Consider the following 138,557-nt stretch of genomic DNA (forward strand, 5'->3'; position numbering starts at 1 on the left):
GCCCCTGCATTGTTTGATATCTTAGTGTCTGAGGTTGACTGTGGGTAAATCTGTAAGACACTCCCCAAGCGTGTTTGTTTATAAAAGCTGTTTATAGTGCAATAAAGGTGTTTCAGGAATACGGGGGTGGAGGCTGGCTTGCCTGGCTGTTTAATAACGAGAGAGCTCTGCCGTGAACTCCAGGGAGGCGGTGGAGAGGGTTCCAGATCAGTGAGGTCCTTTCCACCGACGTTCAGAATGCCCTCCACATTCTGCCCCGGGTGGAGGCAGGCAGGGGGCAGGAGCCCAGTCCCTGATAAACCACCGCTCCCTTGGAGCAGCAGGTCTGGGTGCCGCTCCACGATTCCAGCTCTGTGACTGCACCCATGTGAGGAAACAGGACTCTGACCCCACACGGTGCCTACAGGGTGGGTCCCAGCTCCACCCAGAACCTTCAGACAGGACCCCATCTCCACATACCCCCACCAGACACCGACCCGTCTCCCCTGACACCCCTCAGGACAGGACCCTATCTGCACAGACCCCTCAGGTCAGGGCCCCATCCCCCCTCAGACCCCTCAGGACAGGGCCCCGTCCCTCCCCAGATCCCACGGGACAGGACCCCATCCCCCTCAGACCCCTCGGGACAGGAACCCATCTCCACAGACCCCTTAGGACAGGGCCCCGTCCCGCCCCCCAGATCCCACGGGACAGGACCCCGTCCCCCTCAGACCCCTTGGGACAGGACCCTGTCTCCCCCAGACCCCTCAGGATGGAACCCGTCCCCCCCGACCCCTCAGGACGGGACCCCCCTCCCCCCTCAGACCCCTCAGGATGGGGCCCCATCCCCCCCGACCCCTCAGGACAGGGCCCCCCTCCCCCCTCAGACCCCTCAGGACGGGACCCCATCCCCCCCGACCCCTCAGGACGGGGCCCCGTCCCCCCTCAGACCCCTCAGGACGGGGCCCATCTCCATGTCTGAGCCCAGGCTGGGCTTTGTCTCTGCTGCTGCCCGTGGGCCCCAGAGGTCTCTGCCATCTCAAATCCACCAGGAGCTTTTGGGATTGGGGTTCTGCGCAGCCCCGCCTCCTGACAGTGGCCTGAGGAGCTGCACTAAGGAGTCCCGGTCAGGGCCTGGGATGGGTTGACAGGGCTACGGGCGCCTGGTACCCTCTTCAGCCCCAGCCACTCATCCCTAGGCTGCGTGTGTGTGCGTGCCAGGTAGGTGCACATACGTAGCCATGTGCTTCTGCACGTATGTGCAATGTGACTGCGTGTGTGCCCATGTTACTGTGTCATCTGTTCAGTGTAACAGTGCCCCGTGACCAGGTGAGTGCCTGCAAGCACTCGAGTGTCGCTCCCTGTGTGCTGGTGTGTGCACGTGTAAGCACGTGAGCTGTGTATGCATGTGTAACTGTGTGCACTTGTGTGTGCCTGTGTCAGTGCGTGTGTGCTGGCATGTACATGTGCAAGCATGTGATCTGTGTATGCATGTGTAACCCTGTGTGCGCTTGTGTGTGCCTGCGTCACTGCTGGTGTGCACTTGTGTATGCGTCTGTGTGTGCTGATGTCTGGGAGCTGCGGCTGCCCATGCCGTCCCTGCTCCACTTCTAAGTGGGCACCACCCAGGGACGCCGCACCTGCGTGGTGTCTCACCCTGCCTCAGGTCTTGGCTCACTGCCCTTCAGGTCAGCCCCCACCCCAGAGGAGTCAGATGCCCTTGTTCACTCCTGGCTGTGGTCGTTTGCTGCCTTGTGATACTGATCCTGAGCAGAGTGAATCTACTGTTAGGGCCTCCAGCGTCCCTGGCGCCGCAGAGCGCTCGGTCCCAGTGGGTGCTGTGCAGTGAAGGAGGCAGGCACACCTGCCAGCAGTCTCTCCTTCCAGTGTGGCAGCCATCCTGAGTCTCCCGACCCTCAGGAAGGCCATGGGCACCACAGGCGGGGGGGGGGGGCAGCCTGTTTGGTGCAAATTACATAAAGATGCCCCTTCTTCAGCGTGGAGCCATCATAGGGAACAACAGAGCCAAGAGATGAGCAGTCAGAAGCCTGGAGACATTGTGGACACCTGGATCCAGCTATGCCTGAAGTCCATAACAGCGCACCACTTCAGAGGGTGGGCCAGTAAAGTCCCTTCTTTGCTCAAGCCGGCTTGATTCAGGTTGTATTGTTTTGTTTTGTTTTGTTTGTTTGCTTTTTGCAGATGGAGGTTTGCTCTGTTTTCTGGGCTGCAGTACAGTGGTGCAATGTGGGCTCTCTGCAGCCTCTGCCTTCTGGGTTCAAGCAATTCTCCTGCCTCAGCCTCCCAAGTAGCTGAGATGACAGGCGCCTGCCACCATGCTCGGCTAGTTTTTTGTATTTTTAGTAGAGACAGGGTTTCGCCAAGTTGGCCAGGCTCGTCTCAAACTCCTGACCTCAGGTGATCCACCCACCTCGGCCTCCCCAAGTGCTGGGATTACAGGCGTCAGCTAGCACGTCCGGCTGATTCATTTTTTAAGTTGACAGCCAGAGAACACTGATCCAGTGGGTGTCCCATCCCAGGAGGAGGAGTAACACCTTCCCAGGGCCCCTGCCTTGTGGCATCTCCTCTCTGGGGCCTTGAAACCCTGATATGTGTGGGGAGCTAGCAGGGCGAGCTTCAAGCCCCACCTTCCACTTGGGGTGCTGCCAGGGCCAGCCGCGTGGCTTCTCTGGGTCTCAGGCTCCCCAGGCCGAAGGCTCTGTCTGTGATGAGCCCTGGCGGCTTGTGTGTGGTAGAGCTCAGTCCACAGGCTCACCAGGCGGAAGCCGGCACAAAATAGCGACGATAATTAATATAATCACATCAGAGCCGTAATTACTGGCGGCCTCAGGCCCACCCAGGCGGGGGCTCCCTCGGCCTCTCTCTGCTGCACCCACCGCCCCAGTGCCGGATTCAATTAAGCTTCTGTTTTCTTCTCGGCTCCTGGGGGTAGGAGGGAGGGCTGCCCATGGCCAGTTCTGCCGACAAGAGGAGAAAAATGACTTCAATAAAAAGGAGGAGGCGTGAGCGACCCGCGCACATGCCCCTCCCCACGAGGGCGGCGATTCCCGCGGGCCGGCACTGAGCCCGGGCTCCACGGGCGACCACAGGCAGGCGACCCGGTGCCTGTGCCTCAGTTTACTCTACTGTAGAGTGACGTGGTCCCAGAGCCGCCCTCCAGGGTCACACACAGGGCAGGGCCTGTTGATTAAGCCCATCGTGGGTGAGTGGGTGGGAGGACCCGCTGAATCCTCACCAAGACGCTGCCAACTGCCGTCCACAGATGGAAACACCGAGGCACAGAAGGCAAAGGGGCCTGCGCACACCTCCCAGCTGGCAAGACGGGAATTCGGACCAGGGCTGGACCCACGCTGCCCTTCCCGGGTGGGATTGGATGCCCTCTAGCATGGCCGGCCCCTACCTGCCGGCTGAGAGGGCGACAAGGCCTGAGAGGGCCCCAGGGCCGCGTGGCCCCACATGGGGTGTGGAGCGGTGCTCTGCCAGCCATGGGTCAGAATCCTGACAAGTCCCTCTGTTCTCTGTGACTCAGTTTCCCCTCTGCAGTGCCCTGTACCCTCCCTGCCTGCTGGTGGGGCTGGGGTGAGCGCTGGCCCAGCACCTGTGGCACCCAGTCCTGGTCACCAGGTGAGCCCGGCTGCAGCGCCACGGATGGGACCCGCACCTTCCCCCGTGTGGTGAGGAATCCTCTTGTGCAGAGTGAGGTCTGGGCTTTGCCTTGCCTTTGGGAGGTGATTTCTGCCCTGCCTGAGAGGAGCATCCTGGTCCAGGGTAGGGAGGGCCACACCAGCAACACCAACCGTGGGACTTGGGTCCCACAGCGCCAGACACCCTGGAGCTTGAGGGCAACCCTGTGGCAAGCAGCCAATCGATCAATCAAGCCCCCACGAGGGAGTCATGTAAAGCTCTGGGCGTGTTGTCTGCACACCGTGAGGGGTCATATGTGTTGTCTGCACACCGTGAGGGTCATACATGTTGTCTGCACACCGTGAGGGTCATACGTGTTGTCTGCACACAGTGAGGGATCATACGTGTTGTCCGCACACGGTGAGTGATCATACATGTCTGCACACGGTGAGGGTCATACATGTTGTCTGCACACGGTGAGGGTCACACTGTTGTCTGCACACGGTGAGGGTCACACTGTTGGCTGCACATGGTGAGCAGTCATATGTGTTGGCTGTTCCTCTCTCCTTTGGCAAATGTGGACTGAGAGCTGGTGTGCCTCATGCTCGTGTCGGGGATACCACAGCTCCAGGGTGTCCCTGAGATAATGTTCCCGGCCCCGCGCTCTCCAGAGCCGGACTCTCCCCATGGGCAGTGGCCTCCGGGCCCATCCCCTCCAGATGGCTCCAAGCAATAGCAAGTGGCCGTGGGTGGCTTCCAAGCCCAGGCCATGAAAAGGAGGTGGCCCAGGGAGGCAGGTGCAGCTGGCAGCCCACGCAGGCCCCAGCCTCCTGGTCTCAGAGCAGACTCCCGGATGTCGTGGAGCAGGGCACCGTCCCTGGTCTGCCCGAGTTCCTGACTGAGGCTGTTTGTCGTCGACAAGCGTTGAGGTGGGTGCCTAGTCTGAGTCCCGCAAGCTTGCCCTTGGAGGACTTCCTGGAAGAGGAGGCCAGAGGACAACAGGGTTGTGAAACTGCAGAGCAGAAGGACTTGGCCCCAAAACTTCTAGAGGCCTGTGGGTCACAGAGGGGGACTGTAAGAGGAGTGTGGACTTTATCCTGGGGGCAAAGGGCTTGGACGAATGTTTCAGAATGACTTGAAGTGTTTGGAAGGAAGGGGCACGGCCGGGGAGCACAGAAGCCAACGGGAGGGCAGGGCACTGGTGCTGGGTCTGGATGGGAGAGGCAGATGCCTGGCACCAGGGTGAGCAGAGAGGAGCAAGACACATTTGGAAGAGACTGAGGCTGCAAAGCTTCCGGGATGTGCGAGGACTGGATGTTTGGGATGGTGGACGGGGGCGGGGGGCCTGCTGAGTCCTGTCTGTCAGCGCGCTCACCTACCAGCCAGCCCAGGAGCCTCTGCCTTCCAAACGCACCGGGAACTTTCTCAGCAAGCAGGTGGAGCCGCTGCACACGGCAGCACATCGCCTCTCTGCCACCCTTGGTGGAACACACGGGGCAGCCCAGGCAGGAGGAATTCCAGAGCGGCCAACGTGAGCCTATCTGCTGCCAGCAGTGGAAGTCAGGATGGGCCCCCGGGGCAGGGACCAGGAGGGATGAGGGGCCCCTGGGGGCTGTCACGGTTGGTGTTTCCGTCGGGGCGGGGGCTGCTATGGTGAGTTTATTTATAAATGTTCACTGAGCTCACCAGGACCGAGCATTCAGAACACACAAACTTTTCCTACAACTCGGCGACAAAATGACAGACAACCCCATTAAAAAATGGGCAAAAGACGAGGCGCGGTGGCTCGAGCCTGTAATCCCAGCACTGTGGGAGGCCGAGACGGGCGGATCACGAGGTCAGGAGATCGAGACCATCCTGGCTAACACGGTGAAACCCCGTCTCTACTAAAAAAAAATACAAAAAACTAGCCGGGCAAGGTGGCGGCGCCTGTAGTCCCAGCTACTCGGGAGGCTGAGGCAGGAGACTGGCGTGAACCCGGGAGGCGGAGCTTGCAGTGAGCTGAGATCCGGCCACTGCACTCCAGCCTGGGTGACAGAGCCAGACTCCGTCTCAAAAAAAAAAAAAAAAAAAAAAAAAAATGGGCAAAAGACGAGGCGCGGTGGCTCGAGCCTGTAATCCCAGCACTTTGGGAGGCCGAGACGGGCGGATCACAAGGTCAGGAGATCGAGACCCTCCTGACTAACAAGATGAAACCCCGTCTCTACTAAAAAAAAATACAAAAAACTAGCCGGGCGCGGTGGCGGCGCCTGTAGTCCCAGCTACTCGGGAGGCTGAGGCAGGAGAATGGCGTGAACCCGGGAGGCGGAGCTTGCAGTGAGCTGAGATCCGGCCACTGCACTCCAGCCTGGGCGACAGAGCAAGACTCCGTCTCAAAAAAAAAAAAAAAAAAAAAAAAAAAAGGGCAAAAGACTTCAATGGGCATTTATTAGAAGAAGACACACAAATGGCCAACAAGCACACGAAAACATGCTAGGCATCCTTTGTCATTGCCGAGATGCAAATCGAAACTAAAATGAGATACCACTTCCCACCTACTAGGAGAGCTGTAATCAAGAATATGGAAAATAACGAGTGCCGGTGGCTGTGGAGAAACAGGGCCTCTACACACTGCTGACGGGGCTGTAACGTGGTGTAGCCGCCGTGGCAAACAGTCTGCCAGTCCCTCAAAAAGGTAAACGCAGAAGTTCCACAGGGCCCAGCAATTCCACTCCTGAGCGCGCCCGAAAGAATTGAAAACTGTCACTCAAACACACACTGGTGTGTTAATGTTTGTAACAGCTCTATTTACATCATTGAAAACATAGAAACAGGCCGGGCGCGGTGGCTCAAGCCTGTAATCCCAGCACTTTGGGAGGCCGAGACGGGCGGATCACGAGGTCAGGAGTTCGAGACCATCCTGGCTAACATGGTGAAACCCCGTCTCTACTAAAAAATACAAAAAACTAGCCGGGCGAGGTGGCAGGCGCCTGTAGTCCCAGCTACTCGGGAGGCTGAGGCAGGAGAATGGCGGGAACCCGGGAGGCGGAGCTTGCAGTGAGCTGAGATCCGGCCACTGCACTCCAGCCTGGGCCATACAGCGAGACTCCGTTTCAAAAAAAAAAAAAGAAAACATAGAAACAGCCCAAATGTCCATCGACAGAGAGAGATTAACCACCATGTGGCATATTCGTACACTGGAATAGTACTCAATCACACACAAAATGGAGCATGGCCTTGAAACATGACACTCAGTGAAAAAACTCAGGCACAAAAGGACGCATATTGTCTGCTTATATTTATATGAGATGTCAAATACAGGTAAATCCAGAGGATTTCTTTTTGAGATAAGAAGAATGTTTTGGGGAGCTAGACAAAGTGGCTTGCACCTACAATCCTAACAACGTTGAGAGGCTGAGGCAGGAGGATCCCTTGAGCCCAGGAATTGGAGGCTGCGGTGAGCTGTGAATATGCCACTGCACTCCAGCCTGGACCAAAAAGCAAGACCTCAACAATTTATTTTAAAAAAATGTTTTGGAGCTTAATAGAAGTTACAGTTGCACAACATCGTGAAGGCGCTAAAAGACACTGAACTGATCGTGTCAAAGTGGTTAATGTGCAGAGGCTCCCGCCTGTCATCCCAGCACTTCGGGAGGCTGAGGCAGGTGGATCATCTCAGGTCAGGAGTTTGAGACCAGCGTGGCCAACATGGTGAAACCCTGTCTCTACTAAAAACACACAAAAAATTAGCCGGATGTGGTGGCGGGTGACTGTAATCTCGGCCACTCGGGAGGCTGAGGCAGGAGAATCGCTTGAACCGAGGAGGCAGAGGTTGCAGTGAGCCGAGATTGTGCCACTGCACTCCAGCCTGGGTGACAGAGTAAGACTCCATCTCAAAAAAAAAAAAAAAAAAAAAAAAAAAGGCGTCACAGAATCCTCTCACTTGGTGCCCAATCATCCACCCTATGATCCCTTTCATAACCCATTCCATTCATCCTTCTCCATTCCATTTATCCTTCCCATCATCCTTCCTGTCATCCTTCCCATCATCCTTCCCGTCATCCTTCTCCATCATCCTTCCCATCATCCTTCTCATTATCCTTCCCTATCATCCTTCTCCATCATCCTTCCCATCATCCTTCTCCATTACCCTTCTCCATCATCCTCCACCATCCTTCTCCATCATTCTTCTCCATCATCCTCCACCATCCTTCTCCATCATCCTTCCCATCATCCTTCCCACCATCCTTCTCCATCATCCTTCCCATCATCCTTCCCACCATCCTTCTCCATCATCCTTCCCATCATCCTCCCATCATCCTTCCCATCATCCTCCCATCATCCTTCTCCATCATCCTTCCCCATCATCTTTCTCCATCATCCTTCCCACCATCCTTCCCTACCATCCTTCTCCATCATCCTTCTCCATTATCCTTCCCATCATCCTTCCCATCATCCTTCTCATCCTTCTTCTCCATCATCCTTCACATCATCCTTCTCCATAATCCTTCCCATCATCCTTCCCTATCATCCTTCCCCATTACCCTTCTCCATCATTCTCCATTATCCTTCTCCATCATCCTTCCCATCATCCTTCTCCATCATCCTTCCCGTCATCCTTCTCCATCATCCTTCCCGTCATCCTTCCCGTCATCCTTCCCATCATCCTTCCCATCATCCTTCTCCATCATCCTTCTCGTCATCCTTTCCATCATCCTTCTCATCATCCTTTTCCATCATCCTTCTCTATCATACTTCTCCATCATCACCCTCCCCCATCATCCTTCCCCATTATCCTTCACTGTCATCATCTATCCCCACCATCCTTCTCCATCATCCTTTTCTATCATCCTTCACCATCATCCTTCCCCATCATCACCCATCCCCACCATCCATCCTTATCATCTGTTCCATTGTTTGTCCCAAGACCAGCTCTGTTGTCTCTGCCCTGGTCCTCACGGTAAAAACCCAAGTCCTTCCCATTCCCACCAGGCCCTGCATGACCTGCCTGGCCACCTCCTTGTTCTCACCTCCTCCCTTTCTCTCCCTTGCTCAGTCTGCTGCAGCCACATGGGCCTCCTTTTGGTTCCGTCTGCACAGCAGGCACGTTGGTCTGAGTCTTTACTCGTGCTGTACTCTTCCTAGATACCCTCATAGCCTTCACCTCAATGGCCTTCCCTGCCTTCCACCGTCCCCCAACTCTTCTTTGCTTTCTTCTCGGCTCTCTGTGGGGGCCAGGACCATCTCCCAGGCTCTTCCCAGGCCCAGAACCGTGCTTGGCACATACCAAGTGTTCAAGTTTTAGCTGAATTAATGTGTGTGATGGCCAAGGTGCTAAGATTTTTTCTGAGAAATCAGTAGGATGGGGGTCTGGGGCCTCTTCCCACCTTCACAGGCAGCTGCAGACACCATCCCCACTGGCCCCCAGGACCTCCTCACACCCACTCACACTCACGGGCTCTCTCTGGCTGAAAGGAAGGGCTATTTTTAACCACGTCATCCTCCGCCTCAAGTGTTTAATTGCACAATAATAAGGGTGGGCGACGGGTGAGCAAACCCCAGATTACACCAGCACATGCAGCAGGGCCGCCAGCACTGCCTGCCCATGTGGTCCTTCACCTGGAGACCCTCACATAGCCCGCCCTGAAGGCCAGGGAAGACCTTCAGGGCGTGAGTGTTCCGAGGAGCAGAAAGCTGCTGCAGAGAGGGGGTGCCTGCCAGGCACAGGGCTGCATAGACGTCTATCCAAACTCAGGGATGGCTGGTCTTGTAGAGCCATGGGCCCCACAGAATGGGGTCCATACCAAAGCCCTCCTCCCCAGCCGCACTCACCCCACTGTGCGTTGGTATCTCCCTGCCGTCCCTGCAGGCTCTGGCCCCATCCCACCTCCGGGCCTTTCCTCCTGGTGCACTCTCCCCTGATCACCTCCCAGTCCCTTCCTCACCTCCTTCACTTCTGTCTTTGCCCAAAGTCCCCTTCCTGGGAAGGCCTCCCTGACCTCCCTATCTTCCCTAAGACTCTGCCATCTCCTCCCTGCTGCGTTCTCCTGGCTAACAGACTCTGATTCACCGGTTGTGTTTCTTGCCTGTCTTCCCCACTAAGACGCCAGCTCCAGGAGGGCAGGGATTTTGCCAATTTTGTTCACAGCTGGGTCCCCAGGGCCTCTGCCGGGGTGGGCGTGGCACACAGTTGGTGCCCAGTGTATGGTTGATGTACTTGCAAATGAATGAACGGCTGTGCAGGACCTTGGCAGCTCTTCCGGAAGCGTTTGGATGGGGCCAGCACTGCCCCTCCCTTCAGGCTGAGCAGCCGCCACCTGGGGCAGCCGTAGCGAAGGTACATGGCCTGGGTGTGCCCACAGCAGAGATGTGTCCTCATGGTTCTGGAGGCCAGAGCTTTGCCATCCAGGTGTCAGCAGGGCTGGCTCCTTCCAGAGGCTCAGAGGGAGACTGCGTCTGCGCCCTTCTCCAGCTGGTGGTGGTGGCCGGCAGCCCTCAGCCTGTAGATGCCTCAGTCCAGTCTCTGCCGCTGTCCTTGCACGGCTGCTGCCCCTGAGTGTGTCGTGAGCCCACTCCTCATCTTAGAGGGATGCCGGTCATTGGACTGAGGGTCCACCTGACTCCAGGGTTACCTCATCTTAACTCATCACATCTGCAAAGACCTTATTTGGAAAAAAGGTCCCACTCATGGGTTCCAGGGACGGGCTGTATTTTGAGGGGAGACACAACGGAACCCGTCACACGCTCCTTGATGCTGATTAAATCCAAGTCTGAGCCCATCTAGACCTGCAGAGTCGGGGTCTCTGTAGGAGGCAGATGGAGGGCTGGCCCAAGACTCTACGCTTTGGATATCATTTTCACATCTTTTAGTTTTGATATCATTTTGACCTTACAGGAAAATGGCAAGATTACTTGCCATACAGCAGGAACTCCCCCTGACTCTACCCAGAGTCACCAGTAGGCTGGATTTTCTCCATTTGCTGTGTCATCTTCGGTGTCTGTACCTCTGTCTGTATCTGCAGCCACCTGCTGTCTACGTACTGTACACTATTCATATTTATACGCATTTTCAGAACCATTTAAGACTATGCTGGAGGTGCGATGCCCACTTCCTCCTAAACATGCCACCGTATCTTTTCTAAAAACCAGGATTCTCTTTTATAACCCTGGGGCTGTTGTCAACGTCGGGAAATTCCACATCCACACAATGCTCAGATCTAATCCGCTGCCTGCATTTAAATCTCGCCGGCTGCTGCGGTGATGTCCCACTGTGGGGGGGGCTTGCTACCCCAGCAGGTACCATGGCAACAGATGCTGCTGGCCGGGCCTGCAGTGGAGCAGCCTGGGCTGGGAGCCAGCCGGGGCGGGGGCTAGGAAGGCTAGACCTGGAGGTGCTGCTGGCCCTGGGGTCGGGTTCATGGCACCCTGAGGACCACACAGAGTAAAGCTCCTGGGCCTCTCAGACCACTTGGCCTTGGCTAAGGGTTGAGAAGGGTTCTGAGGCCTTGCCAGAGCTCAGAGGGAAACCGTGTGGCCCTCGGCAATCGGCTGCTGATGCCTGCCACAGGCTGGGCATGGCGTGGGCGCAGCTTGCTGTATGTTCGTGTCCAGCCCTCGGCAATCGGCTGCTGATGCCTGCCACAGGCTGGGCACGGCGTGGGCGCAGCGTGCTGTGTGTTCGTGTCCAGCCCTCAGCAATCGGCTGCTGATGCCTGCCACAGGCCGGGCATGGCGTGGGCGCAGCGTGCTGTGTGTTCGTGTCCAGCCCTCAGCAATCGGCTGCTGATGTCTGCCACAGGCCGGGCAGGGTGTGGGTGCAGGGTGCTGTGTGTTCGTGTCCAGCCCTCAGCAATCGGCTGCTGATGCCTGCCTCAGGCCGAGCATGGCGTGGGCGCAGCGGGCTGTATGTTTGTGTCTAGTCCTCGGCAATCGGCTGCAGATGCCTGCCGCAGGCCGGGCGTGGCCGTGGGCGCAGCGTGCTGTATGTTTGCGTCTAGCCCTCGGCAATCGGCTGCGGATGCCTGCCTCAGGCCGCGCATGCGTGGGCGCAGCGTGCTGTATGTTGTGTCCAGCCCTCGTGTTCACAGGTGAGGAAGGGCCTCGTTCCGAGGCTCTGGGCAAGCGTGGAGGAAGCAGAGCCAGGTTGCCTGGTCCACGGGCTTGACCGCATCCAGATGCCGGGGAGAAGGGGCTGCCGCGTGAGAGCTGCTCACAGCCGGGCCCTGGGGAGCCACTGATGTCACTGCACCTCTGTGTTCCCATCTGTGACAGGGAGCAGTGGTGGCTGTGCCTTCGGGGCTGCTGGAGGACTGACCCCAGTGTTCCCGTCTGCGACTGGGGGCAGTGGTGGCCGTCTCGGTGTTCCCGCCTGTGACGGGGAGCAGTGCTGGCCGTCTCGGTGTTCCCATCTGTGACGGGGGGCAATGGTGGCCGTCTCGGTGTTCCCGCCTGTGACGGGGGGCAGTGGTGGCCGTCTCGGTGTTCCCGCCTGTGACGGGGGGCAATGGTGGCCGTCTCGGTGTTCCCGTCTGTGACGGGGGGCAGTGGTGGCCGTCTCGGTGTTCCCGCCTGTGACGGGGGGCAATGGTGGCCGTCTCGGTGTTCCCGCCTGTGACGGGGAGCAGTGGTGGATCTGTGACGGGGAGCAGTGGTGGATCTGTGACGGGGAGCAGTGCTGGCCGTCTCAGTGTTCCCGCCTGTGACGGGGAGCAATGGTGGCCGTCTCGGTGTTCCCATCTGTGACGGGGAGCAATGGTGGCCGTCTCGGTGTTCCCATCTGTGACGGGGGGCAGTGGTGGCCGTCTCGGTGTTCCCGCCTGTGACGGGGAGCAGTCGTGGCCGTCTCGGTGTTCCTATCTGTGACGGGGAGCAGTGGTGGCTGTCTCGGTGTTCCCGCCTGTGACGGGGAGCAGTGGTGGCCGTCTCGGTGTTCCCGTCTGTGACGGGGGGCAGTGGTGGCCGTCTCGGTGTTCCCGTCTGTGACGGGGGGCAGTGGTGGCCGTCTCGGTGTTCCCGCCTGTGACGGGGGGCAGTGGTGGCCGTCTCGGTGTTCCCGCCTGTGACGGGGGGCAGTGGTGGCCGTCTCGGTGTTCCCGCCTGTGACGGGGGGCAGTGGTGGCCGTCTCGGTGTTCCCGCCTGTGACGGGGGGCAGTGGTGGCCGTCTCGGTGTTCCCGCCTGTGACGGGGGGCAGTGGTGGCCGTCTCGGTGTTCCCGCCTGTGACGGGGGGCAGTGGTGGCCGTCTCGGTGTTCCCGCCTGTGACGGGGGGCAGTGGTGGCCGTCTCGGTGTTCCCGCCTGTGACGGGGGGCAGTGGTGGCCGTCTCGGTGTTCCCGCCTGTGATGGGGGGCAATGGTGGCCGTCTCGGTGTTCCCGCCTGTGACGGGGAGCAGTGGTGGATCTGTGACGGGGAGCAGTGGTGGATCTGTGACGGGGAGCAGTGCTGGCCATCTCAGTGTTCCCGCCTGTGACGGGGAGCAATGGTGGCCGTCTCGGTGTTCCCATCTGTGACGGGGAGCAATGGTGGCCGTCTCGGTGTTCCCATCTGTGACGGGGGGCAGTGGTGGCCGTCTCGGTGTTCCCGCCTGTGACGGGGAGCAGTGGTGGCCGTCTCGGTGTTCCCATCTGTGACGGGGAGCAGTGGTGGCTGTCTCGGTGTTCCCATCTGCGACGGGGGGCAGTGGTGGCCGTCTCGGTGTTCCCGCCTGTGACGGGGAGCAGTGGTGGCCGTCTCGGTGTTCCCGCCTGTGACGGGGGGCAGTGGTGGCCGTCTCGGTGTTCCCGCCTGTGACGGGGGGCAGTGGTGGCCGTCTCGGTGTTCCCGCCTGTGACGGGGGGCAGTGGTGGCCGTCTCGGTGTTCCCGCCTGTGACGGGGGGCAGTGGTGGCCGTCTCGGTGTTCCCGCCTGTGACGGGGGGCAGTGGTGGCCGTCTCGGTGTTCCCGCCTGTGACGGGGGGCAGTGGTGGCCGTCTCGGTGTTCCCGCCTGTGACGGGGGGCAGTGGTGGCCGTCTCGGTGTTCCCGCCTGTGACGGGGGGCAGTGGTGGCCGTCTCGGTGTTCCCGCCTGTGACGGGGGGCAGTGGTGGCCGTCTCGGTGTTCCCGCCTGTGACGGGGGGCAGTGGTGGCCGTCTCGGTGTTCCCGCCTGTGACGGGGGGCAGTGGTGGCCGTCTCGGTGTTCCCGCCTGTGACGGGGGGCAGTGGTGGCCGTCTCGGTGTTCCCGCCTGTGACGGGGGGCAGTGGTGGCCGTCTCGGTGTTCCCGCCTGTGACGGGGGGCAGTGGTGGCCGTCTCGGTGTTCCCGCCTGTGACGGGGGGCAGTGGTGGCCGTCTCGGTGTTCCCGCCTGTGACGGGGGGCAGTGGTGGCCGTCTCGGTGTTCCCGCCTGTGACGGGGGGCAGTGGTGGCCGTCTCGGTGTTCCCGTCTGTGACGGGGGGCAGTGGTGGCCGTCTCGGTGTTCCCGTCTGTGACGGGGGGCAGTGGTGGCCGTCTCGGTGTTCCCGTCTGTGACGGGGGGCAGTGGTGGCCGTCTCGGTGTTCCCGTCTGTGACGGGGGGCAGTGGTGGCCGTCTCGGTGTTCCCGTCTGTGACGGGGGGCAGTGGTGGCCGTCTCGGTGTTCCCGTCTGTGACGGGGGGCAGTGGTGGATCTGTGACGGGGAGCAGTGCTGGCCATCTCGGTGTTCCCATCCGTGACGGGGAGCAATGGTGGCCGTCTCGGTGTTCCCGTCTGTGACGGGGGGCAGTGGTGGCCGTCTCGGTGTTCCCATCTGTGACAGGGAGCAATGGTGGCCGTCTCGGTGTTCCCATCCGTGACGGGGAGCAGTGCTGGCCGTCTCGGTGTTCCCGTCTGTGACGGGGGGCAGTGGTGGCCGTCTCGGTGTTCCCATCCGTGACGGGGAGCAGTGCTGGCCGTCTCAGTGTTCCCGTCTGTGACGGGGGGCAGTGGTGGCCGTCTCGGTGTTCCCATCCGTGACGGGGAGCAATGGTGGCCGTCTCGGTGTTCCCGTCTGTGACAGGGAGCAATGGTGGCCGTCTCGGTGTTCCCATCTGTGACGGGGGGCAGTGGTGGCCGTCTCGGTGTTCCCGTCTGTGACAGGGAGCAATGGTGGCCGTCTCGGTGTTCCCATCTGTGACGGGGGACAGTGGTGGATCTGTGACGGGGAGCAGTGCTGGCCATCTCGGTGTTCCCGTCTGTGACGGGGAGCAGTGGTGGCTGTGCCTTCAGGGCTGCTCAAGGACTGAGTGGGAGGACATTGCTACGTGCAGTTTTGTGGATGTGTCTGTGGTTTTACAGTGACCCTACTCTCGGGCTATGTGGGCTGCATCCGTTACAGCCTTGGGTCTGTATTGTTCAGAATCACATCGTGGAGACTACACTCTACCCACCTCTGTCTCCCGTTACCGTGGGGTCTTGGCCTGCGTTGCTCCAGAACCCCAACCCCAGCTCAGGCCCCAGGAGAGAAATGGATGGGTCTCAACAAGCCAGTCCTCATGGGGGACATGGGAGTGAGTAGAGATGCAAGTGCAGGAGCCACGGGCAGGGCACGTGCAAGAGGTCAGTGGTGGACTCAGAAGACGGGCAGACACACAGGGGAGAGAAAGAGGGAGGGGAGAGAGAGAGAGAAACGGAGAGGGGCATCGCCCGTGTCTGGAGGGGAGGGGGCTTGTCAAGGGCTGGGTTGGGGTTGGGGCCTGCAGAGGGATTGGGGGACTCATCCCAGCCTCTCCTCCAAGTGCATCTTGGTCTGTTCTCCAGAAGCCGGCTCTTTGGACTGAAAATACTGAAAATAGACCTCACAGCTCAGACACTGTCTCTGCAGCCACCCTGGTGGCCCCTCACGTGTCCCCAGCTTCCCCCGGAATGCTGAGTGTGGTGGTGAATTTTTTGTGTGAACTCGACTGGGCCACAGGATCCCCAGAAGTTTGGTCAAACACTATTCTAGGCATGTGTGTGAGGATGTTTTTGAATGAGATGAACATTTGCAAAACACCCGCTCTTAGGAACATGTCCCCACTCTATTGTCGTGTTTAGTGTTTCATTATTAGAAGTAAATCTAGGATGAATATTTATGTGTGAACGCCACCGACTACGTGCTCTGTGACACGTTTGGACGTGTGTCCCTCCAAATCTGATGCGGAAATGTGATCCCCAGAGTTGGTGCGGGGCCTGGTGGGAGGTGCTGGCTCTCAGGGCAGACCCCGCCTGCAGGGCTTGGCCCACACCCTTGGTGACATGTGAGTTTTGTTCTTGCTCACCTGAGAGCCCTTTAGGAGTGTGGCACCTTCCCCCTTGCTCCCTCTCACCCGTGACACACCGGCTCCCTCTTTACCTTCCTCCATCCAGGAGTAAAGCTCCCTTGCCCCACCAGAAGCAGCGGGGAGGCTGGTGTCACGCTTCCTGTACAGCCCGCAGAACCGCGAGCAAATGAACCCTCTTCGTTATGAACGCCCCAGCCTCAGGTACCTCTTTATTCGACACAAAATGGGCTGACACACTGCGTAAGACAGATGACTGGGGATGAACATCCTGGGCCCAAGGATGAAGCATCTGTGATGCAGGCACCTGCTGCCCAGTTCCCTTGTGAGGGGCTACGCCTGTGCAGGGCTGAGGGTGTGGGGCCCGCCCCCATGCCAGCCCATCCTTGCCAAGCCTGCACGTCTCTCTCTTTTTATCAGTTTTCAAGGAAAGGATGGCATCTCACCAGTTTAACGTGAACTTTTTTTTTTTTTTTTTTTGAGACGGTGTCTCGCTGTGTCACCCAGGCTGGAGTACAGTGGCGCAATCTTGGCTCACTGCAAGCTCCGCCTCCCGGGTTCAAGTGATTCTCCTGCCTCAGCCTCCCGACTAGCTGGGATTACAGGCACCACCATGCCCAGCTGATTTTTTTATTTTTAGTGGAGACAGGGTTTCACCATGTTGGCCAGGCTGGTCTTGAACTCCTGACCTCAGGTGATCCATCCACCTTGGCCTCCCAAAGTGCTGGAATTACAGGCATCAGCCACCACGCCTGGCCCTTAACTTGAATTTCTTTTGGCTGGATATGTGTTCCTAAGATCTTGGCCACAGTATTTCTTCCATTTGTAACTTGCTCATCCAAGTTCTCATTCACCTTCTTGTCGGGGTTTTAACCTGTTACTAATTTATGTGAGCGTATTGTGTAACAAGTATACATGATTAAGGCCGAGGCTGAGACCCTGCTGTGTACTCACAGATACACACGGCCGAGGCTGAGACTCAGGGCCCCTGTGGTCCCAGCTACTCGGGAGTCTGAGGTGGGAGGATCGCTTGAACTCAGGAAGTCGAGGCAGCAGTGAGTGGAGATTGCACGCTTGCACTCCAGCCTGGGTGACAGAGCAAGACACTGCCTCAAAAAGTGAATAATAAATACATACACACTGAAATTTTTAGGGGTGGAGGGGCATCACGTCTACACCTTAGCTTCCAATGTTCAGGAAAAAACCGACAGGACAATAACACAGTGTGGCAGGTCATGCACAGCTGCTGACCAGGTGACGGGCACACAGAGTTCTTAGTGGGATCCTGAAGTCAGTTTGACTTGGGGGCTGCCCAAGAGACACGAAGACGCCTTCTGCCCCCACCTCCCCCCCAGTCAGAACTCACCAGACGCCTTCCCACCTCCCTCCCAGTCACAGCTCACCAGACGCCTTCTGCCTCCACCTCCCTCCCAGTCACAGCTCACCAGACGCCTTCTGCCTCCACCTCCCTCCCAGTCAGAGCTCACCAGACGCCTTCTGCCCCCACCTCCCTCCCAGTCAGAGCTCACCAGACGCCTTCTGCCCCCACCTCCCTCCCAGTCACAGCTCACCAGACACCTTCCCACCTCCCTCCCAGTCAGAGCTCACCAGCTCCCAAAACTTCACCAGTTCCAGCGAGCTTTCTTTCAAAATGATACAACTTTTCTTGAAAGTTTGCAATTATTTCAAAACAAGGACAACAAAAAGCCAGAAAGGTGTGCAAACACACAACAGTGAGAACAAAACAAGGTGACTAACCAGCTTCTATGCTCCGCCCCAGGCTTGGGCCTGCTCTCTCTTTGTTAGAAACCAGTGACAAAGCTGGGGACAGTTGAACTTTTATTAGCACCAAGCTGGGACTTTCCTCTTGAGGGAGCCGGGACTGGCCTTGAAGGAAAAAGGAAGTAATTTCTTATCACAGCATTTGGTGTTCTGTAGTCTGGGCCTCGTGTCGCTGGAAGGCACCTCGAAGACATTGCTCTGAGTCCCTCCTTTGGGAAACACGCTGTGAATTGGGGGCGGCACCGCGGGTCACTGTGTGAGGGACGAGACAGTTGTGCCTGCACCCAGGGGAGAGCCCGGTCCCACCCGTCACCCTCGTCCAGTGGCATCTGTGGGATTTCTCCTCAGCTGTGACCAAGGCTGTTCTCGTTCCTCACCACCGAACTACCCAGAGGGAGGAGGCAGCGAATGCTTTGGGTTCTGCAGGAGCTGACCTGGGTTGGTACCCGGTGCAGTCCCGGGCCAAAGCGCTGCCTCTCTGAGCTCCTTTTCTCCTTGGTGAAGTGAGGGTGGTTATAGGGAAAGCCGCCTCGCAGGACAGACTGCGGGGGATGATTTGATTCTTGCTGTTCAGTCCTCGGTCCAGTGCTAATCCCGGCGAGGAGAGACCAACTGCCCTTGACTGGGACGGCATCTGGTGGTCACACGTGGTATTGCTGCCTCCTCCCCGGGTACCGCCGGCCGTCACTCACTCACGAGGCTTGTTGAAATTCTGTTTTACACTTTGGGAAGCCGAGGCGGGTGGATCACCTGAGGACGGGAGTTCAAGACCAGCCTGACCAACATGGAGAAATCCCATCTCTACTGAAAATACAAAATTAGTCAGGCATGGTGGCGCATGCCTGTAATCCCAGCTACTCCGGAGGCTGAGGTAGGAGACACGCTTGAACCTGGGAGGCTGAGGTTGCAGCGAGCCGAGATCACACCACTGCACTCCAGCCTGGGCAACAAGAGCGAAACTCCATCTCAAAAATAAAAATAAAAAAAGAAATAAGTTCTGTTCTGCATGCTGCTGGAAGTTCAGGCATGAGCAAGATAATCACAGTCTCCACCCTACCGGAGCACATAGGCTAATGAGATAAAAAAGACAATAAATATGTAAAAAGGCAACACAGCAAGATCATGATAAATGCGACTAAGCAGACAAACTCCCCATAGATTTAGGTAGAAAAATGAGGAAGCCCTGCTGTAGACGAGGTGATTGGGGAAGGCTTTTTGGAGGAGATGATATTTTTTTTTTGTTTTTTTTTTTTGTTTTTTTTGAGAAAGAGTCTTGCTCTGTCGCCCAGGCTGGAATGCAGTGGCCGGATTTCAGCTCACTGCAAGCTCCGCCTCCCGGGTTCACACCATTCTCCTGCCTCAGCCTCCCGAGTAGCTGGGACTACAGGTGCCCACCACCACGCCCGGCTAGTTTTTTGTATTTTTTAGTAGAGAGGGGGTTTCACCGTGTTAGCCAGGATGGTCTCAATCTCCTGACCTCGTGATCCACCCGTCTCGGCCTCCCAAAGTGCTGGGATTACAGGCTTGAGCCACCGTGCCCAGCCAGAGGAGATGATATTTAAGGTGAATCTGGAAGGAGTCATGCCCCTGAATTGGGAGGGGGTTACTGAGCCCCACACTGAGCTGCTGTGGCTATGAGAGCAGGCGTGAGAGAGGGACAGGGGAGGGGATCAGCCTGGCGGGCCTGGGGAGGGAGCCAGGCAGCAGGGGGTCTCCATTCTGAAGTAGAAGCGCCGGCGGCCACAGCCACACCTGGGTGGCTCTGACCACGGGGTGGTCACTGGGAACAGGAGACGGGTGCGCTTCTGTTGTGTGTTACTGCATGACAGGCAGCCCAGCCAGCAGCTGACGGCGGGCATTCGTCACTCCCCGTGGTTCTGCGTTCTGCGCCAGGGCGTGACCTCACTAGGCAATAGGACTTTGTCAGCCCCGTCACAATCATACACAACTGTTGTGGACCGAAATGTGCTGTGCTGCCACAGGTGTGATAGGAGCTCAGCAGAATCAGCCATGCCTTCCCTCTGTAGGCTTAATGTGGAGTAGTTTCAAAATGAATCGCGGTTTTAGAGACTGGCAAGACGGAATTTGACTGCAACTTCTTCCCCTTTCTCCTCTCTCTCCTCTCTCCTTTTCTTTTGCAAGGACCTTAGGGACATAAAATTAGGTGAATAATAATTATTTCCATCCATCCATTCATTACCCATTCAGATACAACTATGAGCTCATTCCCCAGCCGGAGAATAAGAATGGGATTAACGACTTCCTGCCACAGCCCCAGCAACAGCAACACCTCCCACATCAGCTCATTGTCTGCTCAGCACCACCGTTCTGCTCCACCTCCTACATCTGCTTGTCACTAGAGTTCTACTCCACCTCCTACAACTGCTCATCACCATGGTTCTGCTCCACCTCCTACATCTGCTCATCTCCACGGTTCTCCTCCACCTCCTACATCTGCTCATCACCGCGGTTCTGCTCCACCTCCTACATCTGCTCATCAATCACTGCGGTTCTCCTCCACCTCCTACATCTGCTCATCACCACGGTTCTGCTCCACCTCCTACATCTGCTCATCACCGTGGTTCTCCTCCACCTTCTACATCTGCTCATCACCATGGTTCTGCTCCACCTCCTACATCTGCTCATCTCCGCGGTTCTGCTCCACCTCCTACATCTGCTCATCACCGTGGTTCTCCTCCACCTCCTACAACTGCTCATCACCATGGTTCTGCTCCACCTCCTACATCTGCTCATCTCCGCGGTTCTGCTCCACCTCCTACATTTGCTCATCAATCACTGCGGTTCTCCTCCACCTCCTACATCTGCTCATCACCATGGTTCTGCTCCACCTCCTACAACTGCTCATCACCATGGTTCTGCTCCACCTCCTACATCAGCTTGTTACTAGAGTTCTACTCCACCTCCTACAACTGCTCATCACTGCGGTTCTGCCCCACCTCCTACATCTGCTCATCTCCGAGGTTCTCCTCCACCTCCTACATCTGCTCATCAATCACCGCAGTTCTCCTCCACCTCCTACATCTGCTCATCACCGCGGTTCTCCTCCACCTTCTACATCTGCTCATCACCGCGGTTCTCCTCCACCTCCTGCATCTGCTCATCACCGCGGTTCTCCTCCACTTCCTACATCTGCTCATCAATCACGGTTCTCCTCCACCTCCATTTGCTCATCACCATGGTTCTGCTCCACATCCTACATCTGCTCATCAATCACCGCCGTTCTCCTCCACCTCCTACATCTGCTCATCCCCACAGTTCTCCTCCACCTCCTACATCTGTTCATTACCGCGGTTCTGCTCCACCTCCTACATCTGCTCATCACCATGGTTCTCCTCCACCTCCTACATCTGCTCATCACCATGGTTCTGCTCCACCTCCTACATCTGCTCATCAATCACTGCAGTTCTCCTCCACGTCCTACATCTGCTCATCACCACGGTTCTCCTCCACCTCCTACATCTGCTCATCCCCGTGGTTCTGCTCCACCTCCTACATCTGCTCATCACCACGGTTCTCCTCCACCTCCTACATCTGCTCATCCCCGCGGTTCTCCTCCACCTCCTACATCTGCTTATCTCCATGGTTCTGCCCCACCTCCTACATCTGCTTATCAATCACTAAGGTTCTGCTCCACCTCCTACATCTGCTCATCACAATGGTTCTCCTCCACCTCCTACATCTGCTCGTCACTGTGGTTCTCCTCCACCTCCTACATCTGCTCATCCCCGCGGTTCTCCTCCACCTCCTACATCTGCTTATCTCCATGGTTCTGCTCCACCTCCTACGTCTGCTTATCAATCACTAAGGTTCTCCTCCACCTCCTACATCTGCTCGTCACTGTGGTTCTCCTCCACCTCCTACATCTGCTCGTCACCGCGGTTCTGCTCCACCTCCTACATCTGCTCATCGCTGCGGTTCTGCTCCACCTCCTACATCTGCTCATCACAACGGTTCTCCTCCACCTCCTAAATCAGCTCATCACCATGGTTCTGCTTCACCTCCTACATCACCGTGGTTCTGCTCCACCTCCTACATCTGCTCATCACCGCGGTTCTGCTCCACCTCCTACATCTGCTTATCACTGCGGTTCTGCTCTTTCCTTTTTTTTTTTTTTTTTTGGAGAGGAGTCTCACTCTGTCACCCAGGCTAGAGTTCAGTAGTGTGATCTCGGCTCACTGCAAACTCCGCCTCCTGGGTTCAAGCGATTCTCCTACCTCAGCCTCCTAAGTAGCTGAGATTACAGGTACGCACCACCACACCCAGCTAACTTTTTGTAGTTTTAGGAGAGACGGGGTTCACCATGTTGGCTAGGATGGTCTCGATCTCTTGGCCTTGTGATCCGCCCGCCTTGGCCTCCCAAAGTGCTGGGATTACAGGCCTGAGCCACCGCGCCCAGCACCCATCTATTATTGATTTCTAAGAGCTATTTATTTATGCCGGATACTAATCAGTTATAGACATGACAAACGCCGCCCTCCCATTCGTGGCTTCTGTTTCCATGTTTTTGAGGAGTCCTGAACATCAGGCTTCAGTTTTACATGGCTGACTTATTGGTCATGGATGATTAGCAGTCTACATGTCTTGTTAAAAAAATCCTTCCCTACCTGGAGGGCAAAAGCATGGTCACATTCACTTTTTTCCGTAAGTTTTAAAGTTTTGTTTCCGCACTCACATCCCATATCCACTGAGGACTGATTTTGTGTCTGGTATGAGGTAGGTGTGACAGAAGGAATAGTGACCCCCAACGGTGTCCACATCCTCGTCCCTGGGACCTGGTGTGAAAGTGATGATATGGATGGGAGTTACCCAACACGACGACAGTCGGGAGACCAGGGAAAAAGCACTCGGACGCACGCGCCTGCCCAGGATTGCATCATAGGCCAGCGCCCAAAATGGCCTGCTGTGAACTGAAAGCCAGTTTGACCTGGGAGCTGCTGAAGTGACCTCAATGACATGAAAATGCCTTCTGCCCCCACCTCCCTCTCAGTCAGGGCTCACCAGCTCCCAAAACTTCACCAGTTCCAGCGAGCTTTCTTTTGAAATGATACACAACATTGCTCCTTCTAGTAAAAGCCCCTCCTGTTTGCGCTGCAGATCTACCAAAGACCGCCCGTCCTGTGTGCATGCCCCAAATTGCAGTTGTTTTTATGTATTTTCCCAAACAAAACGTTTTACGTAAAAATGCGTCTCTATCTGCTTGACTTTGACACTGGGAGTGTCACAGTATTTCATGTGGCAAAACGGACTTTGCTGGTGGGACTGGGGTTCCAGACCTGGTCAGACTTGGAGGGTCAGAGCACCTGGCTTATCCAGGCAGACCTCCTTCAATCACCTGTTTCCGTAATAACCAAGCGGGTTTCCCAGCCCTGCTCAGAGATGAGTGCCAGTGGAGCATCCACGTGTGAGGGTTTTTTTTTGTTTTGTTTTGTTTTCTTTTTTTTTTTTTGAGACAGAGTCTCGCTCTCTTGCCCAGGCTGGAGTGCAGTGGCCGGATCTCAGCTCACTGCAAGCTCCGCCTCTTCGGTTCACGCCATTCTCCTGCCTCAGCCTCCCGAGTAGCTGGGACTACAGGCGCCGCCACCTCGCCCGGCTAGGTTTTTGTATTTTTTAGTAGAGACGGGGGTTCACCGTGTTAGCCAGGATGGTCTTGATCTCCTGACCTCGTGATCCGCCCGTCTCGGCCTCCCAAAGTGCTGGGATTACAAGCTTGAGCCACCGCGCCCGGCCGTGAGGGGTTTGACTGGCCATTGCTGGCTTTGAAAATGGAGCGAGGGGCCAGGACTGAGAAGAGCAGCGGTCTCTGGGTGCTGGGAAAGGCCCCCAGCTCACACACACGGCAAGAACACAGATCTCAGTCCTACGACCACAAGGCACTGACTTCTGTAGCCACCAAATGAGCAGGAGACGAGCCCCCCCCGGAGGCTCCAGGAGCCAGCCCTGCCCACACCGTGGCTTGAGTCCAGTGAGATCCCTGTTGGGCTGCTGAGCCCACGACGGCCAGGTGATCGCTCAGTGTTGCTGGAGCCTCTGCTTGTGGTATGTGTTAAGGCGGCCGCAGCAGAGAGGAACACAGTAGGGACCTGGTTTATTTTCTGCCAGACGGACGCCCCAGGTCCGGGCAGTCAGAACCCCACACTCCCCACAGCCTGGTCCCCGTCCCCCTCTATTTTCTGCTCAAAGCAGCATCACAGGACATCCAGAAATCAAGCACTGTGGCTGTGAACATCTTGCTTTTCCACAGGACGTGGGAGCAGACAGGGACCCTCCAACTCTCCCCTGAGGGCGGGTGGAGTTCCGATGTCCCCATCCACTCCTGGGCTCCTCTGGCTCCTGCTGTAGAGACATCAGCCCTGACTCCACCGAGAAGGTGCCGGGTGCAGCTCCTCCAGCCGTGTGGCCCTGGGAGTTTCCCATGACCCTGGAGCGCTCATCTGCGTCTCCTCTCCACCACGGGCTGCCGTGAGGGCCAAACGCGCTGCAGCCTGTGTGCTCGGGGTGTGCTGTGAGCTGGAGGTTGCCAGATCCTTAACCATGTGTCACTGGCGCAGGTTTAGGGAGCAGCCTTGGGTGCGGCGCTCTGAACGAGGACTCCTGGAAACCGCAGTGGCCACAGGCCCTCCAGCGGCAACAATGCCGAACTCATCTCTTTGTGAAAGGCACCCACAGATCTTGGTCAGGTTTAACTTAAGAGAGAAAAATAAGTCACTGAGTGCAAGGTGAGGGTTTAGGAAACTTCAGGCCAAGAAAGGGGTTTTCCCACGGCCTCCTGGATGGGACCAGACCCTCCCAGGGGCCTTTCTGCCTGGAGTCCTCCGAGAGACCCCTTTCCCAACAGAGGTGATGGCGCGGCTGCGTCTGGGAGCAGAGCATCCGGGAGATGGGACAGGAAGCTGGAGAGGGCTTTGCGAATGGGATAGAGAGCTGGAGAGGGCTTTGCAATGGGACGGGGAGCTGGAGAGGGCTTTGCGATGGGACGGGGAGCTGGAGAGGGCTTTGTGATGGGACGGGGAGCTGGAGAGAGCTTTGCGATGTGATAGAGAGCTGGAGAGGGCTTTGCGTGTGTTCATGAACTGGGTCTCTTGTGTGCCAAGTGGTCACCATGCCCGGACGGCTGGCCCCACACTGGTGGCAGGGGTGAGGGACACAGCAGGACTCTGGGGTGGGCTAGCACTGGGTGGGAGTGGGGGTCTTAGGCCTGGCAGCCCAGAAAGGGGAGGGATGGTCAGGGACTCTCCCTGCATGGGGGACCGACAGGCTTGAGTCTTCAATGATGAGTAGAAAATCACCAAGTACAGAAGGGGGAAGTGCTGGGCAGAGGCACAGGGGAAAGGCTGGGTGGGGCACAGCACAGAGGGGGAAAGGCTGGGTGGGGCACAGCACAGAGGGGGAAAGGCTGGGTGGGGCACGGAGGGGGAAAGGCTGTGTGGGGCACGGAGGGGGAAAGGCTAGGGGGGCACAGAGGGGGAAAGGCTGGGTGGGGCACACAGAGGGAAAGGGTAGGGGGGCACGGAGAGGGAAAGGCTGGGTGGGGCACAGCACAGAGGGGAAAAGGCTAGAGGGGTACGGAGGGGGAAAGGCTGTGTGGGGCACGGTGTGGCAGAGGCGGGAAATTCAGCTCCTTTGACGAGCTGCAAGGAGGTCCCGAAGGCTGCAGCCTGGGGAACACTCCAGTTATAACCATGATTTTGTCGTGAGAATCGGAACAGCCTAGTTTGAAGTTATTTCTTAGGAGATGTTGGAGCTGGAAGGGTCTGTATCCCTGAGGGTGCAGTTCTAGCTGCTGCGGATTGGAAACTTCGCCAAAACCACTTAGTACTGAGGACACTGATTGTTTCAAGTAACGAGAAGCCTGGACACAGGGTGGATTCCAGGGTTGCTAAGTTCAGAGGCTCGACAAGGGCATCAAAGACCCACTTTTCAGTCCATCTGCCCTCAGGCTGGCAGGCCTCATGGTCACAAGGAGGCTGCCTGGGCTCTGGACATTACAGACGGGCCCAGCAGTGACAGGAACGGGAGACGCGGTCTCTTCCTTGTGTTTCCTTTTTTTTTTTTTTTTGAGACGGAGTCTCGCTCTGTCTCCCAGGCTGGAGTGCGGTGGCCGGATCTCAGCTCACTGCAAGCTCCGCCTCCCGGGTTCAGGCCATTCTCCTGCCTCAGCCTCCCGAGTAGCTGGGACCACAGGCGCCCACCACCTCGCCCGGCTAGTTTTTTTTTTCTATTTTTAGTAGAGACGGGGTTTCACCATGTTAGCCAGGATGGTCTCGATCTCCTGACCTCGTGATCCGCCCGTCTTGGCCTCCCAAAGTGCTGGGATTACAGGCTTGAGCCACCGCGCCTGGCTTGTGTCTCCTTTTAAGAGAGGGAAGCCATATCTAGATAACCCCTGCAGGTTCCCCTCAGGCCTCCTTCCTAAACCAATCCTGGGAGGTTCCTGTGAGCCATGACTGCCAGGACTGAGTCCTGGTGCCAGCACAAGCCCAGGTGACCGGCATTGTAGACAGCGCAGGGGTTAGAATGTGGACAGTGGGGAATGTAGGGGACACTCTCCTGTTGCCGTGGCCACCACAGACACATTTGGGTGCTGAGGGAGTGAGGCCGCGGGGGCTGGGAAGGGACCTGTACATGGGGGAGAGCAGGCGAAGGTCACTCGGGAACCAGCCCAGCTCTGAGGCTGAAGGCAGGTCAGAAAGGGAGCTCAGCGGTGACCCCCGTGGCCTCCAGAGCTCTGTGTACGAGAGCCGGCGGGTCACAGACCCCGAACACCAGGACCCGGACAATGCGGAGCTGGGACCAGAGGACCCGGAAGAGGAGCTTCCCCCCGAGGAGGTGGCCGGGGAGGAGTTATTGGAGACCCTGGATCCCAAAGAGGCACTCTCTGAGTTGGAGAGAGTTCTGGACAAGGATTTAGAGGAGGACATTCCTGAAATCAGGTGGGCACCGCGGAGCGGCCCTGCCCGGGCGCGGTGGGGTAGGGCTCAGCCTCTGGCAGCTGGGGGAGGGCAGCAGCCCCCTGGGTGCAGGCCCCTGGGCGTGCGAAAGGGTTGTTCCCGGCCACTGGCCTGGCTCGCCGAGGGGCCCAGGCTGCCGAGTCAGCCTAGGTGTGGGCCTGGTCAGCTGGTGGCCAGCACCCCTCACTGGGCCCTGAGGCAAACCCCAGCACACGCTCCCCTAGCCAGTGGCAGGAGGTGGAGTAAACAGCGCTGAGTTTGGAGTCAGGCAGACTGAGTTCAGGTGTCCAGAGTTCAGTTTAACAAGTGATGACTTCAAGTCAGACAGCGAGAAAAAGAAATGGGGAAAAAAAAAGCCTCCCAACTCAAAAGCTGAAACAATTCTAAGCACCACACGTGGCTAAAACGTTTTAAATGGTCGGGAGGAACACGTTCTGGGCGAACGAACGCTTCAGCGAATCGGCACTGGGGGCAGTGATTCTGGGCAAGTTGCCCGAGTGTCCCCGGCAAGGCGCGCACTCTACATACCTCTGGAACTTGGCTCCCGCCCTCCCTGCAGAGTGTGGTCCCGGCCCACGCCCACGCCCAGCCTGCGTCCTTCTCACCGTGGTCTCCGTCCTGCCTAGGGACTTGTGCCGCCCAAGAACAAAGCAGCAGCCCTGTCCTCACCGGGCCGTGCTAGCCTGCAGGGGAAACGGCAGGAGTGTGAGGGGCTCTCGGGGAGGACACGGGAGCCAAGAGCTGTGACAGGGCAGACGTCCTGACATTTGGCATCTTCGCCTGCTGCCTGTGTCCCTCCCGCAATCTGTGAGCTTTCTGGGAGGCAGGCGCTGCTCTCTTTAGAGGCTGGTGGCCCTTCTGGGGCCTGGCATACAGTAGGTACTTGATAAATGTTTGTGAGATGCGCAAACATTACCTTAGAACTCACTGAAACAGCCCCACCGGGTGGGAGCTGGTCTCATCTCCAATTCACAGAGGAGGCGGCTGAGGGCCTGGGAAGCCGGGTGACCTGGCCAGGGTCTTCCATTCCAGCCAGCAGTGGAGCTGCGGTTTGGTCCAGGCCTTCTTGGTGCCAAAGTCCTCCCCCAGAGACCCTTCTCGGGAAAGGAGAGGCGGGTGGGCAGGGCGCTCGAGCAAGACCCACGCTTCTCTGGGCCCCCAAACGCGTCGGGGCGAGAGAGCAGCTCCAACTTCAACATGGAATTCTCCCAAAGCCGGCTGTCCATCAGCCAGAAGCTCCCCTGCACCGTCATGGCCAAAGCAAGGAGGAAGACGAGGCGGCGGAGGCTCATGGAGCTGGCAGAGCCCAAGATAAACTGGCAAGTCCTGAAAGACAGGTGAGGACAGGCCAGACCAACCATGGCCTCGTGGGGGCTGGGGCTTCCTCTGCACCCTTCCCAGGCTCCTCCTGTCCCCACTGCTCGGCTCCCCTCCCACAACCGCCACCACATCCAGCAAACTCAGGGTAGATGGGGTTGGCCAGTTAAGGAGGTGGCCAGACGCCGGGCCTGGCTAGGGAACTGCGGCCCTCGGTGGCCCTCTGGGCGGTGGCCAAAGGAGAGAGAGGAGTTTGGGAGCAAACGGGAGACCCAGGGCAAAAGGCAGTGGGGGCTCGGACCCTGTCTCCTCGCAGGAAGGGATGCTGTGGTAAGGGGTATGCCTGGATTTTCCCATGCGAGATGAGCTTACGGTTCTGTCTCTACTGGTAAGTCCAGGGCTGTCTCCTCCATCTGCCTATGCCGGGGACACGTGTCAGGTTCCGGGGAGCCCCTCCACTCGAGCCACCCTCTTCTCTCTAGGGAGGAGGATGGGGAGGGCTCCTCAGATGTGGGGCTCTCTACCCTTGTGCTTTGGACTCAGGCAATCGGCTGTGACCTGGATCTGCTCCCAGAAGATGGCCCTGGGCCCTCTTCTTAGCCATGCTTTTCCCCCAGCTACCTCCCTCTCTGGACATCAGCCTTGCTCACAACAATCCACACGTCCCGGTGGCCCCCTCCCTGTCCTTCTCTGGCCTACCCCCTCTTCTAGCAACTCCACACCCCTCCTTGGCCACCCTCCCGGCAGAGACCCAGGCTTGTTTCTGGGCAGGGCCAGGGCTCTCTGCCTCCCTTGCCCTGAGCTGCTCACTTATTCCAGGCCCTCTGTGTACTGGACCGAGCGGTTCCTTGAGGACACCACCCTCACCATCACAGTGCCCGGTAGGTGGAGCCCGTGCCTGCTGAGACCCCTGCCTCCAGCTGCTGGCCTCCAGGGAACCTGCCCCACCCCATCCAGATACTCCCTTGCCTCATATCCTGGGAGCCTCTGTCCTCTCCACTGGAGTCTGTCCCCTGAGGAGCCTGAGCTGAGACTGGTCCTGGGGGTGAGGGTTGTGGGGAACACGCTCCAGGACAGGGCCAAATCGGGGCAAGAATTTACAAGAAGACCCCCTGCTTTCCCTTCCACAATGATTTCCATGCTTTTCTTGAGAGGAATTTGGTATTAAGGTATCATAGATACCTTCAAATGAGACACTTCGAGAGTTCCCCATAGAAGAGAATAACAGTCCAGTTCTCTCCTGCACTGTTCCTGACTTTAGACCCACAGTCATCACTAGGCCCCTGGAAACCCCAGGCTCATACTAACTTCAGAACAAAACCCATTTTCCCAGATCTGTACTGAGCCCCATTGAGGAGCCACGGGGCTGAGCTGCCATTCCAGCCCTGCCACTCCCATCCCGTGTCCGAGCAAGGACCTTCAGGCCTCTGAGCCCATTGTCCCTAAATCAGGGACAGCAAGTCTTCTCTCTGCAGGGTGTCTGGTCCCCAGCTGTCTCTGCCCATAGTTTTTCCAATTCGGCCTCCTGCCCAAGCTCATGAAAAGCTGAATTCCGCATGCAGAAGCCCCTGGGAACTGTAGGGTGTTTACGCCGGGGTTCACCAACTCGTTTCCCGTTTTGCGTAGCAGTGTCCCGCCGAGTGGAGGAACTGTCTCGGCCCAGAAGATTCTACCTGGAATATTACAACAACAACAGGTTCGGGAAGGAGGGGAGGAGGACTGGGCAGAGTTTGGCAGAAATGCCTTATTCTCCCCTGACAGGATGCGGCGTGGGGAAGGGTCCAGGTCCTAGCTCTAGACAGCGTGTGTTCAGATGGGGCTGGCCCGCTTCCCAGCCCATGTCCCCAGCAGGCTGCTGGGCCCTTTGCAACCGCGTTGCCAGCTGTGGAATGCTGGTGGTGGAGGTCACCCGTGAAAGGGGCTTTACACAGTGCCTGACACAGTGCGTGCTCAGATGTTGTTACCACCATTGTGACTGTATTTTGTTTACTCGAAAAAGGTAGAAATTGTAAGACATATTATTTTATGTACAAAATTCTTTATCATTTAGAGCCCCCGTGCTTGTTAAAAGTGATACTGAGTTATTTCGACACAACATATCGTTACCCATCTTTATGCAGTGTATGAAGGAAAGCACAGCTGAAGGAGACAGCAGAAGTGTGTCCAACGGTTTTGAACCACTTCTGACACAGAGACGATGATGTGGGTGTTGCACACACTGTTCCACACCGGTATCTGTGCACTTTTTAACGCCAAATCATATTGTAACCTGAAGACAATTTAAATTGCAATTAAACTTAACTCCTGTAGAAGCAGCAGTGCACATCACGTGAACAGCTACATCTGAGCACACACAGAGGCAGCCAGATGTGGCCATGACACTTCCGCCATCTGGCTGGCAGCACTCGTAAGCTGCATCCCAACCTCAGACCTGTACCAGTGTGGAGACCCTATCTTAGAATCAATGAAATGTGGCTTTATTTCCGGGCAGAGGCATAGCTGAGACCTGATTTTAGAAGGTGCAGCCCTGCGAGCTCAGCTGTACTTCGCTTTCCCCAGCTTTGCATGACAACCTCAGGACACACACTTTCTTCCCTTGGGTCCAAGTCCTCACCCCAGGCTCTTGATGATGGGGGTGTGTGGAGAAGGCCTGGGAGGAGCTGCCATCCCAGAAGGGAATGGGGGAAGGCCTGGGCCTGAGGGTGGACGTTGCACACTGAGCAGAGACAGTCCTGGGAGACGGTAGCTCTGTGCTTGAGAACTCTATGAATCCCTGCTTGGAGATGCTTTCAAAACCCACCACTTCCCCAGAAACAGAGGAGCTAGGAAAGACAGACAGACAGACAGACAGACAGACAGACACACCTGGGAAAGACAGACACACACACACACCCCTCCCTGGGCCGAGCTGCTGGTCTAAAATGGGGACCTCCCCCAGGACGACTCCTGTCTGGCCCATTCCTCGGTCCTGCCTGGAATACCGAGCGACGAGTCGCCTGAAGGAACTGGCCGCCCCAAAGATTCGTAACAACATCTGGAGCGTGCCCATGTCTGAGGTGGGTGCCCCGTGACCCCGCGACTCACCCACGCAGGGCGGGAGGGACCCGGCAGAGGAAAGAGGCTTTGCCTCTGGGAGCCGGGGGAGGAGGGAAGCGGCACAGGCGGCGACCTTGGTTTGGGAGCAGCTTTGTGTTGATCGCTCCCTGTCTTCGGATTTGCCCGGGGTCGTCCTTCCCTGCGTTTCAGCCCGGGCTGGATCCCAGAGCTTCCAGCTCACACTGGGGGATTAGAACAATCTTATCTCAGGTGTTCAGAAAGCGCTCAGTCCACTTCGCATGGAGACTCTCACCTCTTCCCCAGCTCAGGCCGGACACCCGGCCGCTGGCAGCCGCTGACCTGCTCTCCCCCTGCACCTTTTGCTTTTCCCAAAAGTCGCAGAGAAGGAACCCCGCGGACTTGACCCGGCTTCCGCCGCCCCCGCCGTGCATGTGACAATTGCGTGGGTCGGTAGTTTATTGCTTGTCATCAATGTGCCCATCCAGGCGCCCACTGAAGGGAATTTGGGTGGCGTCCAGTTCGCGGCTGTTACCATAAAGCTGCCACGAACACCTGTATGCGGCTTTTTGTGAAGCTGTAAGAATCGGGATTTCTCAGTTACTGGGCACATCTAACTTTTAAAAACCTGACCAAGGGTTGTCCAAAGTGGCGGCGCCATCCCGCCTTCTCCGGGCTGGGAGTGAGCCCAGGCGTGCCCCGTCCTGGCCGCCATCTTGCCTTCTTCAGGCGGGAAGTGGGAGCTCAGGCGCGCCCCGTCCTGGCCGCCATCCTGCCTTCTCTGGGCGGGAAGTGGGAGCTCAGGCGCGCCCCGTCCTGGCCGCCATCTTGCCTTCTCTGGGCGGGAAGTGGGAGCTCAGGCGCGCCCCGTCCTGGCCGCCATCTTGCCTTCTCTGGGCGGGAAGTGGGAGCTCAGGCGCGCCCCGTCCTGGCCGCCATCTTGCCTTCTCTGGGCGGGAAGTGGGAGCTCAGGCGCGCCCCGTCCTGGCCGCCATCTTGCCTTCTCTGGGCGGGAAGTGGGAGCTCAGGCGCGCCCCGTCCTGGCCGCCATCTTGCCTTCTCTGGGCGGGAAGTGGGAGCCCAGGCGCGCCCCGTCCTGGCCGCCATCTTGCCTTCTTCAGGCGAAGATTGAGCCCAGGTGCGTCTCAACCTGGCCGCCATCTTCCATTTTCCAGACAGGGATTGAGCTCAGGCGCTCACCATCTTGGTTGCCATCCTGCCTTCTCTGGTGGGGAGTGGGAGCTCAGGCGCACCCCATCCTGGCCGCCATCTTGTATTCGCTGGGCGAGGATTGAGCTCAGGTGCGCCCCATCCTGGCCGCCATCTTGCATTTGCCAGGTGGGGAGTGAGCTCAGGCGCTCTGTGTCCTAGCCGCCATCTTGTCTTCTCCGGGCAGGGAATGAGCTCAGGCGCCCTCCATCCTGGCCGCTGTCTTGCATTCTGTGGGCGGGGAGTGGGAGCTCAGGCGCTCCCTATCCTGGTCGCCGTCTTGCGTTCTCCCGGCAGTGAGTGAGCTCAGGCGCGCCCCGTGCTGGCCGCCATCTTGTCTTCTCCAGGCAGGGAATGAGCTCAGGCGCCCTCCGTGTTGCCGCCATCTTGCGTTCTCCAGGCGGAGAGTGAGCTGAGGCGCGCTCCATCCTGGCCGCTGTCTTGCGTTCTCTGGACGGGGAGTGGGAGCTCAGGCGCTCCCCGTTCGCGCCGCCATCTTGCGTTCCGCGGTGAGTGAGCTCAGGTCAGGCGCTCCCCGTCCTGGTCGCCGTCTTGCGTTCTCCCGGCGGGAGTGAGCTCAGACGACTGGCCAGCACCCTGTGTTGCCGGCTTGCTTGTTGGTTGGTTCATCTGACTATTCCTAAACATTTTGTCCGTTTCTGGCGTGGCATTAACTTCCATTTCCCTCACTGTGTGTGGTCGTGTCTTCTCCTCTGTGGTTTGTCACACCCCACTTGGGAAATGTTGAAAGTCACACCATCTCCCCCATGAACCCTCAGTAGGGATTTCTAACAGACAAGGACATTTTAAAACGTGATCCTGGTAACACTGGTCACACTAACAAGGGAACAGTGATTCCTTGATACCAACATGGCGCGGTTCATGTTCCCTTTCCCGCTGATCTCAAGGACGGCTTTCTGCGGTGGGTTTGGATGGATTGGGGGCTGCGCCTCCATCCCTGGAGCTCCTTGAAGGCAGGACGGAGTCTCCACCTCAGCAGCCGGTCCAGAGCTGTGTGCACGGCGGCCTCGGGCTGGTGGGAAGAGAGGAGGGAGGGAGCAGGGAGACGGATCATTGCGTGGGAGCTTAAATTGTAAACACCATGATATCTTTGCTGATAGATGTGTCTGTGGTGTTTATGGGGGAGCAATTTCAAGAAGAAAGGGACTGAAATTTCACAGTGACCTTTGGGGGTGGTTTCATTTCATCCTCTGCCTCTACGCAGGCCCCAGACAGAGTTAGGACGAGTCAACAATCAGACTCTCAGGTAGCGCTTCAAGAACGGACAGACAGGAGCATCTAGGCAGGCGTGGGTCGGACGCCTCCTCTTTCCTTTTAAGGAAGAAAACATTTCAGCAGCTGCCCCTCTTCCTTACCTCCCTCCCCAGAGGCATCAGGAATGGCCAGTTCCTCTTCCAGCCAAGCATAAGTGGGAGACGTGTGAAGTGGTCCTTTGCCTACTCCTTAGTTATTTTGCAGGCGGACTCCTACACACGTGTACGGGAGCCAGCTGGTGAAGGGGAACAGAATGCCTATGAGGAGAGGGGAGGGAAACCGGCTCCAGTTTAAGGGTCTCCAAGCGCTGCCCAGTACTCAGTCTCTGCCTAGGCTGGTGCAAATTATCAAAGAACACACTGTCAGTGAACTGTGGGTTTTCTGGAAAATGCCAAGAATGTGTGTGGAGATGGAGTCTTGCGATGTTGCCCAGGCTGGTCTTGAACTTACGTGATCCTCCCACCTCCACCTCCCAAAGTGCTGCCACTGCGCCGGCCACTGTTGAGAATTGATCGTGGAGCGAGTGTGCCAGGTTCCTGGGTGAAACATCTGCAAGGTCTCCCACCTCGACCAGCGCTGCCCCACCTCGGCCCACCTCGGCCAGCGCTGCTCCACTGCTCACCCTATCCCCTAGGTCGTGTTTCGTGGTTTCGTGAACATAAATGACTTCTGTCTTGCCTTCTCTGATTACTGTTTTCTAGAGCAATTCGTGCCGATTTATGGAGAAAAAATGGTCTAACTGCTGGGTTGCCTTCTCTTGAGAACATGCTGCAGTCAGCTTGTGCAGCCCCCAGCGGCCGGGCGCCCGGCTCCTTCTGGGGTGTGTGCGTGGTAACTAAGCTGCAGGGAACATCCCTGCACCCACTTCTTCGGGTCAGGTGCAGGAGTCCCTGTATGTGGCAGTCACCAAGCCTGCGCATGTTTGGCTGAACCTAGTAGAGAATTGCTTCCTGAGCTGCCTGTACTAATTTACTCTCCCTCCAGCAATGCATGAGAGTTTCTCACCAGGGCTTGATAATGTCAGACTTTTTCATTGTTGCCAAATTTGAGAGCATGGAGTGATATTTTGTTGTTTTAATTTACATTTGTCAACAATTGTTGACATTACATTGATCAAAAGACAGGATTATTGACCATTTAGGGTTCATCTCCTGTATCATTTGCTCTGCCCTTTTGGGTTTTTTTTGGTTATTGATTTGAAGGAGCTCTTTATACATGATAGTTACTAATCCTTTGATGAGTACATTAAAAACCAACTTCTTCCCAGGCTGTCTTGTGTCTCTTAGTGTTGCTCCTGGGGTCCTTTTGCTCCAGAGCCCAGGAGGAATCATGACTGTTTCATGTAATCCTTCTATTTCTCTTTCCAGGTGTCCCAGGTATCCAGGGCAGCCCAAATGGCAGTCCCCAGCTCACGGATCCTCCAGTTGTCAAAGCCAAAGGCCCCAGCCACCTTGTTGGAAGAGTGGGACCCCATGCCGAAACCCAAGCCACATGCGTCAGACTATAACCGCCTCCTTCACTTGGCCAGTAAGTAGGTGCCTCAGGCTAGGTGCCTCCTCATGTCCTGTCCAAATCCCAGGGGACATCTTATACCTCTCCCTAGAGTGGGCAGAGGGAAGCTCTCCCCCAGGAAAGAGAAGCAGAAATCACAGGGACGTGTGGTCTGGAAGCAGAGGGTGTTGTCTGAGAGGGTTTTCTAGCAGGAAAAGAAGGTGTAGAAGAGAAAATCAGGGTGCAGAGCAGGGGCCAGAGAGCCACACTAAGGAACAAAGGCAACTTTAAAATGGGTGTTGGCCTGACTCCCTTCCTGTCCTTTAAAACAAATTGAATAACCATTTTCCTCAAGGACAAGGGTAATGTATGTGAATTGCCAGGGAAGTTGCTTGGCCATTTATGTTTACTCTTCTATATTGTTTTCCCAGGTTCCTGTTGCCTGGTGTTTTGGGGTTGTAGATTGGGAGCAGCTCTTTATATAAGATGGTTACTAATCCTTTATTGAACGCATTGCACGATAACTTCTCCCCAGTCCGTGTCTTGTGTTTTAACTTCGCCTATGTGGCCTTTTCTTTGTTTGTTCATCCATGAAAGAATTTTCATCCTTTCCCTTGCTATTTGTGAAATGATGAGTGAAATGAATGGAAACAGGTGAGTGTTGATGCAGCACTGCCTTATGCCATCCTGCACACACTTGCGCTCACCACACACACAGTGAGTATAAACATCAATACACTGGTACGTGCACGCACGCACACTCACCACAAACATACACGGTGAATATAGACATCGATACACTGGTACACATATGCATATATACATCCGTCCATGTTTCAAATGTGTATATAAATATCCATGTGTGCGTGTGTGTATGTGCGTGTGCGTGTGTGTGCATGTGTGAGAGAATGACGGCGGGTTGAGGCCTCTACCCACTCATAGTTGGGACCACCTTTTTTTTTTGTTTTTTTGAGATGGAGTCTTGCTCTGTCACCCAGGCTGGAGTGCAGTGGTGAGATCTTGGCTCACTGCAACCTCTGCCTCTCGGGTTCAAGCAATTCTCCTGCCTCAGCCTCCCAAGTAGCTGGGACTACAAGCGCCTGCCATCACTCCTGGCTAATTTTTGTATTTTTAGTAGAGATGGGGTTTCACCATGTTGGCTAGGCTAGTCTTGAATTCCTGACCTCATGATCCACCCGCCTTGGCCTCCCAAAGTGCTGGGATTACAAGCGTGAGCCACCGCGCCTGGCCAAGGGACAAACTTTTTTTTTTTTTTTTGGAGATAGAATCTCGCTGTCTTGCCCAGGCTGGAGTGCAGTGGCACAATCTTGGCTCACTGCAACCTCTGCCTCCCAGGTTCAAGTGATTCTCCTGTCTCAGCCTCTCGAGTAGCTGGGACTACAGGTGTAGGACACCACATCCGGCTAATTTTTGTATTTTCAGTAGAGATGGGGTTTCACCATCTTGGCCAGGATGGTCTCGATCTGACCTCGTGATCTGCCTGCCTTGGCCTTCCAAGGTGCTGGGATTACAGGCGTGAGCCACCACGCCTGGCCAGGAACCAGCATTTTTAAAACGTGAAGCAGACGAGCAAATCAAGTGCACTGAACTATATGGGGTAAGAGTGTGTGGCAGTTTCTCTGTGTGTGCTCACACTTGCTATGTGATGGGGATAAGAGTGGGTGTGTGGCTGTGCTGTTTCTCTGTGTGTGCTCACACTTGCTGTGTGGTGGGGATAACAGCGGGTGTGTGGCTGTGCTATTTCTTTGTGTGTGCTCACACTTGCTGTGGTGGGGGTAAGAGCGGGTGTGTGGCTGTGCTGTTTGTGTGTGCTCACACCTGCTATGTGGTGGGGGTAAGAGCGGGTGTGTGGCTGTGCTGTTTCTCTGTGTGTGCTCACACTTGCTGTGGTGGGGGTAAGAGCGGGTGTGTGGCTGTGCTGTTTGTCTGTGTGTGCTCACACCTGCTGTGGTGGGGGTAAGAGCGGGTGTGTGGCTGTGCTGTTTCTCTGTGTGTGCTCACACCTGCTATGTGGTGGGGGTAAGAGCGGGTGTGTGGCTGTGCTGTTTGTGCTCACACCTGCTATGTGGTGGGGGTAAGAGCGGGTGTGTGGCTGTGCTGTTTCTCTGTGTGTGCTCACACCTGCTATGTGGTGGGGGTAAGAGCGGGTGTGTGGCTGTGCTGTTTGTGCTCACACCTGCTATGTGGTGGGGGTAAGAGCGGGTGTGTGGCTGTGCTGTTTGTCTGTGCTCACACCTGCTATGTGGTGGGGGTAAGAGCGGGTGTGTGGCTGTGCTGTTTGTCTGTGTGTGCTCACACCTGCTATGTGGGCTTAGTCGCTGCTGCTAGAGTGCTGGAAACTCAACAGAGTTTCAAAGCCCAGATGCCTACGAAATTCTCACAAAGGAGTTCCAAGAAGGCTAGGTTCTGGGCATGGTTCTCCCAGCCCCTTTAGGGCCACCAAGGCCCCACTGCTTGGCCCCCTTACCCTGCCCGAGGGCATCTGCCAGGCAGAGCCAACATCCACCCAGAAGGTGCAGAAGCAAGAGCCAGAGAAACACTGATACCTGCACTAGCGTACAGTTGTTTATATTCACCACGTGTGTGTGTGGTGAGCGCGGGTGTGTGCAGGACAGTCTAAGGCAGTGCTGCATCTGCAGTTTCCACTCAGGCGGCCTTGCCCAGCCGTGTGCCACGTGGAGTTCTGCCTGCCTAGTGGAAGAGACTCTACGCTCTTTTCCTCAGGGGCCTCTTCACAGAGCCAGGGCTGGTCTGCCAAGAAGTGGGTAGCCCTTATCCATTTGCACAGAGGTTCCACGCAAAGAGGGATCTGGAAAGAAGGTGGGAGCTTCCCCGGAAATCAAGGCCCCGAAGCCCCAAGAGACAAGGTGGAGGACAGCTCCGGCTGCTGTGGCAGACTTGGTGGCCACATCCCTTCCTGGTCTCCAAGCAGTCTGCTGCAGCTCCCTGCTGTTAAGGAAGGGGTGGGGGAGAGATGGTGAGGAGGGGGTACCTGGAGGAGGGGGCCATGAGTGCCTGAGGAGCAGCCACCAGGGGGAAAGACATGACACCAGCCAGGGAGAGGAGACGCCTCCTGCCCCGACTCACCTGCCGCCATGACATGAGCAGGTGGACAGGAGGGGGAACCAGGGTCACCTGGGTTGGCAGCAGACTGAGGAGACTTGAGCTCTCTTGGCTGTGGCCCCCTGAGTCCCCCTTTCAGGTACCTGTGGCCATTTTTTTTTGTTTTTTTAGAGATGGGGTCTTGCTGTGTTGCTCAGTCTGGCCTCAAACTCTAGGGCTCAAGTGATTCTCCTGCCTCTGCCTCCAAAAGTGCTGGAATGACAGGCATGTGCCATTGAGCCTGGCTGCCTGTGGCCATTTGAAATATTTTTTTCTTTACAATTCACCCTGTTTTTAAGTGTAGATTTCATAGCTGGGTGTGGCAGTGCATGACTGTAGCCCCAGCTACTTGGGAGGCTGAGGCGGGAGGATCGCTGGAACCCAGAAGTTTCAAGTCGGGTGGAGGCTGTAGTGAGCTGTGATCCTGCTCCAGCCTGGGAGACACAGCAAGACCCTGCCTCAAAATAAAATAAAATGGGGCCAGGCGTGGTGGCTCATGCCTGTAATCCCAGCACTTTGGGAGGGTGAGGTGGGCGGATCGCCTGAGGTCAGGAGTTCAAGACCAGCCTGGCCAATATGGTGAAACCCTGTCTCTACTAAAAATACAAAAAATTAGCTGGGCATGGTGTCCTGTGCCTGTGATCCCAGCTACTCGGGAAGCTGAGGCAGGAGAATCGCTTGAACCCGGGGAGCGGAGGTTGCAGTGAGTGGAGATCCCACCACTGTACTTCAGCCTGGGTGACAGAGCAAGACTGTGTCTCAAAATAAAATAAAGTAATAAAGTAAAATAAAATGATGAAACAAAGTAAAAAAAAATAGGCCAGGCGCAGTGGCTCACGCCTGTAATCCTAGCCCTTTGGGAGGCTGAGGTGGGCGGATCTCCTGAGGTCAGGAGTTCAAGACCAGCCTGGCCAGTATGGTGAAACCCCGTCTCTACTAAAAATAGAAAGATTAGCTGGGTGTGGTGGTGCACGTCTGTAGTCCCAGCTACTCAGGAGGCTGAGGCAGGAGAGTTGCTTGACCCCAGGAGGCAGAGGTTGCAGTGAGCCGAGATCACAACACTGCACTGCAGGCTGGGCAACACAGCAAGACTCTGTCTCAAAATAAATAAATAAATAAAAATAAAAAATGTGTTTCAGTGGCTTTTAGTACAGTCACAAGGTTATGCAACCACCACCACAGTCAATTTTAGAACTTTTTTATGCCTTCAGAGGGCAGCCCCGTCCCTATCAGCTGTCACTCCCCGTTCCCATCCCCCAGCCCCTGGCATCCACAGTTCACCTGCAAACTCTGGATTGGCCTGTCCCGGATGTTCGTACAAATGGAATCACACACTGTGTGTCCTTTCGTGTCTCTTGCCTCTCGCGGGACGTGATGTCCTCAAGGCTCAGCCATGCTGTAGCTGGTGCTAGAGCCTCGCTCCTTTTCTTGGCTGAGTCATATTCCACTCTCTGAGTGGACCACATTTTCATCCTCCATTCCTGTGCTGATGAGTAGGCCATCTGAACATGGCAGCTTTTTTTCTTTTCTTTCTTTTTTTTTTTTTTTTGGAGATGACATGTTGCTCTGTTGCCCAGGCTGAAGTGCAGTGGCACGATCGGGGCTCACTGCAACCTCTGCCTCCTGAGTTCAAGCCATCCTCATGCCTCAACCTCCCGAGTAGCTGGGACTACAGAGACGCACCACCACACTCGGCTAATTTTTGTATTTTTAGTAGAGGTGAGGTTTCATCATGTTGACCAGGCTGGTCTCGAACTTCTGACCTCAGGTGATCCGCCTGCCTCAGCCTTCCACAGTGCTGGGATTCCAGGCGTGAGCCCCCATGCCCAGCCTGAATGTGGAACTTTGAGGTTTGAGCTTCAGTGCTGTCCTTCTCTTGTGCTCCCTCCAGGGCCCAAAGCTCAGTCGGACAAGTGTGTTCCTGACCGAGATCCTCGCTGGGCGGTGCTGGATGTCACCAAGAAGGTGGTGGCCAGCCCCCGGATCATCTCCCTGGCCCAGCCCAAAGTGCGCAAGTGCCTCAACGAGGGCCACAACCCCTATTCCATCTCCCCGGCCTCCCTGGTGGCCCAGGCGTCCCCTCGCCTCTATGAGCTTGCCACCCCCAAAAGCATCACCAGAAAAGTGTGATCAGCCCAGGCCTGGCCTCTAAGACCTCCGGTCCCAGTAAACACCCTCAGGCACCCTACACCTGTGTATGTGATTATTCCGAGCGTTTTGGCCTGGAGAAGGGAGGGCGGGCCAGAAGGCCAAAAGAAGGATGAGGAGGACAATAATATTTATTTTTTCATCCAACCTGCGATTTGTCTAGCTGTTTATTTTCCGAGTCACTTTCATTGACCATCTCGAGCGCCCTCTGAATCTCTTCAATCCAGACTTGCTCGTCCAGTCCTCCTGAGGGCCCACAGGACCGTCAGAGTCGGAATGACAGCCCCTGTCACACCAGCTGACATCTGTTGCACAACTTATGGATCTTTACAGTGATCTAATGATGGAGGGATTATCATTGTCCCCATTCCTCAGATGTGGAGACTGAGGCTCAAATAGGTTAGGAAAAGACCCACAGTCCCTGCTATGGCCTGAATGCCTGTGTCTCCCCCTAATTCATATGTTGAAATTCCCATCCTCGAGGTGATGGTATTAGGAGGTGAGGCCTCGGGGAGGCAATGAGGTCATGGAGCAGAGCTGTCACGCATGGGATTGGTGTCCTTATCAAAGAGGACCGAGAGATACCCGTGGCCCCTGTCTGCCATGTGAAGATGCTGAGAAGCAGGTAGTGTGCAACCAGGAGGACCCCCACTACCAGCACCTGACCATGCTGGCACCCTGATCTCAGACCTGCACCCTCCAGGACTGTGGGAAATAAACTACTATTGCTTCTAACCCACCACTCTCTGGTACTTTCTTACAGCAGGGCAGATGGACCAAGACAGTTGCCATTATTACCATCGGGTTGCTGCTGTAACAAACGCCCACGAATGGGGTGACTTAAAACACTACACATTTGGGCTGGGTGCAGTGGCTCACGTCTGTAATCCCAGCACTTTGGGAGGCCGAGGCAGACGGATCACTTGAGGTCAGGAGTTCGAGACCTGGCCAACATGGCAAAACCGCACCTCTACTAAAAATGCAGAAATTTACTGGGTATGGTGACACACGCATGTAATCCCAGTTACTCAGGAGGCCGAGACAGGAGAGTCTCTTGAACCTGGAAGGTTGAGGCTGCGGTGAGCTGAGATCGCACCACTACACTCTAGCCTGGGCGATAGAGAGACTATGAGACTCTGTCTCAAAAACAACAACAACAACAACAAAATGTGCATTTATTCTCTTCTCCTCCTGAAGATTGGAGTCCAAAGTCAGTCTCACTTGGGCTGAAGTCCAAGTACCAGCAGGGCTGCTGCTTCCAGAGACCCCAGGGAAGAGTCCATTTCCCGCCTTTTCTGGCATTTGGAAGCACTTGCATCCCTGGTGTGGGGTGGCGGCGTCCGGTCTTTCATCTTCAAATCCAGCAGCACAGCCTCTTCTCTCTGACTCTCACCCTCCTGCCTCCTCTCTTGAGAACACCGTACTGACCTTCGGCCAACTGGGTCATCAGGATAATCTCTCATCTCAGCATCCTTAATCCCATCCGCAACTCTCTTGTCATTTAAGGTGACCTCTTCAGAGGCCTGGGGACTAGGCTGGGGATGTCCTTGGGGTGCTATTCTGCCAACCACAGGCAGTCTGGCGACTTCCTTGGCACTCTCAGTTTCTCTGTAGCCTGGAGGTGGGTGACATGGCTGGATGGGAGAGATCTTCAGGAAGTACAGTGTCAGAACTGGGTGAAATAAATGATCAGGGCCGGCTGTGGTGGCTCACGCCTGTAATCTCGGCATTTTGGCAGGCTGAGGTGGGTGGATCACCAGAGGTCAGGAGTCCCAGACCAGCCTGGCCAACGTGGCGAAACCCTGTTTCTACTGAAAGTACAACAATTAGCCAGGCGTGGTGGTGGGCACCTGTAATCCCAGCTACTTGGGAGGCTGAGGCAGGAGAATCACTTGAACCCGGGAGGCGGAGATTGCAGTGAGCCAAGATCGCAACACTGTACTCCAGCCTGGGCGACAGAGCAAGACTCTGCCTCAAAATAAATAAATAAAAAATAATCAGACTGTGGCATTTGTGAAAAGAGGAGAGAGTACCCTGTTTCTCATGGGGTGGTATCACCATTTACCAAGATACGGAACACTGGGAGAGGAGCTTTTTTAAAATATGGGAGTGGGTAATGAATTCTGGGTTTGAAACTGTAGAGTTTCAAGGTGCTTCGATTTTTTGTTGTTGTTGAGACGGAGTCTGGCTCTGTCGCCCAGGCTGGAGTGCAGTGGCGCGATCTCGGCTCACTACAAGCTCCGCCTCCCGGGTCCACGCCATTCTCCTGCTTCAGCCTCCCGAGTAGCTGGGACTACAGGCGCCCGCCACCACACCCGGCTAATTTTTTATATTTTTAGTAGAGGTGGGGTTTCACCGTGTTGGCCAGGCTGGTCTCTATCTCCTGACCTCGTGATCCACCCGCCTCGGCCTCCCAAAGTACTGGGATTACAGGCGTGAGCCACCATGCCTGGCTGGTGATTTGCTATTTCCAAGAGAAAATATACACCTACATCTACACCTACATCTGTGCCTGCAACTACATCTGTGCCTGCACCTACACGATTTCTACAACATTCTCTACATTAGAGCCCAGGATAGGTGATGCCCACCAAAACCAACAGGGTACAGTGGTCCACGCCTGTAATCCCAGCACTTTGGGAGGTCGAGGTGGGTGGATCACGAGGTCAGGAGTTCCAGAGCAGCCTGGCCAACATGGTAAAACCCCATCTCTGCTAAAAATACAGAAAATTCGCCAGGTGTGGTGGCAGATGCCTGCAGCCCCAGCTACTCGGGAGGCTAAGCAAGAGAATCACTTGAACCCGGGAGGCAGAGCTTGCGGTGAGCGGAGATTGCGCCACTGCACTCCAGCCTGGTGACAGAGTGAGACTCCGTCTCAAAGAAAATAACAAAATAACCTGCATATTCTTTTTTTTTTTTTTTTGAGGCAGAGTCTCGCTCTGTGGCCCAGGCTGGAGTGCAGTGGCCAGATCTCAGCTCACTGCAAGCTCCGCCTCCCAGATTTACGCCATTCTCCTGCCTCAGCCTCCCGAGTAGCTGGGACTACAGGCGCCCGCCACCTCGCCCGGCTAGTTTTTTTTTTTTTTTTGTATTTTTTAGTAGAGACGGGGTTTCACTGTGTTAGCCAGGATGATCTCGATCTCCTCACCTCGTGATCCGCCCGTCTTGGCCTCCCAAAGTGCTGGGATTACAGGCTTGAGCCACCGCGCCCGGCCCTGCATATTCTTTAAAACTCATCATTGCCAGGCCAGGAGTGGTGGCCTGTAATCCTAGCACTCTGGGAGGCTGAGGTGGACAGATTACTTGAGGTTAGGAGTTTGAGAACAGCCTGGGCAACATGGTGAAACTCTGTCTCTACTAAAGATACAAAACAAATTAGCTGGGTGTGGTGGCGGGCACCTATAATCCCAACTACTTCGGAGGCTGAGGCATGAGAATCGCTTGAGCCTAGGAGGCAGAGGTTGCACTGAGCCAAGATGGCACCAAGACTGCACTCCAACCTGGGTGATAGAGTGAGATTCTGTCTCAAAAATAAATAAATAAAAATAAAAAGTAAAAGTAAAGAGCTGGGCGCAGTGGCTCATGCGTGTAATCCCATCTCTTTGGGAGGGTGGGGTGAGTGGATCACTTGAGATCAGGAGTTCAACACCAGTCTGGGCAACATGGTGAAACCCCGTCTCTACTAAAAATACAAAAATTAGCCAGGTGTGGTGGCACATGCCTGTAATCCCAGCTACTTGGGAGGCTGAGGCAGGAGAATGGCATGAGCCCGGGAGGCGGAGCTTGCAGTGAGCCGAGATCATGCCACTGCACTCCAGCCTGGGCGACAGAGCGAGACTCTGTCTCAAAATAAATAAATAAATAAATAAATAAATAATAAAATAAAATAAAGGCTGGTTTAAGGAGATGACCCTTATTCATAGATGAGAAAATAAAGGATGGGATTGAGGCTGGGTGCAGTGGCTCACGCTTGTAATCCCCACACTTTGGGAGGCTGAGGTGAGCAGATCACCTGAGGTCAGGAGTTCAAGATCAGCCTGACCAACATGGAGAAACCCCGTCTCTACAAAAGTAAAAAACTAGCCAGGCGTGGTGGTGCATGCCTGTGATGCCAGCTACTTGGGAGGCTGAGGCAGGAGAATCACTTGAACTTGGGAGGCAGAGGTTGCAGTGAGCCGAGATTGAGCCATTGCACTCCAACCTGGGCAACAAGAGTGAAACTCCATCTCTCAAAAAAAAAAAAAAAAAAAAGGATTGAAATAGAGATGTCACAGAGAAAATAAGTATTGTTTAAAAATCACCAAATACAGGCCAGGTGCAGTGGCTCATGCCTGTAATCCCAGCACTTTGGGAGGCCAAAGTGGGCAGATCACTTGTTGAGGTTAGGAATTCAAGACCAGCCTGGTCAACATGGTGAAAATTTCTCTACTAAAAATACAGAAATTAGCTGGGCGAGTTGGCGGGTGCCCTGTAATCCCAGCCACTTGGGAGGCTGAGGCAGGAGAATCACTTGAACCCAAGAGGTGGAGGTTGCAGTGAGCCAAGATTGCACCATTGCACTCCAGCCTGGGTGACAGAGTGAGACTCTATCTCAAAAAAAAAAAATCGCACTTTGGGAGGCCGAGACGGGCGGATCACGAGGTCAGGAGATCGAGACCATCCTGGCTAACACAGTGAAACCCCATCTCTACTGAAAAAACACACACACAAAAAACTAGCCGGGCGAGGTGGTGGGCGCCTGTAGTCCCCGCTACTCGGGAGGCTGAGGCAGGAGAATGGCGTAAACCCGGGAGGCGGAGCTTGCAGTGAGCTGAGATCCGGCCACTGCACTCCAGCCCGGGCGACAGAGCAAGACTCCGTCTCAAAAAAAAAAAAAAAAAAAAAAAAAATCACCAAATATTTAAATAAATTATCATAAAGCAGGAATACAGGAGTTCATAGAAGATACGGAAAGGAAACAGAAGGAGATTAACATGAGGTTGCAGAATTTAGGGAAAAAAAATGAAAGTCTAAATTAGTTACAATGAAGTCTAAATTGCCTTAAGGAGAACAGACATTGCAGAAGACATAATAGTAAAAGGACATGGAAGACAGGATTGACAAAAGCTAACACAATACATGAAAACAACAGATCATCATAAAGGGTCAGAGAGAAGATTTGGAAACTAGAAAAAGGCCATGCTACATATACAAAAATGATATTCTCAAAGAAGAGATAGAAAATAATGGAATACAGCAAATATCTAAATTTATAATTTAAGAAAACTTCCCAGAAATACAAGAAGATTTTCATCTGTAGGTTGGAATAACTCACCATGTCCCAAGAAAAATGACACTAAATGGCTTACACCTGAGCGCATCAAGATACTAAGACCAAGTCACTTAAAAGGGAAAAGCCCAGACTTTATTTCAGCAACATTCATTGCTAGAAGTCAATAGAAAAATGTCTACAAAGTTCCGGAGGACTTAATTTTGAAGTAAGATGATCTGGAGAAATAATTTTATACCCAGCCAAACTGTCATTAAAAAAATAAAGACATCAGCCAAGCATGGTGGCTCACGCCTGTAATCCCAGCACTTTGGGAAGCCGAGGTGGGCGGATTACCTGAGGTCAGGAGTTTGAGACCAGCCTGGCCAACATGGTGAAACCCCATCTCTACTAAAAATACAAAAATTAGCCAGGTGTGGTGGCGGGCGCCTGTAATCCCAGCTACTCGGGAGACTGAGGCAGGAGAATTGCTTGAACCCAGAAGGAAGAGGTTGCAGTGAGCTGAAGTTGCAGTGAGCCGAGATTGCGCCACTGCACTCCAGCCTGGGTGACAGAGTGAGACTCCGTCTCAAAATAAATAAATAAATAAAATAAAAACATCAGACCAATGTCTTAGAGCATGCAAGAATTGAAGGAACTTCCTGAAGAAACTATTTAAGAACGACTTTCAGCCAACTGAGAGAAAATGGAGAAGCCACAGCAAGAGAACTGATGCTGAGCACTGAGTCCATCTGGCTTGAGGATTGGCATTAAATCAAATCCAAGAAGAATGGCTACAAATGTAGATGTTATAAATCTTTAAACTAGAAAGGGTATGGTTAACCAAAAGTGAGGGGGGCAGAGAGAATAGGAAGTGGTACAGGTGTACACATTCTCTCATCAAAAAAATTATTTTAAATGGATTATTCCAGTAATAGAAATGTAAGTATATTTAAGTGCATAATGTTAAACAGAAAGAGAATCAATGTAATTAAGTAGGATTCTGTAATTTAGGAGAGAGGGAATAGGGCAAAGCAGAAGTATTCTGCACTGTGCAGTCTTGCAGTCACATGTGGTTTTCGGGCAAGTAAAATGTGGCTAATTGAATTGCAATGTCCTATAAGTGTAAAACACACACCAGAGATTGGAAACAGTGTGGAAAACAGAGTGTAAATATCTCAATAATTTTATATTGATTGCATGTGGGAAAGAATATAGATATTTGTATTAAATAACATTACAATTAATTTTACTTGTGTCTTTTTACCTTTTTAATGGGGTTAGTAGAAAATTTTAAATTGTATCACATTCGTGATAGTGTTGGTCTGAAGGAATGGAATTAAGTAGATTATATGAAATTATAATTATAAAGGTGATCACGGCCGGGCGCGGTGGCTGAAGCCTGTAATCCCAGCACTTTGGGAGGCCGAGACGGGCAGATCAGGAGGTCAGGAGATCGAGACCATCCTGGCTAACACGGTGAAACCCCGTCTCTACTGAAAATACAAAAAAACTAGCTGGGCGAGGTGGCGGGCGCCTGTGGTCCCAGCTACTCGGGAGGCTGAGGCAGGAGAATCACTTGAACCCGGCAGGAGGAGCTTGCAGTGAGCCAAGATGGCGCCACTCACTTCAGCCTGGACGACAGAGCGAGACTCGGTCTCAAAAATAAATAAATAAATAAATAAATAAATAAATAAATAAATAAATAAATAAATAACAAAGGTGATCACTAGAATAAAAATACAAGCCATTTAAATTCTCAGAACGAGATGTAGCGGAGCTGTGGCACACCAGCCAGAAGATCAGCCCCAGAACTCAGCCCCCGTCCTCCAGCCTCTGGAAGACGATACCTCTGGGAACCGTCCTTGCCTGAAGACAACTGGTCCCTATGGTCACCTTCTCTCCCTCCCCAGTGACTGGTCACTGCACGAGTACAAAGCCTTTGTCCCGTGCCCCCGTAGGAGACAGCTCTGAGGGGCCAGCCCAGCTCCACAGCCGAAGCCTCCATGGCACCTGTGCTGCAGACCCTTCTCTCTGCCCTGCCGCCTTCACCTCCCCACAGGTGCCCATCCTGAGGGCCTCCTGTCGGAATTTCCTGCATACAAATCTCTATCTCAGCATTCACTTCCCGGAGACTCTGACCTGCAAAAGGAATTTGAGAAAGCAGATTCTGAAGTTGGATCTGGGGACCAGATCGCCCACCAGCATGCTGGCAGTGAGGCACCCATGCCTAGTGGACGGGAACACTGACTCACTGTGTCTCAGGTTTACCCCTACGTGTGCTCGAGAGGTTGAGATTTGTCCTGTGATCCTTTCTGAGTTTAGCCTGTTTAAGTCTCTTGATAGGATAAATGCTTCATCTTTGTTTTTCATCATATTTCTTACACTTTCTATTTTGTTTTGTTTTCTTTTGTTTTATATTTTCTCCTTTTCTTTTTTAATATATATGTACACGTGTGTGTATATATGTGTGTATATATGTGTGTGTGTATATATGTATTTGTGGGTGTATATATTTGTGTGTGTATCTATGTGTGTGTATGTGTGTGTATATATGTGCGTATATATATTTGTGTGTGTGTATATGTATGTGTATATATATTTGTGTGTATATATATATTTTTGTGTGTGTATATTTGTGTGTATGTATATATTTGTGTGTGTGTATATGTGTGTGTGTATATATTTGTTATTCTTCTTGTTGTTGTTTTTCGGTAGAGATTGGGTCTCATTATGTTGCCCAGGCTGGTCTTGAATTCCTAGGCTCAAGCGATCCCCCACCTCGGTCTCCCAAAGTGCTGGGATTACAGGTATGAGCTACTACACCTGACCCTATTTTTTTTTTTTCTATTCATTTTCTTTTATAGACATCTTCTCTCTCATTACATTACATCTTCAATTTGTTTTGCTTCTTGCTATGGTTTGAATGACTGTGTCCCTCCAAAATTCATGTTGAAACTTAACCCCCAGTGCAATTGTATTAAAAGGTGGGACCTTTGGCAGGTGATTAAGTCATCAGGGCTCTGCCCTCAGGAATAGATTAGCACCCTTATAAAAGGGCTCAAGGTCGGCCAGGCAGTGACTCATGCCTGTAATCTCAGCACTTTGGGAGGCCGAGGCGAGGGTGGATCACTTGAGGTCAGGAGTTCGAGACCAGCCTGGCCAACACGGTGAAACCCCGTCTCTACTAAAAATATAAAAACTAGCCTGGTGTGGTGGTGCACGCCTGTAACCCCAGCTACTTGGGAGGCTGAGGCAGGAGAATTGCTTGAACCTGGGAAGTGGAGGTTGCAGTGAGCCGAGATCGCGCCACTGCACAGCCTGGGTGACAAAGGCAAAACTCCGTTTCAAAAAAAAAAAAAAAAGAAAGAAAGAAAAAAGAAAAAAAGGGCTCAAGGTCAAAGGGAGCACTCTCTGCCCATCCCTTCTGCCATGTGAGGGTTCGGCGTTCCTCCCTTTGGAAAATGCTGTATGAAGGCACCATCTTGGGAGCAAAGACCAGGCTCTCACCAGACACAAAAATGCCGGTGCCTTGATCAAGGCTTTCCAGCCTCCAGACCTGTGATAAATAAATGTGTTTTTAAAATATATGTATAAACTACCTCATCCGTGGTGCTTTATTATAGCAGCATAAATAGACTAAGATGCTTTTTTTTTTTTTTTGAGATGATGTCTTGCTCTGTCGTCCAGGCTGGAATGCAATGGCGTGATCTTGGCTCACTGTAACCTCTGCCTCCCGGGTTCAAGCGATTCTCCTGCCTCAGCCTTCCGAGTAGCTGGGACTACAGGCATCTGCCACCACGCCCGGCTAATTTTTGTATTTTTAGTAGAGATGGATTTTCGTCCTGTTGGCCAGGCTGGTCTCGATCTCTTGACCTTGTGATCCGCCCGCCTCAGCCTTCCAAAGTGCTGGGATTACAGGCGTGAGCCACCGCACCCGGCCTTCTTTGTTTTTTCAAACCTTTCAAAACGTGACTCATGTTTTGTGGCACAGGTTAGGTCTCCAGGAAATAGGCTTTGAGACACAGATTATGTGCAGGAATATTGTGGGGGTTACCTTTGGGGTCAAAACCTGTCAGAGAGTGAAGGAAGCAGGGCTGGAGGGAGGGAGGAGCGAGCTGAGATGACCAAACCTCCTCTAATCCTGCAGGAGCTCTGCAGCCTCATGGTTGAGCCCACTTGGTCACAGGTGCCTGAGTATAGATCTGTACCAACCAGTCGCTGATGTGGGCAGCTCCTCAGAGGGACACTTGACCCTGAGCAGAGGGGGAGATGAGTGCTTGTGTAGGGGAGGGTTTCATGGTGCACCCCAGCATCCACTACATTACTCACCACTCCTCCAGGATCCTGTGAGGCCTGTTTTTCTGGGGAAAATTTGAAAGGAAAGCATTGCTTGGGTGAACTACAGCGCCCCCTGCTGCCTCGGGGCTGCAATGGATTCATCACCCTCAGCTCCACCACACATTCTCCGTCCGCTCCAGGAGGCCTAGCGATGTGGTGACCTGGACCCTCATCCCGGGACACCACGCCTCTGTCAAACGTGGCAGCTGCCCACTGACCATGAAAACCAGGCAGAGAAGAAACAGGGAGGCTTGAGTGGAGGCACATGCAGGCGTATCTCCTCCAACATGAGGCGTCCGCTCAGACCACTGTGCCATGGCCAGGGGCACCCTCTCCAGCCTCTCCTCTGAAGGTCTCTGCTCAAGATTCACTGCTCTTTATTTTCTGAGTTTTACTTCATTTTATGCTCATGGAATAATTGCAAGAATGAGTATAGTCGAAACCCTCTGTACTGGCCGGGCACGGTGGCTCACATCTGTAATCCCAGCACTTTGGGAGGCTGAGGCGGGCGGATCCCTTGAGGTCAGGAGTTTGAGACCAGCCTGGCCAACATGGTAAAACCCAGTCTCCACTAAAAATACACATGTAAGCTGGGCGTGGTGGCGCGCATCTGTAATCGCAGCTATTCAGGAGGCTGAGGCAGGATAATCACTTGAACTTGGGAGGCGGAGGTGGCAGTGAACTGAGCTCGCACCACTGCACTCCAGCCTGGGCGACAGAGCGAGAGTCTGTCTCGCAAAAAAACAGAAACAGAAACAAAAACAAAAACCCTCCACACCCATTCCCACACTCCGCTGCCTTGTTCACCTCATCATTTTTCTGTGCATTTTGTAGAAATAAAATGAAATGGTTTACTTTTTTTTTTTTTTGAGATGGAGTCTCGCTCCGTCGCCCAGGCTGGAGTGCAGTGGCGCCATCTCAGCTCACTGCAAGCTCCGCTTCCTGGGTTTACGCCATTCTGCTTCAGCCTCCCGAGTAGCTGGGACTACAGGTGCCCGCCACCTCGCCCAGCTAGTTTTGTGTATTTTTTTTAGTAGAGACGGGGTGGTTTTCTGAACCATTTTAGAGCAAGTTGCATATAACATGGCACTTTTCCCCTATAGGCTTCAGTGTGAATTTTCAAATAAGAGGATCATCTTATGGAAAGCACAGGACAGTTGCTGATTTCAGTAAACTCAACATTGATGCAATCTTTTAATCTACATCTGAACTCCAGCTTCATCAGCTGACTTGATAATGTCCTTTGTAGCATTTTCCCCTCCACTGCTGGATCCATCTAGGATCAGTTACTTGACATTACTAAAAGATTTACACAGGCCGGGCACGGTGGCTCACACCTGTAATCCCAGCACTTTGGGAGGCTGAGGCGGGTGGATCATGAGGTCAGGAGATCGAGACCATCCTGGCCAACATGGTGAAACCCCATCTCTACTAAAAATACAAAAATTAGCCAGGTGTGGTGGCGCACACCTATAATCCCAGCTACTTGGGAGGCTGAGGCAGGAGAATGGCATGAACCCGGAAGGCAGAGCTTGCAATGAGCCGAGATTGTGCCACTGCACTCCAGCTTGGGTGACAGAGTGAGACGCCATCTCAAAAAAAAAAAAAAAAAAAGATTTTCACAGGTTTATTTTTTCTAGCATTAACATTTTTGTTGTTTTTGTGGATTTTTGTTGTTGTCATTGTTGTTGTTTTGTTTTGTTTTTTTTTTTTTGAGACGGAGTCTTGCTCTGTCGCCCAGGCTGGAGTGCAGTGGCCAGATCTCGGCTCACTGCAAGCTCCGCCTCCCGGGTTCACGCCATTCTCCTGCCTCAGCCTCCCGAGTAGCTGGGACTACAGGCACCCGCCACCTCGCCCGGCTAGTTTTTTTTTGTAATATTTAGTAGAGACGGGGTTTCACCGTGTTAGCCAGGATGGTCTCGATCTCCTGACCTCGTGATCCACCCGTCTCCGCCTCCCAAAGTGCTGGGATTACAGGCTTGAGCCACCGCGCCCGGCCTGTCATTGTTGTTTTTGAGACAGAGTCTTGCTCTGTCGCCCAGGCTGGAGTGTAGTGGCATGATCTCAGCTCACTGTAACCTCCGCCTCCCGGGTTCAAGCGATTCTCTTGCCTGAGCCTCCTGAGTAATTGGGACTACAGGTGTGCACCAACACACCAGGCTAATTTTTGTATTATTTTAGTAGAGATGAGGTTTCACCATGCTAGTCAGACTGGTCTTGAACTCCTGACCTCGTGATCTGCCTGCTTCAGCCTCCCAAAGTGCTGGGATTACAGGCCACCGCACCCGACCTGTTTTGTTTGAGATGGAGTTTTGCTCTTGTCACCCAGGCTGGAGTGTAGTGGTGTGATCTCAGCTCACTGCAACCTCCTGGGTTCAAGCGATTCTCCTGCCTCAGCCTCCTGAGTAGCTAGGATTATAGGCACCCGCCACCATGCCCGGCTGTGGCATTAACATTTTTGAAGAATACAGTCCCTCTCGTTTAACAGAGTGTTCCTTATTTGGGTTTGTCTGAAATTTCTTCGTATGTAGATACGGGTTGTGTATACCTGGCCGGATTCAGTGATGCCATGTCCTGCTCTGGACACCACACCCAGGTGCACATGGTGTGCATCTGCCCTTCACCAGGGATGCTGGATGCTGAGTTTTATCACCCGCCCAACAAGTGGCCTCATTTCTCCACTGCGACTAACAGTCTACGGACACAGACTTTCAGAACTTAAAATATCCTTCACTATTTTTTTTTTTTTGAGATAGGGCTCACTCTGTTGCCCAGGCTGGGATGCAGTGGCACAATCACTGCTCACTGCAGCCTCGACCTCCTGGGCTCAAGAGATCCTCCCACCTTGGCCTCCGGAGTAGCTGGGACTACAGGCGCGTTACCATCGTGCCCCCTAATTTTTAAAGTTTTTTTTTTTTAAAACAGTGTCTCATTCTGAGGCCAGGCGCAGTGGCTCACGCCTGTAATCCCAGCACTTTGGGAGGCCAAGGCGGGTGGATCACGAGGTCAGGAGATCGAAACCACCCTGGCTAACATGGTGAAACCCCGACTCTACTAAAAATACAAACAAATTAGCCGAGTGTGGTGGTGGGCGCCTGTAGTCCCAGCTACTCCGGAGGCTGAGGCAGGAGAATGGCGTGAACCCGGGAGGCAGAGCTTGCAGTGAGCCGAGATTGTGCCACTGCACTCCAGCCTGGGCAACAGAGCGAGACTCCATCTCAAAAAAAATAAAATAAAAATAAAAATTAAAAAAGTGTCTCACTCTGTTTCCCAGGCTGGAGTGCAATGATCTTAGCTCACTGCAACCTCTGCCTCCCGGGTTCAAGTGATTTTCCTGCCTTAGCCTCCACAGAGTAGCTAGGATTATGGGCACTCGCACCACGCACGGATAATTTTTGTATTTTTAGTAGAGACAGGGTTTCACCATATTGCCCAGGCTGGTCTCAAACTCAAGTGATCCTTGATCCAGAGGTGGGAACCTCTGCCTCCCCAAGTGTTAGGACTACGGGTATGAGTCACCATACCAGACCACAATACCCTTCTCTTCACCCAAGTCCTCATTTGACATCTATGTGATGGTTCTTGCCAAGCCCTCTCCTGGGAGTCTTCTCTGGTTGTGCCAGGCGGACGCAAGCCCTCGTCTTCGGCCCCTCAGCACAGCACCTCACTCGTGTCTGTTCATGCCTTTCCCTGCTTCACAGGACCTCTGGCTACGCAGCACCCAGTTGAGGACTGCATAAGATACGTGTTTAGTTCACAGAATGACTGAATTAATAATAATAAATGAAAAATAAAGGAACCAACTGTTGCACAAATCGGTGAGGACTCTTGAACACGAGGGCCAGAACCCTCAATCTGAATGATGTAAATCAAAAAAAGGAGTGAGGGTAGAACCCTCCAGAGTGGTTCTTCTGTCTCTTGGTTGGTGAATTCTGAGAGGACTGAGTAATGCTTGTGTATCAGGCATCAAGGGTGGTGCACGTCAACTTCTCATCATTCACTGGCCGATCACTGGGAAACATGAATGAGACTCATTCCTTTCTTCCTGGTCCCCAATTCCCTTCTTCCTGGTCCCCAGATCCCTTCTTCCTGGTCTCAGTAGGAACCGCCCTCCACTCATTTGTGCAAGCCACACATCCGGAGGCCATCCTTCACTCTGTCCAGCTTCGCTCCATCAGCGAGTCTTGTGGGGTCCACTTTCCCAGGTCTCTCTGGTCCAGGCCCCACATCTCCCACCTGGCCCCTGCCTCTTCCCGCCCTGCTTCCTATCCTCTCTCTACATCGTGCGCCCCGAAGATTCACGGCAGTTACGTGTCTCAAATTTAAAGTGTGGCGAGTCCTTGCCTTCCCATCCTCCCCTCTAAACGCCCTGAAGACAGGCGTTAGGGCTGTCTCCATCAATCCCCCCCACCCCCCAGCCTAGCACAGGATCAGAACGTGCACGTGTTCCAGAAATGCTCAGTCTGCGAAACAACGACGGGCTGCAGAGCCAAATGGCCCTGGGGTCAAGCCCACCTCCCTGCCTCCCGCCTTGGGCTCTCCGGCGGCTGCATGTTCCCAAGCTCCCCAATTGGTTCCTCCGCGCGCTAGTTTGCTCATCACGGGTGCAAAAGTGCAGAAAGTTCCAGAACCACGCCGGCCGGACGCCAATTCTGGCTCTATCACTGACACTCTGGGTGGCCAGTCGCCCTGGGCCTCAGTTTCCTAGTCTGCAACGCGGGGTATTAACAGTGAGCACCCAAGGGATTGGAGAGGTCACACGGGACCACGTGGTCCCCACGCAGGTGTGATTATCAGGAATTCGTATTTTTATGGAATGCATCCTCCTCCGCCAAGGCCAAGGCCAGGGTCCAGCAGAGACGGCCTGGAAGACATCGCAAGCTCGCCACAAGCCGCCGGCTACGCTCGGCTGCGCGCCCGCGCCCGCGCACCTACTACGCGCCCGGCCCGCTCTCCGCCCCCTCCAGGCTCCGCCCCGACCCCGCCCTCCAGGCTCCACAGCCAATGAGTGCGCGGCCCCGCATCCGGGGATCCCGGCGCGGCCGCCGCCTCCCGCGCACACACGGCCATGGCGGAGGTGAGTGAGCGGGCCGGGGGAGCCGGCCCCCCGCCCCCGCGCGTCCGCGCCCCCCGCCGCCGTGGCTCGGCCTCGCAGTGGGCCCCGGGGACAGAGAGCCCCGCTCTGGAGCTGTGAGGCCGGCCGGGGCGCCTGGCCTTTCCGGGGCCGGAGGGGCGCGGGGCTCCGTCGGCGGCCGCCCCCGGCCCGGCCCCCCCCACTCCCCCGGCTGCCACATCGCGGGCTGCAGTGCGCATGCGCGGCGGTGCGGGGCGGGCGGGGGCCGGAGTGGGGGAGGGGAGGGACGCGGGGCGGGGCCGGGGTCTGGGGTCCGGTGGGCGCGCGGCCCGGCTCCAGGGTCCGACTCCCGTTCCCGGCCCTGGCCCCGGACCCGCGGCGCGCAGGCCTCCCCTCCCGCGCGTTTGCCAACTTTGCTAAGTGCTGGGGCCGCCAGGCGCCCCGCGCTCCCCGTCGGGATTCCGGTGGACCCACCGCGCCTCCGCCGCCCGCGAGCCCCCCGGCGGGGCTGGGTCAGACCCCGGGCGGGATTTGAACCCCCGACGCGGACCCGCCTGGCGCAAACTGGGCGCAGGGTGGGTGGGTCCGCCGGGGCCTAGAGAGCGTCGGGGCTGATCCCAGCAGAGTTGGACCAGCCTCTGCCGGGCACGAAGTTACTTCTGGAGCCTCCTCCCTCGTCCTGGAAACAAGCGGGGGGCCAGCTGTGTTTTGGAATCCAGAATTTTTGCGATTTGAGGATCTGTGGGATTTTGGACTGTGATGTTTGATCACACCCACCCAGGACTGTCTGGACAACAGATAGCTTCGTGTCAGGCCAAACCAGGAAGGAAGAAACTTGGCTTTTGGAGCTTTTTTTGACGTTGGAGTGGTGGATGAGCCTGTGTGGACCTAACTTTCACCTTAGAGGGTCCCGGTGAAGATGGAAAGAGATAACATAGGCGAAGGCGCGGCGGCTGCGAGGTGCTCAGTCGATGGGACTCAGTGCGTGACTTCTGTGTGCAGAAGTTAAGACAGGCAGGCAGACTCAAGAGCGGATCCTCTCTGGGCCGCAGGGGCCCATAGGAAAAGGTGCCCACCCAGCCCGGCACAGCCGCCTCATGGGAAGCCAGGATTGGAACTGCAGCCTGGCCCTGGTGCCACGTTGCGTGTTTATGTGTTGGCACCATACGAGTGGGTGTTGTGGAAGGCAGGCCTGGCCGTTCTCTCCCCCTGGTGACGGCCTCAGGGGCAGTAACAGGCCCTGTGTTTGTGCCAGAGACGGTGTAGGTGTCTCGATGCTAGGCCAGGTCTCACCAGGCAGTTCCTTCATCAAGAGTGAGTTCTTTTGGAGGAGACGTTTAGAGAGACTGAGTCCCCCCCATGCGGATGGTGGCTGGCCTCCAGGCTCGGAGGCGGAAGCCGCATCTCCCAGTGGCCCTGCAGCGACGTGGTGGTCCAATGAGTTGTGCTCCTGGCATCTTTGCTGGGAGTAGGGTGGCATTTGGGCAACACACATGGCCTCGCAGGTAGCTCCGTGTCTGGGATGGCACAAGTCAGACTCCCAAGCCAGCCTCCCCCAGACCTGCCATGTGGCTGTTCCGTCCTGCCCTGGGCTGAGCTTCTTGTGGTCTGGCTGCTCCTGGTAACCCTGTTTTACAGTTGGGGGTGGTACCCTGTCGAGTGAATTTGGTTTGATTTTCTAAGGCGGTCCTACTCTGTCCTCAGCCTGAGGATCTCGCAGTGAATGGAGCCGACAGGGCCTGTGCTCCAGGGATGCAGAGTCTGGTCAGAGAGAGACGTGGATGGGTTCAGACCAACAAGTGTGAGGGTGCTGAGCGTGAGGAGCCGTGGCAGCCTCTCTGACCGCCGGACTTGTTCTGTGTGGTCTTGGGCAGGTTGCCCAGTGACGCAGAACTTCCTTTTCCTCATCTCTGAAATGGGAAGTTAATGGTCGATCTTCAGAGCCAGGAGGTCTGATGAGGTCCTGCCACAATGGCTTGTACATACAAGTTGAACCTTGTGAAGTTGACAATATTCCACTGTTTTTAACCCATAAAAATGGCAATTTGTAACTTAATAGCACATAATCAGTACTAGTTACTTTATTATGTATCCGTATCCCAGAATAATCATAAGCACCAGAGTGGCAGACGGGAATGCTTCATACTCTACTAGATTAATCTTTTTTTTTTTTTTTTTTTCTGAGACGGAGTCTCACTCTGCCGCCCAGGCTGGAGTGCAATGGCCAGATCTCAGCTCACTGCAAGCTCCGCCTCCCGGGTTCCCGCCATTCTCCTGCCTCAGCCTCCCGAGTAGCTGGGACTACAGGCGCCCGCCACCTCGCCCGGCTAGTTTTTTGTATTTTTTTTTTTTAGTAGAGACGGGGTTTCACCGGGTTAGCCAGGATGGTCTCGATCTCCTGACCTCGTGATCCGCCCGCCTCGGCCTCCCAAAGTGCTGGGATTACAGGCTTGAGCCACCGCGCCCGGCCTAGATTAATCTTTAAAAAACCTAAGAGCACCGTCTTTTGCTCTTGCCTAAAACCATCCATGGCTTTTCATGCTCGCTGGGATAAAATGGTCGTCCTTGCTGAGTCCTGCAGCCCTGCGGGGTGGTCCCCACTGATCCCCCGAGTCTAGGGCCCTGGGCTCCTGTTTGCTGGTGCACTCTACCCCTTTGGGCGCTGCCAACGAATGGTTCAACCTCTACTCAGGCCCCCCAGGCCTTCCCTGACCCGCAGTTGCAGAGCCCCTGCACCCTGTTTTCTCCTCTCGGTGCCATACATGTCCACTCGTTTGTTACCTGTGTCCCCAACTAGCAACGCCATGTGGGTGGAGGCAGGTGGAACTTGTTTCTCGGGTTAACCACCTCGCCACTGCCTTGCTGAGCCCAGAGTGGGCGGCCAGGGAATGTTGGTCAGACGGAGGAGTGGGGTGCTGGGCGGTCCAGCAAGGGCCTGGCTCTTGAGTTGGTGTGGATGGGGAGGAGGGTCAAGCATGGTCTTAGGAGGAGGAGGTTCCAGTCACACTGGGGACAGCTTGTGGCATGGGAGGGGTAGGTGCAGCCATCTTGGCGAATGGACCCTGCCACCCTGTCATGTGGGGTTAAGCTTACAAGGGTGGCCGCTTGTGTTTTCTGGTGCACTCTACACCTTTGGGGGCTGCCCTGCGAGAAGGGCTGGTCTGTGCTCTGCACTCAGGCCTCTGGTGCAGTCTTTATGCTGAGTAGCCGCCTGCTGCTGCTGCTCCCTGAAGACCCTGGTGGATGCCTGGGTCTGTGGCCTGTTGTCCTCTGGACCTCGTTTCTAGAATGCTGTTTGCGCTTCCTTCGCTTTTTTTGTTGCCTGGAACACCCTTGGCCTGCTCCCTATCTTTTTCCTGCTTCCACTTTGACAAAGCAGAGGACTTTGTCTTTCCTGGGAGTGAACTCAGAGGGAGGCATGCGGCGTGTTCTCAGTGAGTGAAATAGGGTCCCTGGGAACCCGCTTTGAGAGTAGACTTGCACCTGGACACCAGGCAGGGGCAGCGGGAGGAAGAAGATCCATGAAGTCCGTATTCCGTGGTAAGTTCCAGGAGCTCGGAGTCACCCGGAAATGAACTTGGGGATCCCAGGCTGCTCAGAGCCTCCCTGTTGGTGGCCCTTTCTGTCGTTCCCAGCCGCTTCCCTCTTTGCCCTCCTCTGCCTTAGCTCTCCTGTTAAATGGCAAGTCAGATAAGGGCCGGATTCTCCTCAGACCCTGCAGACCGCGTCTCCGGGGGCTCAGTGTGGATCTCGAGCCTGCGGGGCTGTTGTCAACTCGCCGTCCGGACTGGGGCCTCGTTTGATGTGGTCGCCTGCCCGCCCCTTCTTAGGCTCCTGGTTGCAGGAGTAGAAAGCCAGCCCCTGACTGAGGCAGGAACTGTCGCCCAGAGAGCCTGTCCTCGACCCCGACCCAGAGGGTGCTAGAGAGGACTGAGGGTGATTGCAGAGGTCACTTAGGATGCTTCACTGTGGCGTCACACCGTGTGTGGCTGTGCGGAGTGGTTGTGGGCTGGTGGCCACCTGCTGTGTCCTGAGAGAGGTGAGGCCATCTCGGTGGGACCCAGACCAACCCCAGGCAGGAGGCGTGAGTTGCCCCTGCAGCTGCCATGCGCTCTGTGCCACTTGCTTCCAGTCCCCATGGCGCCTTCCCACTGGGGGCCCTGCTGGCTCTTCCTTCCCTCCGCTTTCTGTGTGCCCTCTGCCACCACAGAGCTCAGCTTTCTGAAGTTGGACGGGCGGTGTCACTCTCCACTTCTCCTCGGTCCTTGCCGGCCTTGTTGCCGGAGTCACTCCAGGCCCAGTGACTGCCCCAGCTCCCTTCCGTGGCTTTGCTGGACAGTTGACCCTTGAACCTCATGGGCTTGAACTGCACGGGTCACTGATACGTGGATTTCCTTCCACCTGTGCCACCCGAGACAGCAGGACCAACCCCTCGTCTTCCTCCTCAGCCTGCTCAGCGTGGAGATGAGGAGGACGAAGACGTTCGGGATGGTCCACTCCCACTTGCTGAATAGGGAGTATACTTTCTCTTCCTGACAATTTTGTTCATAACTTTTTCGGTAGTTTCCTTTTTTGTGAGAATACAACATGCGAAATAACATGTTTATCAACTGTTGGTGTTATCAGTAATGCTCCCGACCAACAGGAGGCTATTAATAAAGTTTTGGGGGGTCAGAAGTTATGCAGGGGTTTTCACCCGTGTGGAGGGTTGGCACCCGTAACCCCCGCATTGTTCAAGGGTCAGTTGTGCTCCCCTTTGTGCTCCCCAGTGTGACGGGCGGGAAAGGGTTTGCAGGCCGCTGGCCTGAGCTCCACTTTGTAACTGCACCACGTAACTTGCTGTGTGAGCTTGGGTAACTGACTCTCTTTGAGCTTGGTTCCTTGTTTTTCGTATGAAGGGAATGATTATACCACCTCTGAGGACCCGTGAAGAAACGTTGAAATTCTTACTACACAAGTTTTTAAACTTCATTAAATATTTTAATCTACTCATTTTGGCAACAGCTTTACTGAGGTATAATTCGTTTACCATACAGTTCACCATTTTAATGTGTCCAGTTCCGTGATTGTTTGTGTATTCACCAAGTAGTGCAGCCACCATCACTGTCAATTTTAGAACATTTTCATCACCCCAAAAGGAACCCCACACCCCTTAGTGGTCACTCCCCAAACCCCACATCGACCCCCAGCCCCTTTCCACCAGGAATCCATTTTCTGTCTCCACGGATTTGCCTGCTCTAGACATTTGGTATAAAATGACTCATACAATGCGTGGCCTTTCGTGTCTGGCTGTTTTCAGGAGCAGGAGTCTCTTGAGATACGTCCACGTGGTAGTCTGTCAGTGCGTCCTTCCTCTGCAGGATTGCTAGACCTTTGTTTTGTTTTTGTCAGCTGATGGATATTAGGACCCTGACCTGGGCCACATGGTTAAATACTGTTTAACTTTTGGAGGAGTTGCTGGACTGTTTTGCAGAGTGGCTGCATTATTTTCACATTCCCACCAGCAGGGGCACAGGAGAGTTCCAGTTTGTCCACATTCTTGCCAACACTTGTTATTATCTGTCTTTTTGAGCACAGTTATTCTCTGATGAGGAAGTGGTATCACAGTGTGGATTTTGCTTGCTTTTCCCTGATTTACATTGAGCATCTTTTCCTGTGCTTATTGGCCATTTGTGTGTTCTCTTTGGAGAAATATCTGTTCAGATCCTTTGCCCATTTTTCAATGGGATTATCTTTTCCTTGTTGAGTTGTAAAAGTTTTTTATATATTCTGAGAACAAGTTCCTTATCAGATAGATGATTTTTCAGGTATTTTCTCCTATTCTCTGAGTTGTCCTTTCACTTTCTTGATAGCGTTCTTTGAAACGCAAAAGTTTTTAATTTTGGTGAAGTTGTTTATCCGTTTTTTTTTGGTTTGTTTGTTTTTGGTCACTTGTGATTTTGGTGTCTTATCTAAGAAACCATTGACAAATCCAGGGTCACAATCCCCCCCCATTTGTAGATTCAACCAAAAGGTTGCAAATATTTATCCATATATTTTCTCCTAAAAGTTGTATGGTTTTAGCTCTTATATTTAAGGCCTTTGATCCATTTTGAGGTAATTTTTGCATATGGTGTGAGATGGGGTCCAACTTCTTTCTTTTGCACGTGGATATTCCACTGTCCCAGTACCATTTGTTAAAGACTGTTCATTACCCATGGAAGTGTTTTGATACCTTTGTTGAAATGCAGTTGACTGTGAATGTGTGCGTGTATTTCTGGATTCTCAGTTCTAGTTCTTTGATCTTTGTGCTGTCCTTATGGCAGTACCACACTGTTTTTGCCATGGCTTTGTGGTGAGTTTTGAAATCGGAAAGTATTGTTTCAAGATTGTTTGGGCTGTTTTGGGTACCTTGAGCTTCCATTTGCTTTTTGGAATCGGCTCGTGGGTTTCTACAAAGAAGCCAGCTAGGGTTCTGATAGAGATGGTGTTGAATGTGTCAGTCAGTGGGGGGTGTTGCTGTCTTAATGTTGTCTTCCCAGCCATGAACATGGGATGCCTTTTCATTCCCTTAGATCTTCCTTCTGACACTGCTTTGTTCACTCAGAGTACTCTACACATTTCACACTTCTCTTGATGCTATTGTAAATGGCATTGTTCTTTTTGTATTTGTTGCTTTTATATAGAAATAAAATGGATTTATATGTATTGATTTTATGTACTGCATCCTTGCTGAACTCACTTTAGTTTGAACAGTTTTTTGGATCATGTCACCAGCACCATCACAGAGATCGTTTTACTTCTTCCTTACCAATCTTTTTTTTTTTTTTTTGAGACGGAGTCTTGCTGTATCGCCAGGCTGGAGTGCGGTGACACGATTTTGGCTCACTGCAACCTCTGCCTCCTGGGTTCAAGTGATCCTCCTGCCTCAGCCTCCCGAGTAACTGTGATTACAGGCACTCGCCACTGCACCCAGCTAATTTTTATATTTTTAGTAGAGACAGGGTTTCACCTTGTTGGCTGGGATGCTCTCCATCTGTTGACCTCATGATCTGCCCGCCTCGGCATCCCAAAGTGCTGGGATTACAGGCATGAGCCACCTCGCCCCACCTTTTTTTTTCTTTTTTTGAGATGGAGTCTTGCTCTGTTGCCCAGGCTGGAGTACAGTGGCATCATCTTGGCTCACTGCAACCTCTGCCTCCCTGGTTCAAGCAATTCTCCTGCCTCAGCCTCCTGAGTAGCTGGGATTAGAGGCACATGCCACAATGTCTGGCTAATTTTTTTGTGTTTTTAGTAGAGACAGGGTTTCACCATGTTGGCCAGGCTGTTCTTGAACTCCTGACCTCAAGTGATCTGCCTGCCTGGGCCTCCCAAAGTGCTGGGATTACAGGCGTGAGCCAGCGCGCCTGGCTTCCTTACCAATCTTGATTCTTTTTATTTGATGTTCTTACGCTGACTACCCGCTCCGGCACTCCGTTTAGCACGAGAGGTGAGAGTACACGTTACGCTCATGGTGTGAAAGAGAAAGCAGCCTGTGACCGTTGAGGGCGATGATCAGTGTGGGTTTGTCCGAGACGCCCTTTGTCAGGTTGAGAAGCTCCCTTCTGTTCTGAGTTGTTGGGTATTTTTCATTATGAAGTGTATTGGGTTTTGTTGGATTGGGTATGTTCAGATGATCCTGTGCTTTGGTTTTTATTTTATTGACGTGATGTATTAATTAACTGACTTTTGGATGTTAAATCGACCTCGCCTCCCTGAGATGAATCTTACTTGGTCATGGCTTACAATCTTCTTTAGATGTTGTAGGGTTCAGTTTGCTAGTATGTTGTTGAGGGTTTTTGTGTTTATGTACATGAGAGATATCATGACTTCTTGTGGTGGCTCACACCTGTCATCTCAGCACTTTGGGAGGCCGAAGCGGGTGGATCACGAGGTCAGGAGTTTGAGACCAGCCTGGGCAACGTGGTGAAACCCTGTCTCTAGTAAAAATACAGAAACTAGCTGGGTGTGGTGGCGGGCACCTGTAGTCCCAGCTACTCGGGAGGCTGAGACAGGAGAATCACTTGAACCCGGGAGGCGGAGGTTGCAGTGAGCTGCGATGGCGCCACTGCATTCCAGCCTGGGTGACAGAGCAAGGCTGTGTCTCAAAGAAAAAAAAAAGAAAGAGATTGAACGTTGTGATAATGGTAACATAATGGTTTCGTTTGCCTTTTTATAAAAATAATTTAGGTGATTTAACTATAAACTATAAAATATACCCATTTTAAAGTTTATAATTCATTGATTTTTAGTGTATTCGTGGCCCTGCAACCATCCCCTCTATCTAATTCTGAAACATTCCGTCATCCCCGGAAGAAGCCCCATCCCCGTTAGCAGTCACGCTCCCACTGGCTCTCTCCCTGGCTCCTTTCTGTCCGTGGATTGGCCTGTTCTGGATGTTTTGTATCAGTGGACCCTCCGCCGTGGCCGTTGGTGTCTGGCTTCCCTCCCAGCGCATGCCGTTCTTGAGCTGCGTCCAGGTTGCCACATGGGTCAGGACCGTGGCCTGTGTGAGGGCAGTTTTCAGTGTCACATGATGCAAGTCCTGCCCTGGGCGAGAACGCCTCCACCCCATGCGTGGTCCTTGGTGGGAGGCGGGACGAGTGGCGGCCACACACGTGTGCTGCCCTTAGTGCCCTCCAGCCCTCAGAGGCGGAGACAAAGCCGCTTCCCTGGGTCACCAGGGACTGGGCTCTGACCAGCGCTTGCTCTTGGCTGCCACACTGTGATGTCCTGCAGCAGGTTTTGGGCCGGCTGAGCTAACCCTGCCTCTCTTCCTTCGCAGGCCTCCTCGCTGGGGAGGCAGAGTCCTCGCGTGGTCTCCTGCCTCGAGCACAGCCTGTGCCCCGGGGAGCCTGGCTTGCAGACAACAGCAGGTACCTTCCTTCCTCCTCCCCCTGCTCAGGTCTGCCGAGGCCTTTGTGGCTGTGAGAGACAGAATACCTGCTGGGTCTGGCTGAGCTGTGGACCAGCACACTGGCTTCCAGAGTCCAGAGTGTCCCAGCTCCCACCCGTTCAGATGGAGCTGTGGGGCAGAGTGGTCAGGACTCCGTCTTCCTGTTCTTTAGCAGGGGCAGGGAGCCCAGGCAGCACCCCCAGCGGAGGTCCCAGGCGCACACCTGCACCAAGCTGAGGCTGCTTCATCTTGCCAGGGTGTCGGGAAGGGGCGGCTTGCTGAGGGAGCTGGGGCTGAGAAGGTGGAGGGCGGCGAGACAGGCAGCACCCTGGGTTCCTTGCACCTTCCTGCGCTGCTGCTTGCCTGGTGGGCATCAAGGTCCCGTGCCCGCCTCCTGGCCACCTGTGTTGGGCCCACGGGGAGGAGGTGACGCTGTAGGGCAAGGGTCTCTGTGACTGTTCTGTCTTCCCCTGGCTGGGCTCCTTCTGCGGGCCAGATGTAGGGCTGCATCTCTTTCCGGTATCAAACTGGTCCCCACCCCAGTCCTCGAAGAAGGCAGCGCCGCCCCCGTTTTCCCTCACATGGCTCCTGCAAGGATGCGGTGGTCACTGAGGGTCCGGGCGCACCCAGGCAGCTCCAGGTCATTCCCTCACTCTAGCGAGGTGCCTGCCGCCCAGGGTCTTCGGTGCCCTGCAGCTGCGTGTTCTGTGCATGGGCTGTGTGTGGGGCACACCTGTGTGCCCAGCCATGCAGGCTGTGTGGCTGCCCTAGAGGCCTCCTGCCCTGGGCTCCCAGGCCCTCAGCCTCCCAGCCTTGGGCTACACTGCACCCTGTCTGGATTGATTGAGCCCCAGCTATTTTCCTTTGTTTGCTTAAAAATTTGCCTAATTGGAGACTAAACATGCTGAGGAATGGTGACGCACCCCTGTTCTTTTGGGGAAACCCTGGATCTGATGACAGCGGCTGTCTGTTGGGCCGTGTACCTCGCATGTCTGCTGTATGTGGCCCTGCAGACGGAGCATCAGGGACTGGCGTTGTCGAGGCCCCGTTGGTGCTGTCCCTGCATGCTCCTTGATGCTGTACTGAGCTATGCAGGTGAGGGTTCAGCGTCCCCCGTTTGAGGAGTCGTGGAGCCCGGTGTGAACCCAGCTCACTGAGTCCTGCTGCTCCATCCACCCTAATGAGACGGATGTCAGTCTCTGTCTAGTCCACTTGCTCCCCAAACCCTCGCAGGCCTCTCTGTTCAGGAAGACAAGCAGTCTCTCAGAAAGAGACACCCCCGCCCCCCAAAAAAATCCTTGGAATCTGTGTGCAGGTCACCAGCCGTGCTCCTGTGTGCATCCGTCGTGGGGTGTCCTGTTGGGTCTCCTCATGGGAGGCTGATCCTGGCAGTGTGCAGAGGGCCTCATCCCTCGGGCCCCTCCTACCCCAGGCGTCCGTAGTCTCGGCAGGATGGTTGGGACGGGTGAGGCAAGGTGCTCACGTGGGCTGCTGTCTTCTCCCCAGTGGTGTCCATGGGCTCTGGAGACCATCAGTTCAACCTCGCAGAGATCCTGTCACAGAACTACAGTGTTCGGGGAGAGTGTGAGGAGGCCTCGAGGTGCCCAGAGAAGCCCAAGGAGGAGCTGGAGAAGGACTTCATCTCCCAGGTACTTGGCCGAGGTGATCCCGCCCCTGTGTTGGGTGGAGCCCTCCGGGGTAAGCCTCTCAGTTTCTGTGCAGCTCAGATTCCACATTGGTAAGTGCCAAATTGTACATCTTTTTGCAAAGTGCCAGACGCTGTTCTAGGAGCTGAAATTCAGTGGAGGGCAGGTCTTTCATGGGGCTGTCTGAGCAGTACAGTGGTCAGGGATTAAGCCAACTGCTCTCAAATCTTCTGGTCTCAGAACCCACTTTGTACTCTTAAAAATTATTGAGAGTTTCGGGCTGGGCGCGGTGGCTCACGCCTGTAATCCCAGCACTTTGGGAGGCTGAGGTGGGTGGATCACGAGGGCGGGAGATGGAGACCATCCTGGCCAACATGGTGAAACCCCGACTCTACTAAAAATACGAAAACAAAATTAGCCGGACGTGGTGGTGGGTACCTGTATTCCCAGCTACTCGGGAGGCTGAGACGGGAGAATGGCGTGAACCCGGGAGGCGGAGCTTGCAGTGAGCCAAGATCGCACCACTGCACTCCAGCCTGGGCAACAGAGCAAGACTCCGTCTCAAAAAAAAAAAAAAAAAAAAAAACTAGGCTGAACGCAGTGGCTCACGCCTGTAATTCCAGCACTTTGGGAGGCCAAGGTGGGCAGATCACGAGGTCAGGAGATCGAGACCATCCTGGCTAACATGGTGAAACCCCATCTGTACTAAAAATACGAAAACAAAATTAGCCAGGCGTGGTGGTGGGTACCTGTATTCCCAGCTACTCGGGAGGCTGAGGCAGGAGAATGACGTGAACCCCAGGAGGCAGAGCTTGCAGTGAGCTGAGATTGCACCACTGCACTCCAGCCTGGGCGACACAGCAAGACTCCGTCTCAAAAAAAAAAAAAGAATACAAACTTAGCCAGGCGTTGTGGTGCACGTCTGTAGTCCTGGATACTCAGGAGGCTGAGGCAGGAGAATCACTTGAACCCGGGAGGCGGAGGTTGCATTGAGCTGAGATCACGCCATTGCACTCCAGCCTGGGCGACAGAGTGAGATTCTGTCTCAAAAAAAAAAAAAAAAATTGAGAGCTTCGAGGGGCTTTGTTAATGTGCTTTATCTATTGCTTTTTTATTATATGAACAGTTAAAACTGACATAAATTGGCTGGACGTGGTGGCTCACGCCTGTAATCCCAACACTTTGGGAGGCCGAGGTGGGCAAATCACCAGGTCAGGCGTTTGAGCCTAGCCTGGCCAACATAGTGAAACCCTGTCTCTACTAAAAATACAAAAATTTTCGGGCGTGGTATCTCACACCTGTAATCCCAGCACTTTGGGTGGATATCTTGAGCCTAGGAGTTTGAGGCCAGCCTGGGCAACATAGCAAGACATTGTCCCCCAAAAAATAAATAAATAACAGGCCAGGTGCAGTGGCTCACGCCTGTAATCCCAGCACTTTGGGAGGCCGAGGCGGGTGGATCACCTGAGGTCAGGAGTACAAGACCAGCCTGACCAACGTGGTAAAACCCCGTCTCTACTAAAAATACAAAAATTAGGTGGCCGTGGTGGCGGGTGCCTGTAGTCCCAGCCAGTCGAGGGGCTGAGGCAGGAGAATCACTTGAACCCGGGAGGCGTAGGTGGCATTGAGCCGAGATCGGGCCATTGCACTTCCAGCCTGGGGGACAGAGCAAGACTCTGTCTCAAAAAAAAAAATTGACATGTAAAAATACTTATTCAGTAACTCATTTTAAAATGACATGAATAAATGTTACATGTTAATATAAATATTTTTATGAAAATGAAAAAAAATTCTGTACCAAAAGAAAAAAAGTTAGTGAGAAGAATTAATTTTTAGTTTTCCACATGTCTTTGAACGGAGAAGCCAATGTCAAAATCCAACTTCTGTCCTTTTTTTATGAGTTGGAGTCTCGCTCTGTTTCCCAGGCTGGAGTGCAGTTGGTGTGATCTCGGCTCACTGCATCCTCCGCTTCCTGGGCTCAAGCGATTCTCCTGCCTCAGCCTCCCGAGTGGCTGGGACCACAGGTGTACGCCACCACGCTCGGCAAATTTTTGTATCTTTAGTAGAGACGGGGTTTCACCATGTTGGCCAGGCTGGTCCCAAACTCTTGACCTCGTGATCCGCCCACCTCGGCCTCCCAAAGTGCTGAATTACAGACGTGAACCACCGCGCCTGGCCAACCTTCTGTGTTTAAAAAACTTATTTTTTTTGAGATAGGATCTCACTCTGTTGCCTAGGTTGGAGTGCAGTGGTGCAATCATAGTTTACAGCAGCCTGGAACTCCTGGGCTCAAGGGATCCTCCTGCCTCAGCCTCCTGAGTAGCTGGGACTGTAGTCGCACGCCACCATACCTCACCAATTTTTTTATTTTTTATTTTTTGTAGAGTTCTTGCTATGTTGCTAGGGCTGGTCTTGAACTCTTGGCCTCAAGCAGTTTTTCTGCCTGTAGGTGTGAGCCACTGTACCTGACCCAGTTTCTGTCTTTTTCTTTTATTTGAGACAGAGTCTTGCTCTGTTGCCCAGACTGGAGTGCAGTGGCGCCATCTCGGCTCACTGCAACCTCTGCCTCCTGGGTTCAAGTGTTTCTCCTGCCTTAGCCTCCCGAGTAGCTGGGACTACAGGCGCCCACCACCATGCCTGGCTAACTTGTAGTTTTAGTAGAGATGAGGTTTTACCATGTTGGCCAGGCTGGTCTCGAACTCCTGACCTCAAAGTGATCCTGCCACCTCAGCCTCCCAAAATGCTTGGATTACAGGGAGGAGCCATGTCCGGCCAGTTTCTGTTTTTTAAGGGAGACATTAATCTCTTGTGATAGGCTCTTATGGTTGAAGTACAAGTATAGCCTCAGATCTGTAAGGCTGTTAGGTAAGAGTATTTAATAGCTTTTCAGATAATTGTGGGTATTCTTCCTTGATGCTACAGCCAAACTCATCAAGTGGGAGTTTTGTAGAGAGTAGTTGTGGAATCTGAGACCGTATCAGTGAACCTCGTTCAAGAGGCAGAAAAGTCCATGACCAGGGTCCAACTGAGTGGGTTCTGGTGCTGGCTCTTGCTGGCTCGCTGTGTCCTCGTAGGGTGGACAGAGAACAAGAGGGAGGGAGCCCTCTGGTGTTTTTGTTAAAAGGACACTAATCCTGTTGGATCAGGGCCCCACCCTCATGGCCTCGTCAAACCTTGATTATCTCTGTAAAGGCCCTATCTCAAAATATAGTCATGTTGGGGGTTAAGGTTGACTGTAATAGTTAATACCACCACCAGCCTTATCAAAAGTTTTTTAAATATTGGAAAGTTGGCAAGTTCATGTTGTCAAACCTAAGTTTTTCAAAATCTTGAGTTTTACCTGCGGCAGTTACGGTCAGCTGTTTCCTTTGAAGTAACAGCCCCCTGGCTTGCATACAAGGCAGTGCCTGCCAGGTGCCTGTCTAAGCAACTGTAGTTGGCCAGCATTCTTTGAGGTGAAATGACCAGGAACAGCCTCTTCGCCTCACCACTCATTCCATGCATGTGGTTCCTCGAAGAAACCACCTCGCTTTGGTATGCAGCAGGTGCATGCTGCATGCTTCCCACGCCCTCACAGCACATGGAAACATCTGCGCAGGATGAGACTTAACAAAATGCTCATTTTGTCCAGCACCTTCTTTTATTGTTTTTTGAGATGGAGTCTTGCTCTCGTCACCCAGGCTGGAGTGCAGTGGCGCGATCTCGGCTCACTGCAAACTCTGCTTCCAAGGTTCAAGTGATTCTTCTCCCTCAGCCTCCCGAGTAGCTGGGATTACGGGAACCCACCACCGCGCCTGGCTAATTTTTGTATTTTTGGTAGAGACAGGGTTTCTCCATGTTGGCCAGGCTGGTCTCGAACTCCTGATCTTGTGATCCACCTGCCTCGGCCTCACAAAGTGCTGGGATTACAGGCTTGAGCCACCGCGCCCGGCTGTCCATCCAGCATCCAGCATCTTCTGAAGTGAAGCTGGGGTGTTTGCTTTTGGTCTGTGAGGAATGTGACAGCAGTGACAGCAGGGGTGCACCGGCCGTGGCTTCCACAGAGCCCTGGGCTCTTCCCGGCTGCCGATGCTGCACCATCAGTGCAGGCATCAATGAATCCAAAAACAGAAATCACGGCTGAGTGTTCTTAGGAAAGGGGCTTCACCTCGGGCTACTCTGGAGAGGTCCAGGCAACCCAAGGGCCTCTGGACCACTGTGTCAGCCTTCCCGCCTGCATAATCCTGAAGGTAATGGGCATACAGAATCTGTTCTGTCCACGGGGTCCTGTGAGAACAAAAGGGGGACTCAGTACAGATGTTCCACCTGGGGAAGGGCTGGGACTAGGCTGGGAAGTTTCTTTTTCTTTTTTCTTTTTTTTTTTGAGATGGGGTCTCACTCTGTCGCCCAGGCTGGAGTGCAGTGGCACGATCTCGGCTCACTGCAAGCTCCACCTCCCGGGTTCACACCATTCTGAGTTACTGGGACTACAGGTGCCGCCACCACGCCTGGCTAATTTTTTGTATTTTTAGTAGAGATGGGGTTTCACTGTGTTAGTCAGGATTGTCTCAATCTCCTCAGCTTGTGATCTGTCTGCCTTGGTCTCCCAAAGTGCTGGGATTACAGGTGTGAGCCACCGCGCCCAGCTAGGCTGGGAGATTTCTGTGTGAACTTGAAGCCCCCAGGATGAGTCTGGGCAGGAGCTGGGGTGGAGGGGAGGCCAGTGCTGACGTCTTGAGAGAATGAGCAGGAAGTTGGAAGCTGAAAGTGTGACCCACAGGGGTCAAGGTAGAGTCTGAGCCGGCAGGACTAGCCTCTGTGGAGTAGAGGCTCACACAAGGGAGGACAGAAGGATTTGAAAGCAAAGGTGGAGAGAATGATAATTCGTATCTCTTCCTTCCCAGGAATTACACACCTTATTGCTGCTACTTGTCGTGTTGCGTTGGCTTAGAGCATCACAACAGTGTTTCTTCTTTTTTATTTTTTATTTTGAGACAGATTCTCACTTTGCTACCCAGGCTGGAGTGCAGTGGTGTGATCTTGGCTCACTACACCCTCCACCTCCCAAGTACAAGTGATTCTCATGCTTCAGCCTCCCAAGTAGCTGAGACTACAGGCGGGTGCCACCAAGCACAGCTAATTTTTGTATTTTTAGTAGAGACGGTTTTGCCATGTTGCCCAGGCTGGTCTCAAACTCCTGGCCTTAAGTGATCCACCTGCCTTGGTGTCCCAAAATACTGGGATTACAGGTGTGAGCCACTGTTTCTGGCTTATTTATGTAGTTTTCTGAGGGTTCTTTTTTTTTTTTTTTTTTTTTAAATCAGGAATAGATGTCGGATTTTACCAAATGCCTCTTTCAGATACCTTTTTTCACCTTTGATATATTGATGTGGAGTTACAATAGTAAATTGCCAGATGTCACACCATCCTTGTATTCTTGTAATTCACCCTGTGTCGCACCATCCTTGTATTCCTGTAATTCACCCTGTGCAAGGAGGCTTTGTGGGTTTTGCCCTCTTCCCTGGCCGGTGACCCCTAGGCTCTGGTGCCACTCTGAGGGATTGTGAGGGAGCTCTTGGATGAAAGACGGGGCCTGAGGTCTGGCTGGAGAGTGCTGCCATGCGGGGAGTTGCTGTGGGTGTGACACAGTGGCCCTAGTTGTGGCCAACGAGGCTCAGGCAAGAGGACGGGGACAAGAACGCCCAGAGCAGTCCCTCCTGATGGGGCCCTGTTCCCTTCCCCAACTCAGAGCAACGACATGCCCTTCGATGAGCTGCTTGCACTCTATGGCTACGAGGCATCAGACCCCATTTCAGACCGGGAGAGTGAGGGTGGTGACGTGGCCCCTGACCTCCCGGACATGACCCTGGACAAGGTGAGTGAGCGTCCTTCCTGGAACTGGCCCCCAGCAGAAGGTGGGGGGCCTGGGGCTGCCTCTCTGCAAGGGGGTGTTCAGTGAGAAGAGGCACAAAGGCCCCCAGAACAAGTAGAATGTAGCTACCTGTGACCACTCCCCCGGGGTTGGAATGGCCATGGGCATGGGGTTGGACCCTAGCCTTAACCCCGGGCCACAAGTCATTCTGGCTTGGGTGGGTGGAGGGACACATCGGGGCCTCCCCAGGACTAGTCTTTCTGCCATTCCATACCCAGAGGTCACAGGTTGAGGGTTAGGTGTTGGGAGCAGGGGAGGACTGCATTGCAGAAGGTTAAAACCAAATGCACAGGCAGGGAAAGAGCCACGCAGTCCGGGCGCGTGCCCCGTGGCAGCTCTCACTGTCTCCAGCTCTGGTGACGGGGTGTGGGCTCCCACGTGTCCCCGTCTCATCCCTGCTCCCCCGATGCTGTGCACCCTCGGTGGCGTCTCCACCTCCGTTTCCTTATCTGCAGAATGGGAATAGCGGCCCCACGTGAGCCTCAGGGCACTCCCAGTGTCTTTATTGTTGTTATCATTAGTGATATTGCAAGATTGTTAAACTGTAAAATGTTCTTTACTTTTTTTTTTTTTTTTTTTAAAGGAACAAATAGCAAAGGATTTGCTTTCAGGGGAAGAAGAGGAAGAGACACAGTCATCTGCTGACGACCTCACCCCGTCCGTGACCTCCCACGAGGCCTCCGACCTCTTCCCTAACCGGAGTGGATGTAGGTGACTCTGTCCCCATCCTCTGCCGCAGCCAGGCCCGCTGTCAGGCAGTCGTGATGCTTGATGAAGGGTCCTTGGGCTGACACAGGCCAAGAACTCATCACAGATGAGGGCATCTGCCTGGTGGGAAGTGTCAGTAGCCCTGGGGGTGCTTTGTTCTCCCCTACGCTGGCCAGTGAGCCTGGACTCTGAGAGCAATTCGGTTTAAACAAGCAGGGAACATGTCGGTTCCCCTAGCAGATCCAGGGACAGCATCCCCAGAACCGTCCTCCCTCACAAGCCTCTGTGCTGGCTGTCGTGGGAACTGAGGGCTCGGGGCCCAGCGGTGCAGCCGCCGCCTGGAAGGGAAGGTGCATCCTGGGTCGTGGGTCCTGGGCCCATCTGTGTATCCAGCGTCTGGCCAGGGAGAGGGTCACGGCCTGGGGATCAGGTGGATGGAGCGTGGGAGTGGAGGGTCTTTGCCCAGAGGAGGGGTTGTACGGGCTGCCGGACCCTGGGGGACCTGCCTCTGTTTTCCCAAAGCTCATTTCCTGGCTGATGAAGACAAAGAGCCGGGCTCTTCTGCCTCCTCCGACACCGAGGAGGACTCTCTTCCTGCCAACAAATGTAAGAAGGTGCGTGGCTCTGCCCTGTCCCCAGCCTGGCATCCCGGCCGTGGCTCTGCCCTGTCTCCAACCTGGCATCCCGGCCGTGGCTCTGCGGTGTCCCCAGCCTGGCATCCCGGCCGTGGCTCTGTGGTGTCCCCAGCCTGGCATCCCGGCCGTGGCTCTGCCCTGTCTCCAGCCTGGCATCCCGGCCGTGGCTCTGCCCTGTCTCCAGCCTGGCATCCCGGCCGTGGCTCTGCCCTGTCTCCAGCCTGGCATCCCGGCCGTGGCTCTGTGGTGTCCCCAGCCTGGCATCCCAGCCGTGGCTCTGCCCTGTCTCCAGCCTGGCATCCTGGCCGTGGCTCTGCCCTGTCCCCAGCCTGGCATCCCGGCCGTGGCTCTGCCATCTCCCCAGCCTGGCATCCCGGCCGTGGCTCTGCTCTGTCTCCAACCTGGCATCCCGGCCGTGGCTCTGCTGTCTCCCCAGCCTGGCATCCCGGCCGTGGCTCTGCCGTCTCCCCAGCCTGCCGTCCCGGCCACAGTAACCGAAGCTGGGTCCTGCTGAGCCCTCTCCCTGGGTTTGTGCCTCCTCTCGGAGGACGTGCTGCTCAACCCCAGGGTGGGCTGGGACCGGCTACAGGTGCTTTGGACTGGAGCCTGGGTCCCTGCTGCTGACCCAGAGTGTGTGTCCTCCAACATCCTGTCTGGGTCTCTGCCAGGCCGGGCATCGGGACGCAGCCCCCTCACATACCCAGGCCTCTGCCTCCCACCCTCAGACCCCAGAACTGGGCATCAGCAGGCAGACTGCACAGCTGGGTCTGGGGTCTGGGCAGCGGCCCCTCCACCTGAGCCCGCCACAGCACGCTGCAGCCAGCCTCCCGCCCGGCTTGCATGCTCCTCAGTGTCCTGATGCCCAGGCCCTTGCTTTGCAGGAGATCATGGTGGGACCTCAGTTCCAAGCTGACCTCAGCAACCTGCACTTGAACCGGCACTGTGAGAAGAGTAAGTAGGGCCTGGGGAGAGGAGGCGAAACCCACCTCTGCCGGGGAGTGGCCTGGGTGGACGTCGGATCCTCGAACAGTCTTGTCAGGTCCCCGCCCTGCGTCGCTCACTGGGGCAGCTGAGCCTGTGGCTGGAGGAGGTGGGAGGCTCTCCTGGCTGCAGTGGTCCTGTCGCTGCCTGCCCCTGCCCAGCTCGGTCCCTCCCTCAGAGTCTGCTTCCGTCACCCTGCACAGCCAGACCCTCAGCAGCCCATCCTGCCCCTGACCCAGCCCTGCCCCACCCTTGACTCCAGCCGTCTCCCCCCGGCCGGGCTGCGGCGTTCGCTGGCTCTCTGCCGGGTTAGACAGTTCTCCAGAGAGACCTGCTGGGTGTTGCGGTGCGCCCCTGCCTCCTCCGCTCCTCTTCAGGGCACTCCCCTTCCTGGACTTGATCTTTGTCTCTTTCCCGCTAGAGTTCAGAACCGAGCCTCTCTTGCCCCCTCAAGGCATGGAGTCACGTGCCCATTGACTTGGGTCTCGTGTGTCTTGCCCTGGAGCCCTCGCAGGCCCTGGGCCAGTGCTCCTAGCTCAGGAACCTTCTCCAGGGTGATTCAGTGGTTGAAACTGGCGGTGGGAAGGGATAGGCAGGTGCAGCAGGAGTGCCGAGTCCAGGGAGAGAGGGACCCTCCGTGAAGAGAAGCCATTCTCCTGGGGCTGGTGGGAGGTGCCTGTGTGAGAAGAGGATGGAGCCAGGAAGGCGCAGCCAAGCCGCTGGGACATCCAGAAGGCAGGGTCAGAGGGGACACATGGGACCCTCACCCAGAGTCCCTGGCCTTGGAGTCTGTCATCAGGGCCCTTTCCCCACTCTGACTCACCCCCCCATGAGGGTGCCCTGTCCGGAGCAGCCAGAACTTCTTCCCATGGGATGCCAGCTGGCCCCTCCCCCCGGTATAACGCCTCTGTCGTTCGAGTCGTCTGCGTGATTGTGTGTGTCTTGTGTGTGGCATCCTGGTCCTTGGTTTGGATACCACATTTACCCACGCTTTCTGCCGTGGGCTGTGGTCGCCGTTGATTCAGTTGTGGGCTGTGAACGCCCTCGTGTGCGTTGTTAGTGGACATAGGCACTCGGTACTTGATGGACAGCGGGGAGTTGTGTGGTGGAATGTCTGTCTGCTTAGGGCCACGCTTGAGTTTCTCACCGGTGATTTGTGGGGGTCGGTGGTTGATGGACAGCGGGGAGTTGCGTGGTGGAATGTCTGCTTAGGGCCACATCACAGTTTCTCACTGGTGATTTGTGGGGGTTGCTCCACATTCTCGGTGTTTGCCGCCGAGGGTGAATTTGCCTGAGTTTTACCCTCCTGGTGGATATGGACTCTTGTTCCGTTGTGGCTTTGATTGGCATTTCCCACCAGTGTCCTGGCCGTTTGAATGTTCTCTCTGCGTGCTCAAAGCTTTCCCCCATTTTGGTGTCTTTCTCTGTCGGGTTTGTAGTCGTTCACATGTTCTGGAGACCAGTCTTGGTGGGCTCTGCTCCTGTGTCCTCAGGCTTGGGGCTTGCCCATTGACTCTCAGTGATGTCTTTAATTTTAATATAGTCCAACTTACCAATCTTTATTTGAGTAATAATGTGTTTGTGTTCTATTTGAGGAGTGTTTGCTTACCCTCAGGCTTTCGACGATATTCTTCCATGCTTCCTTCTAGAAGATTTATTGTTTTTCCTTTCACATTTAAAGCTGTAATCCAACTTAGTTTAAATTTTGGTGCATGGTGGCCGGGCGGGTGGCTCACACATGTAATTCCAGCACTTCGGGGGGCCAAGGCGGGAAGATCACTTGAGGTCAGGAGATTGAGACCAGCCTGGCCAACATGGTGAAACCCTGTCTCTACTGAAAATACAAAAATTAGCTGGGCGTAGTGGAGGGCACCTGTAATCCCATTGGGACACTGAGTTAGGAGAATTTCTTGAACTGCAAGGCAGTGGTTGCAGTGAACTGAGATTGCACCACTGCACTCCAGCCTGGGCCACAGAGCGAGACTGTCTCAAAAAAATAAAAAGTAAGTAAATTTTGGCGTGCGGCGTGAGGTGGTGTGAAGTATGGGTTAGGGTTAGGTATTTTTTTCCACATGGCTGTGCGGTTGCTCCAGCACCATCTACGGCGTGAGGTGGTGTGAAGTATGGGTTAGGATTAGGTATTTTTTTCCATGTGGCTGTGCGGTTGCTCTAGCACCGTATATTGAAAAGACCATGGCTGGGCACGGGGGCTCACGCCTGTAATCCCAGCACTTTCGGAGGCTGAGGCGTGTGGATCACCCGAGGTCATGAGTTTGAAACCAGCCTGGCCAACATGGCAAAACCTTGTCTCTACTAAAAATACAAAAATTAGCCGGGAGTGGTGATGCACACCTGTAATCCCAGCTACTTGGGAAGCTGAGGCAGGAGAATCGCTTGAACCTGGGAGGCAGAGGTTGCAGTGAACTGAGATCACACCACTGAACTCCAGCTTGAGCAACAGAGCAAGACTCCTTCTCAAAAATAAAAACAACAAAAGCCCATTCTCTCCCCCACTGAGTTGCAGCGATGCGTTTGTGATAAATGAGGTGCCTGTAAGGTGTTTCTTTTCTCACCCCGAGTCGTCGCCATCGTCTCAGTTTTTACAGGTTTACAGGGAAGTCCGAGGTGGTGCAGGTCTTCCAACTTTGTAAGTTTTCATTGCATATCTATATCAGTTACTTATTTATTTATTTTTTTTGAGGCGGAGTTTCGCTCTTGTTGCCCCGGCTGGAATGCAATGGTGCGATCTGAGCCCACTGCACCCTCTGTCTCCCAGGTTTAAGCGATTCTCCTGCCTCAGTCTCCTGAGTAGCTGGGATTACAGGCATGCACCACCACACTTGTCTAATTTTGTATTTTTAGTAGAGACGGGGTTTCTCCATGTTGGTCAGGCTGGTCTCGAACTCCTGACCTCAGGTGATCCTCCTTCCTCAGCCTCCCAAAGTGCTGGGATTACAGGCATGAGCCACTGCGCCCGGCCACATATCTGTGTAAGTTTTAAGATTAAAACTTATTTTTTTGGCAACCGACAAGTGTTAATCTTTTTTTTTTTTTTTTTGAGGTGGAGTCTTGCTCTGTTGCCCAGGCTAGAGTGCAGTGGTGTAATCTCAGCTCACTGCAACCTCTGCCTCCTGGGCTCAAGCAGTTCTCCTGCCTCAGCCTCCCAAGTAACTGGAATTACAGGTGTGTGCCACCACGCCTGGCTAATTTTTGTATTTTTAGCAGAGATGGGGTTTCACCATGTTAGCCAAGCTGGTCTCAAGCTCCCAACCTCAGGTGACGCACCCGCCTCGGCCTCCCAAAGCGCTGGGATTACAGGCGTGAGCCACCGTGCCTGTCCCATACATTGATTTTCAAACGTTAAATTAACTGCGCGATGGAATAAACGCGCTGCCTGGCCGTGAAGTGTTCTCTCTCGTGTTTGTGTATCACGTGCGCTCAGTCCTCATTATTTGTGGATTCTGTACTAGGCAGTTGCCTGCTTGCTAAAATGTATTTGAAACCTCAAATCAAAACTTGCGTCACCTTTATGGTCAGGTGCCGGCAGATGTGTGTAGCGTGGCGGCGAAGGTGAGTTACCTGAGTGCATTTCCAGCCGAGGTGGGACGAGGTGCTGCTCTGTCTTGTCTCTCAGCCCTTTTACTGCGAGCAAGAGCCTTTCCTGCCGTGTGCTTAATGCCGTTTTCCACATCGTTGTGCTTTCTGTGGGCGAATTTACGGTTTAACGTGACGCCTAAATGTGGTGCCGACGTTCTGTCTGGTGTTCCTAAGTGGAAGAACGCTATGATGTGCCTTTCAGAGAAAATTCGAGAAACTCCACTCAGGCGTGAGCTCTGGTACTGCTGGCCGTGAAATCAGCGTGAATGAATCCATAAGGTAGATTCAATGAGACAGTGGTCCCCATCCTTGTTTGGCACCAGGGGCTGGTTTCGTGGAAGACAGGTTTTCCACGGATGATGGGGTAAGGGGCGTGGTTCAGGAGGAAACTTCCTCTTCAGATCATCAGGCATTAGATTCTCATAAGGAGTGTGCAGCCTGCAGCCCTGGCGTGTGCAGTTCACAGTGGGATTTGCACTCCTGTGAGGATCTGATGCCACCACTGATCTGACAGGAGGTGGAGGTCAGGCAGTGACGCTGGCTCGCCCGCCGCTCACCTCCCGCTCTCCCGCCGCTCAGCTGCTCGCCTCCTGCTGTGCGGCCAGTTCCTAACAGGCTGTGGACCAGTAGTGGTCTGTGGTATGGGGGTTGGGAACCCCTGCAATAACACAGGTTTTAAAATTTAAATGTTATTTATATATCTTTTTTAAATTTAATCTATTTTTTAAATTTAAATTTTATTTATTTATTTATCTATTTATTTTTTAGACAGAGTCTTGCTCTGTCGCCCAGGCTGGAGTGCCCTGGTGCGATCTTGGCTCACTGTAGCCTCTGTTCCCAGGCTCAGGTGATTCTCGTGCTGCAGTCTCCTGAGTAGCTGGGGCGACAGATTTGCGCCACCACACACCAGAAAAGTTTGTGTGTGTGTATTTTGTAGAGACCAGGTTTCATCTTGTTGCCCGGGCTGGTCTCAAACTCCTGGCCTCGAGTGATTTGTCCGCCTCGGCCCCCCAGAGTGCTGGGGTTACTCTCTCGAGCCACTGCACCCAGCCTGCACTCAGGTGTCTTCGAGTGGACGTCGGAAACAAGTTTATGTATTGACTGGTTGATGAAAAATGCTGTATTTCCCCTGGGGCAGTGATTACATGCTTGCCGTGAGCACCTGGATTAACGGAAATCAGCACATGGGTATCTAATGCCTGCCTTCCTCAGTGTGATGTGCTCACATTTACGATTTTTGCATGTGTGTTCATGGCCTGTCCTTTTTATTTGTCCGTGTCTGGTTTTGGTACCAGAGTTATGCCGCTTTCATGAATGTGTTTGGAAGTGTGCCTTTTTCCTAACCTCTGGAGGAATTATTCTTTAAGATGTAAGAGGCCGGGCGCGGTGGCCCACGCCTGTAATCCCAGCACTCTGGGGGGCTGAGGCAGGTGGATCACGAGGTCAGGAGTTCGAGAACAGCCTGACCAACATGGTGAAATCCCGTCTCTACTAAAAATACAAAAATTAGCTGAGCATGTAAAAATTTTGTAAAAATACAAAAATTAGTGCGCACCTGTAATCCCAGCTACTCAGGAGGCTGAGGCAGGAGAATCACTTGAACCCGGGAGGCGGAGCTTGCAGTGAGCCGAGATCGCGCCATTGCACTCCAGCCTGGGCGACAGAGCGAGATTCCATCTCAGAAAAAAACAAAAACAAAAAAAGAGTTTTATCAGTTGTATTCCGCTTTACAAAGAACTAACTTTAGCCTTGTTCATGTCTCTCTGTTGCTGGATTTCTGTTTTTTACTTTTTGTGTGTGACAGGGTCTCACTCTGTTGCCCAGGCTGGAGTGCAGTGGTGCAATTTTGACTCACTGGAAACTCCGCCTCCCGGGTTCAAGCGATTCTCCCACCACAGCCTCCTGAGTAGCTGGGATTACAGGCACCTGCCACTGCGCCCGGCTAATTTTTGTAGTTTTAGTAGAGATGGGGTTTCACCATGTTGGCCAGCCTGGTCTCGAACTCCAGACCTCAGGTGATCCACCCGCCTCGGCCTCCCAAAGTGCTGCTGGGATACAGGCGTGAGCCACTGCGCCCGGCTCTTTTACTGATTTTTAATCGAATTGCACTGTGGTCAGAAAACATACTCTGTGATTTCAGTTCTTTGAAATTGATTACACCTTGCTTTATGACCAGTATTTGATCTGTGTTGGAAAATGTTTTACGTGTCTGAAAGGAATGTGTGTTGTGCAGTTGTTTGGGTGCATTTTTCTGCGTATTTCCCATGGATCCGTTGGGTAGTTGTTGTTCACATCGTCTGTATTCTCACTTAGTGTTTTTGGCTGCTTGTTCTGTTTACGGAAAGATTGTTAGTGACCTCTGATTGTGGCTCATCTATTTCCCCTTTTTAATTCTGTCCATTGTTACTTCACTTCGCAGCTTTGTTATTAGGTGCATACACACATTAAGATTGCTTTGTTTTCCTGTTGAATTGTTTCTTTTACCATTGTGACATGTCTCTGTAGTGATACTTCTTCCTGAAAATAAGTGCTTTCTCTGCCCTCAGTGTGACCACCGCAGCTTTTTGTTGGTTTAGTGTTTGCGTGGTTTTTTCCCATTCGTTTAACCATTCTAGATTCCTATATTTGAAGTGTATTTTCTGTAAATGGCACATGTTTAGATCTTGTTTTTTGAGGCGGAGTCTCTGGAGTGCGATGGCGTAATCTCCACTCACTGCAGCCTCCGCCTCCCTGGTTCAAGCAATTCTTCCACCTCAGCCTCCCAAGTAGCTGTGGTTACAGGCGCCTGCCACCATGCCCAGCTAATTTTTGTATTTTTAGGAGCGATGGCGTTTCACCATGTTGGCCAGGCTGCTCTCAATCTCTAGACCTCAAGTGACCTGCCCACCTCGGCCTCCCAATGTGCTGGGATTACAGGCGTGAGCCACTGCACCTGGCCTGTTCTTTGTTTTTTAATTTTTTTATATCTTCTTTTGGATTAAATAGCTTTATTTTGTCCTCCTGTTTCAGCTTATAAGTTTTAGTTTTAGTGCTTATCCTAGAGGTTACGATATGAATTATTGACTTATCACAGTCTACTTTTTTTTTGAGGTGGAGTCTTGCTCTGTTGCCCAGGCTAGAGTGCAGTGGTGTGATATCGACTCACTGCAGCCTCCGCCTCCTGGGCTCAAGCGATTCTCCTGCCTCAGCCTCCCAAGTATCTGGGACTACAGGCACATGCCACTATCCCCAGCTAATTTTTGTGTTTTTAGTAGAGATGAGGTTTCACCGTGTTGGCCATGCTGATCTTGAACTCCTGACCTCCAGTGACCTCAGCCTCCCAAAGTGCTGACATTACAGGTGTGAGCCACCACACCGGGCCTCACAGCTTTAAATAAGTACATTCTATTTCCTCTACAATGCATGAAACAGTTTAATTCGGTTTACCTGTCCCCTGACTTTTGTGCTATTATTAATTCTACATATCGGCTGGGCGCGGTGACTCACGCCTGTAATCCCAACACTTTGGGAGGCCGAGGTGGGCAGACTGCCTGAGGTCAGGAGTTTGAGACCATCCTGGCCAACATGGTGAAACCCTGTCTCTACTAAAAATACAAAAATTAGCCGGTCGTGGTGGCGGGTGCCTGTAGTCCCAGCTACTCGGGAGGCTGAGGCAGGAGAATGGCGTGAACCCGGGAGGCGGAGCTTGCAGTGAGCCGAGATCACACCACTGAACTCCAGCCTGGGCAACAGAGCAAGACTCCATCTCAAAAAAAAAAAAAAAAAAAATTCTACATACCACAAGATTATAATGTTGTTGTTTTAAACAGTGAACGTTCTTTGTATTTATCCACATATTTCCTCCAGCTTCCGTTTGGGATCGTTTCCTTCAGCCCAAAGAACTTCCTTTGTAATAGCCCTCGTGCTTTCTTTCTGTATTTCTTTGTCTGAAAAATGGATTTTTGCTTTCATTCTTTAAAGAATATTTTCACGGGCATATTTTTCTAGGTTTGCAGGGTTTTCTTGTTTCAGCACTTGAACAGTTTCATTCCATTGCTTTTGGGCTGTCGTCGTTTCTGTTAAGAAGTCAGAGGACGGTCTTACTGTTTCCTTTGAAGTCATTGTGCACTTTTTCTCTGCTAAGATTTGTTTCCTTTCCCTTCCTTTTATTTTATTTTATTTTTTACCAGTTTGACGCTGATGTGCCTGTGTACACATCTTTGTGTGTGCTTGTGTTTATTCTGCGTTTCCTGGCTCTGTGGGTTGGCGTCAGTCGTGCACACATCTTTGTGTGTGCTTGTGTTTATCCTGAGTTTCCTGACTCTGTGGGTTGGCATCAGTCGTGCACACATCTTTGTGTATGCTTGTGTTTATCCTGAGTTTCTTGGCTCTGTGGGTTGGCGTCAGTCGTGCACACATCTTTGTGTGTGCTTGTATTTATCCTGAGTTTCCTGGCTCTGTGGGTTGGCATCAGTCGTGCACACATCTTTGTGTATGCTTGTGTTTATCCTGAGTTTCTTGGCTCTGTGGGTTGGCGTCAGTCGTGCACACATCTTTGTGTGTGCTTGTGTTTATCCTGAGTTTCCTGGCTCTGTGGGTTGGTATCAGTCGTGCACACATCTTTGTGTGTGCTTGTATTTATCCTGAGTTTCCTGGCTCTGTGGGTTGGCGTCAGTCGTGCACACATCTTTGTGTGTGCTTGTGTTTATCCTGAGTTTCTTGGCTCTGTGGGTTGGCGTCAGTCGTGCACACATCTTTGTGTGTGCTTGTGTTTATCCTGAGTTTCCTGGCTCTGTGGGTTGGTATCAGTCATCAGTTTTGAAGAACTGTTGGCTATTATCTCTTCAGATTTTGTGCTGCCTCATTCTTTCCTTTTTCTGTGACTCATTTACACGTATCTTAGAGGTTGCTTAACTGTCTTATCCTAAACTGTGTTCTTTCTTTTTAGACTTTCGTTTTGGTCTTCTAAACATTGGTTTCCTTTTGATTCCACTAATTCTGCTTTGTGCTGTGCTCAGGCTGCTGGTGAAAAAGCTGTTTGGTGGGTCCGTTCGGGTATTGTATTTTCCAATCCTGGAAGGTGCTTGAGATTCTTCTATAAATTTCAAGTCTCTGCAGAGACCCTCCGGCTTTTTGTCCATTTCCTTAGCGTGTTAATCCTAGTTAGACTGAAGCCTTGGTCTGCTGATTGTTCACGTGTGTACACCTGTTTTGTTGTCTGATGTTTTCTTATTTTGTTTCTTTGAGACGGAGTCTCGCTCTTGTCGCCCAGGCTGGAGTGCAGTGGCACAATCTTGGCTCACTGTAACCTCCGCCTCCCAGGTTCAAGCAGTTCTCCTGCCTCAGCCTCCTGAGTAACTAATTTACAGGCGTCCACCACCACGCCCGGCTAATTTTTGTATTTTTAGTAGAGATGGGGTTTCGTCATGTTTGCCAGGCTGGTCTCGAACTCCTGACCTCAGGTGATCGCCCGCCTCAGCCTCCCAGAGTGCTGGGATCACAGGCGTGAGCCACCGTGCCCGGCCTTGTTTTCTTGTTTTATTCTGAGACAGGGTCTTGCTCTGTTGCCGAGGCTGGAGTGCAGTGGCGCAATCATGGCTCATTGCACCTCGACCTCCTGGGCTGTCTCACCTTAGCCTCATCCCACCTTAGCTGGGACTACAGACGTGCCACCGTGCCCGGCTACTTTTGAAATTTTTTGTAGAGATGGAGTGTGCTGGTCTCAAACTCTGGCCTCAACCGATCCTCCCACCTCAGCCTCCCAAAGTGCTGGGATCAGGCCTGAGTCCTCACATCCGGTTAATGTTTTTCTCCCGTGTTTCGCCCTTCACGTGAGGGTGGGTGATGAGGTAGGCCATGGGAGACGGTCTGCTCTTTTCTTGGAGACCACCTCGGTCCACACAGGGCTCAGGGGTTGCCTGTGGAGACGGAGCGGGGTGGCTGTGGTGTCTGCCCGTTGTCCTCATGGGGGCCGTGGGCCTCCGCTTGGTGGGGCACAGCAGCAACCTGGAGCTAGTTACCGCGTCAGCTCCCGGCCGTGGAGACTCTCCCGTGTGGAGCTGTTTTCCCCAGTGCGTTTTTCACTTTTCTTCCTGTGCGCTGATTTTGTTTTTTATTTGTTGGTTTGCTTTGCTTGGGTTCCTGTGCCTCTTTCCTGGATAATCGAGAGGTGCTGGCACTTGAGCCAGACCTGGCCCTGAGCTCTCCCTGCTTTGTCCCCAGTCACGTCCCTCCCCACAGCTGGAGGCTGCGTCCCTCCCTTTGCTGAAAGCCAATTGCATCTGAGGTCATGGACTTTTCCTCCCCTCTATGGGCACATCTGCCACCGGCACCAGCTGCTGGGGCGGGACGTCTCCCCAGCGGTGATGCACCTTCTGGCCATGGCTCGTGAGGTCCTGGGGTTAGAGCGCAGCAGTGTGTGTGGGGGCCACCGCTTGTCCATGGGACCCAAGTCTCAGTCTCCTGGCCACTCCCTCAGGCCTCTGCGTTTCAGTGGCTGTTGTAGCTGTGCAGCCCGAAGCCAGCCTCACCTCCCTGGGCCCGCTGCTCACAACCCGGTCTGCAGAGCCCTTGCTCGGATTCCCCTGCCCCGGTCTAGGCGCCACAGCTTCCTCTGAGCCCGTGGCTGGATCGGGCGCCCCTGCTGGCCGCCCACGGCTCCCTGCGCGCAGTCGCTGGGACTCAGGCCTGTGTCCGGCGCCCAGAGCCTGCTCTGGACCCACTGGGTAGTTGAATCGAGCACAGCAGCACCCAGCCCAGGAGGAGCACAGCGATGGCGGCCCAGGGCTTGGGAAAGGGAGGGCCGGGACAGTGCCCCCTCCCTGTCACAGGGGCTGAGCCGGCGGCTCCGCGTGTCCTGGCGTGTGTGGGTGCACATTGGGTGCCTGCAACGTGACCTTTGCCCTCTGCTTGTGCAGTCTACGAGAATGAAGACCAGCTGCTCTGGGACCCCAGCGTCCTCCCCGAGAGGGAGGTGGAGGAGTTCCTGTACAGGGCGGTGAAGCGGCGTTGGCAGGAGATGGCTGGGCCTCAGCTCCCGGAGGGAGAAGCCGTGAAAGACAGTGAGCAGGTGGGGGCTGCCGTGCCGGGGACCGAGGGGCTGAGGGCTGCAGCGGCGTGGGCCAGAGCTCACACCCCAGTGCCTCCAGGGGCCAGGCAGGGCAGAAGGGAGGGCAGGGGTCAGGTGTGCGGAGGCCTGGGCACTGGAACAGCTACTCAGGTTGGGAGGGGACCAATTAAAACCACGTATCGGGGAGGAGGTGTAGACGCCTCCGGGTATCTCTGCGGGGGATGGGGGTGTAGACACCCCTGATGTCACTCCCTGGATAGAGGTGTCGGTGGACTGACAGTGCTCAGGAGGGTGGTGTGGACGCCCCTGATGCCACTCCCTGGATAGAGGTGTCGGTGGCCCTGACAGTGCTCAGGAGGGTGGTGTGGACGCCCCTGATGCCACTGCCTGGATGGTACAGACGGTGCTTGCTGTCGGCTCCTGGGCTGCGCTCATGGGAGGAACCACCACATCTCTCCCCAGGCGCTGTACGAGTTGGTGAAATGCAACTTCAATGTGGAGGAGGCCCTGCGAAGGCTGCGGTTCAACGTGAAGGTGGTCCGAGGTGAGCAGGGCCTGGGCCCTTCTTCTGCGGCGGCCCCACCCTGGGCACTGCTGACCCGTCTCCCCGGCCGTTTTTGCAGATGGGCTCTGTGCTTGGAGTGAAGAGGAGTGCAGGAACTTTGAGCACGGCTTCCGTGTGCACGGAAAGAACTTTCACCTGATCCAGGCCAACAAGGTGCGGACTCCGCTGCCCTCCTCCTGCCAGGCTTCACCAGGGGCTTCTTGATCTGGGGAGGGGCTCAGGGTCAGAGGCACACAGCACACGGCCGACTGGAGGCCTCGTGTCCCGTGTCCGCCTCCTCACCGCACGCCCATTGCTGTCTTCTGTAGTTTCCTCTACTGCCTTCTTTGGGCCCCTTTCCTGTCCACGCAAGAACAAGGCTCTGGTTTTGGGAAAGAATGTGCCAAAAGCTGAACTCAGTAGTTCCTGCCTCACATTCCACCCTGGGGCCTTGGGCACCTCATCTTCATGTCTATGTTCTCTGAGCAGAGCCTGCTGTCTCAGTGTCCAGCACTGACCCCACAGCAGAACCCCTGACACCTGGGGACCAGGGGTCTCCTGTTCCCTCCTCCAGGGACCCAGGTCCTTCTGCCACCCGGGACAAACCCTCACAGCAGGCAGGTGCTGCCGAGTGCCGGGGCCTTCTGCCCCCCCTTAGACCTTCCCCACATCCTCTGGGTCTCTGCGTGTCTGCAGCAGTGCCCTCTGCCCTGTGGCTTCTTGAGCGATAACTTGCAAGCCAGCCTCTTGGCAGTCAGACATCTGAGGCGGAAAACCTTCCCATGGCTCTGAGCAGTGGCTTCTCCGCCTCTGTCCACGCCCCGCTTGGGCACTGAGCCCCTTCAGGACCAGTGGGCTGTGGCCTTCTCGTTGCCGAGCCTTGCTTCTGCCTTGTGTCCTGCGGCCATGCTCCATTTGGGGCCCGATGTCTTCCACTGAAGGGCTGGAGTGAGGAGGTGCCTGCCCAGGGCTGGTGGCACGGCCCAGGACGTTGCTCGAGTGACTGCGTGGTGCCGTGCACAGGAGCCGTGGACTGTCTTTGTCAGACTCCAGCACCACGTGGTGTTTTGATTGGAGACAGCTGGGGGAGGTGTGGCCGGAGTGTGGTGCTCCCGGGCTGCACTCGGAGCCCCTGTCAGTTTCTATATTTCCAGGCCGTGTTTCTGGAGCTCCGGGCTGTGTTTCTGGAGCTCTGGGCTGTGTTTCTGTATCTCCGGGCCGTGTTTCTGGAGCTGCGGGCAGGTCCTGGCCCAGCCATGAGGGGCTGTGTGTAGCCAGCACATGTTGGTCAGCCTGTTCTCTGGAACGGGACAGGGAGCCAGTGCGTATTTCAGGCTGGCCCTTCGCAGAACAGCTCCCTCCTGACGTGCATTTGAGGTTTGCCCCCCAGAGAGGTTGTCTCGGTCTCACCCCCAGGCAGGACCGCACGTTGTTCTTGCAGCGGTGAGCACGGGGCATCCTCGTTCTGGGTGGCCGTGGGTTGGTTGGCCCAGAGCGTGTCCAGGTGAGGGGGGCTTTTCTGCCATCACCAGCGGTGGCCACAGCCTCAGGCTCACCGGGGGATGAGCCTCCTGGGTGGAGATGCTGGAGGTGTGGCCAGGTGTGCGCCAGCTCTGTACCACCTGCCATGCAGAGTGCACTCGCTGTGTGTTCCTTCTCGTCTCCCTGAAGCCTTATGTGCGTGTGTTTTTGGCCTTTATGTGTTACGTTGTGAATTTTGAGTCTGGGGTTCACAGAACCCATGTGTCCCTCTGTGGTGTCTTGTGTGCACTTGGGAAGCATTTGCTGGGCCTGGAGGGATGTGGTCAGCGGGAAAGCAGGCGCTGCGGGCTTGTGCCTCTTCCTCCTGGGGCCGGGGCTCTGTCCAGGAGTCTGTGGCCCCGGGGGCTGTCACTGCCACTGCCACTGCCACCCTGGCCTGTGAGAAGCAGGCGGATGAGGTGGACGTGACCGGCCTGGGGCTCATGGTCTGGGACAGGGTGGGCGAGCAGTAGACAGGGCCTGGAGGGTCCGTTGGTGTGGCTGATGCTACAGAAGGGAAAGAGGGGTCTCAGGCCAGGAGCTGGGGGGTTCTGAGGGGGCTTGAACAGGAGGCAGTGCCACGGTGCTCCAAGCCCCCGCTCCCCGTGGTGGGCGTAGCCTGTGGGCCTGAGTAGGGTCATGGGTCGGGGGTCTTGCGTTATCTGAGAGTGGTGGGTGCTGTGCTCCTTCTGTGCTGTCCCAGAGTCCCAGGAGTCGTCCTGGGATGGTGGGGCAGGGGCAGGGGCTGGGCAGCGGGGGACAGATGGCGCCTGACCCCTCCCCACAGGTGCGCACACGGTCCGTGGGTGAGTGTGTTGAGTACTACTACCTGTGGAAGAAGTCGGAGCGCTATGACTACTTCGCCCAGCAGACACGGCTGGGCCGGAGGAAGTACGTCCCATCCGGAACCACGTGCGTGCAGTGCTTCCCGGCAGTAACGATGGGTGGACACCCCGCCGGGGGTGGGCACGCGGGCGCCTGGGCAGCACCTCCTGGGTGGGGGCGTCCATCCTCTCCGCTGCCCCTCATGGTGCCCTCTCTCCACAGGGACACAGACCAGGACCTGGATGGCAGCGACCCCGATGGCCCCGGCCGTCCGCGCCCGGAGCAGGACACCCTGACTGGGATGCGCACAGGTGAGGCGTGGGGAGTGTCTCCTGCCCTGGGGGCGGCCGTGGGTCTGGAGCCTGTGAGTGAGGCCAGGTGGAGCCTCTCCTCGCTGGTGCCCTGTGCTGGGCCAGCCGTCCCCAGGAGTGGGCGTCTGGGTGGTGGAGGGCCAGCCAGGTGATGTGGGTGCCACTCGGCACTCCTCGCTGGCAGAAGGGAGGGCAGGGATTGCGCGTACCCTGTGGGCTTGCTGGAGGGGTGCCTGTGGCCCCACCCCTGGGGCGCCCCGCATGCTGAGGTTGGGGTACATATCAGGCCTTCGTCTCCTGGGAGGGCCTGCCTGCCCCAGGGTGGGGACTTAGCCCCAGCCATCAGGACACTCAGGAAGGGCAGGGTGTCCGGAGCCGTCGCCAGCATCTTGCACCTGAGGCCGTGACGAGCACACGAGGGCCTCGGGCGGGATTTCCCGGTGCGTGTGATGCCGTCACGGGAGGGTCCTTTGCTGCTGGCTCTGTGTGTAGGTGGTTGAGGCTGGGAGGGTCGCCCCGTTTCCAGAATCTGGTTGTCTCCGTGGTTGGTTTGCTCAAGGGTGTCCACCTCTGCTGCTTCCTGGAACTGTGGTGAGGCCCTGTGCACTGCGTGTGGGAACGACTTCCCCAGACCCTGTGTCGACCCTCGCAGTGCCCCAGGCCTTGCTCACGCCCTTGTCTCTTGTGCTCTGGTGTTAAGGATGTTGGCTGTGACCCACTCAGTTGAAACCTTCTAAAACTGGGGTCTTTAACCTGGGGGCTCACAGATTTCTGAGTAACTGGTTTCTTCTGTATTTGTGCGGAGGCTTTTTTGGGGAGCGATCCACAGGTTTTGCTGGACCCAGCAGGGTTGGCAGGAGCTGGCACGGGAGTGGCGTGGCTGCAGCCTGGTGCCTGTGGGCGGCCCCACCCTCTGTTGCATTCTCTTTCACAGACCCACTGAGTGTGGATGGCACGGCCGGTGGTCTCGGTGAGCCTGGAGTGGCCTCTGATGGCCTCCCGTCCTCGGAGCCAGGGCCCTGTTCCTTCCAGCAGCTGGACGAGCCCCCCGCTGGACCCCCGTCCCGTCAGCCTCCAGCCCTGGCCGACCCAGCCTCGTACCCGCCGGCTGTCATCGCTCCGGAGGCAGACGCCAGCCCAAGGCTGGCTGTGGACTTCGCCCTGCCCGAGGAGCTGCCTCTCATCTCCAGCCGTGTGGACCTGAGCGGGGACCCGGAGGGGACAGTGGCCCCTGCGCAGGTGGCTTTGTCGGTCACCGAGTTTGGACTCATTGGCATTGGGGACGTGAACCCCTTCCTGGCCGCCCACGCCACGTGCCCGGCCCCCGGGCTACACTCGGAGCCCCTGTCACAGTGAGTGCCACCCCGTGCCCGGAGCTTCCCCGACACTCCAGTGAGGTCCCCCCAGCCCTCAGGCTGCGCTGAGGAGAGTGGGAGGCGTTTGCCCCAAGGACAGTGCAGCTCCACGGGCGGCTCTCGGGGCTGCTTTAGGGTTATTCTTTGCTTGTATGTGTTTTCTGACTGGAGAATACATTCGTGTGGTCCACATGCTGCACAAATGGGGGCAGGTGCCAGGCTCTCCCACCCCTGCTCCAGCCACCAGCCCCCCAGAGCACCCGGGCCCTGCTGCCGTAGGTTATCGGGGAGGCAAGGCTGGGAGTCTCGAGTCCAGCGCTCAGCACTGGGCTGTGCAGGCACGTGGGGCCACACTGACACTCCGCGCCTCTGTCGGTCTCTTCCCTGCAGCTGTAACGTGATGACCTGCTGACTCCTGGCCGCGGGCGGCGTATGCGGCCCAGACTGGACTTGGCACTGCCGCTGGGCCCGCCTCTGTCAGTCTTCCTGACCCCTTCCCCCACCCCGGGCCTTGGGGTGGCACCTCCTCTGCTTCTGAACACGTCAGGACTGGTGTGAGGTGGCTGGGCCGTGCGCCCTTGCCCCGGCCATGCAGACTGGACCCAGAGCCACACCCAACGCCGTCAGCGCCCGGCACTGCCACCCGGGTCCAGGCTGCTGCCTGCACGTGGGATCCGTCAGGCAGCCGTGGACAGAAAAGACCCGGCCTTTGGGACGCAGGGCAGAGCCGGCCACCTGGTCCCTTCCAGCCAGCAGAGGCGAGGGAAGGTGTCACTGCCCCGGCGGGGAGACGGGCAGGACACCCCGCCCCGCACCAGCAGCCTCCGCTGGGCGCCCTCTGCTCCCTGCTTGGCTCTGTCTCTCCACACCTGGCAGGGCCACGGGCTGCCCCAGCCCTGGGGGTCGTGGGCAGCTGCTACTCAGTGCCAACCCCGTGGGGCACAGAGCCATATACCTCGCTGTCCGGCCCCCAGCCCGGCCTCCCCTCCCACCCCATCGTCTCCACTTCAGGAAAAGCCGCACTTTACACCCCCACCTGCCTCTTCCCCTCCATCCCTGCTTCCCCATCCTGAGCGGTTGGGGTGGGGGCCCCTCAGCAACCCCAGGCGTGGGTTTGAGGAGACAGGTGACTTACACCCCCTTTGCTGTCCTCCCCTGGTACCAAGGCAGGGAGCCTCGAGAGGAGCTGGCCCTGCCGGCCATGCAGGGCCCAGACTCCAGCCTGTTTCCCCAGCCCTGCAGGTCTTCCTTCTGTGGGAAGCTTCCCAGCAAGATGGCTTGGAGTCCTGGTCCCTCTTCCCCGGCCCCTTGTCCGTTTCTGTTTCTGTTTACACGTTGGCGTGGGGTCCTCCGTGGGCCGCGGCGCGCCCTGCCCCGGGCGTCGTCCAGCCTCCTGTGCTCGAGCCCCTTTCCGAGTTGGACTCGACCATCCCTCACCCCACCAAGGACCACACTGTGAAGTGATAACTGCCTTGAACCCCCCCTTGCTGTTTTATTTATTAAACTTGATTTGAAGCCCGGGGTGCCTTGTGGTGGGTTGGGTGGGGGCTAGGGGCGGCAGGTGTCCCTGTCCTCTCACTTGGGGGCCTGCATGTCTGTTGGAGGATCGGGATAAGTCGTGAGCCACAGAGGCGAGGGGGTGCAGTGGGGGCATGACGTGGTGGGCCACATATCCATGTCAGTGAGGGAACTGTGGCCATGACGACGGGATGTGAGGAGGGCCCACGTCTGGGTAGAGGTGGTCGGCGCTGCCTCCTAGAAGTGACAGTTAAGCTGGAACCTGAAGGAGAATGGGCCTGCTTTGCTGGAAGTTTGCAGAGTCCTGGCAGGCGTGACAGCCGATGCAGAGGACAGAGGCCTGGGTCTACAGGAGAAGCTGAGGGCACAGAGGGCAGCGGCTGGGCGGGGTGGGGACAGTAGGTCGTGAGGCTGAGATTTGTTCTTGGTGTGGAAGCCGCTTGAGGTCTACGTTGTGTTTTTTCTTTTTTTCTTTTTTTTTCAGACGGAGTCTTACACTCGCTAGGCTGGAGTGCAGTGGTGCCATCTTGGTTCACTGCAGCCTCTGCCTCCCGAGTTCAAGTGATGCTCCTGCCTCAGCCGCCCGAGTGGCTGGGACTACAGGAACCTGCCACCACGCCTGGCTACTTTTTGTATTTTTTTGTGGAGACAAGGTTTCCCCATGTTGGCCAGGATGGTCTCAATCTCTCGACCTCGTGATCCGCCCGCCTCGGCCTCCCAAAGTGCTGGGATTACAGGCGTGAGCCTCCGCGCCCGGCCAAGGTCTGCATTGTTAATAGTGCCCTGCAGGGACCGTGCAGGCTGGCCGGGTTGCATAGTGTCCACATCGATGAGGGAAATGTGGGCACGCATGGCGATGGGATGTGAGGAGGGCCGGCCCCCGCTGGGAGGTGCCTGGCTTGGCCTGAGGGACTGTAGCTGAGGAAGATGGACCAGGAACACCTGCACGATGGGAGTGGGAGAGTCAGGGGTCTTGCTAGTGAGCCAGTGCCAGGAGCTGTGAGAACCAGGGCCAGCCCCTGGGCAGCCTGGGCGTTTGGGGATGGGCTGTGGAGCAGTTTTCATGGGAGCGCCGCAGCCTGCTGACGTGTTCTTCAGACGTGCAAGGCGTTCCGTCTCCGGCTTGCCTAGCCTCCAGCAGGAAATCGTCAGTCCTCTCGGTTTTTCCTCCAACTGCTTTGAAGAGTTTTCACTGCCCCCGGTTTTGAGCAGTTTGATGAGGACGTGCTTCGGTGTCCTGAGCGGTCTGACGAGGACACGTTTTATGTACACGTACGCTACGTAACAGCCTTTGAGACTGGCTGCTTTTGTATTCATGGAAGGCTTCGCCATGTGTTTCGGTTTCTTTTTAGCGCTGAGTGGAACTCCACGCTGGGCGTGGGCTGCATCTCGTTTATCTGCATCCCTATTGAAGGATGTCTTAGTAGCGTGCGTGCTCTGGCAGTTATGCATCAAGCTGCCCTTGTGCAGGTTTTCGTTTTGACACAACTTTTCGGCCCCTTTGGGTGAATAAAGAAGCCCGATTGCCGGACCGTATGATAAGAGCACGTTTAGTGAGAAACTGCCCAACTGTCCTCCCGCGGCCCTGCCGTGTCACTCCCACCAGCAACGAGGGAGCTCCCGAGGCCCGTGTCCTCCCCCGTGTTTGGTGGTGTCAGTGTTTGCGTTTGGCCGTTCGAATCGGTGTGTAGTGGGATCTTGTTTTCCATCGCCTTTGAAGATGTGTGTAGTTCTGTACCTTTCTGGTGCTCTTAAGTTCTTCGTTCCGACTCCATGTTGCCAAGAGGATGATTGTCTTTGAGTCTGAAGTGCCGTATTTAACTTGTGTTGTCTTGTAGATTCTCTGCGGTGACATTCGCTTGCGCTTAGCTCTTCCATGGATCAAAAGGCCCTAATTCCTCCTCCTTTTCCGAAGTGCATTTTTACAGGATATAGAATCCTGAGTGGACTGCGTTTTTCTTTGGGCCTGTTAAAGTTGTCCTCTTCACGCCTGCTTTCTGTTGTTTCCGATGAGGGATTTTCTCATTCTTCTGTTTTCCTTAATATGAAATCTCTTACCTCTGACTATATAAATAGTTTTCTTTTGTTTTTGGACTTTGGCCGTTTGTGTTGTACCTGGGTCTGGTTCTCTAAACTGAGCTACTTCGACCTGAGGGTGGGTGCATTGTAACAGATTTTGAAGTCTTGATTGTTATTTCTGCAAATATTTGTTTTCTTTTTCTTTCTCAGAGTTCCATTTCTGGAAGAGTATTTCTGTCCCACTCTGTCTTTTGGGTTTCTGGTACACGTACCACGTCCTGGGTGTTGTCCCACAGGTCCCTCCAGTCACTGGTGTCCCGGCCGTGGGTGACCCACAGGTCCCTCCAGTCACTGGTGTCCCGGCCGTGGGTGTCCCACAGGTCTCTCTAGTCATGTGGCCACAAATGTTGTCTAGCAGGTCTCTCCAGTCGTGTGTTACTGCCCTGGGTTTTGTCCCACAGGCCTCTCCAGTCACTCATGTTACAACCCTGGGTGTTGCCTCACAGCAATCTCTTTGTTCTATTTTTTTCTTTCTCTGTACTTCTGTTTGAATAATTTTTTTTTTTTATAATTTTTTGGAGACGGAGTCTTTGTTGCCCAGGCTGGAGCGCAGTGGTGCGATCTCGGCTCACTGCAGCCTCCACCTCCTGGGTTCGAGTGATCCTCCTGCCTCAGCCTCCCGAGTAGCTGGGACTACAGGCGCCCGCCACCAATTTTTGTATTTTTAGTAGAGACGGGGTTTCACCATGTTGGCCAGGCTGATCTCGAACTCTTGACCTCAGGTGATCCACCCACCTCAACCCCCCCCAAAGTGCTGGGATTACAGGTATGAGCCACTGAGCCCAGCCCTTTTTTTTCTGAGATGGAGTCTTGCTCTGTTGCCCGGGTTGGAATGCAGTGGCGTGATCTCGGTTCACTGCAACCCCTGTCTCCCGAGTTTGAGCGATTCTCCTGCCTCAGCCTCTGGAGTGGCTGGGACTACAGGCGCCCGCCACCACGCCTAGCTAATTTTTGTATTCTTAGTAGAGATGGGCTTTCACCATGTTGGCCAGGGTGGTCTCAAACTCTTGACCTTGTGATCCCCCCGCCTTGGCCTCCCAAAGCGCTGGGATTACAGGTGTCAGCCACTGCGCCTGACCCAGAAGTTATACCCTTAAGACCCAGTCCAGGGATGCCAGGGCCTTCAGAAGCAGGAACCAGGAGTCATCATCCACATTACGATATTTCGGTGCTTCTATTTCTCTGCTGCCCAAACTGACCTTATTCTCAGGGGCAGTGCCCTTTGTGGTGACTGAGATGGCACCAGAAGCTGCAGGCGCACAACCTTGCATGTGTGATTCCTGCGGGAAGCCTGTGTCCTGCTCAGCAGTTCCAGTAAAACTGGTAAAATTTGTTCCTGGGTGTCACGCCCATAACTGAATCAGGAACTGCCGAGCAGAAAGGGTGTCCTGGGCCAGGCGCGGTGGCTCAAGCCTGTAATCCCAGCACTTTGGGAGGCCGAGACGGGCGGATCACGAGGTCAGGAGATCGAGACCATCCTGGCTAACACGGTGAAACCCCGTCTCTACTAAAAATACAAAAAAAAAAAAATAGCTGGGTGTGGTGGCGGCGCCTGTAGTCCCAGCTACTCGGGAGGCTGAGGCAGGAGAATGGCGTAAACCCAGGAGGCGGAGCTTGCAGTGAGCTGAGATCCGGCCATTGCACTCCAGCCTGGGCGGCAGAGCGAGACTCCGTCTCAAAAAAAAAAAAAAAAAAAAAAAAAAAAGGGTGTCCTGGTTGGCCAGGCCTGGATCCCTTGTTCCCCTTTGGTAGCAGGACAGGCCCCACGGAGGAACAGTAAGAGGGAGGAGGACGTGGGCAGGCCGGGCGCAGACACCCAGAGGCACGAGCCTCCCATTTGTGTGGGGTGAGCACAAAGGTCAGGAGGGCAGTGCAGGCACAACTTCCCTCTTAGGCCACGGAATCTGAACCTGTGGGGAGGCAGTGGGGAGCCACAGTGGTTTTTTTTTTAGCTGAAGTAGATTGGATTGGAATAGCTAAGATGGGCTGGAGCTGGGAGAGACCATGGGTTGCCGTGTGTTGACTAACAATATTCTTCCTTGTCCATGGGGCCTTGCGTTTCTGAGGGTGCACTAGATGTGGGTAAGGCAGTAAGAGGCAGAGGGGATACCGTTTTGCCCCCGGAAGGCCTTGCCCCCGCCCCGTCAGCAGCTGGGTTGATGTGCCGTCTCGAGGAGCTGGGCTGGCCTGGTCGCCGCTTGTGTAGCGTAGCTTCGCCTCTGGGTTAGCTGTGGGGTGGTGGGATCGAGCCCTTCCTGCAGCCCAGACCCAGGCAGGAGGACCTGGAGGGCCCGCTCTGCCTTGGGGCTCTTCTGGGTTTGTCCCACACCAGGCTCCTAGGACGAATGAGGTCTCCACCGGGCTTGGTCTTGTCTAACCTCTGGAGAGCTCGTACCTGTCTAAAACAAACGTGTTGTCCTCAGCTTTTCGGCGGCCATCAATAAGTTATTTGTGTTAGTTTGTTTAATGCTTTCCTTTTACAGTGAAGCGAAGGTCTTTGGTGACCTCCTGCCTGCTAACCAAGTATGGAAATCTGTTCTGGACAGAGTCCATGGCCATGCCAGGAGGCAGACCTTAGCCAGGGGCCTGCCTGCAGATCGGCGCTCCTGAGACAATTTCTGTGGGGTGGAGGTTGGGGAGGGAGAGTTGCTCAGAGCAGATGGTCCCAGAGCGGCACTGTCTGGGCCCCTACGGACCTGACCCAGCTGCTGCTCTCTCCACGGTGGTCCTTGTTTCCTCGGTTTGTAGTTGCCGAGTAGGATGGCCAGATAAAACGCAGGCTGCCCAGTGAGCGTCGAATTACAGATAAACGAGTGTGTGAGCACGTCCCATGCGGTATTTGGGGCACACGCTGAAAACCGGTTTGTCGCTCCTCTGGGATTGAAATGTAACTGGGTGTCCTGTTTGTTTCACGGATACCAGGACTCAGCTGGGGGGTCCGTGGCGTGCGTTTGCTCCGTTCCTGGGCTGTTCCCGGGGATGCTGAGACCCTGGCGTGGAGTGCCGCCTCCGCGTGTCCAGCAGAGGGCACCCGTGCCCCCCCGAAGGCAGCGTGGAGCCCAGAGCGCAGCCGAGCCCCGGCCCCTGGTCCTGTGGCTTGAGGTCGGGGAGGGAGGAGGTGGTGGTCACTGCAGGCAAATGTTTCCACTCACCCAGAGCCACGACCCACGGCCTGTGCAGGGAGAGTCGAAAACACGGCCCCTGGTGAGCACTTGGGAAGTGAACTGTCCCCGCCCTGGTGGGCCATCACCAGCCACATCAGGAGAGAGACAGGACGGTGGTGGCCTCGCCAGAGGCATTACGCGTTCCCTGGAGCCCCTCCACCACCGCCGTCCTTGTTCTTCCTTGAGTCGGAACCGGGTCCTTGGGGTCTGTGGGTGCTCAGCAGCTTTGCAGACCAGTTGAGGTCTTCCAGGTGACTCTCCTTGCCTTCACCGGCTCCTGGTTTGGGGGGCAAGGATAGAAGCTACTATGCATCAGAAGGTTTGTGAATGGGGATTTAATCGAGTGTTTCACAGGGTGGCCCCTGCCATCTCCGCCCCCGTTTTGTATGGAAGCAGGCGGAATCCAACTCTCCCCTCGAGAACACGCCGTTGCCCTCCACTGTTGTTTGTGTGTCTCGCCTTTTGCGACCAGTCAGAGCTCCCTGCAGTTGTCATGTCCCTGGTTGACCTCAGGCTCCGGGCACTGAAGTCTTTCAGCATCCCAGTAAGCACAGCCTGCGCCCCCACTGTGTGCCAGCTCCCACTTTCCTGGAGCTTGGGGGAGGAGACAGGGACAGCGAACAAACGTACAGACTGAGATGGTGGGAGGGGCTGTGCGGTCCGGGTTCTCTGCACGAGGGGCTCTGGAGGCTGCACCCCGGGTTCTCTGCACGAGGGGCTCTGGCAGGGCAGCCGCACCCCGGTTGTCTGCACGAGGGGCTCTGGTGACTGCTCCCCGGGTTCTCTGCACGAGGGGCTCTGGCAGGGCGGCCGCACCCCGGTTGTCTGCACGAGGGGCTCTGGAGGCCGCATCCCGGACTACTGCTGTGTGGTTTTCTTTGCTGTGACCCGGTGAAGACTTCCTCACAGAGCACACCGGACTCGCAGTGCTGACACTCGGAGGGTTGCCCAGGCCCTGACTGTAAAAGGTGACACTAAATTAAGAGGCACTGCGGGGATTGCAGAGTCTGAGTGGGATTCTGAATTCATGGGTTCTGGATTCTGAATTCGAAGGCAGCAGTTTCCAACCCTGTTAAATCTTGACCCCAGGAAGGAGGACTTTTACATCTTAACCCGGCAGACACATGATACCTACTGGCACTGTATTTGGTTCAATTAACCCTCAAATGATGTTTCCTAATGTTTGGCCCCGGGTCAAGCATTTCACAAACTGTTTAATCTTCTCTACAATCCCAGGTGATAGCTACTGTCTTGCCCCCTTTATGCAGACACTGAGGGATACCTTAGATGTCTTTCCACACCATCCACCCCCTCAGCCTTTGCTGCCCCCTGCCTGCGTGTCGGACCCACTGACGGGCAACTGTTCGACTCCAAGAGCCCTGGGCCGGAAATGTGGGAGACAACGCCTGTTCTGACCTTGGGCAAGTAATTCACGTCTCAAGTCCCAGAGAAGCACAGAAAGCAACGGCAGGTGTAGTGGCTGGCTGCACTCAGGTGGCACCTACTGTGTGTCAGGCCCCCTTCTGCCCACTTCACAGGTGTCTCAGTCTCCACAGAGTCCATTTGGAAACGGCCTGGAGCTATCCAGGTTGCAATGAGGCACCAAGGTGGCAGAGCCAGTGCTGGGCAAGAGGTGGGAGCTGCAGCTGCTGAACCCGTGAGCTTGCTTGCCTGGGGGTGGCGACCTGGCCCCCAGGGGTGGTCTTGTCTCTAGGGGACCCAGCTTGGGGCCTTGTCCCACCACCTGCTTCCAGCTCTGCCATCTGCGGGTGAAGGAGAAAGCCACTGAGGCCGGGCCTCCAGGTCAGGCTGTGTCCCTGCTGGGAGCTGCACTGGCCTCAGGTTCTTCCTGTAAGGGAGGACCAGGCAGCTGGGGGCAGCAGCAGATCCAGTTCTGAAAGCTCTGACAAGAAGTTCCTTGAAGTGTGGTGGACCGCGGTCAGCATATGTAGGAGACGACCCCAATCCTGACCCTAATGCTAATTCTTGCTTCCCCCACCAGATTTTAATCCTTATCCTGTCCAGGGATTTTAAGGGCTGACCCAAATCCTGACCGAAGGGGAAGGATGGAAGGGGGAACAGCCTCCAGCCTCACCTCCGCCCTCTGCCCTCCCAGGTCGACCCCACCCCTCTCCCGGATCTCTTCCTCCTGGCTTGGCCCAATCCCACCGCCCCCACTGTCTTCCCCCCTCCCACTTCGGCAAGCCCCTCCACATGACCTCTCCCTGCTCCCCAGCACACAGTAGGTGCTCAATAAAGAACCCTGCCTTTCCTTGACTCCAGCAGACGTTGCACCCTCTCCATCGTAGCAGCAGAGGTCGGTGGGCTCTCAAGACTACAGTGACAGCGGCGGTCATTTGCAGACAGGCTGAAGTGTGGGGGAAGCGCAGTGGTGATGCTGAAGCCTACGTTTATGTAGCATTTACGCCAGGCATGGTAACCCTCACGACCCTCATTCTGGCAGGAGCTAGAGCCCCCGCCTCACCGTGAGTGCAGCAGGGACCTGAAGCCACAGGTCCGCTTGCACCGTCTTCCCATCCCGCACCACACTGGGTGCCTTTGCTGTCTCCCAAGAGCCCCTTACCCATGGAGTTCCCTCACGACGCCCCCTGCCCCACGTGCAGGTGTCTGACCCCCCAGGACCCAGGGAGCAGGGTCGAGGAGCACCCAGTTGAAGTCCCGTTGCTGAGATGCACCCTGTGTTGGTGTTGCTGGGGCAGGGGCTGGTGGTGCTGAACAGGTTTTAGAGGCGGTTCAGGGTGGCGGCGAGTCCCGGCGCCCAGCAGCTTGTTTCTGATCTCAGCCCTGCCACTTCCCAGTACGTGACCGTGGGTGGCAGAGGTCAAGGCTGGACTCGTGACCGTGGGTGGCAGAGGTCAAGGCTGGACTCCGGGAACGTGGGTGGCAGAGGTCAAGGCTGGACTCGTGACCGTGGGTGGCAGAGGTCAAGGCTGGACTCGTGACCGTGGGTGGCAGAGGTCAAGGCTGGACTCCGGGAACGTGGGTGGCAGAGGTCAAGGCTGGACTCCGGGAACGTGGGTCTGACACTCCTGAGGCCTCCCGGGTGGTCCCAGCCGGAAGGACTCAGTGTGGGCCCCTTGGGCCTCGGTTTCCCTGGCTTGGGTGCCCTCAATGCCCAGGCAGCGTCAGCTCAGGGCTCCCCGGGACCCGGTGGGCACAGACCCCGGCGCCATTTCCTGGGGTTCCCTGCTCCTGGCGCCCCTGTGTTCCTCTGTGAAGCGGGAGGGCAGGTGCGCGGGGACACCCGCTCCGTGGCCAGGTGGGTCCCGAGGAACGGGAGCTTCCCACGTGCCAGGGCAGGATTCCGCGTGTGAGGAGCAAAGAAACGCCTCGAATGAAGCCACGTCGCCCTCCACGTGAAGGTGCTTCTGCTTTCGGAGGGTTCGGGGTGCACAGCGCGGCTGCCCCTTCCTGAGGAGGAAAGTGCGGGGACCCGCCCTCCCCGCGGCCCTGCCGGTCCCGCCGCTGGCTCCGCGTCTTCCTTCTCCAGGTCCCCGGGGCCCCGCGGGAACCTCCAGCCTCCGACGGGGGCAGAGTCCGCGCTCCGGGGCCGCCACACCGCCCGCCGCTCCCCTCCCCGCCCCGCCCCGCCCCTGCCCTGCCCTCCCCTCCCCTTCCCTGCCCTCCCCGCTGCTCCCCTCCCCTGCCCTCCCCTGCCATACCCGCCCTTCCCCACCCCGGCCAGACCCTCCCCGGCCCTCCCCGCCGCTCCCCTCCATTCCCTTCCTCACCCCTGCCCTCCCCTCCCCTCCCCGGCCCTCCCTTCCCCTCCCCTCCCCTCCCCTGTGCGCGGGGCGGGCTCCGCACCCACGTGACCCCGCGGCCGGGCCGGGACGCGACGCGACGGGACGCGCTGGGACCGGCACCGGCGTCGGGGGTCGCGGGGACCATGCAGCGGAGGTGGGTCTTCGTGCTGCTCGACGTGCTGTGCTTACTGGTCGGTAAGAGCCGCGGGACCCGGGTGTGGGGGGGACCCTCCCGGGACGGACACGCCCCCGGCTCCGCGCAAGTTTGCAGGGAACGGGGAGGCCGCACGCCCGGGTCCCTCCGAGGACCAGACCTCCCACCGCGCGCCCTCCCAGGCCCCGGGGTCCCCGCGTCCCAGGCCCGGGGGTTGGGGGTCGCGAAAGGCCCGGGGAGCCGGGACCAGCATCCCCCGCCCCCGCAGCAGGAAGGCGCCGCGGAGGGACCCAGCGAGCGCCTCCCCTCCCGCCCCGCCCGGCCTGGGCGGTGATTCACGCGGGCGGCGGCCCCGGTTACCCCCGCGGGCCCGGGCGGTGGGTGCGGCCCGGTTACCCCGGCAGGACGTCCGCGCCTCCGCCCCGGGGTGGGCGCTCCCTCGACCCTGGCACCCAGTGCGTCGGTGGGATTCGAACCCTGCACGTGCTGGGAGGTCCAGCCGCTCTCCCGGCTCAGGCGGGGGCGACACTTGGAGATAAAGTCTGGGTCCCAGGCTTCGGGGGACGGCGTTGGGGGGGTGCGGGGAGAACCAAACCTGTCCGGCGGGTTTGCGGGCAGGTGGGGGGAGGCCCCCCTCCCGCAGGGTCCCGGGAACAAAGGCCGAGTGTTTGCTCTGGGGCTGAACAGACAATGGCCCCGGAATTCTATCCCTGGGGGTGTCCTCCCCGCCGGCGGGTTTCCTGCTTCTCTGTCATCTCACAGCAGAGGCCAAGTCCTCTCACTCGCGGAGGAGACCCTTTTTAGGGCGGGCCAGTGACAGCAAGAAGTCCCTGTGGGGTGTCTGCCAGCCCGGGTGCCATTTCCCGAGCACCTATGGTGTTATTTATTTAAACATTTAGGTGGCACTTTCTGTATACCGGTCACTAAGCAACATGCAAATACCGAAAACATTTCCCTTACAACAGCCTGTGAGGGAGGTGCTGAGTCACCTGCTGGAGGCCGCACAGCAGCGGGAGGTGCAGCCGGGATGGGGTTGGGTGTAGCTGCTGTGTGCCAGGGGTGGTGGCCAGGCCAAGTGCACCTCCGTCCTGGAAGCTCATGCACATCACAGTTCAGTCAACACTGAGGTTCCAGATGCTGGCATGAGGGCAGTGTGAGGGCGGGAAGGCTCCCAGGGGGCTACATGAAGACAAGGTGTCTGTTCTGGGGACCCCAGGGAGAGCTTTCTAGGCAGGGGGAAGCCCGGCGTCCATCTGAGTCTCTAGTTGGAGTTGCTGGGGCAAGGAAGTCGGAAACGGAGGCTAACCTGTGTGAGCCTCGGCCTCAGGAGAGCTGTGGGTAGGGGCTGGACTCCCTTCTCAGCATCTTGTAACCCTGATTTTCCACCCCGCGGGCAACTGCAGGAGCCTCCTCCAAGGCCAATCTCCCTTACAGCAGCTCCAGCCCCTCCTGCCCAGGGGCAGAAGCCAGGTTCTTACATCCCAGCTCTCTCCGCAGTCCTGCCCCAGTGCTTGCCCCTCCAGCCACTGTCCCGCCTCCAGGCCCCGGCGCTGCCCATTCTTTTTTTTTTTCTCTTGAGTCTGGCTCCGTCGCCAGGCTGGAGTGCAGCGGCGCGATCTCCGCTCACTGCAACCTCCGTGTCCTGAGTTCAAACGATCGTCCTGCCTCAGCCTCCCGAGGAGCTGGGACGCCACCACGCCCAGATCATTTGTGTATTTTTAGTAGAGATGGGGTTTCACCATGTTGGCCAGAATGGTCTTGATCTCTTGACCTCGTGATCCGCCCGCCTCGGCCTCCCACAGTGCTGGGATTACAGGCGTGAGTCACCGTGCCCGGCCTGCCCATTCTATTCTGCATTCCCTCCACCGTTCTTGCTCTGTGAGGCAGACCTCTGTTTTCTTCACTGGATTATTTCCCCAGACTTAGCCAGCATGGAAGGTGTACGGTGTCCTAGGGCCCTTGAAGTTAGCATGTCGGGAAGAGTGTGAGGTTCTCTGCCCCTCCGCTGACATTCAGAACTTAGAAGAGCCACACCCGTTTGTACTTGCCCTGCTGGGCCAAAGGATGCCCTGCCTTGGTTTGTCTCTGGGGTAGCCGATGCGGGCTTTGTCGTGCACCTGCCCCGTGGAATAGGGAGCTGCCCTCTGCCCCTGTCCTCCGTCGCTGACTCCTGCTTCCCTGGCCACCCACAGCTCAGCAGGGCCCCAGGAGCCCCAGTGCCATGGCAACACCTTCCATAAGTGGCTCCTGAATGTATCTTTGATCTCTGAATCAAAGAGCTGGGTCTGTCCTGGTCACCACGTGGCTGGCCCGTGGCCTGTCATGAGGATCGATGAAGGGGCAGGTGTGTGAACAAAGGCATCTCAGCTGTGCCCCTTCCTTGGTTTTTTTCCTGACTTCTCTGGCCAGTTTTTAGATTAAAATAAGTCCCGCCTGATTTTAACAGATGTTTATTAAACATCCGCTCTGGCCAGGCCCTGATCAGGGTCCGGGGACTGTGCCCTGAACACGACAGGCCCCTCCTGGTGCCAGTGGATGGATGGGGAATTAATGTCAGTGTCCCACCCGTGACTGTATAATTCCACATGGGATTTGCATGTGGAAGAGGGAAAAAGAGCAAACCTTTCCTTCTGTGAGAGTGACGCTGGCCTGGACGGTCGGGAGGGGAGATGAAACTGAGAGTGGAAGTTACTCAGAGCTACTCCGGGGCCTGGCACGTAAGTTAGAACTACTTTGGGGCCCGGCACATTGGCTCACACCTGTAATCTCAGCACTTTGGGAGGCTGATGCTGGAGGATCGCTCCAGCCCAGGAGTTTTTGACCAGCCTGGTCAACATGAGACCCCTGTCGCTACTTTTAAAAATTAAAACAAAGGCCGGGCGCGGTGGCTCAAGCCTGTAATCCCAGCACTTTGGGAGGCCGAGACGGGCGGATCACGAGGTCAGGAGCTCGAGACCATCCTGGCGAACACGGTGAAACCCCGTCTCTACTAAAAAAAATACAAAAACTAGCCGGGCGAGGTGGCAGGCGCCTGTAATCCCAGCTACACGGGAGGCTGAGGCAGGAGAATGGCGTGAACCCAGGAAGCGGAGCTTGCAGTGAGCCGAGATCCGGCCACCGCACTCCAGCCTGGGCGACAGAGCGAGACTTTGTCTCAAAAAAAAGAAAAAGATATTTCGTGCAGAGAGAAGTGCCTGTTCAAAGGCCCTGAGGTGGGTGTTTGCTGGGTTTGTTCAAGCAGCAGAAAGGAGGCTGTGAGGGTGTGAGGGGAGGGGCCTGGGGAGTTTGTGTTTGTCTGAGGGGGATGGGAAACGGTGTGTTACTTGGGCCTCCCACGTGCTGTGGAAAATCTCTTCCTTACTGTGTGGTGGGAGTGGAGGTGGGAGGCCTCCAGGCCAAGGCCCCAAGACAGGTGCGTGGGGCCCCAAGGCCCAGCTGGTGAGAGAACCTCACAGCTCCCAGGCTTTTCCTCCCCACCAGCCTCCCTGCCCTTCGCTATCCTGACGCTGGTGAACGCCCCGTATAAGCGAGGATTTTACTGCGCGGATGACTCCATCCGGTACCCCTACCGTCCAGATACCATCACCCATGGGCTCATGGCTGGGGTCACCACCACGGCCACCGTCATCCTTGTAAGGCAGGAGGGGCTCAGAGGGACGGGGACGGGGACGGGGTGGGCACAGCTTTACCCTGGGGGCCTGATGGGGTGGCACAGCCCTGCCCTGGAGGTCTGTGGGGGGCTGGGGGACACAGCCTTGCCCCGAGTGGTACTTGTGGGTCATAGGGCCCCCTTTAGAGTCCTCAGCTCTCCAGCAGCTTTGGGGGGGCCCGTGGGGAGGAGTGAGGGTTCCTGCGGCTGCCCCACCTGGGCCCAAGGCCCTTCAGCTGCCCCACTTGCAGGTCTCGGCTGGGGAAGCCTACCTGGTGTACACAGACCGGCTCTATTCTCGCTCCGACTTCAACAACTACGTGGCTGCCGTCTACAAGGTGCTGGGGGCCTTCCTGTTCGGGGCTGCCGCGAGCCAGTCTCTGACAGACCTGGCCAAGTACATGATCGGGCGTCTGCGGCCCAACTTCCTGGCCGTCTGCGACCCTGACTGGAGCCGGGTCAACTGCTCGGTCTATGTGCAGCTGGAGAAAGTGTGCAGGGGAAACCCTGCTGACGTCACCGAGGCCAGGTGGGTGCAGCTGGCAGCCTTCACTCGGTGGGGGAATGGGAGGTGAAGACACTGGGAGGCAGCAGGCAGCTGGTCGGGCAGGAGCCAGACCTCAGGGTTCTGTGGGCCCTGCAGACACTGGGAGGCAGAGGGGAGCAAGCTCTGTCTCCGTCTCCCCTAAATTTCACACTCTGCCCTTTTCTGCACTATCTTTTTTTTTGAGATGGAGTCTCGCTCTGTTGCCCGGGCTGGATCTCAGCTCACTGCAACCTCCGCCTTCCAGGTTCAAGAGATCTTCCTGCCTCAGCCCCCCTAGTAGCTGGGATTACAGGCGTGTGCCACCGTGCCGGGCTGATTTTTGTATTTTTAGTAGAGACGGGGTTTCGCCATGTTGGCCAGGCTGGTCTCGAACTCTTGACCTGGTGATCCGCCCGCCTCGGCCTCCCAAAGTGCTGGGATTACAGGCGTGAGCCACCGCGCCCGGCCTCTACACTACTTTCTTACTATCTCTACTGATAAGTCCTTAAATTTTTCACCTAATTGTTGTCCTTTTTAAAAACTGAAATAAAATTTGTGTCAGATAAAATTCACAGTTTTTTCCATTTTCATGTGTACAATTCATTTTTTGTACATTCACAATGTTGTGCGGCCATCTCCTCGCCCTAATTCCAGAATATTTTTGTCACATCAAAAAGAAACCCCACAGCCTGGGGAACATGGCAAAACCCCGTCTCTACAACGAATCAAAACATTAGCAGCCACGATGGGGTGCCCCTGCAGTCCCAGCCCCGTGATGGGGTGCACTGCACTCCCAGCGACTGTGGAGGCTGAGGCAGGAGGATCCCCTGAACCCGGGAGGCAGAGGCTGCAGTGAGCCAAGATCATGCCACTGTATTCCAGCCTGGGAGACACAGCGAGACCTTGTCTCAAAAAAAGAAAAGAAAGAAAAGAAGAGAAAAGAAAAGAAAAGGAACCCTTGTGCCCATTAGCTGTCACTCCTCCCCCAGTGCCTCGTGACCACCACCGTCCTGCTTTCTGTCTGCGGATTTGCCTGTTCTTAATGTTTCATATAAATGGAATCATACGCTAATGTGGTCTTTTGTCTCTTTTTCTTTTTCTTTCTTTTCTTTTCTTTTTTTCTTTTTGAGACAGAGTCTCGCTCTGTTGCCCAGGCTGGAGTGCAGTGGTGCCATCTTGGCTCACTACAACCTCCGCCTCCCAAGTTCGAGCGATTCTCCTGCCTCAGCTTCCACAGTAGCTGGGATTACAGGTGCCCGCCACCATCCCCGGCTAATTTTTTTGTGTTTTTAGTAGAAACAGGGTTTCACTATGTTGGTCACTGTGGTCTTGAACTCCTGACCTCGTGATCCACCCACCTCGGCCTCCCAAAGTGCTGGGATTACAGGTGTGAGCCACCGCGACCAGCCCCTCTTTTCCTTTTCCTAATTAAAAAAATGTCAGGGGGGCCAGGCAAGGTGGCTCACACCTGTGATCCCAGAACTTTGGGAGGCCGAGGTGGGTGGGTCACCTGAGGTTGGGTGTTAAAGACCAGCCTGGCCAACATGCTGAAACCCAGTCTCTACTTAAAATACAAAAATTATCCGTGCATGGTGGCGTATGCCTATAATCGCAGATACTCGGGAGGCCGGAGAGAATCGCTTGAACCTGGGAGGCAGAAGTCATAGTGAGTCGAGATTACGCCATCGTACTCCAGTCTGGGTGAGAGCATGAGACTAAAAAAAAAAAAAAATGTGTTTTGCCTCCTGGGTTCACGCCATTCTCCTGCCTCAGCCTGCCGAGTAGCTGGGACTACAGGCGCCCGCCACCTCGCCCGGCTAGTTTTTGCATAAATTAGTGCATTCTTGTGTGTTTTTGAAGTTCATCCATGCTGTAACATTCTGTCAGTTTTTGCTTTATGTATTTAGGGATTCTGTTGTTTAGTATATTTACCTTTGTAATTGTTATATCTTTTTGATAGATTGACCATTTCATCATCATAGAATGATATATATGAGTTTTGTCTCAGTTTTGTCTTGATGTCTATTTTGTCTGATACTCATATAGCTCTTCTGGTTCTCTTTTTGTTACTGTTTGCTTATAATATATTTTTTTCCCATTCTTGGACTTTCAACCCGTTTATGTCTCTGACTGTAAAGTAAGTGTCTTATGCCTAGCATAAAATTGGGCCATGTTTTTTAATGTATTGTCCAGTCTCTGATTTTTTTTGAGACAGAGGCTCACTCTGTTGCCCAGGCTGGAGTGCAATGGTCTCAGCTCACTGCAGCCTCGGACTCCCAGACTCAAGCCATCTTCCCACCTCAGCCTCCCGAGTAGCTGGGACTACAGGCATGTGCCACCACATCCAGCTACTGTTTATTTTTTTTGGTAGAAACGGGGTTTTGCCATGTTGCCAAGGCTGGTCTTGAACTCCTGAGCTCAAGCGATCCACCCACTTTGGCCTCTTAAAGTGCCGGGATTACAGACGTGTGCCACCGCACCCAGCCAGATCTCTGACTTTTTACTTTGTGTGTGTGTGTTTTATTATTATTATTATTAATCTTTTTATTGAATTAAGGCTTTTAAGTAAACTTTGACTTTTAATTGGAGAGTTTATTTATATTCAATGTGATTCCTGATAAGGAAGGACCTCTGGCATTTTGTTTAGGTTTGCTTAGGTTATTCCTTCTTTTTTCAGTTCCTCATTACTGTCTGTTTTTTGTTTTGCTTTTAATTTTTTCTTTCTTTTACAGATGGGGGTCTTGCTATCTGAGCCCAGGACTTGAGTTCCTGGGCTCAAACCATCCTCCCGCCTCTGCCTTCCAAGTAGCTGGGACTACAGGCATACACCACCACATCTGGCTGGTGTTTAAATTTGTTTGTGGAAATAGGGTCTCACCATGTTGCCCGGGCTGGTCTCGAATGCCTGGGCTCAAGCAATCCTCCCGCCTCAGCCTCCCAAAGTGCTGGATTACAGGTGTGAGCCACCGAGCCTGTTCAGGCTAAATCTTTTTCTTTTTTTTATTCTCTTTATTTGAGGCAGAGTCTGGCTCTGTTTTCCAGGCTGGAGTGCAGTGGTGCAATCTTGGCTCACTGCAGCCTCCACCTCCTGGGTTCAAGCACTTCTCCTGTCTCAGCCTCCCAAGTAACTGGGATTACAGGTATGTACCACCATGTCCAGCTAATTTTTTGTATTTTAAGCAGAGACAGGGTTTCACCATGTTGGCCAGGCTGGTCTCAAACTCCTGACCTCAGGTGATCCACTTGCCTCGGCCTCCCAAAGTGCTGGGATTACAGGCGTGAGCCACCGCGCCCGGCCAAATAATCTTAATTGACCTGTTTTCTTTGTTTTTTTCCTTTTTTCTTTTTTTTGTTAATTGACCTGTTTTCTTTGTTTTCTTGAGTTGGAGTCTTGCTCTGTCACCCAGGCTGGAGTGCAGTGGCGTGATGTTGGTTCACTGTAACCACCGCCTCCTGGGTTCAAGCGATTCTCCCGCCTCAGCCTCCCGAGTAGCTGGGATTACAGGTGTGTGCCACTGCGCCCGGCTAATTTTTGTATTTTTAGTAGAGATGGGGTTTCACTCTGTTGGCCAGGCTGGTCTCGAACTCTTGACCTCGTGATCTGCCTGCCTCAGCCTCCCAAAGTGCTAGGATGAGAGGTGTGAGCCACCGCGCCCGGCCAATTGACCTATTTTAAAGTTCACTGTCTCTTCTGCTTCCTCAGACCTGCTACTGAGCCCCTCTCACGTGATTTTCCATTTCAGATAAATCTTTATTTTGTTCCTTTTATAACTTCTGTTTGATATTCTCTATTGGATGAGACAATGTTCTCATATTCCTTTGGCTCTCTGAGCATTTTATTCATTTATTTATTTTTACTTTTTTTCTTTGAACGTATTTTAAATGGCCAACTAAAAGTGTTTGTCTAGAACCCAGGCTCGGTGGCACACACCTGTTGTCACAGCTATTTGGGAGGCTGAGGCAGGAGGATCGCTGGAGCCCAGAAGTTCAAGTCAGGCCCTCTCTTAAGAAAGAAAGTTCGTAGTAAGTCCAACATCTGGGTGTCCTGAGGGACAACGTCTATTAATAGATTTTTTTTTCCTGTGTATTGTTGGCCACACCTATGTTTTTCTACATGCCTTGTAGTTTTTTTTGTTTTTTTTTTTTTGAGATGGTGTCTTGCTCTGTCGCACAGGCTGGAGTGCCGTGGCGCGATCTCGGCTCACTGCGACCTCCGCCTGCCCGGGTTTAAGCAAATCTCCTGCCTCAGCCTCCCGAGTAGCTGGGATTACAGGCGCCCACCACCGCGCCCGGTTTCTCCATGTTGGCCAGGATGGTCTCGATCTCTTGACCTCGTGATCTGCCCGCCTCGGCCTCCCAAAGTCCTGGGATTACAGGTGTGAGCCACCGTGCCCAACCTGTTTTGTTTTGTCTTAAACTGGGTGCTTAGAATATTATAATGTAGCAACTCTGGAAATATGATCCTACCCCCTCCCCGGGTTTGTTCTTGCTGTTTGTTGCAGTGGTTATTTGTTTAATGTAAAGTCTGTATTTTTGTCCCGCGGGGCCGTTCCTTCCTGTTCTTTTAGCCTCGTGGTCGTGATAGGACAGAGATTTCCTTCAACATCTGGAACCAAAGAAACCCACAAAAACCTCCCAGAGTTTGTAGAAGGGTCTGTGTGCATGTGGGGTCAGCCCTTCCATGGTTCAGCATGTTTTCAACTCTTAGCTTTCGCTTCCTGTGTGTGCAGAGCCTGAAGGCAGCCAGACGTGAGAGCTTCGCTGAGGGCCCTCGGGCCCTTGCAGGCCTCACCTGAGCTCCTGCATGGCTCTGGTCTAGGTTCCAAGCCCTCATCGCCCACAGCGTTTTATTCCCTGGCCTTTCCCCCTGCTCTGTTTGGTTGGTCTGTTGTTTGCCTCATCTGCTGTCGCTGGCCCCAGGCAGCAGAGAATCATAAATGTGTTGTGAATGTTTCCTCCAGGTGTCCCCCAGGTAGTACCTCAGCACCGCAGAACGTCCAGGCAGGTGAGATCGAGGCCAGCCCTTGAGCCATACTCCCGTCCACAGTTGCACGTAAAGTCTGTTCTTGGAATCTGTGCGGGGCATGTGGTCTGTTAGTCTGTTATCCTCAGGCCACCACCAGTCTAGGCGGTGGGAGAGGGACCAGGATGAGTTAAAACACCACAAAGCTGTTTGTTCTGAGATTCGGCTGGTTTGTCTCGATCGAGTCTTCTGGTTGCCACAAGCTTTCGGTTAGTTCCGAGAAAGTTGATTGTGACTTTTCGGCCATTTTTCAAAATTACTTTTGAAGTCTCTTGCTCTATTTTCTGTCTTTCATTGATGTCCTTCACTGAATCTTGAATTCATATAAAAAGACGTCTTCCCTCAGTTCCGCAGATGGGAGAAAATCCTGAAAAGAAACACAGTGAAAACGAAACTGTGGTGTTGCCTGCTTGCCAGACACGATCGTCTGCCCTGGGTTTTGGGTTCAGGCCTCAGGGTCTTCACGGATGAGGCATCTCATGCCACAGCCCCAGTCAGAGCTTATTCCATTATCAGATAACTGGAACAGAAAAGGGGAGCAGTTTCTGCTACTGGGATGTGACTACATCTAACAGCAGCAGCCTCCGTGTCGAACCCTCCTTTCTGTGGGAGGGGCGGGGACAAGGGGGAGGTTGGAAGATGCTGAGAGCCACCTGCTCCTTCTCCTTCCTCAGGCTGTCTTTCTACTCGGGACACTCTTCCTTTGGGATGTACTGCATGCTGTTCTTGGCGGTGAGTCTGTTTTTCCGGGGCTTGCTTGTCGGGGGAGCCATGGCTAAGTCACTCCCTTCCCTGGACCTCAGTTTTTCCAGCTGTAAAATGGGTGGGTAGTGGTGGTGATGGGGGGCTAACTGATTTGTTTATAAAAACAGGAGGCCCTGGGCTGGCCGGTGTTTGCCTGAGGCCTCAGTGCTGCCATCTGTGCGGTGGGAGGGGAGCGCCGGCCAGGCGCACAGGCTAATGCGTCCTCTCCCCACCCAGCTCTATGTGCAGGCGCGGCTCTGTTGGAAGTGGGCACGGCTGCTGCGGCCCACAGTCCAGTTCTTCCTGGTGGCCTTTGCCCTCTATGTGGGCTACACCCGCGTGTCTGATTACAAACACCACTGGAGCGATGTCCTTGTTGGACTCCTGCAGGGGGCACTGGTGGCTGGCCTCACTGTGAGCTTCTAACCCTAACTCCATCCCCTGTGTTGTCCAGAGACCACTCCCCACCCAACCCTCGTCCTGCCCTGGGCACCCTTGCCCCACTGAGTCCTTCCCTGGGCCTCCTCCCTGTCAGTCCTCCCTGGGACCCCTCCTTCTGCCCCCATTTCTCCCCCGGGACCCCTTCCCCCCAACCGCAGTCCTTCTCTGGACCCCCCTGCATCCCCCATTCCTCCCCTGGGACTCCTTCCCTGGACCCCTGGCCCTACTGCAGTTCTTCCCTGGGCCTGTCGGCTCCCAAGTGCTCCCCACTGGTCCTCCACCAAGAGCACTCCCTTCCCACCCCAGGCACTTTTCGTCTCATTGCCCACCGAGGCCTCTCACTCCCACCTGGGACCCTGTTCATCCCCCTCCTGCTCATGCCCATGTCCCTGGTACCTGGCCAGCCCCCTGCCCGTTCTCACCTCTCTCTGCTCTGCCAGGTCCGCTACATCTCAGACTTCTTCAAAGCCCGACCCCCACAGCACTGTCCGAAGGAGGAGGAGCTGGAACGGAAGCCCAGCCTGTCACTGACGTTGACCCTGGGCGAGGCTGACCACAACCACTATGGGTACCCACACTCCTCCTCCTGAGGCCGGACCCCGCCCAGGCAGGGAGCGGCTGTGAGTCCAGCTGAGGCCCACCGGGTGGTCCCTCTGGCCCTGGTTAGGCTCTGAGGGCTCTGGACGGGCTCCAGGAACCCTGGGGTGATGGCAGCAGTGAACTGGCTCTGCTGCCCCTGCCCTGCCCTGGACCAGGGGTCTGGGGGTACCGGGTAGCCTCAGCATTTGGAGGGGGACCTGTTCCCATCGGTCCCCAAATATCCCCTTCTGTTTATGGGATGAAGGAAGGGTCCAAGAGATCGGATAGTTGCTGTTTTGTAAAATGTAATGTACATGTGGTTTTTAGTAAAATAGGACACCTGTTTGACAAGTGGTCCCAGCGCCTCTGTTGCTTATGGCCATTCTGGGACTGCGCTCCTCACATCACAGGGCTCCCCTGCTGGGCTCGGCTCACCTGCTGTGACGGGAGAAGATGGAAGCCCGGCCCCTTGCGTTTCTCCAGCACAGCGCTGGGGTCAAGGGTCAGGTGGATCAACCCACACGAGGGTCACTTCACTGCGGAGAGGGCCCTAAACAAAAGGCTCTCTGGTGGAAGGGCCCAGCCTCCCCCGGGGAGGCCTCGCTGGAGGGACTGGAAGGCCTCTGCCCCAGGCTCCTAGTGGAGGCGTCTGAACGGAGGCACTTGGGCTGAGCGTGGCGTGAGTGGGCACGTGGCTGGACCCACCCAGGGCCTGAGTCCTCGCACCAGCTGGGCACCGAGTCTGGGTGTGGAGGACGGTATCCCTGGGGGGTCCGCGGGTAGAGCCTATTGTCAGGCCTGAAGGATCACACACAGGATTTTCGCCTGGAGCCGACGCCTCAGCCCCCTTCTGAGCCCCTTCTACAGGTTCGTCCAGCCCTGTGTCCTTTAGGCCCAAAGCTGGCCTCTCTGGCTCGAAGCCCTCCCCTCCGCTCATGTCAACCCCCGTGCACCTGGGGGCCGCGCTTCTGAAACGGGTAATTCAGGGGCCGGTTTCCCTGAAATGATTACAGAACACACAGAGCTTACTTTTTCGATGCAGAGTAAAGGGTAAATTTGTTTTTGTACAGTGGGTGACTTAGGTATCTGCCAGCGTTTCATTTGTACCTGGAACCTATCTTAGTCCCCAGCCCCCGCAGGGTGTTCCTATCAGGCCTTAGCCTACGGTGAGGGTAATGTAGCACTTGGGTGGGGGGCGTTGGGGGGCAAAGATGCAGCCTGGGCCCCACCCTAGGGGCCAAGATGGGGGATACCTGCCCTTGGCGGACGGGAAGGAAGGAAGGAAGGAAGGTGACCCAGACACTGCAGAACTCTAGCTGAACGTCAGGGACTTGGCGCCATGCAGGTGTCAGACAAGTTCCTGGCCAGGAAAGTCACACTGAAGCTTCCCAGGGCCAAGGAGCTCAGGTATCCCAGGACGCAGACTACGAGGGTGTATCTGGGCTCAGAATGTGAGCCACTGGCAGTGGATGGGGGAGAGGTTCCCAGCCTGACCCCGCAGACAGAGTCACTTGGATCAGGAGCGAACGGGACAGACCCAGGTGCCCCGACACCAGCCAGCACCTCGGTCTCCTCCCAGGTGCAATGGCCTTGAAGACCAGGACCACAGTGAGGATTGAGGGCAAGTCTGTGGACGCAGCTACAGTGCACATGACTCGTGTGGTTTGCTGGGGAGCAGGTGGCCGTGCCGGGACAGCCAGTGAAGAGTAAGGAGCAGAGGAAGCTCGGCGTGAGGGAGATGACACAGCTGAGTCCAGCTGTCGGCCTTGACTGGGCCCGGGGGAGTCTCAATGCTTCAGAAAGACCACGGGCACCACACCTGTGAGAGCAGAGAAGAAAGAGCTGTGCTGACCAGAGGGCCCTCAAAGGCCAGAAGGGCCCCGCTTTGGGAGCCAGTGGCCTCTTGCTGTTTGGGTGCTGCCCGGCTGGAGCCCGCATGCACTGGTCTGCATCTGATGAGAAAAGCCGGACGCAGTGTCAGGCACAGGACTTCTCACAGGGTCCCAGCACCAGGAGCGCAGACACACTGGGAGTCAGGACACATTTCTCCACCCACATGGAGCTATGGGGAAGCTCTCGTGCCTAATTTTAGGTTTATACTGCCCACACCCTTATGGTTTTATGGAAAAAATAGTATTTTCTCTCATTGTACAAGGACGGTATTTTTTTTCTGGTGTTTCTCACAGGAAACTCAGATTCTTAGCCATGTAAATATCATTTTCCATGGCGATGTCCTCGGGGCCCAGCATTTCTCTTACCTTCTGAGGTTAATTGGTTTTTGCAAAACTCCTGAGTATTTGATAAGAGGCAGAAATTATTTGAGCTTGTGAGCTACAATATGTGATTGTGGTTTTGTAGGAAATCATACGTACTTTGTTTTTTAGAGATGGAGTCTCATTCTGTTGCCCAGACTGGAGTGCAGTGGTGCCGTTACTGCTCACTGCAGCCTCGACCTCCCAGGCTCAAGCGATCCTCCTGCCTCAGCCTCCTGAGTAGCTGCGACTACAGGCGCCCACCACACCCACTTTCATGGTTACTTTTTTTTAGAGGTGCATACTGAAGTATTTAGGACTGAAATGTTGTGATGTCTGAAACTTATAATATTTCATAATACAAACACAGGAAGCAAACATGGCAAACTATTAGTGGCTGTTAAGTCTATGTGCTGTGTATGTGGGTATCATGATGCTACTCTTTGAAAAATTTTATCTTAAGTCACAAAAGGAAAACTCTGCCTGAGAAAACTGTCCCAAGTTCAAAATGTCATTACCTTTACTTTTAGTGGGACAATATTTATTTATTTATTTTTGAGAAGGGGTCTCGCTCTGTTGCCCAGCCTGGATGGCACGATCCCAGCTCACTGCAACCTCCACCTCCTGGGTTCAAGCGATTCTCCTGCCTCAGCCTCCTGAGTAGCTGGGACTACAGGCGCCTGCCACCTCGCCTGACTAGTTTTTGTATTTTTATTGGAGACAGGGTTTCACCATGTTGGCCAGGCTGGTCTCAAACTCCTGATCCCAGGTGATCCACCCGCCTCGGCCTCCCAAAGTGCTGGGACTATAGACATGAGGCACTGTGCCCGGCCACATTATTTAAACTTTTAACGTTAGTTATTAGAACTTGATACAGGAAGGCAACGTTTCCTCGACTTCACACGGCAGTGGTGTGGCCTGCGACCTTCTAGACCGCGTTGGTGATGGGGATTTGGGGTCTGTGAGCCCCCGGGGTGGTTCAGCAGTGCAGTCTGGGCGCTTCCCAGAGGCTTGTTGAGCCCCAGACTGGTTGTCTGCCCCCAGTGCTCTCAAGTGCTGACCGCCTCCTACGACAGGAAGAGGCACTTTGTCCTGCAGTGAGGGAATCTGTTCTTCCGTCTCCCGCCGCCTATTTTCAGGAGCTGGACAGCTCCCAGGTCTCATCCTTCGCCTGTTGACTTCTCATTTCTGAGACATAATGAGCTGCAGCATTTTGTTGGCCTCGTTTTGAACAGTTGTGATTTGTTGGATCTAAGCCTAGTTTTGTTTGTTTTAACTTTGAATGCTGTTTTGTAAGCAAGCAGCCTAGTTTAGACATTTTAATGGCGTTACAGGGATAGGAAATCCCCGGGAAGAATTAGCAGACGAGGCCAAGTGTGTGGTGAGGGCATTGCACAGCAGGTGGAAGCTTAGGTTACTGGGAATTATTCGGTTCCAGCAATGGGATTTATGAATGAATTCGCCCAGTGAGTGAATGGATGATGACTGAGTGAAGAAGACTTAGCTGTGATTCCATGGCCCTCGCCTGGGGTCAGGGCAGGGTGGGTGTGGACAGGAGGGTGTCACGGCAGGTGTTCATCTGTCTGGAAACCCCCCACGTGGACAAGCAGTGCAGCTTCCCTGCAGGGGTTTCCTGAGTCCGGGGCCACACCGCAGGCTGCACCTCAGGGAGTCCACAACATAACATGAGAGACTTTTGCCCTAACTTTGAGCAGTATGTACAGCAGTTGAGATATCTAATAGAAAAGGAATAATATGCATTGGGAGGGGTGGGTGTTTCTCTTTTTTGAGACAGGGTCTGGCTGTGGTGCAATCACTGCTCACTGCAGCCTCGACCTCCCAGGCTCAAGCGACCCCCGGCCTGACTCCCGAGTAGCTGGAAGTACAGATGCACGCCACCACGCCTGGCTAATTTTTATATATTTTTTTATAGAGACTGGGGTTCTGCCACGTTGCCCAGGTTGGTCTCAAATTCCTGGTCTCAAGCAATCCTCCTGCCAGCCGCCCAGAGTGCTGGAATTACAAGTGTGAGCCACTGCACCTGGCCAGTAGTATGGTTTTTCTAAAGACAAAATGACTTTCGAATGATGAATTGATGGAACAGCAGCTAAATGAAATGAAACGCCGTGTTGGGAAGGAAACGCCGCATGCAGTGCTTACCGAGAGGCAGATGGCGCAACTGGTCTTAGGGGCTCCCGTGGAATTGGTATTACGCTGCTAAATTCTCCAGCTCTATTTCAGATTAAAAGATTTACATTTTGTAATCAATTAATTAATTGATAAAACATCCTAGTCCACATCCTGATCTATTATAAATGTTTGAAAGCACCTTCCTCTAGATGTTGGACGATGAGCTGAAAATCCTTGACAGTTATACAGGTGGTTCATGGTATGTGTGGACCTTGAAACGCAGGGAGGTCATGACGTCTTATGTCGGAGCTTAGAGCAAGCACCTGTCCGACGTTAAAGCCCCCCCATGAATCCAGTGGCTCCCTGTCGCCTTCTGCTCTGTGGCAAATTCCGGACCCCATGGGGACTGAGATACAAACTGCCACCTTCAGAAACTTTGGTCCCCCCGAAAAGTCCTCACAGTTCAGAATGTCGCGTCCTGCCAGGGGTTTTCTTCTTCTTCGAGGAGACGTGCTCCCAGCAGTATTGTTAGCCTGGCTGCCACTCAGGTGGGAGTGCAGCAGACAGAGACGCATTGTCACGTAATGGAACATGAATTCAAACAATGAAACAGCGGTTTGGAATATTTTAGCTGCTGGCTGTATGGAAAATCACGTGCATCCCCAACTTTCGACTCTAAAAAAGACAAGTATTTATACTGAGGAACGCAGAACTCTGTGACTATGGTAAAAGGTAATATGTGAGAACTTGGCAAAATTTTACACATGAAAATGCTCATACGCATATTCACATACAAATATATGTCACTGTTAATGGAAGTGCCAGCCACACTTTGGAGCGTGAGATCAGGAGGCCCTCATGGCACCCTGTGAATGTGAGAACTCAGCTTCAGTCCCAGTTACTGCAGACAGGGCTGGGTCAGGAGGCTGGTCACAGCCTCTGCACCTCATATTCTTTGTCTGAATTAGGAGGCAGAGGTATTCTTCCCAAGGCAGTCCAGGCTTCAGTGAGAGGAGTTAAGCAGATCTATCAGCAGAATGACTTGGACAGGGAGAGGCTCCATAATTGTCTTCTTTCCAGAGTCACTCAGAGCGATTGTGAGACTGGAAAGTTGCCCACGTGGGAAAGGAAGAGCCCTGAGGGCCCCTGTGCAGGGAGCAGGTGACCTGGAGCCCTGTCCTCCTCTGGAGCAAACGTCTCACATCTACTAGTTGAAACGGAGGCCTTGATTCACGAGGAGACGTGCAGATGCACCTTTAACCCCAGAGAAGGACACCAGTGCCTGTCACCCGGGCTCTTGTGGGCCTTGTAAGGATGATATCGTTGCAATCACTAAGGCCAGTAAATTACAGATTCTGAGGACAAGAGGCGGCGTTGAAGTGGGGTCATTCGGAAGAGTTACCTGTGGGAAGAGATGCAGCCCCCATATCCCAGATATATTCTCATGAGAAGCGTCTCGTGGAAGGGGCTGGCCGTGGCGTGTCTTGGATACTCACAGGGTTTACCGACTAGAAACTGTTGGAGCAAGAAATTCCACGTCTCTGAGGTGAAAAAGCAAACGTCCCGTGGAGAGTGTCCAGAAAGAGATCTTGGCCAGACGCAGTGGCTCACGCCGGTCATCAAAACACTTTGGGAGGCCGAGGCAGGCGGATCACCTGAAGTCAGGAGTTCAAGACCAGCCTGGCCAACATGGTGAAATGCTGTCTCTACTAAAAACGCAAAAATTAGCAGGGCGTGGTGGTGGGTGCCTGTAATTCCAGCTACTCAGGAAGTTGAGGCAGGAGAATTGCTAGAACCCGGGAGGCAGAGGTTGCAGTGAGCCGAGATCGCACCATTGCACTGCAGCCTGGAGCGAGACTCTGTCTCAAAAAAAGCAAGCAGTCCTCCTGGGTATGGTGGCTCATGGCTGTAAACCCAGCGCTTTGGGAGGCTGCGGCAGGAGGATCGCTTAGCCCAGGAGTTCGGGGCTGCAGTGGCGCCGTGCACTCCAGCCTGGGTGACACAGTGAGACTCTGTCTCAACAGGATAAACAAAGAAAGAAGTCTTTCCAGTGGATGTGAAATCAGCAGTGTCTCCACTGGAGTTTGAAGTTTGCCATATCGATTGACTCCTACTTCTAGAAAATAGTTCTCTATAGCATGAAATACTGTTTGACAGCATTTTACACACAGGAGAACCTCCTTCAAAATTGGAGTCTATCCTGTCAAATCCTGCTGCTGCTTATCAGGTAAGTTTACGTAATATTCCTTTTTTTTTTTTTTTTTTTGAGACAGGGTCTTGCTCTGTTGCCCATGCTGGAGTGTAGTGGTGTGATCATAGCTCACCGCAGCCTTGACCTCCTGGGCTCAAGCCATCCTCCTGGCTCAGGTTCTCAAGTAGCTGGGACCACCGGTGCAAGCCACCGCACCCAGCTCATCTAAAACAATTTTCTGTAGAAACAGGGTCTCCCTATGTTGCCCAGGTTGGTTTTGAACTCCTGGGCTCAAGCGATCCTCCTACCTCGGTCTCCCAAAGTGCTGAGATTACAGGCGTGAGCCACCGCGCCCGGCCAGGCTATGTAATAATCTAAATCCTTTGTTGTTATTTCAACAATGTTCACAGCTTCTTCACCAGGAGAGAATATTTCGTCTCAAGAAACTACTTTGCTCATCCATAAGAAACATACCCTCAGCCGGGCGCGGTGGCTCAAGCCTGTAATCCCAGCACTTTGGGAGGCCGAGACGGGCGGATCACGAGGTCAGGAGATCGAGACCATCCTGGCTAACACGGTGAAACCCCGTCTCTACTAAAAATACAAAAAACTAGCCGGGCGAGGTGGCGGGCGCCTGTAGTCCCAGCTACTCGGGAGGCTGAGGCAGGAGAATGGCGTAAACCCGGGAGGCGGAGCTTGCAGTGAGCTGAGATCCGGCCACTGCACTCCAGCCCGGGCGACAGAGCGAGACTCCGTCTCAAAAAAAAAAAAAAAAAAAAAAAAGAAACACACCCTCATCTGTTCCATTTTATCATGAGATTGTAGCAATTTACTCACATCTTCAGCCTCCACTTCTTATTCTCTTGCTATTTCCCCTACGTCTGTGGCTCCTCCCTTCACTGAAGTCTTGAGTCTCCCAAAGTCATTCCTGAGGGCTGGAGTCCACTTACTTTAAACTCCTGTTAATGTTGAGGTTCTTGACCTCCTCACATGGATGAATCATAAATGCTCTTAGTGGCCTCTAGAAGGTGCATCCCTTTCCAAGGTTTTCAATTTGCTTTGCCCAGATCCACCAGGGAGTCCCTATCTGTAGCAGCTGTAGCCTTACAAGATACGAGATGTATTTCTTGGGCCGGTATGGTGGCTCATGCCTGGAATCCCAACACTTTGGGAGGCGGAAGCGGGTGGATCACCTGAGGTCAGGAGTTTGACACCAGCCTGGCCATGGTCTCACCATCGTCTGAACATGGTGAAATCCTGTCTCTACTAAAAATACAAACACTAGCCAGGCGTGGCAGCGGGCACCTGGAGTCCCAGCTACTCGTGAGGCTGAAACAGGAGAGAATCACTTGAACCCAGGAGGCGGAGGTTGCAGTGAGCCAAGATCGTGCCACCGCACTCCAGCCTGGACAAGAGAGTGAGACCATGTTTCAAAACAAACAAAGGAACAAACAAAAAGATGTATTTCTTAAATGATAAGCCTTGAAAGTTGAAATTCCTCCTTGATCCATGGGCTGCCGACTGGATGTTGTGTTAGCATCAAAACACCATTCGTCTGCTCGCACATCCCCATCGGGGCTCTCGGGTGGCCAGGTGCATTGTCCATGAGCCTCAGTATTTGGAGAGGAATCTTTTTTTGAGCAATAGGTCTCAACAGTCAGATTAAAATATTCCATAAACTAGACATTAAACAGATGTGCTGTCACCCAGGCTTGTTGTTCTATTTACGGAACACAGACACAGTAGATTTTGTATAATTCTGAAGGGCCCTGGGTCAGAGTGGTAAACAAGCATTAGCCCCGAAGAAGGCATCAGCCTATTCTCTAAAGCTTTCAAGCCAGGCACTGACTTCTCTTCCCCGGCTTTGAAAGTCCTAGTTGGCATATTCTTCCAGTAGAAGGCTGGTTTGTCTATGTTGGAAATATGTTGTTTAGGCCGGGTGCGGTGGCTCACGCCTGTACTCCCAGCACTTTGGGAGGACGAGGCGGGTGGATCACAAGGTCAGGAGTTTGAGACCAGCCTGACCAATATGGTGAAACCCCGTCTCTACTAAAAGTACAAAAATTAGCTGGTGTGGTGGCGTGCACCTGTAGTCCCAGCTACTTGGGAGGCTGAGGCAGGAGATCCCGCCACTGCTCTCCAGCCTGGGCGACAGAGCGACACGCTGTCTCAAAGAAAAAAAAGAAAGAAAGAAAATCTGTTGTTTAGTGTAGCCACTTTCACCAACCATCTTAGCTGGATCTGGATAACTTGCTTGCAGTGTCTACATCAGAACTTGCTGCTTCACATTTTCTTTTTTTTTGAGATGGAGTCTGGCTCTGTCACCCAGGCTGGAGTGCAGTAGTGCGATCTCAGCTCACTGCACACCCGGCACAAGGTCATGCTTGAGTAGGGAGTTAACTCCACTTCCTTAACGGCTGAGTGTCCACTACGATTATTTGGGATTTTTCTGCATAGGAGATTTCTCTAACCCACTTTTGTTTACCTGTGTAATCATTTACTTATGCCCGTGTGGACACCTGGATAGCTATTTCAAGTTTTGATTGCAATTCAGTACTGCAGGATTTTTTTTTTTTTTTTTGAGATGGAGTCTCGCTCTGTCGCCCCAGGCTGGAGTGCAGTGGCCGGATCTCAGCTCACCGCAAGCTCCGCCTCCCGGGTTCACACCATTCTCCTGCCTCAGCCTCCCAAGTAGCTGGGACTACAGGTGCCGCCACCTCGCCCGGCTAGTTTTTTGTATTTTTTAGTGGAGACGGGGTTTCACCGTGTTAGCCAGGATGGTCTCGATCTCCTGACCTCGTGATCCGCCCGTCTTGGCCTCCCAAAGTGCTGGGATTACAGGCTTGAGCCACCACGCCCGGCCAAGGATTTTGTTGCTTTATTCACGCCCATTTGTGTCACTGGGAGCTCTTGTTGGCTCTAGTTTTTCTTTGTCATAATCCGTGTGTGTGTGTGCATGTGTGCATGTGTATGTATGTCTGTGGTGTGTGTGTATGTGTGTGTGGGGTGTGTGTGGGGGGTGTGTGTGTATGTGTGTGGGGGTGTGTGTGTGTGTGTGGGGGGTGTGTGTGTGCATGTGTGTGTGTATGGATGTGTGTCTGTGTGTGGTGTGTATGTGTGTGTGTGGTGTGTGTGTGGGGTGTGTGTGTATGTGTGTGGGGGTGTGTGTGTGTGCATGTGTGTATGTGTATGGATGTGTGTGTGTGGTGTGTGTGTGGGGTGAGTGTGTGTGTGCATGTGTGTATGTGTATGGATGTGTGTGTGTGGTGAGTGTGTGTATGTGTGGGGGTGTGTGTATGTGTGTGGGGGTGAGTGTGTGTGTGTGTGGGGTGAGTGTGTGTGTGCATGTGTGTGTGTATGGATGTGTGTCTGTGTGTGGTGTGTATGTGTGTGTGTGGTGTGTGTGTGGGGTGAGTGTGTGTGTGCATGTGTGTATGTGTATGGATGTGTGTCTGTGTGTGGTGTGTATGTGTGTGTGTGGTGTGTGTGTGGGGTGAGTGTGTGTGTGTGGTGTGTGTGTATGTGTGTGGGGGTGTGTGTGTGTGCATGTGTGTATGTGTATGGATGTGTGTCTGTGTGTGGTGAGTGTGTGTATGTGTGGGGGGTGAGTGTGTGTGTGTGCATGTGGGGTGTGTATATGTATGTATATGTGTGTATGTGTGTGGGGTGTGTGTGTGCCACTTACGTAAGTCACTGCTCCTTTCCAGATGGAAATACAGTGGTTCAAGAATTGTTTTTGTTTTTGTTTTGAGATGGAGTCTTGCTCTGCAGCCAGGCTGGAGCGCAGGGGCACAATCTTGGCTCACTGCAACCTCCACCTCCTGGGTTCAAGTGATTCTCCTGCCTCAGCCTTCCGAGCGGCTGAGATGACAGGCACGCGCCACCACGCCTGGCTAATTTTTGTATTTTTAGTAGAGATGGGATTTCACCATGTTGGTCGGGATTGTGTCGATTTTGACCTCGTGATCCACGCTCCTCAGCCTCCTGAAGTGCTGGGATTGCGGGCGTGAGCCACGCGCCCGGCCCTCAAGAGTTGTGAATGACCCTGCGGGAAAGAACTTTGTAAATAAAGAGAATGCTTTATGCTCCTTTGCCTTAAGTCTACAGATTCCACCAATTTCCAAAGAGAGCTTTCAGGCCAGTACGTCTTGCCCTGCAGGGATTTTGTTTTAATCTTTTGTGATACAGTTAGATTCTTGGTCACATTCTGTGTTCCATCCAGGGATATTCCCACATACTAAATAATGAAATTCCACTTGCATACATTATGATTTACTCTTTGGGCTTTAAAATTCTATGACTTTTGACAAGTGGACAGGGGCAGGTATCCATAGTTAAAGTATCACACGGAGTACTTCAGATCCCCACTGCCATGAACCCCACGTCACCACTGATCAGTCTGCTATCTCTGTTGTTTTGCTTTTCCAGCATGTCATATAAGTGGGGCATACAGCCTCTGCCTCCTGGCTCTCTCGTCAAGCAGTGAGCCTGTGAGGTCCATCCAGGTAGCGTGGGGGATAGGTCCTGCCTTTCTGTCTCTCTCGTGAAGCAGTGAGCCTGTGAGGTCCATCCAGGGAGCGTGGGTGGATAGGTCCTGCCTTTCTTTCTCTGTCATGGAGCAGTGAGCGTGTGAGGTCCATCCAGGGAGCGTGGGTGGATAGGTCCTGCCTTTCTGTCTCTGTCATGGAGCAGTGAGCCTGTGAGGTCCATCCAGGTAGCGTGGGTGGATAGGTCATGCCTTTCTCTCTTGTGAAGCAGTGAGCCTGTGAGGTCCATCCAGGGAGCGTGGGTGGATAGGTCATGCCTCTCTGTCTCTGTCATGGAGCAGTGAGCCTGTGAGGTCCATCCAGGGAGCGTGGGGGATAGGTCATGCCTTTCGTTTGCTGAATAGTATTCCATTGCACCGCATACTTCGGTTTGGTTATGCATTCAGCTACTGAAGGATGTCATGATTCCTTTAATTGTTGGCTATTATGAATAGTACTTCTATATATGTGTGTGCTGGTTTTTACTTGGACGTGATTTTTCAAGGCAGCTGTCTAAATACCTAAGAGGGAGATTGTTGGATCATATGGTGAGGCTTGTTTGGTTTTTGAAAACACTGCTGAAGTGACTGTGCCCTTATGCCTTCCACCAGCAATTGATGAGATCTCCTATTGCAGTTGCTACTGTTCTTTAGATTTTAGCCATTTTAATAGATGTGCAGTACTGTCTCGTGTAATCTGCCTTCCCCTCATGACAAGTTTCTTGAGTATTAATTAATTAGTTAATTAGGATGCTTATTTGGCATCTGTGCATCTTCTCTGGTGAGGCGTCTTTTCAGATCTTCACATATTTTCAATTGGGTAGTTCATCTAATTCTTGTTGAGTTTTAGTGTTTTTAAAAAATATTTTGCGGACAAGTCCTTTTTCGGATGTGTTTCCCAAATATTTTCTTTTTTTTTTTCTTGAGGCAGGGTCGCACTCCGTCACTGAGCCTGGAGTGCAGTGGCGCAATCTCAGCTCACTGCAACCTCCGCCTCCCAGGTTCAAGTTATTCTCCCCCCTCAGCCTCCCGAGTAGCTGGGATTACAGGCGGGCACCACCACGTCCGGCTAATTTTGTATTTTTAGTAGAGATGGGGTTTCTCCATGTTGGTCAGGCTGGTCTCAAACTCCTGACCTCAGGTGATCTGCCCGCCTCGGCCTCCCAAAGTGCTGGGATTACAGGCATGAGTCACCTTGCCTGGCCCATGTTTTTTAGTTTTTAAAATCTCCATCCGTTCCGATCAAGGCAGGGGATGGTGGTCTCGATGTCAGCTGCCGTTTCCAAAATCACAGCCTGGAGTCATCTGAACGCCGATTTCCAGAGATTCCCCGGGACTGCCGCGAGGGGGCGCCACCCTCAATGTATAAATCCAGGAAATACTAGTTCCCTGAAACCAAAGTTCATGTTTGAGATAATTAGGAAAGAAAAATAAAATCTCAGTGCTGAAGGAAAGGCCAATGGCACAGTTGATTATTGAAATTTCAGAAGAAGGCCGGGTGCAGTGGCTCACGCCTGTAATCCCAGCACTTTGGGAGGCCAAGGTGGGCAGATCACCTGAGGTCAGGAGTTAGAGACCCGCCTAGACAAGATGGTGAAACCCTGTCACTCTAAAAATACAAAAAGTAGCTGGGTGTGGTGGCTCATGTCTGTAGTCCCAGCTACTCGGGAGGCTGAGGCAGGAGAATTGCCTGACCCCGGGAGGTGGAGGTTGCTTTGAGTACCACTGCACTCCAGCCTGGGGGACAGAGTGAGACTCTGTTTCAAAAGCAATTTCAGATTAATTTACTAGACAGACTATTACTTTGCTATATTCTCTAGCCCTGTGTTAGCAGTTGCAAGGTATTTTAGGTTTCAACATTTACATAGTCAATCGGTATAGTGAACTGTCCAAAAGTCCCGTCCACATCGTGGCAACCTATATAAGATTTGCAAACCTCTTCATCTATACAATGGAAAATTGGTAAAGTACATGTAGCTATTTAAGAAGATGAATTATAAATTTTTAAGTATTGAAATGAGTGAGGGAATGTAATTATGTCACAGCCGTGATATGGAACTTGGGGCTCCCTCTGTTGCCTCCTGCTGGATGGCAAATTCTTGACCTGTGGAGATTGAAGGATAAACTGTCACCTTCATCAGAAACTCTAGTCCAGCAGGAAAGTCCTCATTTTAGAACATACCATTTCCTCCTAGGCATTTTCTTTTTCTTTTTTTTTTTTGAGACAGAGTCTTGCTCTGTCCCCCAGGCTGGAGTGAAATGGCCTGATACTGGCTCTTTGCAACCTTTGCCTTCTGGGTTCAAGCAATTCTCCTGCCTTAGCGTCCTTGAGTAGCTGAGATTACAGGTGTGCCCCGCCACGGTGGTTAATTTTTAAATTTTTATTGTGATGGAATTTCGCTCTTGTTGCCAAAGCTAGAGTGCAATGGTGCAATCTCAGCTCACTGCAACCTCAGCCTCACGTGTTCCATCGATTCTCCTGCCTCAGTCTCCCAAGTAGCTGTGATTACAGGCATGAGCCACCACGCCCGGCTAATTTTGGATGTTTAGTAGAGACAGCGTTTTTCCATGTTGGTCAAGCTGGTCTCAAACTCCTGACCTCGGGTGATCTGCCCGCCTAGGCCTCCCAAAGTGCTGGGATTACAGGCATGAACCTCTGTGCCCAGCATTAATTTTTGTATTCTTAGTACAGACAAGCTTTTGCTATGTTGGCCAGAGTGGTCTTGAACTACTGACCTCAAGTGGTCTGTCAGCCTCGACCTCCCAAAGTGCTGGGATTACAGGTGTGAGCCACCATATCAGGGATTTTATTTTATTTATATTTTTATTTCATTTCTGAGAAAAGGTTATGCACTGTCACCCAGGCTGGAGTGTAGTGGTACCATCTCAGTTTACTGCAGCCTCCACATTCTGGTCTCAAGCAGTCCTCTGGCCTCAGCCTCCCTAGTATCTGGGACTACAGGTGTGTGCCACCATGCTTGGCTAATTTTTGTATTTTCAGAGGAGACGGGGTTTTGCTATGTCAACCTGGTTAGGGCTAGGGTCAGGGTCAGGGTCAGGGTCATGGTCAGGGTTCGGGTCGGGGTTCGGGTTCGGGTTAGGCTTCGGGTTCGGGTTAGGGGTTAGGGTTCGGGTTCGGGTTTGGGTTCAGGTTAGGGTTCAGGTTAGGGTTGGGGTTAAGGGTTCGGGTTCGGGTTCGGGTTGGGGTTGAGTTTGGGGTTGGGGTTGGGGTCAGGGTTCGGGTTGGGGTCAGGGTTCGGGTTGGGGTCAGGGTTCGGGTCAGGGTCCGGGTCTGGGTCAGGGTCCGGGTCTGGGTCAGGGTCAGGGTCAGGGTCAGGGTCAAGGGTCAGGGTCAGGGGTCAGGGTCTGGGTCCGGGTTCGGGTTCGGGTTTGGGTTCGGGTTAGGGTTTAGGGTTAGAGTTGGGGTTAGGGTTTAGGGTCAGGGTTGGGGTTGGAGTTGGAGTTAGGGTTGGGTTAGGGTTAAGTTTGGGGTTGGGGTTGGGGTTAGCAAATTTCTTGACTTGTCGACCTTTGTTATTAACTGAGCAGGAATTAGGAGAGGAGCCTGGTCCTCTCCACGCTCCCCAGCAGGTACGCCGCCCATGTGCCTGTGGAGAACAGCAGTTCCTGTAGGGCCGACAGGTGTGGACCAAGTAGCTGTGAAATTTCTTCTGAAGAAAACGCACAAGGAGGATGCGAGTGAGCTCAGTGGAGGAGGGGCGCTACCCCAGGGGACATCCACATACGTGGACTTGTGAACCCCGAATATCTGGGATGATCTCAGTCAATTTAGAAAGTTTATTTTGCCAAGGTTGAGGACGCACGCCCGTGACACAGCCTCCGGAGGTCTTGACGACATGTGCCCAAGGTGGTCGGGACACAGCTTGGTTTTATACATTTTAGGGAGACAGGAGACATCAATATATGTAAGATGAACGTTGGTTCCGTCGGGAAAGGCGGGACAACTCGAAGCAGGGAGGGGGCTTCCAGGTCACAGGTAGGTGAGAGACAAACTGTTGTATTCTTTTGGGTTTCTGAATAGCCTCTCCAAAGGAGGCCATCAGATATGCACTTATCTCAGTGAGTAGAGGGGTGACTTTGAATAGAAGGGGAGGCAGGTTTGCCCTAAGCAGTTCCCAGCTTTTTTTCCCTTTAGATTAGTGATTTTTGGGCCCTCAGATTCATTTTCCTTTCACAGGCTAAACAGCTTTAGGAACTGAAAAGTTCATGAGGCTGTAAGGAAGAGTCGAGTTTCTCCAGGTGAGCCTGGGCCACAACAGCATGCAGGACCTGGGCACCCATGAGGAGCTCCTGGGAGGGTTCAGGAAAGGGAGCCGTGAACCCTGACTATCTGAGATGGTTTCAGGTGATTTAGAAACTTAATTTTGCCGAGGTTGAGAACGTGACCTGGGCGCCCACAAGGGGCTCCTGGGAGGGTTCGGGAAAGGGAGCTGTGAACCCTGACTATTTGAGATGGTTTCAGGTGATTTAGAAAGTTAATTTTGCGGAGGTTGAGGACGTGCACCCGTGACAGCCTCAGGAGATCCTGACGACAAGTGCCCAAGGTGGTCGGGACACAGCTCGGTTTTAGGGAGACATGAGACATCAGTCAATACATGTCGGAAGTACCTTGCTTCCATCCAGAAAGGTGGGGACAACTGGAAGCAGGGAGGGGGCTTCCAAGGTCACAGGTAGGTGAGAGACAAACGTTGCGTTGTTTTGAGTTTCTGGTTAGCCTCTCCAAAGGAGGCAATCGGATGTGCACCTATCTTAGTGAGGAGATAGGTGATTTGGAATAGAATGGGAGGCAGGTTTGCCCTGAGCCGTTCCCAGCTTGACTTTTCCCTTTAGCTTAGTCATCTTGGGGCCCCTAGATGTTCTTTTCACAGAGCCTATGACTAGTTTTGCATTTTTAGATCCTGCGAGGAGGCTGCTGCACACATGCAGAAGTCACGCTGGTGGCCTGGACTCCGAAGGGAGAGAAGTGGATTTGAGAGACATTTAGGAGGTAGGATTGCCAGGGCCTTGGTGATAGCTTGGATGTGGAGGGCGGAGCAGGAGGGGTGTCAAGCAGATGTTGCTCTTAGATTACCACCTGGGATATTAGGGAGAGTGAGTGGGCTGTTTTTCCTTTGTTAGGCAGAACTTGGTTTTGTGGTGCAGTAGGGTGCCTCAAACCAAAGGCCTGACTTCCTCGTACAGGCCAGACCCCACATGGCCGTTCCTGTGACTGCCAGGCCACTTTGAGGCTGAGAGAGATGGTTTTGTCTGGCCTCTGCCCTGCACGTGTTTACGAATGACTTCTCTGTGTTGGCAGATTTGGGGGTCCACCAGATAGGATACTGTGAAGGGACCTCAAAGGTCTTTAGTTCAATTTATAAAACATCTTTTTGTTCATTATATCATTTCCACAATCAAAGATGAATAAAATATACAGAGGTTTATTTAGTGAATAAGGTTGATGGTGCACCTGTGCTAGGCAGTGTTTTAGTTCGTTGAGACACCAAGGAGTTGAGACAATCCTTTACCTTGGAGTTTTGTGTCTGTAAGTCCTGCTGTTGAGAGCTGTGTGTGTTAAAATGTCCGATTCGGGCAGGTGAGATCTGGGCCGTCTGTAAGGTTAGGTGAGAGGAGGTTGGTGTCCAGCAAGTATCCAGTGCCCCATCAACATCCCAGTTCTTGTCCACCAATCTTCCAGTTGTAGGACTGATGCGGAGGCCCTCGGAGCGACTTCAGAGGAGAAGTAGTGTGCTCTGTGGCTGGCTGTTTTGGAGTGTAAATTGTAAATCCTCTGCAAACAAGAAGTTGGAAACAAGTAGCATTTCAGCTTGAGTTTCTTGTAAATGGCTTGCAGTCGTATGAACCAGAGCACGTACACCACGGGGCAACACGAGGGTCCCTCTATCAGCATTTCTCCCAGTGGCCTAGGTGGAGATTTAAACAGAATAATGTGTGCAGCCTCCTTGTGTGAAAGTCCAGTACTTTGTGCTTGGAGTGTCGTCAGGGAAGGGCCCCTGACTTCGAAGGCTGCTGCGTCTCGCTCTGTGATAGGAGGCACAACGTGGCCTTGGTCTTACAAAGACCTTGGGTGCCACAGCTCACTTCAGCCCTGATCAGCCTGATGCAGGCGCTGGGCCCTGGTTCTGGAGGTGAGAATACACCTTGGGCCTCCACTGCATGGCTGCCCTGTGAGCATTCGGGTGCTTATTTGGGGACTGATACGGAGTCCTGTGCCAGACGCAGTGGTGCACACCTGGGAACCAAGGGTCTCTGCTTCTACTGGAGAATCTGGACAGATGTAAAAGGTGAGAAAGGCTGGGGGTAGGGGTTAGGGTTGAGGTTAGGCTTGGGGCTGGGGTTGGGGTTGTGGTTAGGGTTAGGGTTAGCGTTGGGGTTGTGTTTAGGGTTATGATTAGGGTTTAGTGTTAGGGGTTAGGGTTTTAGCGTTAGCATTTTAGGGTTATGGTTAGGGGTTCGGGTTGGGGTTATGGTAAGGTGTTAAAGGTTAGGGTTAAGGTTTGGGGCTAGGGTTGGGGTTAAGGGTAATGGTTACAGCTTTTAGGGTTAGGGTGCTTGGCACAATGGGTCCACCCTCTCACGGGTAACCCTGGCTCTAGTCCCTCTTTTATGTCCTGGCCTGCCCCAACAGTCCCCTGGAGCTGTCTGCTGACCTAAACTCCACGCTGTATGTTCTTAGTTATAAGTGGGACATAAGCTATGATGATGATTCCAAGACCTAAGAATGATAAGTGGGCTTTGGGGACTTAGGGGGAAAGGTGAGAGGGAGGTGAGGAATAAAACTCTACACATTGGGTACATTGTACTCTGCTTGGGCTATGGGTGGACCAAAATCTCAGAAACCATCAATAAAGAACTTTAGCATTTAACTAAAACCACCTGTTCCCCAAAACTATTGAAATAAAATAATAAAATAATAACAACAGATATCTTATTCCTTTGGTAGACCACATGGCCTAGCTCAAGAATTGACTAAATACTTGTAAAATATAAGAATAAATGGAACAACTGGGTAAGCACAGCTCATGGAGAGATGTCCAGCCATTTCAGAAGTGTTAAGGTTCAAAGCAGTGTTGCCTGCGCAGGCCCTGGGGTACCGCATTTTTGGGGAGGCACTGCCATCTCAAGCCTCCTTGTTTGTGGCTCATGTTCTAACCCTCACACAGCACATGCTTGTCTTTAAAAGCATCAAGGTGAAATAAACCGCATGTCAATCAAGGTAGAATAAGTGGGCAATTAGAGAACCGACATAATTTAGTTGTATAATAGTAAGCTTCTGCTGCATATTTAAAGGAAAATAGACAAGATAATCTTATTATAAAAAGTGCAAATTATTCCACTGTTTCTGAATACTCACTGCTAAAACTCCACACTGAAGCACTGCCCAGAATGGTGGCCCGTGAAGCGTTCTCAGTCTGGGACACGTTATTCCTCTTCTGTAAAAACTGCATCACTTTCAGACAGACTCTCAGGCAAAGACACAGAAAATTATCTCATTATTAGATTCGTGATCTGTTAGAGGTTTCCTATCGCTGAGGTCATCTGAGCAAGTAGTTTTCAAAATGAGTTGATGGCTTCATATCCTAAAATGTTGCATTTAAATTCTAGTTAAAAATAGTTTACTGTATTTTTCCATTCTAAGACAGATTTTTTTTTTATGCTTTACTTTTCCTGGAATTAGCGTGCATCTTACAATTGATACACTGCATTAAATATGATGAGATCTCTTCTGTTCTTCTAAAAAATTATCAATACATTTGTGATGAATATTGATTTAATAACATCTCAGAATTTAAAACATCCAGGTTACAATCATTAACTCTTCTACAAGATTTAGATACAAGAAGGTCATATTTCTTTGTTTTTATAAGTCAAATTATATCTAGCAGAAACTCACATGTGTGAAGATATCGAAGATTCCAATTCACGGAGGTTCCTCGTCATATTCTGTGCCAGACACTGGAGGTGGGTATGGTGGCGCTTCATGCTCCTCACTTTCCTGTCTCACTACTTTTCCTGTGACTGCCGACTGCTGGCCCTTTACTCTGAAGTGGGTGAGAGGACCACTGCCCCTGGCACTGGGGAGGGGATGCTCCTCACAGCACAAGAAGTGCCAGGAAGGCAGCCGTCACATGCCAGAACCTTGGCCACACCAACCACATCTGGGGAATTGCATGTGACTAGGGCCTAGCCCATTAGGAATGCTACTGTTCTGGGAACATCTCCCCGGCATCCTCATTTTGTTTTCCCATTGGCTGGTACAGCTTAACTTAACCCTTAGATGATTCTAGATCTCCACTGAAAATACCTAGGTGAGAGTTATCCAGGCAAATTCTCTTTTCCTCCTTTAAAACCATAAAGGCCATATGTGTGTGTGTGTGTGTGTGTTACAGAGAGGCCTAATCTGCAAAAGCACAGCTTGGCCTTCAGGAAATAGATGGGAAAAGGGAAAAGGGCTGCTTTATGATTTCCTTGTGCCTTCAAAGCACACACAAAGAAAATATCAGTTAGTACTTTCTCTAGTAATTCCATCTGTAACATTGAGCATTTAAAAGTTGTTATAATACATTTAAATACCATGCCCAGACAAGCGCATGATAAAATGTAGCATTAATGAAACAATTAAATGTCCCAACTTAACCTGTCTTCTTGTAAGCCATGAAATAAATTTCTCCCACTGTCTCTATGAATATGTTTACCATTTGTGCAAATATACCACTGAATAGAGATAGTAGACAATTTTTATTTTGACAACAATCCACTCGTGAAATTACACACATAAATTCTGCTATAGCCTGTGTGCACTGGCAGATGCAGTTAAATGTGAGCCAAGGCCCATTTGTTCGTGCATGTGTTTTTATGATGTTGTCTGTTCCTTTTGTGACTTACATATTTATAATACAGAATGTGAGAAGAGTTAGCTCTTTGTAGTTATTTAGCTGGAAGACATAGAAAACTGTTCTAGAACCTTTAAAAAGCAGTTGCAGGAATTTTTTTAAAGTCCCTGAAATTACACGTCAAGATATTATTTTAAATTATTATTCTTTGAAACTCCTTTTGTGTATACATCAAGATTTATCAATAACATATAGACAAAGTAGGAAAGTATGGTTACCATATTTTATAATGGCACCTCATGTTGCTTATTTCTTCTATAATTAAGTCATAAATTGAGCTCACAAAAATATTTATATTAATAAAATGATTATCATTGGCAATGTTTGAGTTTTTCTTGTACCTTTTTATGTAACAACAAAAAAAGTTTTTACTATTAAAAATGGTTTTAAACAAATTGGAGCAAACCTAACCTTCATTTTATAAATACAATAACCTGAGGCTCATCAGGGCTGGTGACTCTCACAGGCGCACACCCAGCATTGCCGGATATCGGCTCAGGATCCAGAATGAATTTGAACCATTCATGCTAAATTAATAAATGCACTTTAAAATAGGCCCATATGAATCCCAAAGTAACTAAACCTGTGGAATTTGTAAAAGAAGGTGTTGATGAATGAGGACGTGGCCTTTCGACATTAGTTCTCATTCTCCCCTTTCTAAAAGAATCTACAGTCTCTATTTTCCCATGACGAGATTTCAGAGGAGAGCCTGGTGGCACTTACAGCAGACATCACAGATGTCTGAGTGTTCCGTTTGAGGACGGTAAAGGCTTTGTTTGTTTCATAAAACCTTTGTTTTCCAGGGGAGAAAACACAGGTTGAGTCTAAAGTCAATCCTCCAACTGAAATATTTTAATGACGCTGAAAAAGGTTGTTGTGTTTCGCAGGTGCGAGTGGAGCCGTGCAGTCCTGACTTCTGAGTGGAGCTAGAGGAGAATTATGTTAACGTGTTTGCACTCCTTGCTCAATGTTTAAATATAAATAGACTTAAGCACTGCTTTTTAATGAGAATAAAATAGTTTAACAATGTTTATGCACCTATTTTAGTTATTACATTCTCTAAGCTATTTTTATCCTCACAACCATGGAAGCACTCCACCGTCTCCATTTCAGAAAGTAGACAGTAACTGAACAAAACTGTCCACTTTTAAAAAACATGATTTATTTCATTATGAAAGTTCATAGTTGATGTAATTAATACCTTTTTGTGGTCTTAATTCAATGGGTGTGGGCATCTGCACGCTGTCGTGGGTCCACCGTTGTGGTGAAATCACCCACAGTGGTCTCACTGCCCTAAACAGCTGGGGCTCTCTGCCCATCCATCCTTTCCTCTCCCCAACCCCTGTCAACTATTGATTGTTTTACTATCTTTGTAATTTTCCCTTTTCCAAAATGTCACGTAATTGGAATCATACAATATGTAGCCTTTTTGGCTTCTTTCACTTAGTGTTATGCATCTTGGGTCCCTGTGTGCCTTTTCTTTTCTTTTTTTTTTTTTTGAGACGGAGTCTCGCTCTGTCGCCCAGGCTGGAGTGCAGTGGCCGGATCTCAGCTCACTGCAAGCTCCGCCTCCCGGGTTCCCGCCATTCTCCTGCCTCAGCCTCCCGAGTAGCTGGGACTACAGGGGCCGCCACCACGCCCGGCTAGATTTTTGTATTTTTAGTAGAGACGGGGTTTCACCGTGTTAGCCAGGATGGTCTCGATCTCCTGACCTCGTGATCCGCCCGTCTTGGCCTCCCAAAGTGCTGGGATTACAGGCTTGAGCCACCGCGCCCGGCCCCCTGTGTGCCTTTTCATGATTAGATAGCTCATTTATTTTCTCACTGAATGATACTCCATTGTCTGTAGGTACCAGAATTTATTTATCCATTCACCTACTGAAGGACATGTTGGTTGCCTCCAGTTTCTGGTAATCCTGAGTAAAGCTCTGAACATTTGTGTGCAAGTTTGTGTGTGGACATAACTCTTGAAGGAATGACAAGGAAAGGTGTATTTGCCTGATCCCAGGAATCCATATAAACATCCATGATAACCCCACCGTTTTTTTTGAATGTGTGATTTGGATGAAACAAGAGAAAGAGACTGACTGTTGCTGAGTCCCTGCTGCAGTTCCGACACAGCTGGAGACACCCTGCTCTCCTGTTCTCCTTATTTTGTTGATGTTTATGAGGACCATGTTGTCTGAGGAAGACGGTTCCCATCCAACTCTGCCCCTGGTGTGTCACGTGCCAGCCTTGTCAACACACAGGAGAACCTGACGGTGAGTGTTATAACCCCATCTATAGAAAAGGAAACGTCTCTAAAGTCTTTAGCATCTCGCCCGCCCGAGTTCGGACACTTAGCAGAGGCCTGAGTTTAGATGCAGCCCTGTCTTGCTCTTTGACAGCCTCAGCACCACATGCCCTGGGTGACCCACGCAGTGAGTCACTGACAGCTCTTGTGGTTTGCCTGTGGCACAGCACGGAGCGAAATGGCCCACTGACCTTTTCAGACATTCAGGCAATTTGTGATAGAGCGTATGCAGTCACTCCCACTTAGTTCTGTTGTTCAGTTTAATAGAATACCTAATTCTATGTTTATTATGAATAAAGGGAGATTTCTTGTGGTTTTTTTTTTTTTGAGACGGAGTCTTGCTCTGTTGCCTAGGCTGGAGTACAGTGGCGCGATCTCGCTCACTGCAAGCTCCACCTCCCAGGTTCACGCCATTCTCCTGCCTCAGCTTCCCGAGTAGCTGGGACTACAGGCGCCCGCCACCATGCCCAGCTTTTTTGTATTTTTAGTAGAGATGGGTTTCACCATGTTAGCCAAGATGGTCTCGATCTCCTGACATCATGATCCGCCCACCTCGGCCTCCCAAAATGCTGGGATTACAGGCGTGAGCCACTGAGCCTGGCCTCTTGTGGTTTTTAAGAATATGAAGCATATCTATTTTGCCTACAAGTTGGAAGTTCCGATACTACAGGAAGCATTAGAGCAGGTTATAATGATGGGTCTTTTGTAAGACTGAATTCACATCAGACTGAATCAGTAACTCCAGCTGTATGAACAGGGTGAGACATTAAACATTTAATGAAAAGAATTCCTTTCTTAGGTCACAGCAAGGACTAGATATATCTAATTATGCCCAGTAAGATGTATTATGATATTTACAGTTAATCACTCATTTAATTCAAAGGGTATTTATTAATCGTCTGCTCTGGGCATAACATCAATCGAAAGCAATGTGTTCACATGGGAAAAAAAACTTACCTGAGGTGGCTGGGCACAGTGGCTCATGCCTGTAATCCCAGCACTTTGGGAGGCTGAGGCGGGCGGATCACCTGAGATCGGGAGTTTGAGACCAGCCTGACCACATGGAGAAACTCCATCTCTACTAAAAATACAAAATTAGCTGGGCGTGGTGGTGCATGCCTGTAATCCCAGCTACTCAGGAGGCTGAGGCGGGAGAATCGCTTGAACTTGAGAGAAGGAAGTTGCAATGAGCTGAGATTGTGCCACTGCACTCCAGCCTGGGCAACAAGAGTGAAACTCCATCTCAAAAAAACAAAAACAAAAACAAAACTTACCTGAGGCTCTAAGTCAACTTTCCACAACCAGCACACATTTCTAATTTGAAATACATATGTAAAGCTTTGAATGCATAAATAGCTATCCCAATCTAGAACTAAGTCAATAGTTGCTTTGAATTGTTTAAATTATCCTGGGAATTGGAAAGATACGTCTACATGAAACAATAAAGGTTATATTAGAATTAGTAAACTTTAGAAGACCATTTTAATCTTAAGATATAAACATACTACCTAGGCACACTGCTTAAATATATCTGCAACCTACTATTTTTAGATTTAAGTAAATCATTAAACTTTAAAGTTGGAAAAGATTCCAGTGTTAGAGCTCTAGACTGTAAATCCTGAATGTTTTTATAAAATTTTCCAGTTTTTATCTGGAAATACAGATTTTCCATGTTTCTAACAACTGCAAGAAATTTCACTTGGAGTCTGCACATAGTCAACTATGTGATGGCAACATCAGTGTAATAGATACTATCACAAACATCCTGTGACTTTTATATGTATGTTTTAAAATACTTCCAGTTCTGGGATACATGTGCAGAATGTGCAGGTTTGTTACATAGGTACACACGTGCCATGGTGGTTTGTTGTACCCATCAGCCCATCATCTAAATTAGGTATTTCTCCTAATGCTATCCCTCCCCTAGACCCGAACCCCACAACAGGCCCTGGTGTGTGATGTTCCCCTCCCTGTGTCCATTTGTTTTCATTGTTCAACTTCCACTTATGAGTGAGAACGTGTGGTGTTTGGTTTTCTGTTCCTGTGTTGGTTTGCTGAGGATGATGGTTTCCAGCCTCATCCATGTGCCGGCAAAGGCCATGAACTCGTTGTTTTCCATGGCTCCATAGTATTCCATGGTGTATATGTGCCACATTTTCTTTATGCAGTCCCCAGCTAACTTTTGTATTTTTAGTAGAGATGGGGTTTCACCATGTTGGCCTGGCTGGCCTCAAACTCCTGGCCTCAAGAGATTTACCTGCCTTGGCCTCCCGAAGTGCTGGGATTACAGGCGTGAGCCACCACACCCGGCTGAGGTCAAGTTTTGGAGTTTTATCTTGTTCTTTTATTGGGCCTTGTTTCTCTGTTTGTTTGTGTGCCTTGTAACTTTTTTTTTTAAACCGAGATTTGAATATCTAAAAAACGAATACCTCTTACAGTGTTTGCATACTGGCTTTATGCAGAGGAAGACCTTCACCAATCGCCTGGCTGAAGTTCTAAAACTTCTTGAACCTGTTTTGATCCCTTGCTCTTCCTGGCACTGGCTGCAGAACTGCGGCTCTAGTGTGCTTCTTCCCTCTGTTTTTAGTGGCTTCCAAAATTCTGGCGCTAATCCCATCAGTGCTTTGAGTCAGGTGAAACAGAAAGCAGCTCCCTGGGCAGCCCCCACACGAGTCAAAATGTTTGGTGAAAGATCAGCTCTTTTGTTTCTGTTCCAAGGGGAGAGCTTGAGTGTGAAGAATTTTCTCCTGATTGCTCTGTACTGTACGGCATAGGGGAGCAGCACTAATGGACACACCAAATGCTGTGAATTGTCCTTCCCTTTTCACTGAAATCCCTTCTTGGTTTTACAATGGCCTAGGTGCTCTAATTTCTCAGCCTGTTTATAGGATTCTCACAGAGGTATTCTGGTCAGTATATTGTTGTAACTTGGTGTCTCTGTGAGGAAAGAAGGGGCTGTAGCTTTCTAGTCCGTCGTCTATTGACATCTTACTATACAATATTTACTTACTTACTTAATGTATTTATTTTTGAGACAGGGTCTCCAGACACTGAGGTTTCCCAGACTGAAGTGACACAATCTTGGCTCACTGTAGCCTCCACCTCCCAGGCTCAGGTGATTCTACCTCCTCAGCCTCCTGAGTAGCTGGGACTACAGTCACACGCCACCATACCTGGCCAATTTTTTTGTATTTTTTTCTTTTAATGGAGACAGGGTTTCACCATGTTGCCCAGGCTGCTCTCGAATTACTGCACTCAAGCAATCTGCCTACCTCAACCTTCCAAAGTGCTGGGATTACAGGTTGTGAGTCACCGTGCCCTGCCCCATGCAATTTTTAAATTTATGAGTTTTCAGATATTATCTAATGACTTCCTATTATGGTGAATGAAGATTTTTTTTTTAGATGGAGTTTTGCTCTGGTTGCCCAGGCTGGAGTGTAGTGATGTGATGTCGGCTCACTGCAACCTCCGCCTCCTGGTTTCAATGATTCTCCTGCCTCAGCCTCCCGAGTAGCTGGGACTACAGGCACCTGCCACCGCACCCTGCTAATTTTGTATTTTTAGTAGAGACGGGGTTTCACCATGTTGGCCAGGCTGTTCTCGAACTCCTGACCTTCTGATCCTCCCGCCTGAACCTCCCAATGTGCTGGGATCACAGGCATGAGCCACCATGCCTGGCCCTGAATATTTTTTAAAATCTAAATTTTACCCGTTTCTCACACTCTTTGTTTTCCCAAATTGTTGGGAACAAGCCCCCAAATCTGGCCATAAACTAGCCCCAAAACTGGCCATAAACAAAATCTCTGCAGCACTGTGACATGCTCGTGATGGCCAGAATTAGTTCCATATTGGTGGAACACACAGTCAGCAGAGGTTTGAGAAGGGAGAATTTAGTCAACTGAGAAGTTCCCATGAAAGGAACAAGAGCAAGATCACAGAGACACCGTGAAACAAAAAGCCAGGAATTACTTCCAAGCCAAGAGGAGAACAGAGAGGCCTCAAAACGATAGCTAGGATAAGAAACTTCTAGCCCAAGAGTTACTTTCAGACAAAGAAGCCTGAGATTCCAACCCAGCTTCAGAGAGTACTCACTCAAAATGTTACTCAAACTGTCGGCTTTATAATGACTTAGCCATGCATGCAAAAGGCATTTCCTAAGGTGGCACAGAAGATGGAGCCCCCATATCCAAAGATAGCCAAGGAGAAAGAAAGACCCCTGTTGCCAGAGCCAGTGGGCAAAGGCAACAGAGAAAGAGACAAGGGTCCTTATGGGATGAGACCCTTGCAGATTTAGACTTATACAAACTCCCGAGAACTGGCAGGATGACAGCCGTAAATGGGGTACCAACATTTCTACTCATTGGATTACAAGTTCTCAGGCATCCAAAATGATTAACAAAATGAAGATTTCTAGGGCTTCTGTGGGAGAGTATGGAAGGTGTTTTGAACTTTTTAATGCTGTCAAATGAAGAATGATGAGCTTCATAAATTCGGAAAGGAGAGATTTCATGTTTTTTTTTTTTTTTTTTTGAGTCAGAGTTTCACTCTTGTTGCCAAGGCTGGAGTGCAGTGGAGTGATATTGGCTCACTGCAGGCTGCACCTCCCAGGTTCAAGCGATTATCCCACCTCATCCTCCCTAGTAGCTGGGACTACAGGCATGCGCCACCATGCCCGGCTAATTTTTGTATTTTTAGTAGAGTCGGGGTTTCACCATGTTGGCCAGGATGGTCTCGACCTCTTGGTCTCAGGTGATCCACCCGCCTCGGCTTCCCAAAGTGCTTGATTATAGGCATGAGCCACTGCACCCAGTGAGAGATTTATTTCCTATAAAGGGTTGCAGCCTGCAGGATAGTCCTGAGAGGCTAGGAAGCATAACCTCCAGCCAGAAGTAAAAAACAGACACTTCAAGGGAGAGGTAAAGGAAATAGTAATTTATACTGAGTGGCGTGGCCAAATACACATACTTAATAAGCTCTAGGAGGAGTCATGTGTATTTCTGAAAGGAGAAATGCATGCATGTGCAATTGACTTTCTTGCTCCTTCATGGGTCCAATGTACAAAAAAATGGCAGTGTTAGCATGATCCCAGGGTGGAGTTTTCAGCCCTCTGACATTAAAAGGTGAAGCAGAGGATATGAAAATTCGCTCTGTGCATCCTGTGTACGCTGTCCAGAACCTCTCCATCATGGGTGGTCTCTTATCAGGCAAGAGAGGAGAGGCAGCTTCAGGAAGTTGGTTGAAATCAGTGGTGGAGTCTTTTGAAAGGCTTGTTTCCGTTAAAGCCTTAGGGAAGAAAGCCTCATCATGGTTAGCAAAGGAGGGGGTACAACGAGGTGTATCTGACCCCTGTCATCCCATCCTGCCCAACTTGTAATAGGGGAGGAAAAAGAATTTTCTCTCTACCTTTACGGAATTCTAAGATGGGATCCTTTGTAAATCCGAGAACTCAGTTTTGAGTTCAGCCAAGAGTGGGTCTGTTCAGTCATTTGGGAGCTTAGGATTTCATTTTCATTTATCAGTGCTAATGGGAATGAGTAGGCTGTCTTCCTGGCAGCTGAATTTGAAAGAAACTCCTTGGATGGGGTTAATGGCAGCTGTATTTTCTGGGAGCTCTGCTATAATTAGACAAAGTAAGTTCTGGTAAGATTTCTTTCTTTATCTTCGGTATCTCAAATGTTTTCATTTAAATAATCTTTATAACAACTCTTTTTTTTTTTTTTT

At 53.6% G+C, this 138,557-nt stretch overlaps 3 protein-coding genes and 3 long non-coding RNA genes across 12 annotated transcripts; 5 read left to right on the plus strand and 1 right to left on the minus strand.

Annotated features, from left to right (window-relative positions):
- Positions 1-25,900: 25,900 nt before the first annotated feature.
- SPMAP2 (sperm microtubule associated protein 2) lies at positions 25,901-43,145 on the plus strand. Of its 2 annotated transcripts, XM_007994496.3 has the most exons (9): positions 25,901-26,593; positions 27,826-27,948; positions 28,245-28,316; positions 28,748-28,809; positions 29,555-29,624; positions 30,867-30,984; positions 34,834-34,993; positions 39,972-40,116; positions 40,151-43,145. In XM_007994496.3, the coding sequence occupies exons 1-9, from the start codon at positions 26,178-26,180 to the stop codon at positions 40,230-40,232; spliced, it is 1,248 nt and encodes a 415-aa protein (XP_007992687.3). In that variant the 5' UTR covers positions 25,901-26,177; the 3' UTR covers positions 40,233-43,145. The 2 variants fall into 2 exon arrangements, 1 of the variants encoding a protein (XP_007992687.3); XR_012093292.1 differs by lacking the exons at positions 25,901-26,593; positions 27,826-27,948; positions 28,245-28,316; ... (3 more) ...; positions 39,972-40,116; positions 40,151-43,145 and adding an exon at positions 32,129-32,700 and having other exon boundaries at positions 34,834-34,944.
- An 11,648-nt stretch (positions 43,146-54,793) lies between these two features.
- MIER2 (MIER family member 2) lies at positions 54,794-90,406 on the plus strand. Of its 5 annotated transcripts, none has more exons than XM_037994574.2 (14): positions 54,794-54,894; positions 63,695-63,785; positions 65,312-65,454; positions 71,180-71,305; positions 71,946-72,069; positions 72,593-72,684; positions 73,587-73,656; positions 84,180-84,331; positions 84,794-84,875; positions 84,955-85,049; positions 87,184-87,308; positions 87,444-87,532; positions 88,467-88,884; positions 89,278-90,406. In XM_037994574.2, the coding sequence occupies exons 1-14, from the start codon at positions 54,886-54,888 to the stop codon at positions 89,297-89,299; spliced, it is 1,638 nt and encodes a 545-aa protein (XP_037850502.1). In that variant the 5' UTR covers positions 54,794-54,885; the 3' UTR covers positions 89,300-90,406. The 5 variants fall into 5 exon arrangements, with proteins under 5 accessions (XP_037850502.1, XP_037850503.1, XP_037850508.1 ...); XM_037994575.2 differs by having other exon boundaries at positions 87,184-87,287; XM_037994580.2 differs by lacking the exon at positions 54,794-54,894 and adding an exon at positions 55,217-55,851.
- Positions 90,407-96,122: 5,716 nt separating this feature from the next.
- Positions 96,123-97,275, minus strand: LOC140711938 (uncharacterized). Its single transcript, XR_012093293.1, has 2 exons — positions 97,154-97,275; positions 96,123-96,607 (listed from the first exon to the last, which is right to left on the minus strand). It is a non-coding gene; the product is annotated as an uncharacterized lncRNA (long non-coding RNA).
- Positions 97,276-99,455: 2,180 nt separating this feature from the next.
- Positions 99,456-110,882, plus strand: PLPP2 (phospholipid phosphatase 2). Of its 2 annotated transcripts, none has more exons than XM_007994491.3 (6): positions 99,456-99,610; positions 103,050-103,201; positions 103,470-103,747; positions 109,442-109,499; positions 109,749-109,925; positions 110,393-110,882. In XM_007994491.3, the coding sequence occupies exons 1-6, from the start codon at positions 99,559-99,561 to the stop codon at positions 110,540-110,542; spliced, it is 867 nt and encodes a 288-aa protein (XP_007992682.3). In that variant the 5' UTR covers positions 99,456-99,558; the 3' UTR covers positions 110,543-110,882. The 2 variants fall into 2 exon arrangements, with proteins under 2 accessions (XP_007992682.3, XP_007992683.3); XM_007994492.3 differs by having other exon boundaries at positions 99,480-99,569.
- Positions 110,883-120,157: 9,275 nt separating this feature from the next.
- Positions 120,158-127,735, plus strand: LOC140711939 (uncharacterized). Its single transcript, XR_012093294.1, has 3 exons — positions 120,158-125,626; positions 125,828-125,889; positions 126,546-127,735. It is a non-coding gene; the product is annotated as an uncharacterized lncRNA (long non-coding RNA).
- A 209-nt stretch (positions 127,736-127,944) lies between these two features.
- Positions 127,945-131,573, plus strand: LOC140711940 (uncharacterized). The gene is made up of 2 exons (XR_012093295.1): positions 127,945-129,612; positions 131,432-131,573. It is a non-coding gene; the product is annotated as an uncharacterized lncRNA (long non-coding RNA).
- The last annotated feature ends 6,984 nt before the right edge of the window (positions 131,574-138,557 follow it).

This window comes from Chlorocebus sabaeus, chromosome 6, assembly GCF_047675955.1.
Source record: "Chlorocebus sabaeus isolate Y175 chromosome 6, mChlSab1.0.hap1, whole genome shotgun sequence".
In the NCBI taxonomy this organism is placed as follows: Eukaryota; Metazoa; Chordata; class Mammalia; order Primates; family Cercopithecidae; genus Chlorocebus; species Chlorocebus sabaeus.

What these genes read in the sequence shown, in the direction of transcription:
- SPMAP2 (XM_007994496.3), top strand. Translation starts at nt 26,178, where the DNA reads ATGTGGACAGTGGGGAATGTAGGGGACACTCTCCTGTTGCCGTGGCCA. An exon ending in CCTCACCATCACAGTGCCCG is followed by an intron (nt 28,810 to 29,554) that starts GTAGGTGGAGCC and finishes CGTTTTGCGTAG; the next exon opens with CAGTGTCCCGCCGAGTGGAG. An exon ending in CCGCCTCCTTCACTTGGCCA is followed by an intron (nt 34,994 to 39,971) that starts GTAAGTAGGTGC and finishes TGCTCCCTCCAG; the next exon opens with GGCCCAAAGCTCAGTCGGAC.
- MIER2 (XM_037994574.2), top strand. An exon ending in CTGCCAACAAATGTAAGAAG is followed by an intron (nt 72,685 to 73,586) that starts GTGCGTGGCTCT and finishes CTTGCTTTGCAG; the next exon opens with GAGATCATGGTGGGACCTCA. An exon ending in CAACGTGAAGGTGGTCCGAG is followed by an intron (nt 84,876 to 84,954) that starts GTGAGCAGGGCC and finishes CCGTTTTTGCAG; the next exon opens with ATGGGCTCTGTGCTTGGAGT.
- PLPP2 (XM_007994491.3), top strand. Translation starts at nt 99,559, where the DNA reads ATGCAGCGGAGGTGGGTCTTCGTGCTGCTCGACGTGCTGTGCTTACTG. An exon ending in CCACGGCCACCGTCATCCTT is followed by an intron (nt 103,202 to 103,469) that starts GTAAGGCAGGAG and finishes CCCCACTTGCAG; the next exon opens with GTCTCGGCTGGGGAAGCCTA. An exon ending in CACTGGTGGCTGGCCTCACT is followed by an intron (nt 109,926 to 110,392) that starts GTGAGCTTCTAA and finishes CTGCTCTGCCAG; the next exon opens with GTCCGCTACATCTCAGACTT.